This window comes from Muscardinus avellanarius (assembly GCF_963383645.1).
Source record: "Muscardinus avellanarius genome assembly, chromosome: 5".
NCBI lineage: Eukaryota > Metazoa > Chordata > Mammalia > Rodentia > Gliridae > Muscardinus > Muscardinus avellanarius.
In genome coordinates this window covers 136,506,152-136,629,102 of record NC_137790.1, presented here as the reverse complement: position 1 = coordinate 136,629,102, position 122,951 = coordinate 136,506,152, and the positions used below count along the sequence as shown (strand labels likewise).

Sequence of the window (122,951 nt, the reverse complement as noted above, 5' to 3'; positions counted from 1 at the left end):
CTGTCTGCCCTGCCCTGTGCTGGGGGACTGTGCAGAAAGAGATAAAAAGCCTTTCCAGGCCCCTTCCTTCGCCCTGCCTTTTTCTCTTTCTCCCCAACCTTCTCTCTCTCTCTCTCTCTCTCTCTCTCTCTCTCTCTCTCTCTCTCTCTCTCCTTTCTTTTTTTTTGATTTTTTTTTTTTTTTTGGCAGTACTGGGGATGGAACCCAGGGGCATTCTACCTCCAAGCTACACCCCCAGCCCTGTTTCTTATTTTTTATTTTGAAACAGGGTCTCACTGAGTTGCAAAGGGCTTCACTAAATAGTGGCTGAGGCTGTCCACAAACTGTGATCCTCCTGTTTCAGCCTCCCGAATGCTGGGATGACAAGCGTGCGCCACCACGCCTGGCTCCCTTTTCTTTACTTGGAAAAAAAAATGTCTTCATTTCTTCTCTTTCTTCCTCAATGTGGCCAGCCTGAGAGACTGAGGCCCAGGACACAGCTGGAGGAGGAGCATGACAGTGTGCAGGAGAAATATGCAAAGGGCTTTGATGGGAGAATACAATACGAGGATCTCAGTTTCTCAGTGCTGGAGACAGCAGGTGCAGCTAAGAGGGGCGGGGAAGGAAGCCAGAATCTCTGCTGTGCTGTTCAGCTGGGCTTGGAGGAGTCAGTGTGAGCTCACGGTCATCAGAGGAAAGGCGGGAGGGAGAGACGGGGGGGGGCGGGGGAGAGATAGGTGAAGATGTGTGTGTGCACATTCATGCATATACATATTACACACACGTGTGTGTGCACACACTCGTCCTAATTCCATTTGTTGAAAGGTCCTGGTGTCAATGAATTTCCTACAAGCAGGTACTCAGAATTTGCTTTCTCAATGTCTTTCCCCGCTGGGCGTGGTGGCTCACGCTTGGAATCCCAGCATTTGGGAGGCTGAGACAGGAGGATCGCAGTTCAAACCAGCCTCAGCTACTTAGCGAGGCCCTTTGCAACTCAAGTGAGACCCTGTTTCAAAATAAAGAATAAAAAATCGGGTTGGGGGTGTAGCTCGGAGGTAGTAGAATGCCCCTGGGTTCCATCCCCAGTACCGCCAAAATGAAAGGATAAGTCTACTTAGAGAATGAAGTTCTAAAAAATAGGGACCCCAGAGCTGGCACCGGGGAAGTACAAGGGAGGCCTGAACATCTTATTCTACCAGAAAGTATTTATTTATTTATTTATTTATTTATTTATTTATTATCTTTTTTTGCGGTACTGGAGATGGAACCCAAGGCACTCTGCCTCCGAGCTACACCCCCAGCCCTATTTTTTTTAATTCTTTATTTTTAAACAGGGTCTCACTGAGTTGCAAAGGGCCTCACTAAGAAGCTGAGGCTGGCCGTGAACCGCGATCCTCCTGTCTCGGGCTTCCTAATGCTGGGATTGCAAGCGTGCGCCACCACGCCCGGCGAAAGCGGAGTCTTTAAAGATTGAGGGGGTTTTCGCCGGGCGTGGTGGCGCACGCTTGTAATCCCCGCGCTTGGGAGGCAGAGACAGGAGGATCGTGCTGGTTCGGAGCCAGCCTCGCTGGTTTAAGAGACCCTGTTTCCACATAAAGTTAAAAACTAGGTCTGGGAGTGTAGCCTGGAGGTAGAAGGGCTTCCAGGAAACCCAGTACCACCAAAAAAAAAAAAAATAATAATAATAATAATAATAAAAAAATAAAGATTGAGGGGGTTTTCAAAACCACACGGAAGGAAGCTGGAGCAAGGGCCTCCCCGGCTCACTGAGCGCCCACTGATGCTAAAATACATGGGGACAAGCGATGGATACGTACTTCCCCACCTGAGGTCCTAACTGATAGAGGAAGAAATGGTCTAATCACAAGGCCGCGGCTCGGTGTGGTGGTGGAGGAGGGAGACAGAAGGAAGGGAATAGCTCAGTCAGCATTATGCACGTAGGTGAAACTGCCAGCGCCAGGCTCGGCATCACGTATGGGGACAGAGGAATGGAGGAGGCGCCGGGAAGCTCACCCCGCGCTGAGCGTGTGGGTGGCTCCATGGCACTACCACTCTGAGCTCCGCTATGACGTGGGGCTACGGTGCACCCATACAAGTATATTGGAAAAAATCATTATCTGGCCAGCAAGCCAGCACTAATTGATCCTGGGAAGAGTCGTCAATAAATGTTATAAAGCCTTGAGCAGGTGAACGTCTAGGAAGAGACATTCAATAATCTCAACGTATTTCCCCACACATCGCTCACTCGTGCCAAGAGAGAGAAACAGTAGGTTTGCAGTGGAGAAAACTATTAGACTCGACCACCAAGAACACAGTCGGAAGAACCATCACGGGGACAAATCGCCACTGTGCACCTGATGACGCAGCACACTAGGAAAACAGCAGGTGCCCGGGACATTGCAGCCAAAAGGCGCAGCCCGCGTCTGTTTATGAGGTAACACTGCAAAAACCCCAATCCAGGGACTTTCTCTAGAATAGCTGCTAAATACACAAGCCCATGTTAAATCCCACCTCATGGACACAGACCAGGCAAATCCAGGATATCAGAAACTGCAAGAGACAAATATCCATCCTTTTAAAAAGTAAATAGCAAAAGACACGGGATTATTTTATTTTATTTTATTTGCGGGTCTGGGGATAGAACCCAGGGGCGTTCTACCTCTGAGCTACACCCCCAGCCCTATTTTGTATCCTTGATTTTAAAACAGGGTCTCACTAAGTTGCAGAGGGCCTCACTAAATAGCTGAGGCTGCTATAAACCTGCGATCCTCCCCGTCTCAGCCTTCTAAATATTGGGATTACCACACTCAACGAAGGGATTATTTTAGAGAAGAAGAGACTTAAGCAATGTAACATACCTAATTTAGGGTCCACTTGAAACACCTAATAATTTTTTTTTTTTTCGGGTCTGGGGATGGAACCCAGGGACATTCGACCTCCAAGCTACACCCCCTGCCCTATTTTTTATTCTGTATTTTGAAACAAGGTCTCGCTAAATTTCAGAGGACCTCACTAAGTAGCTGAGGCTGTCTGTGAACTGCGATCCTCCTGTCTCAGCCTCCCGAATGCTGGGATGACAAGTATGTGCCACCACACCAGGCTTAATTTTTTTAAAAATAAACTGGAATCGGCATACTGACTAGGTGTTAGCTGGTAATGCGGGAGAATTGTTAATTTTGACAGGTATGATGAGACTAGGTACCGGACAGCGATTCCTCATCTTCCTGAAGGAAAGATTCCATTTGAGTGACACAGGATAATTATAAGACATTTATTTAATGGAGTGTCATGGCGCATGTTTGTAATCCCAGTACTTGGGAGGCTGAGACAGGAGGTTTGCAGGTTCAAGGCCAGCCTCAGCAACTTAGTGAACCTCTCTTGGTGTGCGGAGCGGTGCGACGAGCCTAGAGCAATTAAACTCGTTCTATCCTCGTCTTGGTACGCACCACCGTTGACAACCAACTGCATGTGCCTGGGAGCCTTTTGGCATCTCCATCCAGACTTTGGAATTCTACAGCCAGTTGACAACCAGAATTAGAAAACGCTCTTCAGGAATTTGGCTGGGAGTCTACGGGAACTATAAATCAACTTGGGGAGAGTTCAGATCTTTACAAGACTGTCTCTTCCACACCCATGCATAGTTTTTCATTTGCTTGGAATTTCTTTCTTTGTTATAATACTTTATAGTTTTGTGCATAAAAGTTTTACATGTCTTTTGATAGATTTATTCCTAGGCGTCGGTTTTTCTTATGCCATTTTAGATAGCCAGTATTTGCATATTTTTAAATTTCACAGATAGAAGTAGAATTGATGTGACTTTGCGTCCAGATATATTTCTGAACTCGCTCATTTTACTAAGATAGCTTCTTTAGAATTTTAGAATACGTATACATATACCAGTGATATCATCTGTAAAAAATAAGAGTTTTATTTTTTTCTTTTCAATCTTTTTACTATTTTCTTTTCTTGCCTGATTGAACTGGCCAAGACCCCCGAGTTATAATGGCTGCTAGAAATGATAACAGTAGATATTCTGTTGTTGACCTCAAAGAGAACGCCTTCATCCCACATCCCACCACTAAGTATGGCTTGAGCGGGTCGTTGTCATGCACACACGCTCTTCACCAAATACTTGTCATCCCAGCATTCGGGAGGCTGAGACAGGAGGATCGCAGTTCACGGACAGCCTCAGCTACTTAGTGAGGTCCTCTGCAACTTAGCGAGACCTTGTTTCAAAATAAAGAATAAAAAACAGGGCCGGGGGTGGAGCTCGGAGGTCGAATGTTTCCTACGAGTCTCCGTCATGAACGGACACTGAATTTTGTCAAATGATGTACCTACACTGATTGATAATGGATATATGCATTTTCTTCATTGCCGTATTAATGTAACCAATTAGACTGATGTCATTTTAAAAGAGATCTTGTAATAAACCCATTGGGTAAATGTTTATTATCCTTGTTAGGTTTTGCTAGATTCTATTTGCTAATTATTTTTTTGCCTAGGGTTTTTATATTTGTGTTCATAAAAAGTAGTGTGTGTGCGTGTGTGTGTGTGTGTGTGTGTGTATGTTTGGTGTGCTGGAGGTGGAACCCAGGGACATTCTACCTCTGTGTTACACCCCTAGCCCATGTCTATTTTTTATTTGGAAACAGGGTCTCACTAAGTTGCTGAAGGCCTCACTAAGTAGCCGAGGCTGGCCTTGAACCTGTGATCCTCCTGTCTCAGCCTCCCAAGTACTGGGATAACAGGCATGGCCTACCACACCTGGCTGTGTAGGTTCTTTTTAAATGGTTGACAACATTCATTCCACCTGGCCATGAGACTTTATTTATTTATTTATTATTTATTTGCAATAAAGTATTTTACAGACTCTGCTATGAAAAGAATAGAGACCTTGAAAATCTTTTTTTTTTTTTTTCAGTACCAGGGACGGAACCCCGGGGCAATGTATCTCCGAGTGACACCCTCGGCCCGATTTTTAAATCTTTTTAACTTTTGAAACAGGGTCTGAGTGGCGAAGGGCCTTGCTAAGTAGCTGAGGCTGTCCCGAATGCTGAGGTTACAAGTGTGCCCGCCATACCTGGGATAGAGAGAGAGAAAAAGAGGGAGAGAGAGAAGGAGGAGGAGGAAGGAAAGAAGGAAGGAAGGGAGGAAGGAAGGAGGGAGGAGAAGGGAGGAGAGAGAGCAAACAAGGAAGGAGGGAGGACGGGAGCCTGCAGGCTAGCTGGCCTTCTGAGCGTTGGTTCTCAGGCTGCCAGCCCGCTCTCTCCCAAGGCCCAGGCTTTGAGAGAAGGCCCTGGTATCACCCAGAGGACGGCGGCTTGGAGGGGAGGGCGGAGGGGCCGCCCGCAGCAGACAGAGGCGCTTTGTTTGCTGTGCTTCTGTGTCAATTGGGCAACTCTGGAAACAGCAAATATTGGTTCAGAGGCCGGCTGCCTTCCTGCCCACTCCCTGCGGCGGCCGCCCCGCGCCCCCGCACGTACGCACAGTTCGGCTGCTTCTGGACCCGGGTGGACTCTGGCTGGAATTTAAGGGCTTTATTGTTTGGGGTGGAAGGTTTGGGTCATGCTTGGGATGCTTGGGATGGTCAAGAGCAGGAAGCTCCCTTATACACCTCTCTCTCTCTCTCTCTCTCTCTCTCTTTCTCTCTCTCTCCCCTCTCTCCATCTCTTCTCTCTCACATATCTCCTTCCCTCCCCTCCTCCTCTGGTCCTTTCTAAGTCAAGAGAAGACAATATCAAGAAGGGAACCAAGGTCTATGAAAGGAGCAGATTAGGAGACGTGAGTTCTGGTCCCAGAGCAAAATAAACAAAGCGTCGTCATCTTTTCTAGAGTGTCCACCTCTGAAAACAAGGATACCGGTTTCATCTTGTAGGGATGTTGGTCTAAAATCCCGCCTTGGGCTTGGACGCCGCGGACCCCACCGAGGGCAGGGCCTGGGGCTGGCTGCTTGGAGAGGGCTCAGGCTGGCCAGGAGCGGCCGCCCAGGCTGGAGGAGCGGCCTGCGAGGTCCGCTCTGTGCGTGTAGGAGGGATCCGGGGTGGGATCTCGGCCCATCTGCCTCCGGTGCCCGGCGCTGAGCTCCCTGGGCCGGTGCTAGCAGGTCCTAGCTCCCCTTCCTCCTCCTGAAGGCAGACCCTGTGCTCACCAAGACCTCGCCAGGGGGTGTGCTGAAGGCAGCGGCCCTGCTCTGAACAGCCCTCCCTCACGATCGCCAGGTGAATCCACACTACCCGAATGGCGACCTCAGGGTGGCAGGTATTCCTCCTGCCAAGAGGCTAATTTCCCCGTGGCCCAAGCACACGGGGCCACAAAGGCGCAGGGGGCTGTAAGGCGAGACAGCAGCGGCCCCTCTCCCTCATCCGTGAGGCGGGCAGTCGCCTTAAGTCTTGCTAAAGCCCCCGCTGCAGCGATGGCCTCTGAAGTGGGGTTGCGTGTAGCCCCTTGCATGAGAGATAATCTAGAGGCGTGTGGGAGAATGTGACCTCACTTCCAGTTATTTTGGGTGGCTCTTGAAAAAGACGAATGAATCATTATTCACTCACACTTAAGGCGTGGACCGGGCCCGGGTCCCAGCTGGGTCGGTAGCCCAGGCAGCACTGAGTCCCGGGGCGGGGGGGGGGGCTTCGAGGCGCCCTGTGGGATGCGGGATGCCGGGATCACCTTAGAGCAACATGGGGCGGAAGGGGTGCTGGAGTTGCGGCACCCTAATCCTACCTTTTGCCTATTCGTATGTATGTATTAATTTATTTTTGTCTAACTAGGGCTTGAACCCAGGAGCATTCTACCTCTGAGCTACACCCTCAGCCCTGTTTAATTTATTTTTATTTTTTATTCTTTATTTTGAAACAGGATCTCACTGAGTTGCAGAGGGCCTCACTAAGTAACTGAGGCTGTCCACGAACCGCGATCCTCCTGCCTCAGCCTCCCAAATGCTGGGATGACAAGCGTGCGCCACCACGCCCGGCTTTTTTTTTTTTTTTAACAAGTTCTCGCTAAGTTTTGGAGGGCCTTGCTGGTTTGCTGAGGCTGGCTTCTAACCTGCAATCCTCCTGTCTCAGCCTCCCAAGTACTAGGATTACAGGTGTGCACCACCGCACCTGGCTTGGGCATTTTTTTGGCTTCCACTTTTTGTGATTTGCATGTCCCTAGTTTAATAGATGAACAGATTAGAAATTCTGGTGGAGCCGGGTGTGGTGGTGCACGCTTGTAATTCCCACGCTTGGGAGGCTGAGACATGAGGATCGCACAGTTCAAAGCCAGCCTCAGCTACTTAGTGAGGCTCTCAGCAACTTAGTGAGACCCTGTTTCCAAATAAAATATAAAATAGGTCTGGGAGTATAGCCCAGAGGTAGAAAGACCCTGGGTTCCACCCCCAGTACCACAAAAAAAAAAAAAAAAAGTCTGGGGGCCCTGAAGCTTTTTAAGAACAAGCCACAGAGCTGGGCGTGGTGGCATGCACCTGCAATCTCAGCACTTGGGAGGCTGAGACAGGAGGATCACAGGTTCAAGGCCAGCTTGGGCAACTTAGTGAGACACTGTTTAAAAATAAAATAAATAAAATAGTGCTACAGGTGTAGCTCCTAAGTTGAACTCCCTTGGGTTTCATCCCTGTAACACATACACACGCACATGCACGCACGCACACACACACACACACACACACACACACACACACGCACACCCAGCCGCACTCTCCCTGGGCCGTTCTTTGTGCCAGCATGGCACTGGGTTTGGCGCTGCAGCTTCTTGACCACATGCCTGGCAGCCTCTTGCGGGAGAGCCCGCTTCCCCGGTGACGGTCCCAGCCCAGGCTGCACCTCAAGACCTGGAGGCTGGAGGTTTTGCAGCCCAAGTGCCCGAGCTCAGCGGGAGCTGCGCCCGAGGGTGGGCGAGGAGGCCCGGAGCAGGCTGCAGGAGCACGTGTGCCGAGTCTGCCTCTTTTTTTGGGGTACTGGGGGCTGAGCCCAGGGACACGCCACCTTTGGGTGACACCCAGCCCTTTTGGTTTTTGTGTGTTTGGGTGGTTCTGGGGATTGAACCCAGGGGTATTCTTCCTCTGAGCTTCACCTCTAACCCTTTCAAAAAAAAATTTTTTTTTGCAGTACCATGGATGGAGCCCAGGGGCTTTCTACCTACGCTCCCAGCCCTATTTTTTATTCTTTATTTTGAAACAGGGTCTTACTGAGATGCAAAGGGCCTCACTAAGCAGCTGAGGCTGTCCATGGACCGCGTCTCAGCCTCCCGAATGCTGGGATTACAAGCGTGCGCCACCACTCTGGGCAAAGTTTTTGTTTTGAAACAGGATCTTGCTAAATTGCCAAGGCTGGCCGCACACCTGCGATCCTCCCATCTTGGCCTCCCAAGTACTCGGATGGCAGGCATGCTCCACCAGGGTCTTGCTAGGTTACTGAGTCTCACTACATTGAAGACGCTGGCCTGAAACTTGTGATCCTCCTGTCTCAGCCTTCCAAGTACTCGGTTTACAAGCTGTGCGCCCCCAGGCCCAGCTGCCCTCTTTGACCTTGAACCCAGCTTCCTTCTCCCTTCTCTCCTGGGAAGATCTTTGCCTGCCGTTCACAGGTTCCAGTCCGGGGTCTTGGCCATTCCCTCTGCTAGCCTCAGAGCCCCCCTTGGGCAGTGTGGGGAGCTGAGGGGGTAGAGGCGGCTCCAGCTCTGGCAGCCCCGCATTGCCCAGCAGAGCCGCCCCTGCCCCCAGCCCAGGGAGCCAGGCTCCTGGCCCTGAGCCAGTGACCTAGATAACAAAGAATGGATTTTCCTTTAGTTCCCTTCCAAACAGCATTTTTTTATGCTGAATTCCGCTTCTCGGGGCTGTCCCAGAGCTCAGGAAATGAGACGATGATGAGGGAGGGGAAAAAAAAGGAAGGGGGATGGACGGCGGAGGGGCGGTTGGGCAATCGGGCTGCTGCGGGCTGTGTAAACAGGAGAGGTCAAAGATTGTGCCCGGGCTGGCCTGGGCCAGGGATAAAGGGGGCCAGGCGCAGAGATTCGGCGCAGAAGCGGCAGGTGCCTGCTCACCGCTCCTTGCCACACCGGGAGGATGAGGCTCTCCGTGAGCGCCCTGCTGGCCTGCGCCGTCCTGGGTGAGTAAGGGCGAGAGGAAGGAGCGCAGAGTCTCCGGCCTGGCGCTCCGTGCACCCCGGAGGCTGGAACCCCCGTGCATTTTCTTCACTTTTTTTTTTTTTTGCGGTACTGGGGATGGAACCCAGGGGCATTGTACCTCCGAGCTACATCCCCAGCCCTAGTTTTTATTCTTTTTATTTTGAAACAGGGTCTCACTGAGTTCTAGAGGGCCTCACTAAGTAGCTGAGGCTGTCTGTGAACCGCGATCCTCCTGTCTCAGTCTCCCAAATGCTGGGATGACAAGTCTGTGCCGCTGCGCCCAGCTCCGCCTTCTCCAGCCCTGCTCACCGCTGGAGGTCCCTGCTTGAGTGGAGGGACCATCCTCGGCCACCCTCCTCTTCCTTGCCCAATAAATATTGCTGAGGGAATTAGACCTGGGCGGGGTGGCACATGCCTGGCATCCCAGTACTTGGGAGGCTGAGACAGGAGGATCGCAGGTTTGAGGCCAGCCTTAGCAACTTGCAAGACTGTTTTTTAAAAAAATTAAAAATTGAAAAGAGGAATGGGGTGGGAGTGGTAGCTCAGAGGTAAAATCAAATTAGAGAACTTTTAGCCACGGTTTATTCAAACCCTTCGCCGCCGCCTGTTCAGTATTTCCAGGTTCCTTGGCGAGGTGTTTAAGACTTCCAGGATTTATCTGCCCCTGCCCCTTTTACACTCTCAAGTCCCTGGATGACCTTGACACTGTTGGAATAAGGAGGGTCCTCACGTGGGTCCAATCATGGGATCTGGAGCCGGATCTTGGGTCCCAATCCTGGCACGATCCTCACCTGGGAGAGGGTCAGGCGGGGCTTGTGAAGGGCACGCCCGCCCGCACACACCTGCCTGGGGCTGCTGGTCTCCCTGCCCGGCCCTCAGCTGCTAAGGCTCGTCACCAGGCATTTCCAGACTCCAGCAACCTGTGTGGTTTAGAAACCTACCAACACCTCGAAGAGAGCTTCAGGGCACTCACCTCGGGTACTTCAAGGGGCTGTGCAGAAATTCACAGCTGAAGAAAACGTCTTCAGGGGTAGAATGCTCCTGGGTTCCATCCCCAGTACCCAAACAAAATTTAAATTTTTGAAACAGAGTCTTGCTAAGTTGCTGAGGTTGGCCTGGAACCTGCGGTCCTCCTTTCTCCACCGCCCATGTTTTGGGATGACTGGCATGTGCCACCACCCATGGCATCTCTAGCCATCTTTTTCAGTACCAGAGATGGAACCCAGGGGCATTCTACCTCTGAGCGACACCCCCAGCCCTATTTTATATTCTTTATTTTGAAACAGGGTCTCAATGAGTTGCAAAGGGCCTCACTAAGTAGCTGAGGCTGTCCACGAACCGTGATCCTCCTGTCTCAGCCTCCTGAATGCTGGGATGACAAGGGTGCGCCACTGCACCTGGCTTCTAGCTATTTCAGAACAGATGGTAGGCAAATATTACAGGCAAATTCGCGACTGTTTCATTCATTTTCCCCTCTGATGACCTGGGAGGGGCAAAGGCACTGAAAATCACATTTCTCTTTGTGCCCTGAGCAGCAGAACAAGAGTTTGGAAGCCTGGGTCTTAAGCCTGGCTTCACAGCTAACATGTCGGATGACCTTGGGCCAACAGAAGCAGCACTGTTCAGAGTCCAGCTCCCTCATTTCCAGAAGGTGGTAACGCTTCCCTCTGGCCTCCCAGAGTTGTGTATTGAGGCGATGCGGAGCCAGGGCCGGCCAGCATCCCTCCCTGGAGGCTGCTAGGGTACCACTCGGGATGCGGTAGAGCCTGTGCCCCGCCGTGTTCATGGACAAGAGCGAGATGCCCAGGGGACACAGGGCATGCGGCCATCGAATCGTTTCAGAGCACAGCGCCACGTCTCCCCTGGCACAGGCACTGGGTCCCTTCCAACGCGGCGTCTCTCCCCCAGGGCTGTGTCTGGCTGTCCCCGATAAAATCGTGCGATGGTGCGCTGTGTCCGACCATGAGGCCAGCAAGTGCGTAAGCTTCCGTGACCACATGAAACAAGTCCTCCCGGCCGACGGTGTGCGCTTGGCTTGCGTGAAGAAAGCGTCCTACCTGGACTGTATCAAGGCCATCTCGGTAAGTCGCCGCCGAGTCCACCCAGCAGAGCGGGAGGAGACCCGTGCTTGTATCTGGTCCTTGGGGAACGATTCTTCATCACGGGTAGGAGGCTGGTGCGTGGGGCGGTCTATTAAAATCACTTAGGAAAAGCAAGAAGAAGCCTGAGTTCCTTCCTCCCTCCTTCCCTCTCTCCCTTCCTTCCTTCTTTTCATACTGGGAATTGAACCCAGAAGCATTCTACCACTGAGCTGCACCCCCAGTCCTATTTTTATTTTTATTTTTAAGTTTTGAAACAGGGTCTTGCTAAGTTTCTGAGCCTAGCCTTGAACCTGTGATCCTCCTGACTCAGTCTCCCAGGTACTGGGATCACAAGCATGCGCCACCATGCCCGGCTAGGAGAGGCCATCTTTAATGTGTCTAGAAATTAGAAGCCAGTGTACTTTTTCTTATGTGTGGGGCTACTGGGGAATGAACCCAAGGGCGCTCTGCGTTTGAGCTAAACCTCCAGCACAGTGTTATTATTTTTATTTTTAATTTTTTTTTGCAGTACTGGGGATTAAAACAGGGGCATTATTCCTCCAAACCACACCCTAGCTCTGTTTTTTATTCTTTATTTTGAAAGAGAATCTCACTAAGTTGTGGAGGGCCTCAAGAAGTAGCTGAGGCTGGCCACGAACCTGCCATCCTCCTGTCTCAGCCTCCCAAGTACTGAAATTACAAGCGTGTGCCACCATATCTGGCTTTATTTATTTATTTATTTTTGTGGGTCTGGGGATGGAATCCAGGGTCATTCGACCTCTGAGGTACACTCCCTGCCCCATTTTTTATTCTTTATTTTGAGACAGGGTCTCACGAAGTTACGGAGAGCCTCACTAAGTAGCTGAGGCTGTCCGAACTGCGATCCTCCTGTCTCAGCCTCCCAAATGCTAGGATTACAAGTGTGCGCCACCACGCCTGGCCATCTTTTATTTTAATTTTTAGGCAAGCTGTCACTGAGTTGCCCAGGCTGGCTTTGAACTTGTGATCTTCCTGTCTCAGCCTCTCAAAACTGGGATTACAGGTGTGTGTATTGGCTAAGCCAATGCACTTTGAAGGGTATCTATTTTGAGGCACAAGTCTCTGTGAATTCAAAGGGGGGGGGACAAGGCTCTGTACTATCAAAATTATTATGTAATGTAGTTTGGAAAATTTTGTTTGTTTGTCTTGCTGGGACTTGAACCCAGCGGTTTGCACACGCTAAACACGTGTTCTAGCGCTGAGCTCCATCCAGCCCCGGAAGGTCTCGATGTATCCTTGGGTAAGGTGAGCGACCCACCCAGGAGGAGGAATAAAATCTCATGATTGCGGGTGGTGGCTGCGCCCTTTGATTTCCAGGTCTCCCCCCAAATACTCTTCGCCCCTTCAGTAGTGAGCTCGTGCACCTGAACACGTGTTGGCCCTGTGCTGGGTCCTGGGGCTGCGGTGGTGAGCTAAGCCACCAGAGGGGCTCAGGTCTTTGTATTCAGGGCTGCAGCCCTTTTGTAGCTGTGACCCTTAGAGAGGGGCGCGGCCTGGGGCCCGCCCTGGGCGGCTGGAGGAAGGACTAAGCTTTGCTGGCAGTGCTGAACTTCCCCAGGCGGCGACAGGAAGGGGAAGGGTTGTCCTGGCTGTACGCTCTAGGAGCCAGGCTGGACTCTGGGTCCGTCTTCTGGTGCTGGGGTTTGAAGGGACTTGCCGTCTGGGTCTCAGAACGAGGCAAGCCGGTGGACACTGGCGGAGGAGCGCAAGAGGTAGACGCGGCCAGCTGGAGCTGGCCCTCAGGAATCCTGAGAACTGGACACTGTGTCCAGCTCCTCCAGTCCCTTCCCTGCTGTGCCCCGTCACCGGCTTGCCCCACTCGCTGTGGGTTTGGTCATCAGTGAGACCCTGTTTCAGAATAAAGAATTAAAATAAATAGGCCTGGGTCTATAGTTTGAAAGTAGGATGCCCCTGGGTTTTATCCCCAGTACCAATAAATAAATAAATAAATAAATAAATAAATAAATAAATAAATAAGGCTGGGGTTGTAGCTCACAGGTAGAGCACTCCCGGGTTCAATCCCTAGTAACACACACACACACACACACACACACACACACACACACACACACACGGGGGAGGGGGTAGGAAAAGAGAAGAGGTCTTCACAGTTGGGGCCTGTAATCCCATTACCTGGGAGTCTGAGACAGGAGGATCAGGGTCAAAGCCAGTGTGTGATAACTCAGCAAGACCCTGTTTCAAAAGAATAAAATAAGCCGGGCCTGGTGGCCCTTGCTTGTAATCCCAGTACTTGGTAGAATTGCAAGTTCGCGGCCAGCCTCAGCTACTTAATGAGTGCCTCTGCAACTCAGTGAGACCCTGTTTCAAAATAAAGAATTGAAAAATAGAAGCCAGACATGGTGGTACACCCTTGTAATCCCAGCATTCAAGAGGCTGAGACCAGAGGATCACGGTTCGCGGCCAGCCTCAGCTACTTAGTGAGGCCCTCTGCAAATCAGTGAGACCCTGTTTCAAAATAAAGAATAAAAAAAAAAAATAGGGCAGGGGGTGTAGCTCGGAGGTTGAATGCCCCTGGGTTCCATCCCCAGACCCCCCGACACACAAATAGGGCTTGGGGTGTATCTTGGAGGCAGAATGCCCCTGGGTTACATCCCTAGTACAATAAATAAATAAATAAATGATAAATGGGATAGGGGTATAGCTCAGAGGTAGAAAGTCCCTGGGTTCAACACACACACACACACACACACACACACACACACACACCTCTTTTGGGGGAGATGGAGTCTACCAAAGGCAGCCTCATGGTCTGGCCAAGTCCAGGGCTCTGGGGTGCCAGGTTCTGTGGGGCCCTGAGAGTCACTCCCTGCTTGCGGGGTTCAGGTGGGCCTTCCTCCAAAGCTAGGGCTTCATCATCAAGTCTGTCCTCTGATTTTGCAGGCTTCTGAAGCAGATGCGGTCACCTTAGATGCGGGTTTGGTGTACGAGGCAGGCCTGGCCCCCAACAACCTGAAGCCGGTTGCCACAGAGATCTACGGCTCCCGGGACAGTAAGTGGCCTCGGGCACCTGGGAGGGGGTCTGTGCCTGTTGTTTTTTCCTGGTAGACAATGGTGCTGGTGTTTTACAGGCTGGTCGTGGGTTTGGGACCTTAATAACCATCTTTGGGGAGTGGGTGGAGAAGGAGTAGCCCCGTCGACCCCCACAGGCACACAGCAAAGTCTCGGTGGGCTTCGGGCTGGGTGAGGCTGGTCACTGGATAGTGACCCCTTGGGCCAGGCAGATTGCTCTGAAGGTCCCTGGGGCCTTGAGGTGGTCCAGGGTCCCTGGAGGCCCCGTGAACCACAGGTGCCATGTGAAAGGGACAGCCCGATCCATGGCACACCCGAAACCCAGCCGTCCAGGGGCTGTTCTTCCTCTCCTCCTTCTCCTGTTCCTCCTCCTCCTGTTCCTCCTCCTGTTCCTCCTTCTCCTCCTTGTCCTCCTGTTTCTCTTCCTCTTCTTCCTGTTCCTCCTCCTCCTCCTGTTCCTCCTCCTTCCTTTCTTCCATTTCTTGTTCTCCTCTTCTTTCTTCCTCTTCCCTTCTTTCTCTTTCCCTCTCTCTCCTTCCTTCCTTGCTTCTTTCTCTCCCCTTCTCCCTCTTTTTCCTTCTTTTATTATTATTGTTATTATTATTAATGGCACTGAAGATTGAACCCACAATATTCTACTTCCAAACTACACCTCTGGCCCTTCTTATTTTTTTTATTTTGAAACAGGGTCTAACTGGGTTTGCTGAGAGCCTCACTCTAGTGGAGCTTAGCTTTGAACCAGCGCTCCTCCATCTCAGCCTCCCCAGTACTAGGATTTCTGGCCCGTGCCACCCACCACGCCAGGCTGCAGGAGGCCTCCTCAGATCGACCTGAGCGACCCTGGGCCTGGCCAGGGGTCGGGAACACTTTGAGGGGGCTGGGCCCTCGAGCCACACCCCCAAGTTTCCTGGAGGGCTTGGGTTGGCAGAGGCAGGAGGAGAGACCACGACGCCAGAGTAAGGGAAGGATTCAGGACACACACACGGTGGCCTGCGGCCCCTGTGTCTGCCTGGAGAAATATTCCAAGTGCAGGGCTGTCTTTTCATTTGCCCACAAGCCTAGGAAGCTTTCCTCAGCCCCTCCATCCTGGCCAGTACTCACCCTGTCCCTCTGCAGATCCTCAGACCTTCTACTACGCGGTGGCCCTTGTGAAAAAGGGCAGTGGCTTCCAGCTGAACCAGCTCCAGGGCAAGAAGTCCTGCCACACAGGGCTGGGCAGGTCCGCCGGCTGGAACATCCCCATCGGCTTGCTCTTCTGCTCCTTCCCCGAGCCGCGCAAACCCATCGAGAAGGGTAGGTGGGACTCGGTCCCCGAGGCCGCGCTGGGGCCCCACGCGATCGCGGGACATGTGGGCTGAAGTCCAGGCTGGAGGAGGGAGCTTACCGGCCTCCACTGGGCAGGTCCCCGGCTAGGTGCCCTGGGGAGGTGGCGGCTGACCCTTTTCTGCTCTGAGCACCCTACAGAGTCCGCCCGGGGGAGAGGAGGAGCGGGATCAAGGGTCCACAGAGAGGTCAGCCTGGCCCACAGTGGCCGGGCCCTCTTGTCTGCTTTTCTGAAGTTTCTGCTGCTGGGGGTTTCTTGGGTGGCTGTCTGCTGGCCATGAAGTTGCCTGCAACATAGTAGGTGTGTCTTCTGTCTCTATTGCACGGGGCCACAGGGAACCTCCCTCTCCTCCTTCTCCCTCTCCCTCTCCCTTTCCTTCTCTCTCTTTGAAATTTTGGACCCAGAGACACTCAACACCCCAGCCCTATTTTACTTTCTCATTTGAAACAGAGGTTCTCACTTAAGTTGCTGAGGCTGGCCTCGAACCTGTGATCCTCCCATCTCAGCCACCCAAGATCTGGGATGGCCGTGCCCAGCTGGGGACCTCTCTTTGAGCTCAGTTGAGTCAGCGAGGCCTAAGTGAGCCTTGGCTACTGGGATCGCAGGCCTGTTCCCTTGGCTGGGGGGTGATGGGATGGGAGTTTGCTGTTTGCAAAGCCGGGGTCCTGTCCAGTGAGCATGAGGAAGGCCAGCCAGCCCTGGGTTTATGGTGGCGCTGGTCTGTCTGGTCTCTGATGGGCCAGGGACGGGATATGTCGATGGTCACGGCTGGCCTCGCTCATACCCTGCGGTCCTTTTCTCTGTGTTGCGCAGCCGTGGCCAGTTTCTTCTCGGGCAGCTGTGTCCCCTGTGCAGACGGCGCGGCCTTCCCCCAGCTGTGCCAGCTGTGTCCGGGCTGTGGCTGCTCTAGTGCCCAACCCTACTTCGGCTACTCCGGTGCTTTCAAGTGAGTGAGACTGGCTGCTTGCCGCACATCCTCAGGGTGGCCCAAAGTAGAGCCCTGCCTGCCCACAGGGTGTCCAGAGGGAATCGGGGGTACAGCCGGGGACCCCAGGGACCAACCAGTCCATCTGTCCTTCATCTGACCCTGGCTGCCACGCCCCTCTCTGGAGGCACTTTCTCTCTTTGCTGAGCCCTGAAGCCAGCCCGTGTCTCCTCTTGCCGTAAGGATAGGCGCGTCCCTAGTCTGGGCTCACTGCTCGTTGACTGACTCCTGCTCCCTATTATGGCCGAGCCAAGCGCCCAGTGCACCACCCTCTCTCCTGCCTCACCTCAGCGCCCCATCCACCTAGCTCCCTCTTTATTTATTTATTTATTTATTTATTTATTTATTTATTTTGGTACTGGGGATTGAACCCAGGGTCCTTCTATCTCCAAGCCACACTCCCCTCCCCCAGCCCTTTTAATTTTTTTTTTTTTTTAAGTTCAAACAGGTTCTTGATAAATTGTTGAGGCTGGCCTCAAACCTGTGGTCCTCATGTCTCAGCCGCCAAAGTACTGGGGTTACAGCACGTACCATGGTGACTGGTTTTATAAAGGCTCCCCCTTTATATTCTTTTTTCTTTTTTTGTGGTATTGGGGATGGAACCCAGGGGCATTCTACCTCCGAGCTGCACCCCCAGCCCTATATTTTATTCTTTATTTTGAAACAGGGTCTCACTGAGTTGCAGAGGGCCTCACTAAGCAGCTGAACTTGCTGCGAACTGCGATCCTCCTGTCTCAGCCTCCCGAATGCTGGGATTACAAGTGTGCACCATCATGCCCGGCTAGCTGCTCGCTTTATTTATTTATTTATTTATTTATTTATTTATTTATTTATGTATTTATGTATTTATGTATTTATTTATTTACGGTACTTGGGATGGAACCCAGGGGCATTCTACCTTCGAGTGATACCTCCAGCCCTATTTTTTCTTCTTTATTTTGAAACAGGGTCTCACTGACTTGCAAAGGGCCTCACTAAGTAGCTAAACCTATCCGAGAACCACATCCTTTTGTCTCAGCCTCCCGAATGCTGGGATTACAAGTGTGAACCACTATGCCCAGCTAGCTTCTTCCTTTTTAAACCATGTTTAGATTCTAAAGTTTTGTAGGCAGTCAATAATACCGTCATCTTCTATACCAGGCATTTAAAAATTCCCTTGTGCCGGGCGTGGCGGCGCATGCTTGTCATCCCCACACTTGGGAGGTGGAGACAGGAGGATCGCGCAGGTTCGTAGCCAGGCTCGCTGGCTTAGGAGACCCTGTTTTCAAATAAAAATATTAAAAAAGTAGGTCTGGGAGTGTAGCCCGGAGGTAGAAGGGTTTCCAGGAACCCCAGTACCACCAAAAAATAAGTAAGTAAATAAATAATAAATAAATAAATAAAAATTCCCTTGCATTATAAAAGTGCCTTGGGTTTCTTCTTGACGCTTTGGGGCGCAGGGCGGGGACCTTCACCTTCAGCGAGCCCAGCCCCATCTTGGGGGCCCTGCATGTCCATATCCCACGGTGCTTCAGCTGCGGGGCTGACCAGAGGCCTCCCCAACCCTGTCCGAGGGTTGAGGTGAATGGACCCTCCGGCCTCGCGGGAGCCTAACACGTCTCTTCCGTGCAGGTGTCTGAAGGACGATGCTGGGGAGGTGGCCTTTGTCAAGCAGTTGACCGTATTCGGTAAGTGATAGGAGGAGAGTCTGGCAGGTCCCACTATGTCACGCGCATTCCTGGGTTCCGCCCCCTTCTTCTGCCTGCCATTGCTTGGCTCTCCACCTGTGCAGAGGCAGTATTTCGGGGGTCCCCACCTGGATTCTTGGGCCTCTCTCCATCTTTCTATGCGCACAATGAATCAGCCCCTGGGAGGTGGCTGGGCTGACTTTGGCCTGTCCGTCACCCTGCCGAGGTCAGTTTCACGGGACATGGGGATGTCACTGGTGCGTGGGCCCCAGAGGCCTCGGTGGTTATCTGGTCACAGAATCGTTTTTCTGCCTGCTCCTTGGGCCTCAGTGATCACTCCAGACCCCTCAGCTCAAATTTCTATGACCAGCGGGACCGTGGGGGCACGGTGGGCACCCCAGCTCATGGCTCTGCCCGTGTTGGCTCACCTGGGCTTTCCCTCCCCAGAGCACCTGCCCCAGAAGGCCGACAGGGACCAGTACGAGCTGCTCTGCACAGACAACACCCGCCGGCCAGTGGACGAGTACGAGCACTGCTACCTGGCCCGGGTCCCTTCGCACGCCGTTGTGGCTCGGAGCGTCAATGGCAAGGAGGACCTGATCTGGGAGCTTCTCAGCCAGGCGCAGGTACCGCTAACCCCCACCGTCACCGGCACCCCAGCCCCACGCGGGGAGAGCCCTGTCTGCGGTCCCGGCTTTTCCTCCCGCCTTCGGGATGCTCTCGAAATTTCATGTGAGCCGGGCGTGTTGACGCACGCTTGTAATCCCAGTACTTGGGAGGCTGAGACAGGAGGATCCCAGGTTCGAAGCCAGCCTCAGCCATTAGCGAGGCTCTCAGCAACCTTGCGAGATTCTGTTTTCAAATAAGAAATAAAATCGGGCTGAGGGAGGTCAGGCATGGTGACACACGCTTGTAATCCCAGCATTCGGGAGGCTGAGACAAGAGGATCGGGGTTTACGGACAGCCTCAGCTACTGAGCGAGGCCCTCCGCAACTCAGTGAGACCCTGTTACCAAAAAAAAAAAAAAGGCGGGGGGGGGGCTGGGGTGTAGCTTGGAGGTAGAATGTTCTTGGGTTCAATTCCTAGTACTGAAAAAAAAAATCGGTCTAAGGGTGTAGCGTGGAGGTAGAGTGCCACAGGTTCATTTCCCAGTACCAAAGGGGGAAAAAAAAAAATCTTTGTGTGCTTAAGACACAGTGGGAACCCTACCACATCTCATCACATTTCCTAGAAGGTCCAGCTAGGATTGCTCACAGAGGGGCAGGGAGCGGCTCTGTATCAGCACTCAACAACCTCTGCCTCCTTGACCAGTGGTCAAAGAAGCCGCCTACTGCTCTATTCTGTCCCTTTCCCTCTAGACCAGGCCTTCAAGGCTCAGGCTAAACACCGGCACCCCCAGAAAGGCTCCCCTCAAAGAAACAGCCTCTCCCAATGTCCGACACCCGGACCACAACGCGAGCACTTCCACTGCCAACTTCACTCTTCTAGACAAGTAGAAGGTTGGAGCCACCTCCCCTCATCCAGTCCTCCCATCAGACCACTAAGGTTTGGGCAGTGCCGGGCGCAGTGGCACACGCCTGTAATCCCAGTCCTTTGGGGATTGGTGACAGGAGGATCGCAGGTTCACAGCCAGCCTCAGCTACTTAGTGAGGCCCTCCTCAACTTAATGACACCCTATTTCAAAATCAAGAATAAAAAAATAGGGCTGGAGATGTAATTCAGGGTTAGAATGCCCCTGGGTTCAATTATTAGTGCTGCAAAATAAATAAATAAAGTAACGTAAAGTAAAATAAAATAGGTTCAATTCTTAGTGCTGCAAAATAAATAAATAAAGTAACGTAAAGTAAAATAAAATAGGTCTGGGGGTGGAGCTCGGAGGTAGAATGCCCCTGGGTCAATCCCTACTACAAAAAAAAAACAACAAAAAAACATAGGGTCGGGTGTGTTGGCACACGCCTGTAATCCCAGCATTCGGGAGGCTGAGACAAGGGGATCGCGGTTCGAGGATAGCATCAGCTACTTAGCGAGGCCCTTTGCAATTCAGTTGAGACCCTGTTTCAAAATAATAGAATAAAAAAAATTAGGGCTGGGGGTGTAGCTTAGAGATAGAATGCCCCTTGTGGAACCTATTTCCAAGCCTGAGTTTTATTTTTATTTTGAAACAGGACCTCACTAGGTTGATGAGAGTCTCACTATTTGCTGAGCCTGTCCTCGAACCTGCGATCCTCCTGCCTCAGCCTCCCAAGGACTGGGATGACAGGTATGAGCCACCGTGCCCGGCTCCGTTCCGCCATCTTTAATCTCCTATTTTACTGCAAACAGGAACATTTCGGCAAAGACAAATCAAAAGACTTCCACCTGTTCAGCTCTCCACATGGAAGTAACCTGTTGTTCAAGGACTCTGCTCAGGGGTTCCTAAGGGTCCCCCCTAAGATGGACTACCGGCTGTTCCTGGGCTATAATTACGTCACAGCCTTGCGGAACCTACGGGAAGGCGTCTGTAAGTCCTTGGGAAGGACTAGGTGACGGGCAGGGGCGGGGGTCACAGTCTTTCCAGGGACCCTCTCTCCTCTCCTGGTGCGCCTCTTTCTGACCTCCTGTGAGCCCAGTGTTAGGCTGGTGTCAAATGGCATTAGTCGTGATGGCGTGGCGTGGACACCACTAAAGGCTATTGAGGAAATTCGCGTTTTAGATGACTTGGGTTGGTCTTACATCATTTCCCCTACGTGAATCAGAATCGCCTTACCCACTCTGTGAAGCCGGTTAGCCTAGCACGAAATAGCTAAAATAAGCATTCATGAAGCTACACGTGGTGGCTCACACCTCTAACCCAGTCCTTGGGAGGCCGAGACAGGAGGATCACAGGCTTCCAGCCAGCCTCAGCTACTTAGTGAGGCCCTCAGCAACCCAGCAAGACCTCATTTTTATAAAAAGGGGGGAGATGTTGGAGATGTAGCTCGGAGGCTCGGAGGTAGAATGTCCCCGGGGTCAGCCTCCAGGACCACACAAACAACAAAAAAAGACACAAGTAGAATAAAATGAATTTTCTTCATTGTGTATCTCCAGCCAGTACTATGAGCAACATGTGCTATATTGAAGCTGGAGTTCTAGAAAGATCCATCTCAGCCTTTGGGTCACTGTTGTTTTTGTTTTTGTTTTTTGGTACTGGAGATGGAACCCAGGAGCATTCTACCTCAAAGCTAAAGCCCCAGGAATATTTTTTATTCTTTATTTGGAGACAGGGCCTCACTAAGTAGCTGAGGCTGGCCGCGAACCTGCGATGTGTCTGTCTCAGCCTTCCAAGTATTGGGATTACACACCTGAGCCACCACACCTGGCCGGGATTTTGTTTGATCATTCATTCATTCAGCCAGTCAGTCCATGCACATATACTGAATATCTGGACATAAACCCTGCTACGTGCTGGACAATCACACATATATAAGATTCCGGCGTTCTAGAAATCTTAGACCAGGGAGAAGACAACAGAGGTTTGATGACTAGTGATCATTTGCAAAATGTGAGCTGAGTAAATGGAGAGAGATTATCCCAAGAAAATACCGAGGTACTATGAGAGTACAAGCCAAAGACAGACAGGCCCTGGCCTGGGGGAATTGAGGAAAAGTCCCCTAGGACGAGACTCAGAGGCGGGGTCTGAAAGACAAGCAGGTGTCTCTTGTCTAGTAGACGGGCATCATACTGACCATGCACTCACACTGCTTAGCCGTGGAGGGTGCAAACCACACGGACCCGACCCGTTGGAGCTTATGTCCTACTTTATGGGACATGACAACAGGTTGGAGACAGACATCAGAACACATCAGGCATTACGGTGCTATTTCATAAAAAGTAGAAAGAGCCGAGTGTGGTGGCGCACGCTCCTCATCTCAATACTTGAGAGGCTGAGACGGAAGGATCGCAGGTTCGCGGCCAGCCTCAGCTACTTAGGGAGGCCCTCCGCAACTTAGCGAGACCCTGTTTCAAAATAAAGAATAAAAAAATAGGGCTGGGGGTGTAGCTCGGAGGTAGGATATCCCTGGGTTCAATCCCAGTACTGAAAAAAAGAATAAAGAATAAAGAATAAAAAATAAAATTGGGCATGTTGCTCAGAGGTAGAATGCTCCTGGGTTCCATCCCCAGCACCACAATAAATAAATAAATTAATTAATTAATAATAAATAAAACAAAATCACGTTATTTATAGGGGAATGGATGGAACTGGAGAACATTATGCTAAGTGAGATTAGTCAGTTACAAAAAATAAGAAATTGAATGCTCTCCCTAATATGTGGAAGCTAGGGAGAAAATGGGTCATCGGAGGAGCTCTAGACGAAGAAGGAGAAACTAGATGAGCAAACACGGCGACCTGACTGAGGGGACGGGAGGGGGGAAGAGGGGAATCCCCTGATGTACGTTCACAACGCATCAAAGCCGATCACTGAGCCAAACATGAGAGGGAGGGAGAGGGAGGGAATGGGGGAGGGCTACAGAGTGATGCGTGCACGTGTGCCTCCACCATCTCGTATTCCATTAAGATGTATGACTACAATGTACCAGTAAAACACTTTAAAAAATAAATAAATGGAAAAATATCAGACAAAAGTCATAGAGAGCCCAGGGTTTGGAGAGAATTCGCCTCTCAGAAGAAGTTCCAAGCTAAATCTAAGTGGAAAGAAGCCAAGAGGTTCTGCGCGGACTCTGCCTTCTGAGACGATCACTTCGTCCAGGGGATCTGTCCTGTGCACGAAGACGGTAGCACCGCCGTGGGGGCCGCTGTCTTCTGACCGCCGCTTCTTACCCCTGTGTGGCAGGCCCCGAAACCTCCAAGGAAGAGTGCGGGACGGTGAAATGGTGTGCGCTCAGCCACCACGAGCGGCTCAAGTGTGACGAGTGGAGCGTGAGCAGCGGGGGGCAGATCGAGTGCGAGTCTGCGGAGTCCACGGAAGACTGTATCGCCAAGATCATGGTAGGGCTGCGCACCTCCGGGGGGGGGGGGGCTCCCCGGCCGCCGCCCACGCCCAGGGCTCAGCCCTTTCCTGACAGCAGTCCCTCGTGGCTGAGCACAGTTTGGATCTCCTTTTGCTTTTACAAATCAAGAGTAGTATTTTTGCTACGGAGACATCTTGCCCCAGTAGTTGCCCACATATCCTGTTAATCTTTTATGATGTCTTGCTAGAAAATAGATCGCCAGGGAAATCTTGCGAACCTTTTGGAATCTAAGCATCTCTGAAATTCAAGGCTTATTAGCTCTGAGTACATAGGTGAACGTTTGACTTTCGCGCCGTACACCTGCATGCACCAAGTGCTGGGCCAGTACACAGCCACCGAGAATAAAATGAGGGGCCAGAGACCCTCAGGAGACGCCCCGCCCCACAGACACAGCCGCGCGTCCCTGACTGTCCCCCCAAGTCACAGATGAGGATTCCTGGGGTCAGGAAGGTGTTGGAGGAGTGTCTCTGGGACAGGGGGGGCCTGTAAGAAGATAGGGTCGATGGGTGTGGGTCTTTATTCTTAAGTAACTTGGCTGGGCAGCGGCCATCATGGTGGTTATAAGGATTGGATGGAAATGAGAGGACTTTTTTATTTTTATTGCTATGTAAAAATTACACAATAGCGAGATTTGCGGTCACATATTTGTCTCAGCTCACCACAATTTGGCCGATCGCCTTGCCCGGTGCCTCCCCTTCAACCTCTGCCCCTTCCTCTATTTTACTGTCTTCCCTTCTATTTATATGACATCCCTCTTCCTCTCTCTCTCTCTCTCTCTCTCTCTCTCTCTCTCTTTCTTTCTTTCTTTTCTTTTTTTGTGGTACTGGGGATAGAACCCAGGGGCATTCTCTCTCTGAGCCACACCCCACCTCTATTTTTTTTTTTATTCTTTATTTTGAAACAGGGTCTCACTGAGTTGCAGAGGGCCTCACTAAGTAGCTGAGGCTGTCCGCGAACTGCGATCCTCCGGTCTCAGCCTCCCAAGTACTAGGATTACAAGCGTGCGCCACCATGCCCGGTTCGTCTAACTTTCATATTAAAAAAAAAAAAAAGCCCCCAAACAGATGACACTTGACTTTCCAAGTTCGGTTTATTTCATTTAACACCATGTTCTCCAGTTCCATCCTTATTCCCCAAACGATATCGTGTCATTCCTCTTCCTGGCCGAGTAAAAGCCCAGTGCCTACACACACCTCCTTTTCCTTATCCATTCATCTGTTGATGGACCCCTAGGCTGGTTCCGTAATCTGACTACTGTGAACTGCGCAGTTACAGAGATATGCGTGCAGTGCTATCGGATGCTGACTTTAATCCTTTTGGGTAAATACCAGGAGTAATAAAACTGGGTCATAAGGTGGTTCCGTTCCTAGTCTTTTGAGGAAACTCCACGCTGACCGCCACTGAGGCGGTAGTAATTTAGAATCCCGCCAACGGCGTGTCAGTGAGTGCGTTTAGAGTCTGTCCTGGGCGTGCCTGGCTGATCCTTGGGGTGCCGGATGAGCAACAGCGCTCTCCCCAGCGTGCATAACACGCGCTGAAAAGGCCTTTCAAGGCCACAGCTGGAGGGGCGGGTGGCGCAGGAGATGACATCTTTTTCATCTGCCACAACTCGCCGGGTCTTTGCAGAACGGAGAAGCCGATGCCATGAGCGTGGATGGAGGATTTGTCTACATAGCGGGCGAGTGTGGCCTGGTGCCAGTCCTGGCGGAGAACTATGGTAAGCGTGGGAGACTGCCGCTCCGTCTTCTTCCTTCTGCGCCACAGAGAGAGGAGATGGGAGAGGCCCAGGTTGATTCGTACCACAGCTGCCATAAAGCTCTCGTTTGCCGAACGCCTCTCACCCTCTGCCTGGGTCCTCACGGCCATCTTAAAGGAGAGTTATTGTCTCCCTCGATGGTCCTCTCTGCTGCAGAGAGGCTGAGACTTCTGGCGGGCCTTCCCGTCTCCAGGACTCCTGCAGCCTTGTGGCAGAGGTTTAAATATAGTCAGCTGGCACCCCCTGTGGGCTCCGTGCAGCTGGTGCAGCAAACCCGAAACTCAACAGTATGTGGACAAACTCCAGAGACCAGCGCTGAATGCACTGCCTCATCCGGGGAGTCTGGGCTTGGCAATTGGTGACATGTGAAGTTTTTTGTTTTGCTTGGTACTGGGGATTGAACCCAGGGGGCATTCTACCTCTGAGCCTCTCTCCCAGTTTTTATTTATTTATTTATTTATTTATTTATTTATTTATTTGCAGTACTGAGGATGGAACTCTGGGGCATTCTACCTCTGAGCTACACTCCCAGTCCTATTTTATCTTTTCTTTCTTTTTCTTTTCTTTCTTTTTTTTTTTTTTTCAGTACCAGGGATGGAACCCAGGAGCATTCTATCTCCAAGCTATACCCCTGGCCCTATTTTTTATTTTTATTTTGAATCAGGGTCTTACTGATTTGCAAAGGACCTCACTAAGTAGCTGAGGCTGTCCGTGAACCATGATCCTCCTGTCTCAGCCTCCCAAATGCTGGGATTACAAGCGTGCGCCACCACGCCCAGCTCCTATTTTTTGTTCTTTATTTTAAAACAGGACCTCACTGAGTTGCAAAGGGCCTCACTAAGTAGCTGAGGCTGTTTGTGAACCACAGTCCTCTTGTCTCAGCCTCCCCAAAGCTGGGATTACAAGCGTGTGTCACCATACCCGGCTCCTAGTTTCTTATTTTGAAACAGGGTCTTGCTAAATTGTTGAGGCTGGCCTAGAACTTGTGATCTTCCTGTCTCTACATCTCAAATATTGGAATTACAAGTGTGGGCCGCCCTACCTGGTACGATGCATGGAGTTTTGTCTGCTTAAAAAAAAATCTCATTGCTGTATGAGAAAGGCATGATTTCCCCATCTGCTCATAAGTGTATAATGCTGTCTTCATTTTCTTTCCTCCAGAAAGCACTGATTGTAAGACATCACCAGTAGAAGGTGAGTTGGAACTGGTAACCTCAGACACAAAAAGGCAAATTCACTCTGATCAAGGGAAGCAGTTAGGTAAGCCTAATATCCGTATCACAAGTAGATCAGGCAAGCGGAGACATCTATTTTTAGAATGCAAAAGTATCGTGGGAGGATGGTAACTGACGATGATTGTTCCTTCGCCCTTGTCACGACCCGTACACGGGATTTCTCATTTAATCCACAAGGTGGCTACCAGCACCTGCTAAAGATGCACAGAGGACCCTGGGTCTCAAGTTGCTTACGGACGATCTGGGGCCAGACATTCAGAAAGCAAATCCAGACCCTTCCCACCACCTCGAATTACATGAGCTCTGCACATCTTTGGATGGGCGTTAGCACCAGCTGAGGAACTTGCTTTATTTGTTCCTTAGAGCGCCAAGCGCCTTACAAAGGCAGATGTCTAGGAGTGTGAACGTGTCGGCCTGTGCCGGGCCCAGGAACCCAGGCCAACCTGGCTCTCTCCCAGGGTTCTGGCTAGGGGTGGACCGAGAAAGATGGGGTGGGAACAAGTCAGGGAATCTCACGGCAGGGTGAGCCAGCCAGCAGTATGCAAGTCCGCCCTGGCTCCTTCCACTGAGCTCAACCTGGAAGACTCTTCCCATCACAGGAGATGCCTACTTCTCTAGCAGATCTAGAAAGAGCCATTCTCACTCCACGGATACTAAGGATTATGTTTTCTGCTGGAGACAGTATTCTAAATTAATTAAATTAGAAAAGGAAAAACCATGGGTTGAGGCTCTATTCAACATTATAAGCACCGGGATGTATTTGCTACTGAAACTACGGCTGAATTTTTTTTAAAAATGTTTTCCACCTTGTATATTTATTTTGGCATAAAACTATTATGTTCTTCTGATCAGAAAATGTCCGGTCTGATGAACCCGTATGCTTTATCCATCTATTTACTACTGCATCCAGTATGGGTTAATTTTATGAACTGTTGGAGTTACATTAGCTCGTCAGCGTCTAGTCCCCTGGTACAATATATTAGGGTGAAAATTGCTAGGTTTTTTTTTTGTGTGTGTGTGGGGGGGGGTACCAGGGATGGAACCCAAGCACATTCTACTTCCAAGCTACACCCCCAGCTCTATTTTTTATTCTTTATTATGAAACATGGCCTCACTGAGTTGCAGAGGGCCTCACTAAGTAGTAGTTGAGGCTGTCCGATAACCGCGATCCTCCTGTTTCAGCCTCACAAATGCTGGGATTACAAGTGTGCGCCACCACGCCCGGTTAATTGCTAGTTTTTAACTTTAAAAACTTTATGCATCCAGGGAAGGGTCATACACCAAGTGGTTCTAGAGTGAGACGGTATTCTTATTATTTGAGGGGGGGGTCTTTGTTTTTTTTAACCAATACTTAAAATCACAAAAATTATACTTAGTAACAGGGTACCATGTGATTGCAGTATTTTGTTTTTACAGTGGAGATTTACCTCTTCATCCTTCCCCACAGTAGGTTATCACATAGATTCTCTCGAGACACAATAAATGATTCAGGACACCTCTGCTGCCCCAGGCAGTTGGTGGCTTTAACGCAAAGCCCATACGTGGGACACCCCAGTGGTATTAACACTTGCTTTCTGGCGTCTTTCTCCTTAGGGTATTATTCTGTGGCCGTGGTGAAGAAATCGAACCCTGATATCACCTGGGACACTTTGAAGGGCAAGAAGTCTTGCCACACCGCCGTGGACAGAACCGCGGGCTGGAACATCCCCATGGGCCTGCTCTACAGCCAGATCAACCACTGCAGATTTGGTGAGGGGATCCCGGGAGCGAGCTGGGCACACCGAAAAAGAAGGATCTGGGGAAGAAGGGTAGATACAAGACGCTGTGGGCTCTGGTACCACAGAAGTAAAATTCGGTAACAGAAAACCTTCAGGAAATAATCAGAAAGGACCAGGAGGTGGTGGTGCACGCCAGTAATCCCAGTACTCGGGAGGTTGAGACAGGAGCATCACATATTCGAGGACAGCCTCAGCTAGTAGTGAGACTCTCATCAACCCAGTGAGACCCTGTTTCCAAAATAAAAATAAAATAGGGCTGGGGGTATATCTTGGAGGTAGGATGCCCCTGGGTTCAATCCCCAGTACCAAGAGAGGACCAAGAGGACTGAGGGGCTGAGAATGTGAGTCAGGATGATGCGTTTTGGTTGTACGTAACAGCTTACATGAGTATATATTTACTTTTATCTTTCACATACTCGGTGCTGGTATGGTCAGAGGGACCTCCCTCCTTTCTGTTCTGTCCTTCCCAACATGATGTGCAAGGTCACCCTGTGGTTGCCATCACACCTAGGACCAGGCAGCCCGAGCACCACAGAGTCATAGCAAGGGAAGGTTCCACCGGGCCACTGCCAGCTTTAAAAAAGGAGCCTCACCGGGCGTGGTGGCGTACGCTTGTCATCCCAGCATTCAGGAGGCTGAGACTGGCTCATGGACAGCCTCGGCTACTTAGTGAGGCCCTCTGCAACTTAGTGAGATCCTGTTTTAAAATAAAAATACAAAATAGGGTGTAGCTCAGAGTTCAAATGCCCCTGGGTTCCATCCCCAGACCTACCAAAAAAAAAAAAAAAAGCTTCCCCATACTTAGTTATAAAAGAGAAATCTTTCATTTGGGCATGTTCCTACTCCAGTAAAACTTGGTTTTTCTTACTAAGGAACAAAGGGAAATGGGTATTGGATAGATAGCTCGTAGGTCCTGCCATGGGGATGCCGAGGCTGTGTGAGCGTGGGTGATTGATCCTGGGCTCTTCTGAGGGCTCGATATCACTTTAATTTCTGGGCCCTCTGAGGATCGCCAGGTAGGAGTTTACTTCTGCCCCCGCCTCAAAGTTCTGGGTACAGGATCCCCAGAGACAGATGTTGTACAATACTTCTGTTTTACCCTCACCTCCTGAGTGGGTCTTCCCTGCCACCTCCAAATTCGGGTGACTGGTTAAAAAGGAGAGGCCTCTGCATCTGGCTCGGAACCCAGCAAACCCTGCGTGTGTGGGGACCGTGGCGAGGCAAGCAAGTCTCTGCATCCCTCGATATGAGGCCAAGTGCAGCTGCGGCCACATCTGGGAATCTTGGGCTTTTGACCAGCAAAAGCACCGCCTCTGCCCGCGCCCCGGGGGCAGGTGCATCTGCAGCCCTGAGCCAGCAGCTGGACTGCAAGGGACGCCCCCCACCCCTCAAGGATGTAGTAAAGTCTCTCCTAAGGAGCGGAGGGACCAGGAGTCACCTGGAAACACCTTGCCAGGGCTCAGGAATTCTGTTTCTTGTCTAGACTAGCGATGGTATCATCGCTCTACTCAAAGGCCTCCAACCCGAAATGCAGTCTTGCACACTTTGCCCAACCTTGATAAGTCTCTATTTATTTATTTGTTTGTTTGTTTGTTTATTGTGGTACCTACACCCCCTAGCCCTGTTGTTGTTTTTTATTTTGAAACAGGGTCTCACTAGGTTGATGAGAGTCTCACTACATTGCCGAGACTGTCCTCAAACCTATGATCCTCTTGTCTCAGCCTCCTAAGTATGGGGATTACAGGTGTGGGCCACCATGCCCGGCTGATAAGTTTCCTTTCAAAGTTTATAGCCTGATGGTTCTCAGTTGGCAAGCCACTGTGATAGTAAAATAAACAACAACAACAACAACAACAAAATAACCCCCCCAAAAACAGTAATATTATAAGGCACTCAGGTGTCTCTATAAAAATGGTAGGCGCTCTATCAGGTAGGATGGTAGCGTGGAATTCAGAGATCATGTACTTCATGATTCTGTACCTTTTAACTATTATCTAACTATGAGTGAATGTGTTCTAGCTCTCCTGGGCCATGTACCCCTGATATATGTTCCAGAAAATCCTCTCATAGACTCAAGAAGAGCTGACTTAGCCGGGCGTGGTGGCGCACGCTTGTAATCCCGGCATTCGGGAGGCTGAGACCGGAGGGTCGCAGTTCACGGTCAGCCTCAGCTACGTAGTGAGACCCTCCGCAACTTAGTGAGACCCTGTTTCAAAAATGAAGAATAAAAAATAGGACAGAGGGTGTAGCTCGGATGTAGAATGTCCCTGGGTTCCATCCCCAGACCCGAAAAAAAAAAAAAAAAAAGAATTGCTGACTTCTTCTTACCCTTTTGTGCAGATGAATTTTTCAGCCAAAGCTGTGCCCCTGGGTCTGAGAAAAATTCCAGTCTCTGCGAACTGTGCATGGGTCCGAGCATGTGCGCCCCCAACACCAGAGAGGGGTATTATGGCTACACAGGGGCTCTGAGGTGAGTCTTTCAATCTTCACACAAACGCAACAACGGCCCAGCCCTGCCCACACTCCTGTTAGGAGCTAAGGGGAGAGTTTTATGTTGTGAGTCCATTAGGTGATGGATGTTTCCGGGTAGAAGTTTTTTTTTTACAATCAAATGGATAGTATGGCCTACCAGTTCTGGGGGGCAGTTTGCCCTCCAGGGGACATTTGACACTGTCCAGAGATGTTTTTGATTGTGATGATTTAGGGAGGGATTGCTACTAACAGTCAGTGGACAGAAGCAGCTGGACACCCTATAAGGCATAGAAAAGCACTCTAGAGCAAAGAAGGACCCAGCCCCAAATGTCACTAGTACCACAGAGAAGAAACCCACCGTAGTTGAGTAAGCACTGAATCAGAAGTTTGGTTCACTCTCCGTGCACCTCTGAGTAATTAGATGCATTTAAGCCGTCGGAGGTACAGAATCAGGATGTACACAATTTCTAAATCCCAGGCTACAGTCCTACCTTAGAGAACGCCTAACGTTTTTCTAGAGACACCTGTACACCTTAGGACGTGACTGCTTTTAACTATCCTTTCTGCTTCACACTTCTGTTATCCGGGGGACTCTGTGACAGAGTAAGAGGCAGACTGGCTGGTACCGCCTGGCCTGCCGGGGTCTCTCAGGTGGGCCCTGACTGACACGTCTCTCTGACCGCCTCTCTTCTCTCTCCCTCTCCTCTGCACTGCTGCAGGTGTCTGGTTGAAAAGGGAGATGTGGCCTTCGTGAAGTACCAGACCATCAAGCAGAACACGAATGGTACGTGCGCGTACTTGTTTGTGCCCGTGACATCTGGGTCAGTAGGACGCGCCGGTATTCAGGGATGACTGTAGAAGTATGACGGGCACTCCCAGGCGCCAAGGCTCCAATTCCCAACCGTAGACCCCACAGAGAAAAGCATCCACTTGGATGGGCAGAATGATCAAGCCCATTAAGCCCAGGGTTTCCAGTGGCCCTAAGTCCTCCCCAACACCCCACACACACACTCCCAAACAGCTGCAGGCCTGGTCCTTTTCCCCTAAATGCTTTAGTATCTGTTCCCAAGAACAAGGCATTTTCTTACACATCCACAGTACAATTACCAAGATCAGGACATTGTACATGACATGGATTTAATGCTACGTAGTACATAGTCAAGGGTTGTCAATCATTCCAATAATTTTCTTTCTTTTTTTTTTTCTTGGTACTGGGGATGGAACCCAGGGGCATTCTACCTCCAAGCTACACCCCCCGCCCTGTCTTTTTATTCTTTATTTGGATACAGGGTCTCACTGAGTTGCAAAGGGCCTCAATAAGTCTCTGAGGCTGTCTGTGAACCGCGATCCTCCTGTCTCAGCCCCTCAAATGCTGGGATGACAAGCGTGCGCCACCACGCCCGGCCCAATAATTTTCTTTATAGCTACTTTTTATACTTCCTGGCCTGGCGACTGGCAAGGCCTGGAGGCAATGGCACACTAGGAGCGATGAACAACAAGGTGTTGGCTTCTAAATACTATTTTCTGCAGAAATGAACCAGGACTCCTTGGAAAAAGAGCGAATTCCAACATTGGGGCAGGAAAAAAGTATATGATGACCCACTGGCACTGGTGTGCTAAAAAAGTAATGAGATGGGGCCGGCATGGTGGTGCACACTTGTAATCCCCGCGTTTGGGAGGCGGAGACAGGAGGATCCCACAGGTTTGAAGCCAGCCATGTTGGCTTAAGAGAACTGTTTCCAAATAAAAAGTATAAAATAGGTCTGGGAGTTTAGCCCGGAGGTAGAAGGGTTTCCAGGAACCCCAGGACCACAAAAAAAAAAAAAAAAGTAATGAGATGGGCCAATTGGAAGGTTCTCCCACTGCCAAACCTTGGAATTTTAAAAACAAAAATGATAACAGTAAAGGGTAGTAACCCACTGAATAAAATAAGAATCCACATGCCAGTACTGATTAGGCAAAGGGACAGCTCTTCCTTACAACAGAATGCCAGTATATGTGCTAATGTAATAGCTCTTCTTTTTAATAGAATACTTATATACATGCGGAAGGAAAAGCAAAATTAGAAAACTATCCTTTGGCAACCAGTATGTTGAATAATTGATTCAGGCAAAAAAACATCAGTGGGTGCTCACTTGGGGGTGCAAGTTGAATATATAGGACATAAAAGAAGAAGCCCTGACACCAGGAAGCCACAAGCTGGGCAAGTAGCTTACATTTGTCACAATCTAATACTAAGAAAATGTATAAACAGGAAACATCCTCATAACTCCTGTAGAGGTAGATGCAGGGCGTACGTGACATCACGGGTTACGGCAACAATCGTGAGTGGCATTGAAGGAGACTAGGAAAGAATTTTTAGTTGACATGTAAAATACTAAAAAAAAAAAACCCCTCATGATCCTGAGCTCATGTCTTATATGTTCAATTAAAGAAAGAAACATAAAGCCGGGCGTGGTGGCGCACACTTGTAACCCCAGTGCTTGGGAGGCTGAGGCAGGGGGATCGCAGGTTCGCAGCCAGCCTCAGCTACTTAGTGAGGCCCTCTACAACTCAGTGAGACCCTGTTTCCAAATCAAGAATAAAAAACTGGGCTTGGGGTGTAGCTCTGAGGTAGAACGGCTCTAGGTTCTGCAAAAAAAAAAGAAAGAAACTTAAGTGCAAAATAAATAAAATAAGAAATGTTGCGATCCTGTGTGGTGGGAGAGAAGTAAAAGTCGCTAAGACAGATTTGAGCATTGCCTCGGGAGGATGAAGCTGAAACTCTCAGAATGGAAGAGGTGGCGTTTTTGGTTTTGTTTTTGTTTGATGGGAATAAAAAGCAGCCCCAGAAGTGGCTGCTGCAGGAACTGGACCCGCGCCATAGGCGTGTACACATTTGAACTTAGAAGTAACAAGGGAAGTCAGGTTAAAAATGCTGGTGCAAGGCCGGGCGTGGTGGGCACGCTAGTCATCCCCGAGCTTGGAAGGCGGAGACAGGAGGATCACGCAGGTTCGAAGCCAGCCGTGCTGGCTTATGAGGCCCTGTTTCCAAATAAAAAGTATAAAAATAGGTCTGGGAGTGTAGCCCGGAGGTAGAAGGGCTTCCAGGAACCCCAGTACCACAAAAAAATAAAAATGCTGGTGCAAAAGTCCAGACGTGTCCTCTGGGGCAGAGTTCTGATTGGACATGTCATTTATAGATCCCAGATAGATCGATCTGGCTTAGAGCGCTGTTTTCTCCCTATGCTGGAGTGAGAAGTACATAAAGCTTTGGTGATTTATAGAAATGAAGATCCTTTTGGAACAAACCCCACAGATTATACTTCATTCTCCCCTGGTGGGTAGGGAGCATCACTAATAATTCCAGGGTCACAGGAGTCAGTGTCGCCTTGTAGACCCCACGAGTGTCCCAGCCTCCCCATCTTGCTCCTGGTGAGCATGGAGCTCTGGCGATCCATTCTGGCTGCTCTACCTACTTTCTCTACCCAGGAAACAACCCTGACGCGTGGGCTAAGGACCTGAAGGAGGAAGACTTTGAGTTGCTGTGCCGCGATGGCACCAGGAAGCCCGTGAGCGAGGTTGCCAACTGCCACCTGGCCCGCGCCCCCAATCACGCTGTGGTCACGCGGCCGGACAAGGCGGCGTGCGTGCGCAAGGTGTTAAAGGAACAGGAGGTAAGACCAGCGGCGCCTCTCACCCTTCACCCCTAGAGCGGGCGTGGAGATTATCTGGGGAGCTCACAGCTTAGCGCAGCCTGACTCCGGCATTCTCTTTCTAAACACTTAGAACCAAGAGGCCACGGCTGTGAACTTGAATATCTGAACGATTCGAATCGCAGCTCTGTAGCTTTCTAGCTGGGCCATATAGGAATAAAAATAATATAAAATAGGAAAATTAATAATAATACTCATCCCTACTTCTCAGTTAATAAAAGGATTAGTGAAGCAATGTACCCAAAGAGCATAGGAGGAAGCGCTCAAATCGGGGCAGCTGGACGTCTTGGGCCCGGCTCTTATTCTGTTTCCTGGTCATTGGAAATCAGCCCCCATCTGATCCTTGTGCCCTCAGGACCCAAATTCCGCCTTCCTGCTCCCTGGATCTTGCCCAGGGGTGCCCTCACGTTCCCTCCATCTGTCCTTTCTGAAAAGGAGGGAGCCTGATCCTGTTTCTTAGCGTTTCTTGATACAAGTCTTAAAGAGTGGATCTCTGGATTTCTGTGTCTCTTGCTTAGACAGATGGAACAAAGCTTTCAGTAGATAAACACTGGCCATCTGCCTTTGGAGAGCCCCCTCGCTGGGGAAAACAGCCACACCAGGGCCAGCCTCGTGAGGAAGGGGCTGCTCCTAAAGGCCCCCGGACACTCAAATATCACCTTCCTCTTAGGTACAGCTTCCTGCCTGCGGAGTCACCGTTAGCCATTAAAAAAAAACAAAGACAGTGCATATTCAGAAGTCCTTGTCGAGCAATAATGAGCGTTGACTGGGCGTCCCCTAGGCGCTGTAGGGATGCTAAGCGCCTAGGAGTCGCCGCCTCATGTGTGCCCTTCGGAGGCCTGGAGAGGCTACGCTGGCCCAAGATGGGACTCAGAATGCCGTCTCCAGCGGACTTTCCACAAGGGCCTCTCCTGCTCCTCGGGAAGGGTTCACATTCAGTGTCTTCTTTGGCGATGACATTGGAAGGGACCTAATAGCATCCTCGTATTTCCTGCAAGCAACCCCAAGGGACATGGGCCATGATGTGGGGATGAGAGACAGAGAAGGCAGGAGGGGGTGGGCAGGAGAAGGGGCTTCTCAGAGGAAGGAGTACCTGGAACCTTCCAGAGGATTTGGCGGCACCATGAAAGCTCGGAGTTTGGGAGCTTCAAGTAGGTGACAGAGGTGGAAAGCCGCCCAGGCCTAAGTGGTGCTTCTCTGTGTCCCCAGGGCTGGCTCCGAGCCGTCAGCTCCCAGCCACTCAAAGGTCACACACCCTTTCTGCAGCCACTTATCTGCGAAAAAATCGCTGCAGATAAGTGGCTGCAGAACCGCACCCGAAGCCTTTGCACACCTTTCTGAGATAATTCGGTCCTGAACGGACTCAGTGGCCGTATTCAGTGCTGGATTTATTATTCCCGACTGAGCCAGTCTGTCGCACACCCTCACACGTTTTCTGTTTATTTGACAGATGCAGTTTGGAAGCCATGTGTCCGACTGCTCCAGCAAGTTCTGTTTGTTCCGGTCTGAAACTAAGAACCTGCTGTTCAAGGACGATACAAAATGTTTGATCCAACTTCCAGACCAAATCACAGCCGAAAAGTACTTAGGCCCAGAGTATGTCACGGCCGTCCGCAACCTGAGGAAATGTTCCACCTCACGTGAGTAGGAGGAAGGGCGCGGGGAGCGTCCTGGGGTGGTAGCGACAGAGAAGTCCACTGCGGCCCTCGGGATGTGACCCCGGGCCAGGATGTGACCCCGAGCCCCGCGTGCGTGATGCCAGCTTGGCTGAGCAGGGGGTCAGGGGGACGTGGGCCCAGGGCACTAAGGAGGAAAACTTACTGGATATGCAGAACTCTACTTATTCCCAAGAAAACAGAGAGGTTTATGTGTATGTGCACATATCCACTGATATACAGCAAGCTTTTTGTTTCTTTGTTTGTTTACATATTTGTTTATTTATGTTTGGCACTGGAGATTGAACCCAAGGGCAATACACTTTCAGGGTACATCCTCAGCCTTATTTATTTATTTATTTATTTATTTATTTATTTATTATTTATTTATTTTGCGGGTCTGGGGATGGAACCCAAGGGCATTCTGTCTCTGAGCCACACCCCCCAGCTCTAATTTTTATTCTTTATTTTGAAACAGGGTCTCACTGAGTTGCAAATATTCGAAGTAGCTGAGACTGTCCGCGAACCTTGATCCTCCCATCTCAGCTTCTGGAATGCTGGGATTATAAGTGTCTGCCACCAGGCCCCGCTCCTTGTTATTTTTTAATTTTGAAACAATGTCTTGCTAATTTGCTGAGGCTGGCCTTGAACCTGCATTCCTTCTGTCTCAGCTTCCCATGCAATGGGATTATAGGCCTATGCCACATGCCTGGCATCTTTTTGTTGTTGTTACTAGGAGTTGAACCTAGGGGCATTCTACTTCTGAGCTACACCCCCAGCCCTTTTTAATTTTTATTTGAAAAAAAGGCTCTTGGTAAATTGCTGAGGCTGACTTCAAACTTGAGATCTTCTTGTCTCAGCCTCCCAAGTACTGTGCATGGTTGCAGTAAACTTTTTATTAGAGTTCTTTTGTCTAATATGGTAGCCAGTAACAGAGATGGCTGTTTAAATTCAAGGTATTTAAAATGGAATGAAATTAAAAATACATTTTCTCAGTCCTACCCAGCCACATTTTTTTTTTCAGTATTGAGGATTGAACCCTGGGGCATTCTGTCTCTGAGCTACCCCCCAGCCCTATTTTTTATTTCTTATTTTGAAACAGGGTCTCGCTAAGTTGCAGAGGGCCTCACTAAGTAACTGAGGCTTGCTGTGAACCTGTGATCCTCCTGTCTCAGCCTTCCAAAATGCTGGGATTACAAGTGTGCGCCACCACACCCGGCTAACCCAGCCACAGTTTAAGCAATGTGGCTTAGAAGCACACTTTAAGCCACAAATAGCTCCATATAGAGGTCAGAAAAGAAAATAACACTGTGGAAAGTCCTTTTAGACAGGGCTTTTCTATAAAGCTCCAACTATGATAAATTCTGGTAACTATAAAGTTGCCAATTATACTGCTCACCCGGAACCAGGCTCACAGAGGTGGAACAGGATAAAACACACCTTTGCGGTATAGCTCTGTTGGGGATAACTGAATCACTTTAAGGCATCGGGAACATGTAGTGTAGACTAGTTATCCTTCAACTACACTGTGTGGGTGAGTCTGGGTCCAAATTAAAAATTGTGTATTTGAATGGCGCCTTGCCTGTAATCCCAGTACTTGGGAGACTGAGACAAGAGGATTTTAAGTTTGACGTCAGACTCAGCAGCTTCATGAGACACTCAGCAACTTAGAGAGACCCCGTTTCAAGATAAAGAATAAATAAAAAGGGCTAGAGGTGTAGCTCAGTTGTAGAGTACCTCTGGGGGGAGGTTGAATCCCCAGTACTTCAAAACAAACAGCAACCAAAGTGTATTCCTAAGCCTAGAGATCCTGATTCAGCAAGTCTGTGCCCGCTCAGGGTGACTCTAAAATTCGCCCCATGTTGTTCAGATACGAGCTGTGTGCTCATCTGGGTCCACTATTACAAAAACTGAGTTGCTATTAATCCACCCTCCTCCCTGGGCAAAAGAGACGGCCTGGCTCCGCTGTGCTGGGCTCCATCCCTTATAGGTCAGTCCCCCACCTGCCTGAAGAGAACAGGGAGTGGGCAGTCTTCCCGGGTCACTTCTGGCCACATCCATTCAGACGTGCAAGCCCCTGATCATAAGAAAAAACATGAAACAACGCAGGGGCATGCTGCAGGGAGGAGAAATCACATTATAACCTTTGCTTCTGGGCTGGGAAATAAACCACTTACAACCTTTGCTACAGGGAGGGGAAATCGCCCTTTGCAGCCTTGCGGGGGGAGGGGGGCTCCCTGGACAAGGCACAGTTGCTCCGCAGGCAAGAGGGGATGGGCACGGGGGTGGCTCAGACCATGCATCACAAGAAAAGCAGGACTCGCGCCAGAGAGCCTTTGGACCACGCTGAACGTCCCATTTTCTCGGCGGTTCCTAATAATCCTAAGCCCCTTCTAGATGTTGTATTTCTCGGTTCTGCCTCCACAGGACTCCTGGAAGCCTGCACTTTCCACAAAAATTGAAGTCCAGGAGGCGGGGCTGCCAGATGGAGTTGGGAGATCAAGTGACCCAGAGTTTCCCCCTGGTCTCGCTGGCCCGAGGAGCTGGTGCCCACCACGACCAACGGCCCTGCTCTGCGTTGTCATGCGCACAGAACACAAAATAAAAATTACTGTCGATTTCATATTTCGAAAGCGCCATTCTTTTCTAAGGGTTCCCACCAGACTGATTCCATTATACTCTCTGACTACGTGTGTATGCCAGCGAACCCTCCTGAGCTCATGATCCATCTAGGCTTTCTCTGCAGTTGTATGGGATGCCACAGCCACACCGTCTGGGTCCCTTCTTAAAGGGGTCTGTGTGGCCATTGTAATAACATCATGTGTATATGTCGTGTGTGTGTGTGTGTGTGTGTGTGTGTGTGTGTGTGTGTGCGCAAGCGTGCATGGATGTGTGTTGTCAAGGAAGGAGGACCAGGAGAGTTCAGTCAGTATAGAAAAAGACTGTAGGAGACCTGCATCTATTTTGATATTTTACGTGCGTTCCATCTAGCAGAGCCAAGGCTCTGATTCTGACCAGTTAGAAAAAGCGGTGCAGAAACATCTCTTGCTCCAAATCCTCCCCTGAGCCCCAAGCCACGGCAGTTTCTGCCCTGTCTCAGCCCAGCTTCCCGTGTGATGGCGCCTCGCCCGTCTGTGTCTCCTTTATTACTGTTGGCTGAACATACAGAAGCCAGCTTCCTCTCCGACCTGCTTCCCTGCGCTGTCCTGGCAGAAGTCACTACCACCCACCAACGGTTAGACCAGTTCACTTCTTTCATTCCTGAATTCTGTTGGTTACACCTGATCCAGCTGTCCACTGTCTTCAGAGCCTGCAGCTTTTTCCCTCTGGCGTGGTGTCTCTCTGCTTTGATTCCTACTCTCTCTTCCCCTGTGGTCCCTGCTGTGGGCTCATCCTCCCAGCCTGGATCTCTTAACCCAGGGCCCCCGTCACTTCAGGAGGGCTAGCGACTCCTGAGCAGCCATATTGACAGTTGTGACTCCAGCCCAAAGCCTCCCCCACACAACTGATCCCTCCCTCTACCTCTGGATCTGTGCTCTACATTCCCACCGCCATCGGAAACCCCACGAATCAAAAACTGGTATCGGGGGCCTGGCTCGGTGATAGAGCGCTCGCCTAACCTGCATGAAGCCTTGAGCTCGGGCCCCATCACTGCATCCAAACAAAGCCAAAACGCAGCCTGGAGGGGTCACCCTGGCTTTTCTCTTGGGCTTCTCTAGCCCAGCTGTTGTCACAGCGCATCTGCACCGACTGAAGACCGTGTCATTAGCCCCCTCCCTCATACCCTACGTGGACAAATTTCAATTCACTATTTTCCTTCATTTATATCCAGTGTCACCAAGTGCCCTTGATTTTGGCTTCCCAATAACTCTCCGTTTGCCCTCTTTTTATGCATTGTAATCATGCATCATGATGGAGTCAGAGTGATAGAGGCTCACATGCACAGGGCACCCTGTGAGCCTCCCCCAGCTCCCACTCCCTCTCCCGCCCCGTGCATGACCTTGTGATGGGCATCCATAAATTTGCGTGTGTCCATCATGCCCATTGATGTGTCTCCGTCTTTAAGTCTTCCTCTGTCTCCCTCTGTTAGGTCCCCTCCCTCGCTCCACTAAAGTCTCTCCTTTGTCTGGAGCCCCTCCTTGTCCCCTCCTTATCCCTCGCTTCTGCACATGAAGGAGAACCTCCAAACTTTCACTTTTTGTAACTGACTAATCTCACTTAGCCTGATATTCTCCAGTCCCAGGCATATCCCTGCAAACGATGTGGTTTTGTTCCTTATGGCTGAGTAGAATCCCATTGTGTGTCTATTGAACAATTTTGTAATCCATTCATCTGTCGATGGACACCTATGCTGGTCCCATAGTTCGGCTCTTGTGAATTGTGCAGCAATTTTCACTTTGTCTACTCCTCTCCTTTGGTCCAGAGCCCCGAAGCCCTTTTATTGAGGTCCTTAATCCACTTTTCATCACTCTCATCTTCCCAGTTCCTACACCAACCATCCAGGATGCACCCCCCATAACCCCTCTTCCACTTGTCTCACAACACCCACCGTGTTCCATGCATGGCCTGTGTTAAATTCTCAACGTCTCTCACACTTGTGCCCTCCTATCTATGCTTATTATCCTTACAAACGTTCCTGAATTCGACCCTGAGTATCTTTTGTCCCCATACTAAAGCTGGTCTCCCTACCTGCAGTCTTTTCTCTCTCAAGTCATAATTCTCCACAGATCTGCAGTCATCTATGTTGCCCTCAAATGAAACTTCTTATTATATTCTGGATAAACTCTGGGTCCCTCAGCAAAGCTCACAAAATTCCTTCAGATCTGATTCTTTACCACCAGTCTTAGCTTTATCTTTTGTCGTTCTTAAGTAATTGTTCCAAGTCATCTTTAGAGAGATTATAATTGATGATCAAACCAAAGATGCCTCTTTTTCCCCTGTGGTCTGGTTTCTGAGGGTTTGCCTAACTCATATTTTTAGCCTTCCAAACTTATAGACCTCAACATCTTTGTTTCACTTCCTACTCAATCAAAAATGTATCTGCCTGGATACTCCCTGGCCTTGTTAAAAATGAAGGGAGAGTCCCAGGTCCTGTCTCTTCTGGTCTGTGTGTGTTGAGGCTTTGTATGGCCCTGGGTGGCAATGTGAGTAATAAACTTGAGTCTTTCAATGACATTGGCCTCTTGTGTTTGGGGCCCTGGGTGGACACTGAATTATCATGCTTTCTGTGCAAATCATTGGCTTGTACTCAGTCTCTTCTGTATGGTGAGTCATGTCTGCTTTAACTGCAGGTAAGGGATAACCCGATCAGGTCTCAATTATACTCCTAGCAGCTCTTCTCTGAGCTCACGATGGAGTCAGTGTGCCTTGATGTATATATCACACTGTAATGCTTTGCCACAATATATGCACCAGAAATGCAGATGCTAGCCGGGCAAGGTGGAGCACGCCTGTAATCCAAGTACTTAGGAGGCAGAAACAGTGGAATTTCAGGTTCAAGGTCATCCTCAGCAACTTAGTGAGGCCTTCAGCAATGTACAGAGATCCTGTTTTAAAATAAAAAATAAAGTAGGGCTGGGAGGTGTTTCAGACATAGAATGTCCCCAAGTTCAATCCCTAGTACCATAAAAACAAAAGGAAGAAACTGACTGCAAATCCTCAATGGAGCTTTTGAGAGCTGGTCATTGTATTTTTGCCATTATTCTTTCAACAGTCCTAAAGAAGGCGGGGGTAACTGACTCATATCTTAAAAGAATGGAGGCAGGAGGCTGGGATTGGAGCCTGCCGAGGGGTTAGGCCGGTGCCGGGGCCAACGAGGCTGGGATCGGAGCCTGCCGAGGGGTTAGGCCGGTGCCGGGGCCAACGAGGCTGGGATCGGAGCCTGCCGTGAGGCAAGGCCAGTGCTGGGGCCTCCGAGGCCAGGATTGGAGCCTGCAGAGGGGTCAGGCCGGTGCCAGGGCCAGCGTGGCTGGGATCGGAGCCTGCCGTGAGGCAAGGACGGTGCTAGGGCCTCCGAGGCCGGGATCGGAGCCTGCCGAGGGGTTAGGCTGGTGCTGGGGCCAACGGCCGGCATCAGAGCCTTCCGTGAGGCAAGGCCATTATTGAGGCCTCCGAGGCCAGGATCGGAGTCTGCCGAGGGGTCAGGCCGGTGCTGGGGCCAGTGAGGCCAGGATCGGAGCCTGCTGCGAGGCAAGGCCGATGCTAGGGCCTCCAAGGCCGGGATCAGAGCCTGCTGAGGGGTTAGGCTGGTGCCGGGGCCACTGGTCGGCATCGGAGCCTTCTGTGAGGCAAAGCCGCTATTGAGGCCTCTGAGGCCGGGATCGGAGCCTGCCGAGGGGTTAGGCCAGTGCTGGGGCCTCCGAGGCCGGGATCGAAGCCTGCCAAGGGGTTAGGCCGGTGCTGGGGCCAATGGCCGGCATCGGAGCCTTCCGTGAGGCAAGGCCATTATTGAGGCTTCCAAGGCCGGGATCGGAGCCTGCCGAGGGGTTAGGCTGGTGCCGGGGCCAACGAGGCTGGGATTGGAGCCTGCCGTGAGGCAAGGCCAGTGCTGGGGCCTCCGAGGCCGGGATCGAAGCCTGCCGAGGGGTCAGCTGGTACCGGGGCCAGTGTGGCCGGGATCGGAGCCTTCCGTGAGGCAAGGCTGTTATTGAGGCCTCTGAGGCCGGTATCGGAGCCTGCCGAGGGGTTAGGCTGGTGCTGGGGCCAGCGAGGCCGGGATCAGAGCCTGCCACGAGGAAGGCCGATGCTGGGGCCTCCGAGGCCTGGATCAGAGCCTGCCGAGGGGTTAGGCCAATGCCGGGACCATTGGCTAACATCGGAGCCTGCCGTGAGGCAAGACCAGTGCTAGGGCCTCCGAGGCCGGGATCGGAGCCAGCTGAGGGGTTAGGCCAGCGAGGCCAGAACCGGGGCCTCCCATGAGGCAAGGCTGCTGCTTGAGCCAGCGAGGTCTGATCAGTCCACCGGGTAGCCAGGCCACAACTGGGGCCATCAAGAGTGGGATTGATATTTGCAACACGGCATGCACAGAGAATTACCGCAGAAAATTAAAACCAGATGCTTCCCCTAATCAGCAGTAACTAGGAGGAAAGGGGCAACAGGAAGTGGTCGAGCTATAGAAAGGGCCCTATAGTGAAGCAATTAAGGTGACCAATCAGAGGGTATGGAATAGGGGAGGATGGAGCCTCTTTAAAAAGCAGGAGGTACATAAACATATGTATCAAAGTTAATCACCAAACAAGCATGGGATGGAGGGAGGGGGAGGGAACAGGATGGGGGCTGGATGAGGGCTGATTGGATGATTGTGCTTGTATACCCTCTCAAGTCTTGTATTCCAATGTGATGTGTGATTACAATGCACCAATAAAAATAAATTTAAAAAAAAAAGGATGGAGGCAGTACTTGGGAGGGCTGAGACAGGAAGGATCGCAAGTTCCCCGCCAGCCTCAGGTACTTAGTGAGGCCCTCTGCAACTCAGTGAGACCTTGTTTCAGAATAAAGAATTAAAAATAGGGCTGGGGGTATAGCTTGGAGGTAGGATGCTGCCGTGTTCCATCCCCAGAACCCTGAAAACAAACATACAAACAAAAAAACAAAGCAAAAAGAGCGAGGGTATCCCTTGCCAAACAATCGTCCTGCCCTTCTGGGAGAAGCAGGTGTGTGCAAGGACTACAATTCCCACCGTGCACCACGATAGAACTACAACTCCCATCATGCACCAGGGACATCACGGCCGAAGACCGGAACAAAAATGTAAGAACTACCGCTCCCGTGAAGCTCCGCTCCCGCGCCTGCGCAGAGCCCAGGGCCACGTTGCTTTCGCCGCACCAGAGACCACGCGACTTCTCCATGGCTTCCATGGACTCCCGGCGGGTGGGGGATGGCGGCGCTGCCGGCGGCACCTTCCAGCCCTACCTGGACTCCTTGAGGCAGGAGCTGCAGCAGAGGGACCCGACGCTGCTGTCGGTGGCGGCGGCGCTCTTCGTAGTGCTGCTGACGCTGGGTAAGGAGGCGGCGGCGGCGATGGCGGGTGCGGGGTCGGGGCCGGGCTGCGCTGCTGCAGACGGCAGAGCCGAGGGTCTGGATCCCGAGACTCCCCGCCGGTGCCATCGCACCCCTTCTCCCCCCGCCTCTCCGCGGGCTCGGGCCCTCCCCCGCGGACCCCCAGACTCAGGCCCTTTGCAGCAAGTTTGAGCTTCAGCAGGTGCAATCAGGGCCCCGGGGAGACAAAAGTATTAAACACTCGCGGTGTCCACGGTCGGGACGAGCCGGATGGGCGCGGGGCAGCTGTCAGTGGGTGGCAGGCACTGGTGGGCTCCTGGAGCCCGAACAGTCATGACCGGTGGTGATAATAAAGTAAGTTCCAGGGGAGTGCGGTGTCGGGTTGTCGTTGGTGATCACGGCGTGATTTTGGTGGTTTTTCTCCATCCCACAGTGTTCTGGAAGTTCATCTGGAGCCGCAAAAGCAGTCAGAGAGCTGTTCTCCTTGTTGGTCTTTGTGACTCCGGGAAAACATTGCTGTTTGTCAGGGTAAGTGCTCTGGAGTTACGCCTCTGTGCAACCTAACAGAAAATTGTGCGGTCTGTACTCTTCCTGTGATCGCATGGGTTATTGGGTAGAAGAAGCTCATGCCAGCCAATTTGGACTTAATTTTTGACTTAACTTGTGAGGATAAAACGACCCTTGGAAATCCTATAAAGTTTTACAGTCATTTCTGTTTTTTGACCTTACCTGATGTTGACATTTAGATCTTAGCACGTTCAAAGATTTTAAGTATTCTTTGGCTAAGGATCCGAGAACAGTTGAAGACATAGAAGCCAGAGGCCTACGTACAGCTCATAATTTGTAACAAACCCTTCTGAGAACTTGTCAAAGACTTCTTTTTTTGGTGGTACTGGGGATTGAACCAGGGTCATTCTGCCTCTAAGCCTCCGGCATGTTTTTTATTTAAATTTGAGATAGGGGCTCACTAGTTTTGATGAGAATGTCACTACTTGTGGACCCTGTCCTTGAACCTGTGATCCTCCTGTCTCAGCCTCCCAAGTACTGGGATTGCAGGTGCAGGTGTGTGCCACTACACCTACATAACTTTTTTTTTTTTTTTTTTTTTTTTTTTGCGGTCCTGGGGATGGAACCCAGGTGCATTCTACCTCTGAGGCACACCCCCAGCCCTGTTTTTTACTCATTATTTTGAAACAGGGTCTCACTGAGTTGCAAAGGGCCTCACTAAGTAGCAGCTGAGGCTATCCAGGAACTGTAATCCTCCTGTCTCAGCCTCCCAAATACTGGGATTACAAGTGTGCTGGCTTGTATTTTAGTATTTAGAATGTCAGAGTATCTGCTGGGCGTGGTGGACACGCTTGTAATCCCTGCACTTGGGAGGCGGAGACAGGAGGATCGCGCAGGTTCGAAGACCCTGTTTTCAAATAAAAATATAAAAATGGGTCTGGGAGCATAACCCGGAGGTAGAAGGGTTTCCAGGAACCCTAGTACCACCAAAAAAAAAAAAGTCAGAGTATTTTTTTAGGTTTTGGAATATTTGCATAGATTTTACAGGTTTATCATCCTTAACTTGAAATCTGAAATGCTTCTAAACTTGAAATTTGTTAAAACAATATATATATTACTCTTCATTGAAAAATGTGTTATAAATTCTCTCTTTTTTTTTTGTGCTGGGGATTGAACCCAGGAGCATTCTACCTATGAGCTGCATCCCCAGCCCTGCTTTATTATTTATTTATTTATTTATTTATTTATTTATTTATTTTTGTTCTGGGAGTTGAAGGAGGGGCGGACTGTTTATTTTGAAACAGTCTCACTGAGTTGCAGAGGGCCTCACTAACTAGCTGAGGCTGGCTGTGAACCTGCGATCCTCCTGTCTCAGCCTCCCAAGTATTGGGATTAAAAGCGTGCGCCACCACGCCTGGCGTGCACTTTAGTTTTGAAACAGGGTCTGACTAAGTTGCCGAATCTGGTCTTGGACCTGTGATCCTCCTGTCTCAGCTCTCCAGGTACTAGGATTAAGGGCGTGCATCACCATGCTGGACATGTGTTATAAATTCTATATAGCCCATTGATTCTTACGTCCTTTTGTAACCGTAACAAAACCATGGATGCAGTTGGACCAAGATTGGACAAGTGTAGTTGCACCCCACTCTGCTGATTCTTTCCCCAATAAATTTGTCAGTAAATCTGATATGTGACAGGAAGGTTAGTTGATATTTTTGTGTTTCTAAGATTAAAAACAATGAAGCTGTGTGTCAGACTTATTTATCGATGACTTGAGCAACCTTTTTGCTGACTCAGATACTAGAAGAAGGATTCTATTGCAGTTTCTTATGCTAAACACAGTATAGTAACAACAGACTCTACACTTTTAAGTTTAACCAGCATCATTAATTTCTTCCTTTTGTTAAGGGTACACAATGTCTAAGGTTATGTATGAAACTCTGAAGTGTAGCTTTTGCTGATTTCTGTGGTGCACATATTCCCAGCATGGCCAGTTCCAAGTTACCAGACCAACGCTGTCAAATATTATTGTTTTCTGGGACTAAGGATTGAACCCAGACGCATTCTACCTCTAAGCTACAGCACCAGCCTGATTTTATTTCTTATTTGGAAACAAGGTCTCACTAGGTTGCTGAGAGCCTCATAAATTGCTGAGGCTGGCTTTGAACCTATGATCCTCCTGTCTCAGTCTCCCACGTACTAGGATTACAAGTGTGTGCCACCATGCCCGGCAGGATTTTTCTGGAGTTTTTTGTTTGTTTGTTTGTTTGTTTTTTGTTTGTTTTTTTTTGGGTAGTACTGGGGTTGGAACCCAGGAGCTTTTCTACCTCCAGGCTACACTCCCAGACCTATTTTATACTTTATTTGGAAACAAGGTCTCACTAAGTTGCTGAGAGCCTTACTAAGTAGCTGAGACTGGCTTCGAACCTGTGCGATCCTCCTGTTTCAGCCTCCCAATACTGGGATTACAAGGTGCGCCACCACGCCCGGCGATTTTTCTGTTTTTAAAGGACGATCCTTTGACAGTTTAGTTAGGTTTCTTTTCACTAATATTCACTATTACCGTATTTGGTATTTTACCTGAGTATTGTTTCACTACAGAGAAGAGGAGAAGTATTCTGATTTTGATTCTTCCTTTGGGGATTATAAATAATTTTTCTTTTATTAAAGAAATAAAAGTTTGGATTATTTTTGATGGTTAAAAGTTTTTACAGGTTAATGAATTTGGCCAATAATTATGGTCATGGTTTGAAAATAATTTTTTTTTCCTCCCACTGAGAATAGGGGATGAAGTTAGCAATTAGAGTTTTCTACAGGTTTAAAAAAATCAGTAAGATTCTTTTCAGCTATTACAAGCGGCATTCATTTATTTAACCTTAGACATGAGAAAGACCCTTATTAGTCAAATTAGGTGGGCTGTTACTACAGTGTGTTTACTCTGATCTCTCCCGTCCTCTTTTTTACAGTTGCTAACAGGCCGTTACAGAGACACTCAGACTTCCATTACTGACAGCTCTGCTGTCTACAGAGTCAACAATAACAGGGTAAGGCGTTCCTGAGTGTTGGAGTCTGCACTAGAGTGAAGTAGTCTGAGGATGCGTTTATATTTGTGGCCTATTGTTGTGGGGAACATACCCTAGGCGACAACTTCTACTCTTGGTAGTCCACGCCCTGTCTACCTCTCTTTCCTGGTAACTGTCCCGGACCGTTCTATCACAGCCTTGGATTTTGTTTCTTTGTCTTTTTTCCAACCTTGCTCTGATTTCTGAAGAGTACACATAAAGCCCTTTTCTGGTACTGGGAATTGTACCCAGGGGCATTCTACCTCCGAGCTGTACCCTCCACACTTTATTTTTTGTTTTGAAACAGTCTTGCTAGGTGCTGACGGTCTTGCTGAATTGCTGAGGCTGGTCTCGGACCTGTAATCCTCCTGTCCCAGCCTCCCAAGTGCATGGTATATTTACCAATTCCTTCTGCGGTTATAGGCACGCCTCTGAGCTACACCTCTAGCTCTACTTTATTTTAGTTTTTTGAAACAGGGTCTCGCTAAGTTGCTGAGGCTGACCGCGAACCTGCGATCCTCCTCTCTCCCAAGTAGTAGGATTACAGGCATGCGCCACCACGGCTGGCTAATGTATGACCTATCTAAAACATAAAAGAAGCCAGGCATTTGGATATTGAAATTTCAGGTTTGGGAGATTAATTTAGGGGGTGCCTGTAGCAGATTGTTCGAGTGGGGTACCCCCGGCTGTCCCTTAGACCTGTACCTCTCAGTACAGTGGCCGCCGGCCACATGTGACTGTTGAGTACCTGCCTCGTGATTAGTCCAAATAGAGTGCAGAGAACACAGATCCCGAAGGGGGAGTGTGGGAGAGAGAATGCAAAATGCCGTTATTTATGTCTTGGGTTTTAAAAAACATATTAAAGAATAATACTTGAGATATGTTCGTTTGAGTGACTTTCAAATTAGCTTTAATTATGACTTCTTAAATGTGGTTACTAGAAAATTTCAAGTTACGCGTGTGGCTTGTGTTATACTTTTATCGAATCTGTAGGACACACCTCCCTTCTTTCGCCGGCCCTCCCATCCCATATGTTTAGCTGTGGTCTCTCCTGGTAGTAACATAGCTACTTACGGTGAATCTTCTAAACTGCTAATACCGTGTGGTTCGGTGTTGCTTTTGAAAGGGAGCAGTGGGTCCCACCCTGGAGTCAACAGACTCTTAGCAATAGTCTTAAAAAGCTAGTACGTACTTATATTTGTCTGCGAAGAACTGCCTTGGGTCTCTGTAAGGGCCTAATGAATCCAGCTGGAATTGCGTCACATCCGTACACGACACGGATTCCCTTCTGCTGAGCCCTGGTCACGGTTGGCGGTGGGTTAATGCACGTCCATGAGAAATGGTGGCTGCGCCCGAGAGGCTCCCATGGAGCACAGCCGCATCCACGCCCAACACACAGGCAGGGACGACGTCCTGGAGCGGCCAGTAGGGCTTCGAGGGTGTATAATGGGCTCACTCAGGAGGGGATCAAGAGTTGATGCAGAAGGTTGACCGAGTTGGAACAAATAAATGGTGCATCTGGTCGAGAACTGTGTGAGACCTAAGGGTGGAGGGGAGGAGCGCGAGCTCTGTTAGGATGGAGGACCCCAGTAACGGCAACGTGCTGTAAATTAGAAGTTCTCATTTTACATACTTATTTTTTATACTTGTAACTTATTTACGTGGTTTTGTTTTTATTCATATTGATTTCTCAAGAACCCTAGGAACCCGTCTACCTCCGGGCTACACTCCCAGACCTGTTTTATATATATATATTTTTGGAAACAGGGTCTCTTAAGCCAGCAAGGCTGGCTTCGAACCTGTGCGATCCTCCTGTCTCCGCCTCCCAAGCGCGGGGATAAAGTTGTAATTTTATATTTCGGTGCTGTTCTATTTTGTGTTCTTCTTTATCCTGAAAATGGATGTCGGATCAGGAACCTTCCCTTTCCCATCGTCCCATCCCCAGAGCTTCGCCCACTGAATTTTCTTTTTTGGGGAGTGATTGGCATTGAGGATTGAGCCCAGGGACTCAGGCATGCGAGGCCGCACTTTAAAAGTGAATTGTAACCAGTGTTTTATTAGAAAATGTCCCATGAGAATTTATCACAGTAACATTTGTACCAGTCTGGTGCGCTTAATCTGATACAGAAGGTTTGTGTTGTAAAAAATGGAATGGACCAAAACATTAATGTTACTGCTTCCATCCCAGGGAAATAGCTTGACGTTGATTGACCTCCCCGGGCATGAGAGCCTGCGGCTTCAGTTCCTAGAGCGCTTTAAGTCTTCAGCCAGGTAAGCAGGGAGGGAGCGAAGCAGGCTGGTCGGAGTCGGTGCTGTGACGTGATGCTGGAGGCAGCTCGTGGGCCGGGGTACAAAGAACTTGGACCCGCCAGGCATGGTGGCTCACACTTGTAATCTCAGCATTTGGGAGGCTGAGACTGGAGGACCGAGGTTCACCGCCAGCCTCCGCTACTTAGCGAGGCCCTCTGCAACTCAGTGAGACCCTGTTTCAAAATAAAGAATAAAAAAGTGGGCTGGAGGTGTAGCTCGGAGGTAGAATGCCCTTGGGTTCCATTCCCAGTACCAAAATCAAAAGAAAGAAAACACATTTCCTATATTGGTATTCGACTTTTAAAAAAAACCTAGTTTCTTTAATCTCAGTTTTTCCTTTACTGATTTGAGAGTCTGTTGCTTCTACTCTGTATGTTCCTCCAGCCTCCCCACCTACCCTATGCCCGCTTTTAGACATTGCGCCAGTTTCAAAGCAACACCAGTTCCCTCTTCCTGAACCTGAACCTGATCGCCTCGCGGCTGCTTGCTTTTTTCTTTTTTATGGTACTGGGGATGGAACCTGGGGGCATTCTACCTCCGAGCTACACCACCAGCCCGATTTTTTTATTCTTTATTTTCGAAACAGGGTCGCACTGAGTTGCAAAGGGTCTCACTAAGTAGCTGAGGCTGTCCTTGAACCGTGATCCTCCTGTCTCAGCCTCCCAGTGCTGGGATTACAAATGTGCGCCCCCAGGCCCTGTGTCCTTGTTATTTTACTGTGCTCCTTCTCAACTCCCGGCTGTTCCTGCAAAGCCGCGACCACGCGGCTTTCCGAGACGCTCATGATCTCTGCTGCCCTCTGCCATGTTTTACATGCTATTCTTTCCTTCGAGGTCCTGTTTTTCCCTCCGTGTATCTCTTAGAAGGATTTCCAGAGAGGGTGAATGAGTGAATTCCTTATCATCCGTTCCCTTGGCCCCCGTTTTTGGAATGCGCCCTCAGCTGAGCACAGAGCCCTGGGTGACAGGAAGGCGTGGCGCGGGCGTGCGGGCCAGCAGGCGGCCGCCAGGTTCCCTCCTCGCCATCTCGGTCTGCTTCTCCCTTCTGCCCGGGCCGGGCTGGGCCAGCTCCATCCTCTGTGAATTCAAGTGTGCTTTTCCAGACCAAACAGATGCATCTTTCTTCAGTTCTGGGAAGTTCTCATTTCCTCAACTACAGCCGCTCCCCCACTCTCCGCTCCCACGTCCCGAGATTTTCTCCATGTCACTGAGCTTGGTCATTTCTGTCTCCCGTCTCTTCTCTGTCACACCTTCCCTCCCTGGGCGTGTCCCCAATCCTCCTGTCTTGAATAGTGCTTTCCAGTGTGCGACAGTGTTTTGTTTTGTTTTGTTTTGTTTATTTTTTTTCCTATTTTTTCCTTTTTTTTTTTTTGCGGGTCTGGGGATGAAACCCAGGGGCATTTGACCTCCGAGCTACAACCCCTGCACTGGGGTCTGCGGCGCGGTGCTCCACAGGCGTGGATTTGGTGAAGGGTGTGGTCTGGAAGGTGCTGAGGCTCTGCCCGCGTTCACAGGCCCGGCCTTCTCTTCTGTCCCTCTAGGGCGGTGGTGTTTGTGGTGGACAGCGCATCCTTCCAGCGGGAGGTGAAGGACGTGGCGGAGTTCCTGTACCAAGTCCTCATCGATAGCCTGGGTCTGAAGAACGCGCCGGCGTTCCTGGTCGCCTGCAACAAGCAAGGTGCGCCCGCCCTCTGCCAGCGGAGCGGAGCGCTTTCTGGAATTGCTGAGCCTCACTTCAGTTATCCGCGGTCTGTTATGACGAAGGAGGCGGGCGTGGTCAGGAACTGTGAACTGACGGATTTTAAATCTACTTCTCCTCCTGCCTTTTACTAATCTTTTTTCTGGCCTGCCCTAGGGGTTCACACAGGGGAACTGGCACCACTTTTTGAGATGGTGCCTTTTTTTTTTTAAGATTATTGACAAATCATCTTATCAGATACAGAAGTTTGGAGGGACAGGATCGAGTCTTTTTCAAACAGGTTTACCACTGGGACATATTATCAAGAGTTGGTTGTAGAAGTTTTCCTTTGATCTCATAGCCACTAAGGACCCTCTTTTTTTGTGGTGCTGGGGCTTGAACTCAGGGTGATCCTAAGCTACATCCCCAGCCCCTTTATTATTTTTTTTTCTTTTAACTTTGAGACAGGACCTTGCTGTGTTTCTGCGGTGGCCGTGAACTGCGGCCCACCTGCGTTGGCCTCCCAAGTAGCTGGCATTACAGACATTCACCACCAGGCTTGGCACCATGGAAAGCTTTTTCATCACACTCAGTTGAGCGGTGCTTTAGGTTTGTTACTAGTAAAAATAAGAGGAGGATTGCAGATTCAAGGCTAGCAGTTTAGCGGGGCGCTGTTTCAAAATAAGAAAATTAAAAGGGCCAGGGTTGTAGAATACCTCTGAGATCAACCCCCAGTATGTATGTACGTACAAACGTACGTACATACACACATACATACATACATACATACATACATAAAGATACATAAATACATACATAAATAGACTAGTTGGTCTCTTCAGGTCTTTTTTTACATCTAAACGTCTGATCTACGAAGAGCCGAAGGCATTTCTCAGAAGCAGTGACATAATAACCCTACATACCTTGTCAGGGATGCGGTCATCAGCATTATTACCTGTTCTGTTTCTTTCTCATTCAGTACAGGAGGAGAGCTGCGTTTCCTTGGCCTGGGCCTTTGGCCCAACCAGGCTCGTTCCTTATCAATGTGCACTTGATGTTTAACTGTCTTCGTTTTAGCTGGAAGCATGTGGAGCTTACTTTAAAGGACAGATAGGGCCGGGCGTGGTGGCGCACGCTTGTAATCTCCGCACTTGGGAGGCAGAGACAGGAGGATCGCGCAGGTTCAAAGCCAGCCGCGTGCGCTGGCTTAGGAGACCCTGTTTCCAAATAATATATAAAAATAGGTCTGGGAGTGTAGCCTGGAGGTAGAAGGGTTTCCAGGAACCTCAGTATCACCAATAAACAAACAAACAAACAAATAAATAAAGGACAGATAGGGTGTTGTCTATTGGAATGAAAGTTATAGTCACTGCACTGGGAAGTTTTGCTAAACTGACTGGACTTAGGTATGTTTTGAATCACAAGGCCTGTCGGGTGTGGAAAACTTAAGCCTGTGTTAGGGCATCAGCGTAATATGTTTGTAAACTTTATTTTGAAAAGACCAATATGTGCAAATCTAACGTTTACTGTGATGGAGAAGGAAAGAGTGATACAAGGCTCTTTTTAAAAGAGGAATGGGGCCGGGCGTGCGGCGCACGCTTGTACTTTTGGAGGCTGAGACAGGAGGGGGAGAAATAGGGAATTTCTTTCTGTGCATGGAATCTTGAAAAAGACCCAAGATTTCTGGCTTCAATGACAGCGGCATTTTTATTCCTTTACAGATATCGCAATGGCAAAATCAGCGAAGTTAATTCAGCAACAGCTTGAGAAGGAACTGTAAGTGTGGATGGCTAAGTATCAGCGCTTAGGCCTTCAGGAGCGGGTTCATATCTCGTGTGGTTGTCTGTTTATCTCAGGTCCAGCCTGAAGATTAGTGTGAAATGCACTTCTTAAATCATTTATAGAAGGAATAATGGAATCGTTAAAAGTATTAACAGGCTGTTTGTAGACGTTTTTAAATGTCATGGGGAGATTTATTGAAACCATCAATTCAGTTGTATTTGTTATTGTTGCTCATTTGTAGTTGAAATGAAAGGTTTTAAAAATTTACTAAAAGATTACACCAAATATGAGGACAGGTTTAATTCAGTAAGTGGAAAAGTGTCCACCACACAGTAAAGCATGTAAAACAGTGGGTTTTCTTTTTTCTTCTTTTTTACAGTACTGGGGATGGAACCCAGGGGGCATTCTACCTCTGTGCTACACCTCCAGGACTATTTTTTTTGTTCTTTATTTTGAAACAGGGTTTCACTAAGTTGCCGCAGGCCTCACTAAGTAGCTGAGGCTGGCCACAAACCTGCAATCCTCCTGTCTCAGCTTCCCAGGTACTGGGATTACAAGTATGAGCCACTGTGCCCAGCTAAAACAGCGTTTAAATATACATGTAATCTAGCTACAGTGCTGCGTGCTTGTAATTCCAGTACTTGGGAGGCTGACACGTGAGGATCATAGGTTTGAGGCCAGCCTCAGCAACTCAGTGAGACTCATATTTGTTTCCAAATAAAAAAATAAAATAGGACTAAGGGGTTGGGTAGCTCAGAGGTAGAATGCCCCTGGATTCAATCTCCAGTACTAGAAACAAGCAAAAAAATATACATGTAAAAAATAATAAAAAGCAAGTAATTGACTCTGAGGATCCTTGAAAAATGAAAGTAAAACTTTTTTTTTTGGTGGTACTGGGAATGGAACCCAGGGGCATTCCACCTCCGAGCTTTATCCCCAGCCCCATTTTTTTATTCTTTATTTTTAAAACAGAGTCTCACTAAGTTATGGAGGGCCTCACTAAGTAGCTGAGGCTACCTGTAAACCTGCAATCCTCCTATCTCAGCCTCCCGAGTACTAGGATTACAAGTATGCGCCACCACCCCCGGTAGAAAGTGAAACTTGTAAAGCCATTGGAAACTCTTGTTGACAGAACAGAAAACAATTAGGGAGCATATAAAAACCCAGGGCACTAGCCGGGCGCGGTGGGCACGCTTGTAATCCCCGCGCTTGGAAGGTAAGAGACAGGAGGATGGCGCAGGTTTGAAGCCAGTCGCGCTGGCTTAAGAGACCCTGTTTCCAAATTTAAAAAAGTATAAAAATAGGTCTGGGAGTGTATCCCGGAGGTAGAAGGGCTTCCAGGAACCCCAGTACCACCAAAAATAATAATAATAAAAAATAAATAAATAAAGATCCAGGGCACTATTTCATAGCTTCTTATACTGTTTTCAGGCTATATAACAGCATTATTTGTCTTGCTCTCGCTGTGTTTCAAATTTACAAATTGAACTATAATTTTAGTTATGCTAATTTGTGAGAACTAGCCAAAAGTTTGATTAGAACAAGTAAGCAACACAGTCGAGTAAGTTATGTTTTCTTCCTGCTTTTGTGTTAGGGCTCACCCCCCACCCCCACCCCCCAAGAAAAGATGCTTGTTGGGGAGGAACTGAAATGCAAATTCACCTCTTAGAAGTGTTTTCCCACCATGCTTTGCTTCCATCTTGTCTTAGGCACCCACCCGGTGCTGCGGTGCTGCGGTGCTGCGTCTGGCTCGCCCTGCTGGGCGGCGTGTGAGGGAGGGCTGGGCGCAGGCTGCGGTGGGCCTCGGCCGCTCAGCTCTTCAGCCTCTGCGGGGCAGACTCTTTCCCGGGGCCTGCAAGCTCAACACTTGGGCGTTTTTTAAAGGGCAGGATCCAAAAAAGCAAATACGCAGCAGAGGCCAAGCGTGGTCCACAAAGCCCACCGTATTTAATTTCTGGCCCTTCACAAAGCGGTTTTGCAGAGGCTGCCTTCCCGCGGAGACCATGCCCGCCGCCCGCTCCCCGCACTGGCTCTGGGGACGTTTGCATTGTCCGCCAGGCGGAGGCACGGGGACCGTTAGATGATTCGCTTCCTCTAAGCAGTCTGGGGCAGTTGCTGGAATTGTTTTGGGAAAACAAAAGCCATAGTATTATTTGTGGTTTAGGTTTTCATTTTATTTTTTGACAGTACAGTGCAGGTTTTCCCAGGTCTAAGTCACGTTTTCCTTAGGCCGTCTGCTTTTCACAATAGAGTCAAACAATACCAAAGAGATGCCTTATAGGACGCAGTGAAGGGAAAATTGAAGAGCGTGCCGGGCGTGGTGGCCACGCTTGCAATCCCAGCATTCGGGAGGCGGAGACCGGAGGATCCCAGTTAGAGCACAGCCTCAGCTACTGAGTGAGGCCCTCCGCAACCCAGTGAGACCCTGTTTCAAAATAAAGAATAAAAAATAGGGCAGGGGGTGTAGCTCAGAGGTAGAATGCCCTGGGTTCCATCATCAGTACCACACACACAAAAAAAAGTTGAGGAGTCGTAAAGTTTCTTTTGTTTGTTTTGTTTTGCCTTGTTTTTTATGGTACTGGGGATGGAAGCCAGGTGCATTCTACCTCCGAGCTACATCCCCAGCCCTTTTTATTTTTTGTTTGGAAACAAGGTCTTGCCAGGTTGCTGAGAGCCTCGTGTACCTACGATCCTCCTGTCTCCACCTCCCAAAGTTTAGTTGGTGTATGCACCCGGTAAAAGGTTAATTAGCATCAGTTAAATCAGAAGTCTAATTTTAGTTTAATTCCTACTTGTGAGAACTAGGCCCTATCAGCTTTGACGGATTTCATAGTCCCCTGAATAACTAGGGCTACTACACTAATGTGGCCTGTGGGGCCAACCCAGGTAAGTAATGTTTTCCCTAAAAAATTTTTTATTGTAACATATCTAACGTATAGGAGTATAAGTATATAATTATATAATTTTGTTTTGTTTTTGTGCTACTGGGGATTGAACCCAGGGCATTCTACCTCAGAGCTACACCCCAACCCTTTGAGACAGGCTTTCACTGGTTTGCTGAGGGTCCTGGGAAGTTGCTAGGTTGGCCTTGAACCTGGATCCTTCTGTCTCAGCCTCCCAAGTGCTAGGATTCCAGGCATGCACCACCATGCCCAGCTTAGACATTAAGTTTAAAAAATACACAATGAATACGTGTGTGCCCACCGCCGTGCTGGTTAGAAGCCCCACCCCGTGCTCCTACCCAAAAGCTTTCCCCAAAGCATGTGCCTACGAGGTATTGTTTGGTTTTGCCAGTGGTCTTCTGTTATTTTCAAGCAGCCTTGTAGGGCCAGGACAGGCTTTGTCCTAAACCAGCGGCAGGCAGTGTGTCCTCTGGGGGCAGGCAGGGTGGGGAGACAGCTTATGCACCGCTTCATGGAGCCAGCAGGTGGCAGTAGGGTGACTTTGGCTGGGAAGGTTGCCCTGGCTTGGGAAGTTGGAGATTAGTAATACTAATTGCAGAATTAGTTAAGAGCTTGGAGTTTGTGATTTTTAAGTTTCACATTCCAAATAGACGAAATGTAAAAACAGATACTCTACCTGTGGGCTCTGTGAGGTCTGGCCACGGGGCTTTGCTGGACCTGGACCAAGAACAAAGAAAAAAATAAAAAGAGGAACGCCCCTGACCACTGCCCTGCCCCCAGATGGCCAGGCCAGTAGCACACCAGCCAGCAGCCCGACAGCTGCTCCTGGAGCTCATAGAAACCCCCGAGTGTGTAAGGAGGCGGGCTCCTGACGCATGGGCTCTCCCGGTCAGATGCCTCCTCCAGGTTTCATTCCTGAGCAGAGCCTGCTCCTTGCTGTCGGGCCGTGCTTTCCTTGACCCCACAGACCCCAGCACTACCCACAGCTGACGTTCAGGGAGTTTTACTAACGCCAGCAAGTCTTTTAAAAATAGAGTTTTAGCTGGGCGGGATGGTATACACTTGTAATCCCAGTACTTGGGTGGCTGAGACAGGAGGATCGCAGGTATAAAAAATAAAATAGGGGTATAGCTCGGGGGTAGAATGCTTCTGGGTTCAATCCCCAATACCACACACACACACACACACACACACACACTCTCTCTCTCTCTCTCTCTCTCTCTCTCTCTCTCCCCCCCCCCCTTAAAGATGGCTGAGGAGACCCTAGTGGAAGGCTGGCTTGGGCTGGAGTTGGTGTGGTCTCCGCCCACTGTTCAGCAGGTGTCACTAGCTGTGCAAGGTGGACTTCCATCTCACCATCCCAGAGAATGATCTACGGATGCCAGGGATTATTGAACAGCCTTCATAGCATGATTCACACATTCATGATTCAGTCTTAAGTGACGGCTGGGGTACTTAGGGACTGCCGGCCTGTAATTGCTGTGTAAAGATGTCGCTTCCTGACCCATCTTCTTCTTATCCCACAGCAACACCTTACGGGTCACCCGCTCCGCTGCCCCCAGCACAATGGACAATTCCAGCACTGCCCCTGCTCAGCTGGGAAAGAAAGGCAAGGAGTTTGAATTCTCCCAGCTGCCCCTCAAAGTGGAGTTTGTGGAGTGCAGCGCCAAGGGCGGGCGCGGGGACGCGGGCTCCGCCGACATCCAGGACTTGGAGAAGTGGCTGGCCAGAATCGCCTGAGGGGCGGCCCCAGGCTCGAGACCCAGGGTGCTCCTGACGGGCATTTTGGGAAAAGGGACATCATCAGAGTTGCTAAAGAAGGGGTGCAGAACATGGTTAAAACATTTGCTTGTTCTGGAAACAAATGACCGTCGGCACCAGCGGGAAGGTTTCGCTCCCTTGTTTATTCTGTTCTGCCTGTCGCTGCCTTTCGAGCTGGTCCTTGGTAAGGTGTGCGTCCTGTGTCTTCAGCGTGTGCTTGCTTGAGGGTCGCGGTCTGCGGCATTACAAGCTGGTCCTGTCACAGAGAGAGGATGCTTCGTGAGGGTAGGGTTAGCTAAAGAGTTTTTTTTATTCCCTGGTTCTGTGCTTTATTCCTTCTTCCTGGAAATAAACCTGCCTATTTATGAACCGCGTTGATTTCCAGTTGCCTCTGGCATTGCTGGGCAACACGTAGCTAGTCCTTGGGGCGCCTTAGATTTGCGGGTGCGGTGACACTATGAGTCACCCGATGTGTGAAGGCACCAAGTGAGTTGATGTGGCTGCGCTGCTCCTCGGCTCGGAGACTCGTCCACACTCCAGCTCAGCACTCGGGTTTCGAGAGCCCGTCGGGGCCCTAGCTGTAAATGTCAGATCCCCAGTGCCCAGAGTCTCAGGTCCTACTGGTCACAGGGCAGCCGTCGGGGGTTCAGACACTGCTCTGCCCTGAGGATGGCTGAGGGTCCCTGGGTATCTTCATGTGCTGTGCGGTCGGTTCCTATTTTATACCCTTAGTTAGAATGCTCTGGAACAAGTCCAAAATGGAAAAAGTCTTCTGTGGATTTCTAAGTGTAGCTTTCCAAGTGTGTGCTCACTCATGCTTAAAAAAACCACATTGCCTTCTCAAAGCGATAGTGCCGTTCTTGCTGTCTTAAACATTTGGCTTTTTTATTGCTTTTGTAAATGATTACTACTTTTCTTGATGAATAAAGACAACGTGTCTAGTTCAAAGCATTAAATAGAATGATACTGTGAGAACAGATGTGAGCATGTGTTGGGATTCAGGTCCAACTCTACATCCCGAGCTCAGAGATGGCCGCATCTACAGCAGAGCCTCACAGGACACGGTGGTTGCGGTAAACGAGAAGCCAATGCCAGAGCAGGGCCAACTGCATGGCCACCCTAGAGGGCCAGGCACCTGACCTGGTCAGGAGGGACCAGGGAGAGTCAACAAATAAAAACCTGCGTGAGGCTGCTGGGCGCAGTGGCATATGCTGAGGCAGGAGGCTGAGGCAGGAGGATGGCCGGTCACTTCACACGTGGTGCCCGTGGGATAAGGGCCAGGGCCAGGTTGCCCTGCTCAGAGATGCCTTCCCGCAGACCTGTTTTGTCAGGTTGAAGCGACTACACCGGAGGGATCAGTACACCAATGGGGTGACGGAGGAAGGGGAGAAAGGCAGCGTTCATTCAAGGCCTCAAGGTGGTCTTTGGGGAAGGAAGCTACAATCAGACAGTGGTCCTCAGCCGGCAGTGTTCTCCCCCACGCTTGCCAGGCCGACTGGAGGATGTGAGTGGATGTTTGGGTCTTAGAGCGTGGGGTCTTAGGGATCTACATGCTGGACAAGTCTTACCTGCTCCCAGGGCTCCTACATGCCCTTGGGAGAGGTGGCTAGAATATCTGTGTGTGTGTGTGTGTGTGTGTGTGTGTGTGTGTGTGTGTGTGTGTGTGTTTTACTGGAAATTGAACCCAGAGGCATTCTACCTCCCAGCTACACCCCCACACCAATTCTTATTTCTTATTTGGAAATGGTCTCATTAGGTTGCTGAGAGCCTCACTAAGTTGTTGAGGCTGTCCTCAAACCTACGATCCTCTTGTCCCAGCCTCCCACATACTAGGATTACAGACGTGCACCATCGCACCTGGCTTGTGTTGTTCTTAGGTCTTGGGCCACAGACCCTGCTAAGCTCTTGGAACGGTGACGAACAGGTTACAGAGCCCTCCAGGAGCGCACCCCACTTCCAGTGCCCATGCTACAAGAGGGGCCGGGCCAGGGCGAGGGCCTGGTGGCCAGTCCTGGGGAGCCGCGTAGGGCCCGGAGGGGAGGCTAGTGTCATTCTGTACACGGGGTCTCCTCTGTGGCCCTGAAGCCATTCAATAAAAACAGACCCAGCGTGACCAGGGTAGAAAGAGCGTGGTCAGGTCGCAGGGCCAGACAGACCGGGCACGACCATATATGGTAACACGCATGGCAGCTGTGGCCCAGCGCACCCTGGGAGTGTGGCAGGTCTCAGCCACCACCACTTTCTGGGGGCCCCGTCTCCTGAGCAACAGCAGGTGGGCAGGGCCTGGGGTCCGCCACTTCCCAGAGGCGCTGAGCGGCTCCTGCTAGACACGAGGGTCCCCTGGGGGCACTGGGCCATTTCTGTTGTCTGGAATATTATTTCCCCTTTAAAAACAAAAACAAATGAGGTAGCACATGGCGCCCTGCACTCTTACACAGGGAGGAGGAGAGCTGCCCGGGTACCCGCAGCGCTTCTCTGGTGAGCGTCCACACGGTGCCCCCGGGGCCCTTGCTCTCGTGGCCTGTGAAGTCACGTCGCCCTGGGCTCCGTAGTCTTGGGAAGGACAGCTTGTCCCGAACAGCTTTGCTCTGGCCCGTGTAGCACCTGCTCTGGCTCTCCGCCCTCCGCCCAGACATCCCCATACCTGCCCACCTCACGCTATGACGCAAGGCAGAGTGGGCGGCCCTCCATCTCCTCTCCCTTCCAATCAGAGATGGCCTCCTTGAAGTGGCAGGTTGGAGGCTGTTCCAGAACTGTTAGAATCTTTTGGGTTGTAGGTTTTCTTGTTTTTTTGTTTGTTTGTTTTGTTTTTTGTTTTTTTGTATTAGGGATCAGACCTAAAAACATTCTCCCTCTAAGCTATATCCCAGCCTTTTTTATTTATTTTTTTTCCCTTGAAACAGGGTCTCACTCAGCTGCAGAAAGTCTCACCAAGTTGCTGAGGTTAGCCTTGAACTTGCGATCCTCCTGCCTGAGCCTTCCAAGCACTGGCATGCACCACTATACCTGGACAACCTTTAAGTGGGGTCTGAAGAATGAGATTCCCAGCATTCTCAGGCCAGGGCACTTCTGAGCCTAATCTTAACCTCTGAGTCCTTGGGATTTGACCCTGAACTAGACTAGCATTAGGGTACTTCTTGGTTTGGAGAGGCCCGAAATCTCAGGGGTCTCGCAGGGATGTCGCTTAGCTGGTGGACGGTAGAGCTGGGGTATTTTGGCTGGTTGGTGTCATCTGAAAGGGGATTATGATTCCTCTACATTCTTACCTTCAAAATAGCTTCCCAAAGTTGAGTATGATGGCACATTCCTTAATCCTAGTACTTGGGAGGCTGAGACAGGAGGTTCTCAGGTTTGAGGACAGCCTCAGCAAGTAGTGAGACTCATCAACCCAGCGAGACCGTTTCAAACTAAACATAAGGCTAGGGGTGTAGCTTGGGGTAGAATGCCTCTGGTAGAATGCCTCCAGCATCTATCTATTCCTCTCTCTGTCTCTCTCTGCCACACACACACACAATGCCTCTGGGTTCAATATCCAGCATTTATCCTCTCTCTGTCTCTTCTCTGTCTCTCTCTGTCTCACACACACACACACACACACACACACACACACACACACACACACACACAATGCCTCTGGGTTCAATATCCAGCATCTATCTATCCTGTCTCTGTCTCTGTCTCTCTCTGTCACACACACACACACACACACACACACACACACACACACACACACACTGCCTCTGGGTTCAATAATCAGCATCTATTCTTTCTCTGTCTCTGTCTCTGTCACACACACACACACACACACACACACACACACACACACACACACACGGCTTTCTGGAAATGGGAAGGAATGGAGATCTGGTCCCTGCAGGATTGTAGGGCTGCGTGTGGCCGTGATGGTACCAGCTAGCGTGCCCTGCAGTGCCCCTCGTAGCTGGTGGAGCCGGGTGGGCAGGGGGCAACACCGGACTCTGAGTAGGGGCCACACCACACCACCCAGGCTCCAGAAGAGGGCTTTGGGGCCCAGATACGATGTACCACTTAAAAACCAGAGAAGCGCTGTGCTGAGAATCAGGACGGTTTATTGTTTGAGCAACATGCTGAGTCTGTCCCACATTTTACACAGTTTAACGTAACGTCAGTATGGCGCCTTCCGAGCCCTTCAGCGATGGGAAGGCCGCCCTCTGCTGCTCACAGCCAGCCCTTGAGAGGGGCGCTGCGGAGGTGGGAGAGGCGAAGTCAGCACACCGCCAGACGCCGCCTCGCCTTGGGGGACGGTTTTCCTGACCAAACCCGTACCCCGGGGGGCGTTTCAACCAGACAGGGGTCCGGAGCCCAAGGAAGCTGCACACTGAGACCCCAAGCGTGTGGAATACCTAGAGTTGATTTCAAACAAAAACAGAAAGGACACCCTGATCTGAGTGGTTGCCCAAGATGACCCTAGTAGACTTGGTGACCCCGAGTGCGTCTGCAATCTCTCCCAGCCCGCTCAGATACCCCAGGGAGAACCTCACGTCCTAAGCCCAGAGCAGATGACCCGAAGGACACACACACGCACGCACACGCACACCTGTCCTTTCTGGGCCGACGTGCACACGCGGCGACACCTTGGCTGGCTGGGTGCCAAGAAGGAAGTCGCCCTGTGCCGGCTCTCCCACCCACCCACAAGCGGGACAGGTTACAGGTTCTCCTCGCTGCTGGGCAAAGGGACGAGGCCTCACATTCTTCAAGGAGAGGTAGATCGGAAACTAGCAAACTGGGCGCACCCCCGAGCCAGAGATGCACGCAGACACTGGCCTGCTTAGCCACCCGGGCTCCTGCCCTGCCGTCCTCACCTGCCTCCCGCCCTTGCAAAGGAATGAGGCCACTCTGCAGGACGCCGAAGCCGGCAGCGCCGTCCCTTTACTGTCCTGCCTGGCATTTGAAGATGGGCTAGCGGCACCCATGGTTGCCACTGGATGAGAGAGATGCGCCCCCAAATGTGTCTGCACTACTACCCCCATCGGCTCTCGGTTCTGGGGCCCAAGCCCCTGGAACTGGCCCAGCCGTTGCGTCCCTCAAGAGCACTGCAGAATGTTTAAGGATGGTGATGGAAAGACGGTGCTCAAGGTGACGGCAGCCGGGCCTCAAACAATCACCCACTAGCCTGGGAATGCGGAACCACGGCCGTGACGCTCACGGCACAGTTCAGCCGGGCGCATCTGTGCCCCCCGGCCTCATGCTCCATCTCCCCGTGTCTATTCTGATGTGGACCGGCTTTACTGACAGCTTTGCTGCGACATCCCTACAGGAAGAGAGGGCCCAAAGAAGAGGACCCTGCGCATCCGCACGTCAGGCCCAGTCTTTGGGGCCTGAATTACTACACGGGGATCAAGTCCTAAAAGGGCCCCTCTGCTTTGTCCTCTGCTAACCAGTGTAGGTTCAGCAAAGATGCAAGTTCTCACTAGGGGCGCCGCGCCAACTTCATCTCCTTTAAGAACCTGGCCATTTCGGTGTTAAACCTTGACTGTGAGTCAAGAGCTACCAGCAGGCAGACAGTGATGTCACCTGGGGTCACCACATTTCTGTGAACAAGGCCTGGCCGCCTCACTAGGTCCTCAGAGGGAGGTCGGCGATCAGGCTGAAGAAAGCCAGGCCAAGGCAAGACAGGGAACCGTCCTCACCCTGGAGACCACGGGCCCGGGGAGGGCCGGGACTCCAGACGGGATGTGCGCAGGCGAGGCAGAGCAGGACTCACTAAGGCCACATCAACCCCGACAACATCTGTCACCGTCTTACTGTTCCATGATGGAAACCCAGACCATGGTGCCTTGGGTCATCCGCACACAAGAAGAGAACCAAGTTTCCACTCTGTTTTACAGGACGTTTTAAGAAAAGCTACTCTTCAGTGCCAAGAGAATTAAAACCTACCATACACTCATTCACCAAGACCCCCCACCAATGGGGCTGTGCCAAGGCCACAAGCGATGGCCGTCGCTGCCAAGCAGGCCAGACCCAGTAAGAAGGACTCCTGTAAACCCTCACGAGGGAAGGAGGCTCCCTTCCAACAAGCACCACTTGGGGGCATGCCCAACAGCGGGGAGCACCGGCCCACACAGGCATGCACACCCCCGAAAAGAAAACACCGGAGGTGGTGGAGATATTCACAGGGGCTATTTTTTTAACCTGTAGTTTAACACAACTATGCATTATTTTTATTGATGGCAAGATAATCACAAGTTATTTGACAATATTAAGTATCTCTTATCTCAACACGTTGCAGTACTTTGTGAATGATTTCCCTAACTGTTACCACAATGCAAAGTTCCAACCTTAGAGCAGGAGACAAGAATATACAGTGAGCACATGTATCTCTGTGTGAGGATGTGTCGTTTGTGGAAGGTGTATACACAAGGCTATCTCTCTATATAATTATGTACACACATATAAAAACTAAACAAGTAACGCTGGGATCATGCTCCTACGTTGGCCTTTGCCTTCCGGAAGAGGTGGCCGCTGGGATCCTGCTTCCTCTTCACCTGGAGGTGCATGCCTCTCTAAAAGATCAGCTCTGACCCGGCCCCCCGGGCGGGCAGCACGTGGCCGGGTCCGCTGCACGGATGTCAGCCATTTTGGATTTGTTTCTGAGAAGGTCCATTCCGATAACCTCGTTGGAGTCCGGCTTCGTGGAGGAATTCACCCTGCCACACCTCGGAAGGCCGTTCAGCCCATCTGTGACGTGCCCGTCAGCGGCCTGGAGTAAGCCAGGACAGCTGGGCAGGAGCGGGGGAATGTTTTGGTCAGGGTCACGGCCCAGGTGACTGGCTGTGTGCAGGCCGAGGGCCGATGAGTGGGGGTCAATTTAGAATACTGGCCGAGTGGGTTATTTCATGTACAAGAGAACATACTCTTTGGAGAGATGTTACGGGACCCTCAGGACTCGGCCGTTCTCAGGAATAAGTAAAAAACCAGCCAGAGACCCCATCTTGACCCTCACCTCAGGGGCTCACGGTGCAGCCGTGATACCCGCAAACGTACTTTTGTGCACAGAGACTTCAACTGTACCGAGAACTCATCGAGAAATCGGCTTTTCCAGAAGCATACTCAGCCACGTCAGCCGCCCAGGGGCCGAGAACGCGTCTCTCCCAAGGCAGAGGCTCTGGGCCGCCCTCTCTCCGGAGTCACAGATGGACCGGCCGCTTGTGGCCCGGGCTCCAGCCTCCCTTCCGCCCAGAGGAGGGCCTCGGGGTGGCACGCCCCCCAGCGTTGTGCATTGAACTTCCCGGTCAACCCAGCCCCGGGTGCTGCCTGTTGGGCAGGTCGGTTAAAACATTTCAGAACCACACAGGATGCCCGCCTAGGAACCACAGCCGGCCTCAGCTGCAGGGGCCCACACACCCCGTCCTTCCTCTTGCTCTGCTGGGGCGGGCGTGGAGCACACGAGGTTGCCCGTGCCCTCCGCCCCCATGAGGCTTTTCAGGGGAAAAGGAGCGGAGGTCGTGCCTGTGGCGTCCACCAAGCCTCCTCCAGCTCGGGCCCTGCCCACGCCCATGGGAGGCAGGTGCGGCCTCTTGGACCAATGTTTGACTTAACCCTGTGGGGTCTGGTTGTTCTGGGCCAGATGGCCCGGGTCTGAAGCCTAATTAAGTTGCTCGGTTAATCATATGAATTTCCTGGGCTGGGTGGGGGTGGGAAGAAGGCAGAGGTTGACGGACAGGTCAAAGAGAACAGGAAGGAAGAGGTGTGTGGAAGAGGTTCTCTGTAAGTTTACAAATATACAAAAACCAAAACAAAATTAAAAAGCACATCTTTCAAATAAAAATGACTACATTTTTTCTTTTATCTGGCAAAAAGTTGTATACACATGATTTAAATTTTTTTTAAATTTTAACAGTTTTTGGCAATCTTAATAAAGTACAATATATTACAACCAAACCAAAAAATAGTTGTTTAAGGAACCGCTGTTCAGAGTGATGTGACCCCCCCCGCCCCGCCCCATGCCCAGCCTCCCTCCCCAGCCCACCCCACTCGTAGAGACAGAGAGAAAAGAAAAGTCCTCCCATCTGGGTACACTCGTTCCCCACCCCCGTTAGGTAGCTAACCAATAGGAAGCAACACAACAAGCGCGTGGTGTCTAGGGCGCGGGTCGCACTGCGCATTAGCAGGAACAGCCGCCCTCGCTGGCCGGGGGCTCCTGGGGCTTGTCCAGCTTGATGTCAATCACTGCAGAGGCGGCTAAGGAAGAGGACTGTCGCCGAGAGCCACCCCTGCAGCTGCTCTGCCCTCCCGCAATCACCGGAGGACTTGGCTCTGGGCTGGAATTATAGCCGAGGACCAAACCCTTGGGTACCACACCTGCTGCATCCCGAATCCCCACCCACCAGCCGCATCCCGAATCCCCATTCACCTGCCGCATCCTGAATCCCCATCCACCAGCCGCATCCCAAATCTCCATCCACCTGCCGCATCCCCGAATCCCCACCCACCTACCACATCCCCAAATCCCTGTCCACCCAGAGCGAAGCTTGTCCTGGGCCATCACATCAGCATTAACACACAGACCTGGGAGTCCCTGTCTCAGAAGAGACAGTGCTCAAACACCAGCTCTCCACCACGGCCCCAGGCCAAGCCCACTGGAGGTGAGGGGGCAGCCAGGCCCAGCCCAACGCACACACCTCCAAGAACAAGGGAGCCTGGCCCCTCCAATCAAAGCAGGTCACTCGGGTTCCAAGGGGGACAAGCACAGCCCCCTTCCAGCCCCTTCTACCCGCACCCTTGGGGCTGTGGACCCGAGAAGCACTCAGGTCACCAGAGAAATGGGCTCCGGATACGGCCCTCTGCTCTCCTCACTGGGCTGAGCTCCCAGACTGTAACTGCTCGAGATGATGCCTTGCATCAAGCCAGATCAAATTGTGGCTGAGGCCTCAACCCTCGAGTGCCGTGCAGTCACTCCAGGTCTGGGCCATTGTGCCTGCTGTCGGGTTTCATGAAGCACCCTGCTGCAGGGCCGGAGGTGTGGCTCGGTGCTGGGGCACCTGCTAGCACACAGGAGGCCGGGCTTCCATCCTCGCAGAATCCCTCGCTCCTGCCCCCTGCCCACTGTAGCTCTGTGGTCCCTGCAGGTCCCGGAACCATCCACACTGCAGGCTTGGGTGCTTAGGCCCCCCAATCTTCCCCAGGCGCTCCTTCTGAACCCTCCCAGCCCGCGCTCAGCGTGGTCGTGCCCCAAAGCCAACTCCCTACACCCAGGCTCCCTCCCTGTCTCACCTGCAAAAAGGGTCCTTCAACCAAAAGGGGTGGCACCGCCTGCATCCCAGTACTTGGGAGGCCGAGACTGGAGGTTTGCTTTGAGGACAGTATCAGAAACATAGTGAGACTCTGTTTCAAAACAAGAAATAAAAAGGGCTGGGGAGCCAGGCGTGGTGACGCACACTTGTAATCCCAGTGCTTGGGAGGCTAGCACAGGAGGATCGCAGGTTCACGGCCAGCCTCAGCTACTTAGTGAGGCCCTCTACAACTTAGTGAGACCCTGTTTCAAAATAAAGAATAAAAATAGGGCTGTGGGTGTCGCTTAGAGGTAGAATGCCCCTGGGTTCAAGCCCCAGTACCAAAGACAAACACACTAGAAGGGTCCTTGTTTGTCGGTGAGAGCCCTTCCAGGTAGCGCTGGGCACCTGGCTCTGCGCTGTACGACCCCCTGAGGATGTACAGCCTCCTTTCAACATCAGACCTTGGGCGGCGGCAAGTAAAACGTTCTCCAGACACAAGGCAGAGGAGCCCGGTACTAACCCAAGCCCAGCTCACCACAGGGCTATGCTTCACTTTGTTTATTTCTGCTGGGGATCGAACCCTAAGCATGCGCTCTATCACTGAGACACATCTCCAGCCCAGAGGTATAACTTTAAATATAGATATGGCTAGGGTGTATTCATTTCGAGTCACCCCTCCATGCCAGTCTGGTATGGAGCTGTATTTCTATTTTCTGTATTTCTATCTTTCTAATAAACTTCTCTAAATATTCAGCAACTGTCAAAAAAATAAATATAGATATGGCTATACATAGAGCATACGGCTGCGCTGAATCCCTCTGGCTCTGGTTTCTCAATCTCCACACTGCTGATATTTTGTGTCCCCTAATTCTTTGCTGTGGGTGCTGAACTATGCATACAGGGTATTAAACAACATCTCCCTATGGAGTACCCGCTGGACACCAGTCACATCTCTTCCTCAACATAACAACAAAAGAATGTCTAGAGATGCGGCCACATGTGTCGGGAGGAGCAGTTAGTCCCGGTTGAGAAGCGTTGGGGGAGCTGCCAGCCTGGCCACTCTTACGGAATCCCATTCGCCTGGTATGAAAGTCACCAACTGTCATTAAAAATAAATCCTTAGCACAATGCACTGCAGTTGTTCTCACAAGGACTACATCAAAAATCTCCTGGGAGCCGGGCGTGGTGGCGCACGCTTGTAATCCCCGCGCTTGGGAGGCAGAGACAGGAGGATCGCGCAGGTTCAAAGCTAGCTGCGTGCGCTGGCTTAGGAGACCCTGTTTCCAAATAAAAATGTAAAAATAGGTCTGGGAGTGTAGCCCGGAGATAGAAGGGCTTCCAGGAACCCCAGTACCACAAAAAAAAAAAAAAAAAAATCTCCTGGGAAACTGGCTAAAACTATACCTTCCTGGAAGCCAGGCTTGGTGTCCCACGCTTGTAATCCCAGTACTTGGGAGGCTGAGACAGGAGGATCGCGGTTCATGGACAGCCTCAGCTACTGAGCGAGGCCCTCTGCAACCCAGTGAGACCTTGTTTCAAAATAAAGAATAAAAAATAAGTTTTGGGGTAGAATGCCCCTGGGTTGCATCCCCAGTACCACAAACAAAACAAAACAAAACAAAAACCAAAAACTAAACCTTCCTGGGCCTCAGTAGATCTGGGGATGGCTCCTGGATATGTATTTCTAACCAGTTATTTGGGAGAGTCCCAAAACATGGGCACCTGGGATGCTGATTCTCCAGATGCTTGCAGAGCTGCCCTGTCCAAGAGAACTCTGAGCAAGAATGGACACATCTGTATCTTCACTGTCCAATATGGTAGCCATCGGCAACAAGGGCAGCTGAGCCCTGGAACCCAGGCTAGTGTGTGTGGGCAGCTGGATGTCATCTTAAATGATTCAAATGCAAATAAGCCAGGCATGGTGGTGCAAGCTTGTAATCCCAGTACTTGGAAGGCTGAGAAAGGAGGATCGCAGGTTTGTGGCCAGCTGCAGCTACTGAGTGAGCCCCTCCCCCTGTAACTTAGTAAGACCCTGTTTTAAAAATAAAGAATAAGCCGGGCGTGGTGGCGCATGCTTGTAATCCCAGTACTTGGGAGGCTGAGACGGGAGGATCGCACAGGTTTGAAGCCAGCCTCAGCTGCTTAGTGAGGCTCTCAGCAACTTAGTGAGACCCTGTTTCCAAATAAAATATAAAATAGGTCGGGGGTATAACCTGGAGGTAGAAGGTCCCTGGGTTCCATCCCCAGTACTACTACAAAAAAGAAAAGAAAAGAATAAAACAACAGGGTTTGGGGTGTAGCTCAGAGGTAGAATGGCCCTGGGTTCAACCTCTAGTTCACACACAAAAAAATTATATATATATGGAAATAGCCACATGTTGCTACAGTACTGGACAGCACGAGCTCAGGTCCTCCTCTAGGTCCCCACACATACTGTCATTGGATACTACCTCTTTAACCGTAATGCCACGTGCTACGGCGATACAATGTCCAGGCGTTGCTTCCTAATTGAAAGGATGGTGAAGAATGAGCAGACCCCTCTCTACAAAATCCACAGCAGGAGAAACTCACTTGGAAACTTCCCATAAGCCTTAGGGGCCTGCGATGTGTGTCTCCTGTAGGCGGAACCAGAAAGCTCACCTTGTCTTTCTGGCCCACGTTTGTCTCGTCACTGACCACACTCGGAGCCCTGCCTCTTCCCTCCGGCCCTGGGACAGTGACGAGTGGGCCCAGCCAGCTTGCTACGGTCCCCCCCACCCCCACCGTCTGCCTGGTACAGATTCCTGCCGGGACTCCACCGTGGTGGGCACAATGTTGTCTGTGTCTGCGGTGTCAGACTCCCTCTGCCCCGGTAGAGTATAATGGCTGGGAGGCACAGATATCTGGAGCTGGTCCCAGCTCTGTCAAGGAACCTGCTGGGGGCCCGGGTCACACTGCTCCCTGCCTGGCACATCGCCATCCCGAGGACCGCTTCACCAAGCGCCCAAGTTACTGCCATTACTTACAATGCCAGCCTTGGTCAGAAAGGGCCCAGGCTCATGGTTCTGCTCTTTCATGGCCCCAGGCTGAGCTGGGGGCAGGGGCCGGGGGAGGCCTCCCGTCCTGGACCTGAAGGTGCAGACCGGGACGCAGCAGACAGGAGCTCCATGCCCGACATTTCACACATCCCAAAGCTGGGCCTCTATGTAGCTGCTCTTGAAGTTGAACACAATTCCAAATATGACCCCAAAGCACACATCTTCAAAACATCTGGGTTTGGACCCTCCATGAACGAAAGGGCCGGTCCACTGCCCTGGCTGAACCAGAATGGCGGCTGCTCTGGCCTGGCTCCTTCCAGGGCCTCGGGGGTCTGCTGCAGGCTTCCCTGGCCCCAGCTGTGCAGAAGGCCCCAGCCGGGGGAGAGGGTGGGGCTGCATCTGCCAGAAAGAAACACAGGCCCACCGCCTGCACACGGCTTGCTATCTGCCCCGCAGTCGTCCCCCCCCCCCCCGCTGCATGAGGTGCTGGCACGCTCTGATGGGGACATGTCACTGTCAGCCTAGACTTGGAGCCCATCTGACCCAAGAGCCCAGCATGAAGCCCTCACGCGGGGCTCTGGGAGAAGCAAATGAAATGGTCACCACTGGCCCGTGGCGCCTTGGGAGCGGGCGGGGTACGGAGCAGGCCGTCATCAGCGTGAGGCAGGACCCCCTGGTCCCTCCTCCTCCTCCTCCTCCTCCTCCTCCTCCTCCTCCTCCTCCTCCTCTCTCTCGGTCTTGGAGGTGGGCTTCGTGGGCCACCGGCCCCTCCAAGGAGCCTCAATGCCCGGGAACACCAGGGGCTTTCTCCTGAGGGGTGCACCAAGCTGCACCATGACCCAGCACCTGCTCTTCCATCCACAGTGCTCAGACCTGCCCCTGAGCCCGGCCACTGCTGGTCCTCTGGGGACACAGAAGCCTCTGCTCACCTTCTGGAAATGATGCTGTTCGTGCACCTGGAAGGGCACGCGGCTTCCCAGCATCCTGTGCGGCAGCCCCAGGCTCTCAGCATCCGGAGACACTGCACTGGCTGCAGCAGGCACAGGAGGGGACAGGCCATCTCTCCGGCTTCCAGTATCCGGCTATTCGTTTCCTTTGCTTCAAACCTCATCAGCCTGAAGGCGCCCTCGGCCTCTCTGACCTGCCCTGGGTGGCCACGAACAGGGATGGGTGGAGGATGCTGGGAAGCGCTTAGTGGGAACACGTTCCCTTCTTTGATGTATGTGTGGATTGAACCCAGGGGCATTCCACCTCCAAACTACACTCCCAGCCCTAGTCTTTATAAAAATCTTATTTGGAAACAGCGTCTCGCTCACTAGGTTGATGAGAATCTCATTACTTGCTGAGGTTGTCCTCGAATCTATGATCTTCCTGCCTCGGCCTCCCAAATCCTGGGATTACAGGCGTGCGACACGAATCCCAGCTGGACCATTGGCTTCTGAAAGATGCCGGCTGGGGACATGAGTGCCCAGTCTCTAGTGGCTTACTTGGACAGGGATGTCTTGATGAGACGCAAGGAAGGCCAGTGTGTGGGACCATGGCCTCCTCCCCCGCCAAGCCGGTTCTCGCGGGATGTGCTCAGCTGCCCTTCAAGGGACAGCGTATCAGGACAGTGTAGGGCCGGGATAGAGGAAGCAAGCCCAGGGTGGACGCGGAGTCCACACCTTCATGCTGTGTGACTATGGGCAAAGCTTACTCCCTCTCTGGACCTCCACTGCAGCGCCCTGGTGCCAGATCAGGTTTGGGGTGGACCGTGTGAGGGGCGGGCAAGCCCGCTCCATAGAGCAGCAGGGGATGGGCTGCGTGAGGCCAGGCACGGGAAAACTGGGCATGCACCAGGGCAGCATCGGCTGGAGGGTGGTCATGCCGTGTAGACATGTTGGAACCACATGCTCGGTGCACAACAGCCCTCACACAGTGGAGACGCTGCCTGTACTCATGAAACACACGCGGGACACGGTCACGCTGCCCACTCCCCGCGCACACCATCCCTGCAGCGCATCCCCTCAGCCTCCCCACGGTCGATGGCTGGAGTCGATGGGGCGCGAGGACCACGAGGTCCCCATGCTGTGGGTGGGGACCGCCGGCCGGAGGCCGACAAGTGGCCCTCTGATGCACTGAAATGAACGGCCTCCGTCCGTCCCTCCACTCACTCGCCAAACGAAAAGGATACTGCCTTCTTTGCTCTTCTCCTGGACGTTCTCCATGCCGGGCAGAGCCGACGCCACGCGCCGGAAGAGCTGCAGAGACGGACACGGGGTGAGCCCTGGACCGACCGTGCCCTCCAGTCTCCCCACTCACTGTCCTGCCCGCCCGGTCGGCCGCCCTCAGGCAGGGCTGCTCCTGAGTTCTTGGCTACCCTCTCGGGCACTGGGGTGGGGCGGGGAGCTGGGGTCAGCGCAGTGGTTGCTGAGGACCTTCTCTGGTGCAAAATGACCTGGGCCCCCACCGGGCAGGCCCTTGGGTAGGGCTTCTCTCTGCTACCCTCGGAGATGGTGGAGGAAACCAACTTCTGACCTGTGCTCCAGACAAAGGACTCTCTCCCCGAACTCGGGGACTCCTGCTGAGGGGCACCGAGGCCCCGGGCACCGGGAGTCAGGGCCACAGTCACAGTGAGGGGCGTGGAGTGCAAACTTGATACTGAGAGTTTTTTTTTTTTTCCCTTTTCAGTACTGGGGATGGAACCCAGGTGCATTCTACCTCCGAGGAACAACCCCAGCCTGACTTTTTTATTCTTTATTTTGAGACAGGGTCTCACTGAGTTGTGCAGGGTCTCACTAAGTAGCTGAGGCTGGCCACGAACCGTGATTCTCAGGTCTCAGCTTCCCAAGTACTGGGATTACAAGCGTGTGCCACCACGCCTGGCGATACTGTGGGCTCTTTTGGGTGTGTATGGTGTGCCTACTCTGTGCTTGTGTATGTGTGTGTGGGGTTACATGTGCACTCTTTGAGGGTGTGTTGTGGAATGCATGTATTTTGAATGCATGTGTGTGTACACGTGTGTCTAGATAGCATATAGAAAATGTGTGTGGATATGTATGGTGGGGGGGTTGGTGTGAGTGTGGGGGTGTCTGGTGTGTGTACACATACATGTGGGTTGTGTGTGCGTGTATGGGGGGTTGGTGCAGGGCTGGGCTGGCATCAGGGCTGTCATGGTAGAGGGGTACAGAGATAAAATCCTGTAGGTAATGTGTACAAGGTTTCTTTCTTTCTTTTTTTTTTTTTTTTTTTTTTTTTGCGGGTCTGGGGATGGAACCCAGAGGCATTTGACCTCCAAGCTACACCCTCTGCACTATTTTTTTTTATTCTTTATTTTGAAACAGGGTCTCACTGAGTTGAAGAGGGCCTCACTAAGTAGCTGAGGCTGTCCGCGAATCGCAATCCTCCTGTCTCAACCTCCCGAATGCTGGGATTACAAGCCTGCGCCACCACGCCCAGTTTTTTTTTTTTTTTTTTTTTTTTTTTTGGTGGTACTGAGGTTCCTGGAAGCCCTTCTACCTCTGGGCTACACTCCCAGACCTATTTTTACATTTTTATTTGGAAACAGAGTCTCCTAAACCAGCGTGCGCGGCTGGCTTCGAACCTGCGCGATCCTCCTGTCTCTGCCTCCCAAGCGCGGGGATTACAAGCGTGCGCTACCACGCCCGGCTACGCCCAGTTTTTTTATGTACAAGGTTTCTGAAGTGCTATGGTCCGAATGTTTCTGTCCCCGGCTTAAAATGCTGACACCCAGTCCTGGTGCGAGAGTTGAGGGGTGGGGCCCTCAGGAGGTGACCAGTCACAGAGCTGAGCCCTTATGACAGACAGGATTAATGCCCTCATCAAAGAGGCCTGGGGTTTGTCCCAGTTAAAGGCGCCGTCTATGGGGAGCAGGTCCTCACCAGGCACTGAATCTGTCAGCTCTGATCTTGGGCCTCTGAGTGTCCAGACTGAGAAGTAAATGCATGTTATTTATAAGCCGCCCGTGTGTGGTCGTGATAGCTGCCCAGGCACACTCAAAGATGAGTACCTCCTCTCCTCTCCACAAATACCAGCTGCAGAACTCGGCGGCTTGGAGCATCTCAGCTCTGCCGCAGGAGACCTCCCAGGCCAGGGTGAGTCTTACTTAGGGTCTCAGCCCAGGGCCTGGCCCTTTCAAAGCACCCAGGCTGGGAGACAGGGGTAGAGGTGGTGAGACCCCGTGAGGAGGTGCTCAGAGGGGCTTTGGAAGTAGGCCCAGCACAAGGGGGCGGGGGCAGGGAGGGCAGCTTATCCCGGAGATTTCTTCTGTGGTTGAGCCTGCTCTTCCTGTTCATCTAATCAGTCACAATCTCTGCCAGTGGCCAAACTGCCAGCCAGGAAGACATGCTGGGTTAGGGTGTGGGTCTCTGGGCTCAGGTGTGGGTCTCTGGGAGCAAATCCCCTTGTGTTCAAAGCACAGGACTCTGCATAGGGTGGAGACTCCTCTAAACCACAATTTGTCGGGCATGGTGGCACACACTTGTAATCCCAGTACTTGGGAGGCCAAGACCAGAAGATCGTGGGTTTGCGGCCAGCCTCAGCCACTCAGTGAGACCCTGTTTCAAAACAAAGAATAAGGCCGGGCAGGGCGTGGTGGTGCACCCTTGTAATCCCAGTATTCGCGAGGCTGAGATGGGAGGATCGGGGTTCGTGGACAGCCTCAGCTAGTTAGTGAGACCCTGTTTCAAAATAAAGAATAAAAATAGGGCAGGAGGTGTAGCTTAGAAGTCAAATGCCCCTGGGTTCCATCCCCAGACCCACAAAAAAAAAAAAAAGAAAAAAAAAAGAAAAAGAAAATGAGTAAGGCTGGGTGTGGCGGCGCACGCTTGTAATCCCAGCCTTTGGGAGGCTGAGACAGGAGAATCGCGGTTTGTGGGCAGCCTCAGCTACTTAGTGAGGCCCTCTGCAACTCAATGAGACCCTGTTTCAAAATAAAGAGTAAAAAAAAAAAATAGGGCTGGGAGTATCGTTCAGAGGTAGAATGTCCCTGGGTCCCATTCACAGTACCGTAAAAATAATTAATTAACTAATTAATTAATTATAGAGCTGGGGGTGGAGGTCAGAAATAGAATACCCCTGGTTCAGTCCCTGGTATTACCAAACAAACAAAGAAACAAACCACAGAGTTCAAATTAACCTCATCTGACTCCTGGGCTCTGAGCATTCTGGGAGGAGTAGCAGCACCAGCATCTCCCTGGCCTGGTTGCCTGGGCGACGGCCACCTGCTCTGGGGACCGCAGGCACAGCCCTCTGCTTCCCCATGCCTGAGCTTTCCTTGGGGCCCCCAAGAAGCAACAGTCCAGTCTCTCTCTCCCGTGTGCCTCCAGTACAGGACCCCTCAGAGCCAGGAGACGCCATGGCAGCCTCGGCCTTACATCTTCCATGGGTAGCGCCTGGGAAGGAGGTGCGGGGAGCCATCTGGGGCACACCACCTGGGGCAGGAGGCATCGAGTCCCAGGAGATCCGGGGTCTCCCCTGTGAAGTCTCAGCGCCCTCCCTGCTCGACTCTTCCTGCCTCCCTGCCCCTCCTTTTCCAGGGCCACCAGAGGTGTCTGGGCAGCTTGTGTTGTGCTGGGGATGGATGGCGGGAGTGACCCACACTAAGCCGCACTCCCCTGCTCCCCACTCAGCACGCCCTCTGCACGTTCTCAGGCAGCCTGCAGCAGTGACTCTGACTGTCCCCACCCGACACCTCTCCAACCCCTGCTCATCCTCAGAGATAGGGCTTCTTCACTGCAGCTGAGCCCAGGGCTCCTTCTGCAGCCTGGGGAAGTCAATATGTAAATTAACTGCTTAAATATGCAAATATGCAAAAACCAAAGCCGGAGTGGCGTGGCTTGCTTGTAATCTCAGTACTTGGGAGGCTGAGACAGGAGGATCACAGGTTCACAGCCAGCCTCAGCTACTTAGTGAGGCCCTCTGTAACCTAGTAAGACCCTGTTTCAAAATAAAGAATAAGCCAGGCGTGGTGGCCCACGCTTAGTAATCCCAGCGTTTGGGAGGCTGAGACAGGAGGATCACAGTTCATAGACAGCCTCAGCTACTTAGTGAGGCCCTTTATAACTCAGTGAGATCTTGTTTCAAAATAAAGAATAAAAAATAGGACTGGGAGTGTGGCTGGGAAGTAGAATGTCCCTGGATTCCGTCCCCAGGAGTGCAAAATAAATGAAGAAAGAAAGAAAAAACAAAAGAAAGAAAGGAAGGAAGGGAGGGAGGAAGGAAGGAAGGAAGGAAGGAAGGAAGGAAGGAAGGAAGAAAGAAAGGAAATGGGGCTGGGAGTGGATTTAAGAGGTAGAATGCCCCTGGGTTCTATCTCCAGTACCATAAAAAAGTAAATAAATAGATAATAAATATGTAAAATCAATTACACAAGATCATCAAGGAAACCACTTGGCGCTGAGTAAAATTTCCAAAACACTTACAGATACCAATTTTCGACACGGGGACATTTGTGCATCCTCACTAACAGGCAAGGACAGGCAGTAGGTCTAGTAACACTGTGATATTCTGTAGTGACGTGCACCGCGTTCAGGAGGTGATAAGAAAACACAGGCGATGCCCATCGACGGGCCGCCGACACTCATCCCAGAAGGAAATGCCACAGGAACCAGGGGTCAGCTGTGGTCAACGTGAGGCTCTCCTGAGTTCACGCCGGCTCACCTGCTCAATTCCATCCCCGGACCACTCGAGGTCTGTGGATCTGGGGTCAAGGCTCAGCCTGACGCCTCTCCTCTCCCTCTGAGTTGGGCGCTCTGAGTTGCTCTCCGTGGTCCTGAGCATGAAGCCCAGTACCAGGCATGGAGCCCAGGTGCTGCCCAGAAATTACTCATTTACCTATTCATTTTAGGTACTGGAATCAAGCCCAGAGGCATTCTCCCTCCAAGCTACACTCCCAGACCTTTTGTTTTGATTATTTATTATTTTTATTTTTGTGGTACTGGGGATGGAACCCAGGGGCATTCTCCTTCTAAGCTATATGCCCAGCTCTATTTTTTATTCTTTATTTTGAAACAGAGTCTCAAAGGGCCTAAGCAGTAGCTGAGGCTGTCCTCCAACCATGATCCTCCCGACTCAGCCTCCCAAATGCTGGGATTACAAGTGTGCGCCACCATGACTGGCCCTTGATTAAATGTCTTGGACCCCTTGTCCTCAATGAGGTAAGATGCTCGGAACCTAGGAGTCGCTGCTGGATCCTTGGGCAGCTTGCTGGCTCCAGCCCGTGACTGGTCAGCGCTGTGGTAGCTGGTGACCGGCAGTGTCCGGAGGGCCCTGCAGTGAGGCCCCTTCCCGTGCAATACCGGCTCTGGGTGTTAGCTCCTTCCCCACTGGCAGCGTGACGGGTGCTCTGAGCGGCGGTCTCCAGCCCAGGCGCTAGCCACTCAGGGCAGGGCAGGCGCGGGCCACCCGCGGCGCACGCATGGGCCTCGCCGACCAGCTCCGGGCAGCTCACCTGCTTCACGTTGTAGCCAGTCTTCGCGCTGGTCTCAATGAACATGACACTCAGCTCTTTGGCCCGCTGTTCCCCTTCTTCAATGGTTATCTGCCTGGAGGGAGCGGGCGAGGGGGAAAATCAGTTCCACAGGAAAGCAGCTTGTGGCAGACAGAGGCAGAAGAAATAACTGGGATAAGGCGGGGGCACCTGGCAGGGCACCTTGGTCAGCTATGAAGACTGGCTCTGAGCCCAGGCCTCCCTCCCAGGGCGCCCACTCGCCTCCAGGACGGAGGGCGCACCAGGCCACAGAGGACAGCAGCCCTTGTCCCTAGTCCTTCCACGGGGTCTTCTGAGCCAAGAGGCAAGCCTGTGCATACCTGCCTTTCCCAACATGCACCAGTACAAGCGCTTATGTTTGTAAAGATCTAGTCACAAACGGCCTCCCCAGGTGGTATTATCAGCCCCCTTTTCCAAATGCAAACACCAAGGCTCAAAGTGACTCTTCCCAGGCCCCAAAGCCGCTCAGCCAAGGACCTGGGGTGTGTGCTTTGTTGCAGCCATGACCTGTCACTCTCTCTGCTCAGGTCAGAGTGGCTCGAGATGAGTGGATGGGTGGTTATAAAGGACACCTGGTCACCCTGCGCGCTGCAGAAGCCGCTGCCAAGAAAGCTTCACGCCCAGACAGAGCAACAGGCCAGGGCTGAGCCAGCCGGGGACGCGGTTCGTGTTGGACAGATATTCTACAGGTCACACCTGGGTGCGGGGCATTCACACCCCGTGCGCTGGTGCAGGCATTTCATGGGGGCAGAGACAGCATGAGCTCCCGGGACCGGGCGATGCTGTGTCAGGGGCCGGGCTGTGGCCATGGTAGGGCCCAGACCACACAGTGCTGGGCAGTGCCGACAGCCCTGCCCCCGAGGGCAGTGGAAGATGGTGGCTTCAAAGATCAGACACCTACAGGTAAGAGGTCAACTGATATTCTTACAGCTCCGATGTACAGGGACAGGTCCGAAGCAGAGACATGCCACCAAGCCCTCCCAGGACTCCTGGTCAGGAGTGAGGGGCGGGCTTGGCCTCGAAGCCCCAGCATCTCTGGACCCTGCATCTTACCTCTTGTCGGCCAGGTCGGTCTTGTTGCCTACAAGCATGATGATCACGTCACTGCCCCGCTCTGTCCTGACGTCATCGATCCACTTGGAGGTCTGCTGGAAGGAGTTGAGATCTGGGGGAGGAAGGTGGGGATAAACTGGGGGTGACAGAGGCCAGCCACGGGAGGGAGGGCAAGAGTGTGCCTCAGATACCCGTGGGTGGAGGCCCAGCCATGCCGCCCTCCAGGCTGTGGTCTTCCAAGAGGCCTCGGGCCCTGCCCGCAGCCCCAGAGAGCCCCGTGACTGCTCAGCCATTCTTTGGGGGAGAGGGGCACCCCATTTGGAAAGGCACTGTGCCGTCATTTCTGTGTGGAATCGTGGCTTTAGAGGCTGTCTGAAATCAGACCTGACTTTGGAGGCTCAGAGAAGATAGAGAAAAGAGGGGAGCTGGGCGTGATGGTGCATACTTGTAATCCCAGCATTTGGGAAGCTGAGACAGGAGGATCGGAGTTCATGGCCAGCCTCAGCTACTTAGCAAGGCCCTTTGCAACTCAGTGAGACCCTGTTTCAAAATAAAGACTAAAATATAGGGCTGGGGGTGTAGCTTGGAGGTAGAATGCTCCTGGGTTCCATCCCCAGTACTGCAAAAAGGAAGGAAGGAAGGAAGGGTGGGAGGGGGACACTCAGTCCCCAGGTCAAAGGGGCCTCCCCACAGGGGGCTCAAGGGAGCTCTGGAACCTGTCTGGCAGCTGGTGTCAGGGAACCAGGCGTATCAGAAACCCAGAAGTGCAGCTGTGTCTGGGCAGCCTCTCCTCCCTGGCAGATGTTACAGGCCACAGGAGGAGCAGTCATGGGGTGTTGCCCGTCACTCGGCGGCCAGGCACCTGGGGGCGGGCAGGTGGCCTGGCCTGGACTGTTTCCTGCAGCCTGGTCTCTCCTCTGAAGGCAGCAGGCCACGTGAACTTAGCCCTTGCAGAGCCAGCTTCTGCCTGAGATCAGGTGCAGAGTGAACGGGGGACGGAAGGCACCGGGGCACGTGCGCCTCTCCATGTGACTGCGGGGCTGTGGATGGTACCCAGAGTCCACCTCCTCCGGTGTGACCACAGCCAAGGGCTTGGCGGCCGTATCCTGGTACACTGGCCCAGGATCTGCCTCAGCCCCGTCCCAGCCCCCTGAGCCTCCCGTGAGCCGGCTGCAGAGAGATGGGCCACATCGTGTTGGCGGCTGAGATGCCAGATGTTAGATCGCGGCTGCCGGGTCTGGGCTGGGCTGATCCAGGGACCAGCATCTAAGCCCGTCCCAGCACACCCAGGAGTCAGCCAGGGCGAGAGGGGCAGAGGGGCCGGAGCGGGGCCTCAGCACGGAGGCCTGGGGATGCGCGCACACATGCAGGTCGGCACGCCTGGCCGGGGTCACACCCGGACCCCCGAGGCCACCGCCTCCCGGCATAGCTCTGCACTCACTTGTGATGTCGTACACCACCACGGCCACGGTGGAGTCCCGGATGTAGCTGGGGATGAGGCTGCGGAACCTCTCCTGGCCAGCGGTGTCCCACAGTTGGAGTCGAACCTGCAGGGTGGGGCAGGGGTCAGTGGGACAGCGAGGGGTCCTGGAGGGGGGGCTGGGGCCAGGCTTTGTGATGCTGGCACCACCGGCTCCAGCCCCAGGCTTGGCACAAGCTCTTGGGGTGCCTGGCGAAGGGACCCCGGGGATAAGACCAAAGGAGTCCTCCCAATTTGAAAATCCCGTGCTCACCGTACGGTCCTCCAAGTACATGGTTTTCGACAAGAAGTCAATCCCGATGGTCGCCTGTTAGAGAAAAGCACAGAAAGGTCAAAATAGAAAGGCCCCCCACAAAAGATCAGCGGTGAGCTGGGCGTGGTGGTGCACGCTTATAATCCCAGTATACTTGGGAGGCTGAGACCAGAGGATCCGGGTTCACGGCCAGCCTCAGCTACTTAGTGAGGCCCTTTGCAACTCAGTGAGACCCTGTTTCAAAATAAAGAAATATTAGGGCTGGGGGTGTAGCTCGGAGGTAGAATGCCCCTGGGTTCCATCCCCAGTACTGAAGAAAAAAAAAAAAAAAAAGGTGGGCTCAGAGTTACAAAGCAAAAATATTCTTCCCAAGTGTAAGTAAAATAAAAACATCTTCAGATACATGGAAACAAAGAATCTGTGGCTTGTAGAATTTCATTATTCGAGAGGTTAAAGGAAGCTGTTCAGGCTGAAGGAAAAAGACACTAATGGAAATTAGAATCTTCTGAAAGAATTAAGAGCATCAGAAATGGTAAACACATGGGTAAAAGCTGGGTGTGGTGCTGCGTGACCATAAAGCCCAGCTACCCTGGAGGCTGAAGCAGGAGGACCACAAGTTCAAGGCCAGCCTCGGCAACTTAGTGAGACATGATTCTGAAAATTTAAATAAATAAAAAAGGGCTCAGGGGTAGAGCAAGCTGGGTTCAAACCTCAGTGCTGTTGAAAGAAGGAAGGAAGAAAAGGAAGGAAGGAAGGAAGGAAGGAAGGAAGGAAGGAAGGAAGGAAACTACCTGTTTCCGGTGAAGGGCAGGGCTCGGCACACCCAGAGGTGGGAAGCCACCCATTTTCTTCAAAAAACTGAAGTTGATTCAGGGCTGAGAAAGAACTGCAGGGGAACTGGGGACAGGTGAAGATGGAGCCTGAGAACAAGTCAGAGTTTAGAGGCACTCCCTGCTAGCTGGGGCTTTAAAGAGAACTCTGGCAGAAGGAGGAGAGTCAGACAGGACTGCCATGAGGGTCCAGAAGAGGAGCCGGGCGTGGTGGCGCACGCTTGTTATCCCAGCACTGAGACAGGGAGATCGCGGTTTGCGGCCAGCCTCAGCTACTTAGTGAGGTCCTTTGCAACTCAGTGAGACCCTGTTTCAAAATAAAGAATGAAAAAAATAGGGCTGGGGGTGTAGCTCGGAGGTAGAATGCCCCTGGGTTCCATCCCCAGTAACACACACACACACACACACACACACACAAGATCTGGAAGATGGCGAGGGGCTTGCAGGCTGGAGAGGCAGGGGCACGCATAAACATATGAAGACAGGCAGGCAAGCAGGATGTAATGGGCGTGGAGAGAAAAAGATGCTGGTGACCGAGACAAGGGTACCTTTAACAAGGAAAAGGGGGGGCTGGATGGAAACGCCACCTCCATTTAGCAGGTGACAAACCACAGCTCCACAGGAGGGAGGTGGCTCTCCCAAGGTCTCACACAGTCAGCACAGCCAAAGAGACTGGCTTCCATCTTCTTGGATGCTAACTCGTGGGCCATGGATGAGGAAGGGAGAGAGGACTTCCATGGGCTGTCTCCTTTGGAGCAGCCAGGGGAGGCTTGGAAGAGCTGGCCAAGGGGAGGCTTCGCTGGAAGCATCTGCAACCACAAGAACTAACGAAAAGTGACTGGGCTTGGGTGCCACCCAAGGGGCTGCTGGGCTTCCTCCTCCGCACAGGAGATGAGCACGGTCCAGGGGTGGTCTTGGGAAGTAGCTGAGCTGACCAGCCCCGAGACAGGGTCACTCTGAGGCAGAGGGTGCTCCTGGGCTCTGTCTAGGAGCTGTGTCCACCATCAGTCTGCTGGGTCCTCCAGCCTCTGGCTTCTGCCAGATCAGACACTCTACAGAATGGCTTTGACAGAAGGAGAGCCCAAGTAGGCTGGCACTGTACTTGTTTGTAAGGGTCTCTGGACACACTGCCACGAGACACCCTACCCACCACGTCGTTTCAAGGACCTCTTCATAAGCTGGTTCAAGGAAACCCTCCATTCTAAACCTCACCCCTGTCCCTGCCAAACTGCACGATCTTGTTCTCGTAGTAACGCCCGGCTCACCACACAAGCCTTAGAGCTTCTTGTAATGAGCTTGGGGGAACCAGGCAGAGAGTTTCCTTTGCTTGTGGCTACTAAGAAACTCAAAACCAGATGGGGATGTGGCTCAGTGGTAGGGTGCCTGCCTAGAGAGAGCTATATGTTGAGTCCCACATCTTTCCGCTACAGCTATCTACCCGGTCCTCCATTCCTTTATGGTGTTAGGATTTTTTCCTTCTCTTTGTCTGTAGTATGGTCATATCTGCAGCTCTGACTTTAGTTGCACTTTGGAGGAGTAAGGAGACACCAGACAAAAAGATGGCTAACTATCCAGCCAGGCCTGGTCCCGGTTGACCTTGGTGGTCCCCTCCTTGGCCACGTTGCCTGCACCTGTTGCCTGGTAGGATGGGTTTTGGAGGCTCTGGGCTGCACTCGGCCAGGGTTAGGTTGCCCCAAGCCTGGCAATGCCCATTAACTCCTTCTATACCTTTCTGTTTGCCAACAGCATCGCCTAAGAAAAATGGCGGCTGCTTTATGGTATACAAAATGTGGAATTCTTAACAAGCACAGGTTTCCTAGCTGCACCTACATTTATCTTCTCCTCAAGGTAGTACCAAACAGTATCAACAAAGATGGTCCATTCCACGCCTGCCTCCTGCGCGGGGCTTCCATTGGCTCAGCAGCTCCCTGAGAGAGGCTCTTCCTTCAGGCACCTGTTGAAGCCTTCTTGGCTACGTGCATTTATTATGAAATATCATTTTGCACCCGTATTCTGACAAGATCCAGTAATACAGTCTGCGGAGGAAATTTGCATGGCGATTTGCATAAATTGACTCTAGATTCTCTTTTCAGGAAGAGCAGTAGTGAAAAGGCATGTATGTGTCTTCTTTTCCCCTGGGCCGGGCCAGAGCCCAGGGCTGGTGAAGCATCCGTAAGTGGCAGAACGCAGCTGGACATGACAAGGCCCTCACAATGAAGCTGCTGTTGAGCTCTGCACCAGCAACAGCAGACCAAAGTATCAGGACAAAGTCATGCAAATAAGCCTGCAAATGAGCCTCTGGCAAAACTCACGTATGGCAAGCTAGGGCAGCCTCTGGAAAACCCAACAGGCAAGGCCCGTCCTTGCCAGAGCTCCAGGAGGTGCCCAGGGGAAGGAAGTAGGGAGGGAGAAGAGACTGGCTGGGGGGACTACTTTTCTCCTGGTGGACAGTGGCCACCCGATTTATTTATCCAGCGCTATTTAATTTCCTTATCTTTTAATTACCAAATCATACATAATCTCAAACTTTAAATAAAGAATTACTTACTCCAAACTCAGGCAGTCCCTTCAAAGCCACACACAACACACACACACACACACACACACACACACACACACACACACACACGATGATGCATGGCCCAGAGCTCCCCAGGACACACGGGCCCATAGGTGCTGGCTCTTCCTCTCCTCTTTTGCTCCAGGCAGTGACTTTGGGGGCACCTCAGGGTTTACTTGTGTGTTACCTACAAAATGAATCAGGAAAGTTGGGCGTGGTGGCGCATAATTGTAATCCCAGCATTCGGGAGGCTGAGACAGGAGGACTGCGGTTCGGTTCATGGACAGCCTCAGCTACTTAGTGAGGCCCTTTGCAACTTAGTGAGACCCTGTTTCAAAATAAAGAATAAGCCGGGGGTGGTGGGACACGCTTATAATCCCAGCATTTGGGAGACTGAGACAGGAAGACTGTGGTTCACAGCCAGCCTCAGCTATTTAGTGAGGCCCTCTGTAACTCAGTAAGACCCTCTTTCAAAATAAAGAATAAGAAATAGGGCTGGAGGTGTAGCTCGGAGGTAGAATGCCCCTGGATTCCATCCCCAGTACTGCGAAATAAAAACAAACAACAACAACAAAAATAAATAAACAAAAAATAAAAAATAGGGCTGTGAGTATAGCTCAGAGGTAGATGCCTCTGAGTTTCATCTCCAACATTGCAAAAATACATATATACATACATACAAATCAGGAAGGGTAAGGAACCTCTGGGGCACGGCTCCATTAAGTTCCTGAGACGTGCCGGGAGCTGTTAGTATATGCAGCAGTGCTTAGTGGCAACTCCCCGTGTCCCCAATTGACTCTTTTGCAGAGGGTGCCAACGCTAATTCCTGCTGCCCCAGCCTCTCTAGAGGCTAAGGGTGCACATGTGACCCGATTTTGGTCAACGGGACCCAAGCGGCAGCCTACTAGAAGGCGGGGTCCAGGGAAACTCCAGTGTCTTTTGCTGCCTTACGTGGGCATGGAATGTTTGGAGCATCCACAGCCGGCTTGCAGGAGGACAGGAACCTTTGTGCCGAGGAGGGGGCGCAGGAGACAGCCAGAGTCTGGGGCCTGACAGTGTGGCAGCGGTGCACGCACCTCAAGTTCTACCAGGACTTCCTGTACCTGGGAAACCCAAACACTTCTCTGTGCAAGCCATCATTAACTGTCTGTGTTAGGCCACCCCGTCATATGTACACATGCTGATAAAAGAGAAGGAAGCACAGAGGAGAAGGAGGAGGCCATCCTGCCACGGGGACTGGCATTCAGAGTATCGCCTCACACGTGACCCTGGAATCTGAATGTTTGCAAAAGACAGAACTCTACCGCATGTGTGAGGCCGGCGTTGCGGAGTTGACTGAGGCTAGTGTTCCCCCAGGAGCTGAGGGGTGAAGCACATCTGGCAGGGCTGCCAAGCACCACGAGGCACAGCCAGGGAGGGCGGGGCTCTTGCAGTCTCCATAAGGACGTCTCTGGCAAGTGACTGTTATTTTCATTTCATCTTTATCCACTTAGCTTGTTGGAGAGTTGCCATTAGTTTTGCTTTGGCTTTTCTAGAGTGTGTAGAAAGGCCCATGTTGTACCAACAGCGTTTGGGTACATAACTTTCCATCAGCTATGCTCAAAGACCTATATATGATCTAAGCTTTTAGTACAGATGACCGAACTGCATTCTGACCTCTAAAGTCTGAGGCCACTGGCCTAGATGTTGTAGGGGGGAAATGCCACTCAATTCATTTCTGGGTTAAAAATGCAATCCTGAGACAAAAAGCTTGACTAGAGTGTCCCAGTTAAGTAACACACCTGGGCTTGGAACCCCAGCCTCCCCTGCATGTCTTTATTTACCATCACCATCACCAACATCATCACCATCACCACCATCATCACATCACCATTTTCACCATCACCATCTTCACCATCATCATCTTTTTTTTTTTTGGTGGTACTGGGGTTGGAACCCTTCTACCTCCAGGCTACACTCTCAGATCTATTTTATATTTTATTTGGAAACAGGGTCTCTTAATCCAGCGAGACTGATCATCTTTAATTCACCAACATCACCATCACCACCACCATCTTCATTATCACCATCACCACCATCATCACCATCATCATCATCATCATCACCATCATCATCACCACCACCATCATTATCATCAACACCACAATCACCATCATCATCACCACCATCATCATCATTATCACCATCACCACCACCATCATCACCATCACCATCATCACTACCATCACCATCACCATCATCATCACCACACCACCACCATTATCACCATCACCATCACCATCATCACCACCATCACCATCATCACCACCATCATCATCACCATTACCATCACCATCATCACCATCACCATCACCATCATCATTACCATCACCACCACCATCATCACCATCACCATCATCACTACCATCACCATCATCATCATCATCACCACCACCACCACCATCACCACCACCACCATCACCATCACCACCACCATCATCACCATCACCATCATCATCATCATCACAATCATCATCACCATCATCATCATCATCACCACCATCATCACCATCATCACCATCATCATCATCACCATTACCATCACCATCATCACCATCACCATCATCATCATCACCACCATCACCACAATCATCACCACCATCACCAACACCATCATCATCATCACCACCATCACCACCATCATCTTCATCACCACCACCATCTCACATCACCATCATCAACATCACCATCATCATCATCATCATCACCACCATCATCACCACCACCACCATCATCGTCACCATCATCACCACCATCACCACCATCATCACCACCATCACCAACACCATCATCATCATCATCACCACCATCATCATCATCACCATCATCACCACCATCACCAACACCATCATCTTCATCATCATCACCACCATCATCTTCATCACCACCACCATCTCACATCACCATCATCACCACCATCATTTGCAGTGCTATATAATGAACCCAGGATATACTTCCATCCATTTATTTATTTATTTATTTATTTATTTATATTCATTTATTTATTTATTTATGGCATGGGTTATTGAGTGTAGGGTGGGGGCTTCTATCTCTGAGCTACACCCTCAGACCTATTTTATTTTTTATTTGGAAACAGGGTCTCGCTGAGTTTCTGCACGCTGGCCTCAAGCCTGCAATCCTCTTGTCTCGGCTTCCCAAGCACTGGGAGTAGGGGCGTGTGCCACCAGGCCCAGCTTGGATATCTCCTTTTAAAGGAAACAAAAGAGCTGGGCTATCAAGGGACGTCCTTGCTGTGGCCCTCACTCTGCCTGTACCTGGGGTGGAAGGTCCTGTTCCTGTCTCTCCCAGGTGCTGGGGTGGCCGCCTGAACCCCACCTGAGTCCCCCTGGCATCCTGGGTTCTGTAAAGCAAGGCCCCTCATGTTGGACCCCACCTCCTCTCCACACTCTGGTCCACAGACTCATCAGTTCTCAGGGCTTTAGGAATCTGGACTCCACCCAGCCTCTCTGGGTTGGCCCCAAACAGCTGCTCTCAAACATCTTGACCACTCCATCATTACCTCCATGGGACCCTTTCCTCTGAGTTGGTGGCCCTCCTCTTCTTCCAGGGCATCTGTCTGGGCAGAAACTTCTGGGGTCTACTCGGAGGATCATATCCTGGGGCTGGGTGGCCATGCCACAGGTCTGCCAGGAGCTGGACCCCAGGCAGGTACAATAACAAAATGGGGGTGGGGTCCCCAGCATGGACGCAGTGCTCACATCCTAACAAACACCACAGCCCAGATGTGTGCGGTGGCGCCCGCTTATAATCCCAGGATTCGGGAGGCTGAGACGGGAGGCCCTCTGCATCTCAGTGAGACCCGGTTTCAAAATAAAGAATAAAAAATAGGGCAGGGGGTGTAGCTCGAAATCGAATGCCCTGGGTTCCATCTCAAAAAAAAAAAAAAAAAAAAACCACCACAGCCCACACCCAGCACTTCCTGCTCCTCCTCCCTTTCTGCCTTCACACCTGAAATTGTCAGTAGTGGAAGAAGAACCACGTGCCAGGGGCAGGATGCCCTGGGCGTGTGGGGTCCCAGAGGGCAGCGATGAGCGGCCACCTGGAGAGGAAGGCTGGAGAGGAGGGCGGAAGGGGAGATAAGGATTTACTGGGGCCGCAGTGGAGGGGTAAGGGAGACCTGTTCAGAGGGGGCCTGAGCCAGCTCTGGGCGCATAGGCACGTGTGTGTCTACACCCGGAAGAGGAGCAGGTTCCAGTGCATGGGGTGGGGGCGAGGGCTTGGTGGCCACGGCAGAGAGCACTTGATCCAGAGAGGTGGGAGACAGGGAGGAGGGGGATCCAGGGCTGTGAGGGATGACAGGGGGGCTGCTGTGCAGGAAGGCAGTTTGACAGTTTGACCCCCAAAGCCTGTGGGGGATCCTGTCTACTTCCCAAACAGCTCTGCCACCCTGCTTTAAAAAACAAAATACACAAACTAGCGCCCCTCCCCCACCTCTGGAGAATTCGTTATAACAGCCTGTGTGTGCACAGAGGGAGCCCAGGGGCCTAACCTAATTACCACTGTAAAGGAGGTTCGGAAAGGACTTCCACAGGGTGCCATAAAAAAAGAAGTCAGAAAACCCTGTGACAGGGAGGGCGGCTGTTTCTCACTGGGATTTCTCTTATCTTACGTAACATAGGGCCTCTCAGTCTAAAAACCAAGGCAGACCGAACCTCCGCAAACCTCTTCTGTGGGGAAGGGAGTCTGTGGCGCCATCTCCAGCCGGGTTTGGGCTCTCGAGGGATACAGCAGTGGGTCCTAAGGGGCCCTGGCCGTGGTCCAGCGCAGGGCCCAGCCAGAGGCACAGAGGACTTGCCCTAGAGCCAGAGGCTAACCCAGCCCCAGTACCTGAGCTTCAGGGGGTGAAACTCAGGGATAGGGCATGGCAGGCTCACAGCTCAGCAAATATTTGCTCTGGGCCCTCGTGAGCCAGGAGACTGCGCAGCAGAGAAGAAGAAAGAGGAAAGGGCATTGCACTGGAGAAATGAGGGAGGCGCGGAGCGGAGGGGCCAGCGCCTGGTGCACGCACCAGCAGGCTCCCGGAGAGGCCGCTGGCTGTAGGTGCACAGCGGGAGACAGCAACAGGGGTGACACTGAGATGGAGGTGGGTGGGATTCACCACTGCTGAGAACATCCACCGGCCCCAAACGCCACCGCTCTGGATGCCAGCCGGAGGGAGGAGTTAAGGAACTTAATATTCAAAACATTCAAATCATAAAAATAATAGGTGAGGTCATTCATTCACACACACACACACACACACACACACACACACACACACACACACCAAGTTGGGCTTCAGAAGGGAGCCCTTGCCTCTGGTCAGAGCTCCCCATATCTGGCAAACCTGAGGGGTAGGAACCCCAGGCCTGCGGAGAAGACTCTGCAGGACGGATCAGAAGCCCCAGCTCAGGGCCCGTGTGTGTGTGTGTGTGTGTGTGTGTGTGTGTGTGTGTGCAGCGCACCACCGCAAGTGTCCTTCAGGGTCTCCCGCCCTTTCCACACCCGGGTCCTGCTGGGTCTACAGTGTTTAGAATGCACCAGAACAGAAGTAAAATGTGTGGGAGGCAGAAGCAGAAGGGGAGTGTGATCTCTTCTCTCTCTCTCTCTCTCTCTCTCTCTCTCTCTCTCTCTCTCTCTCTCTCTCTGTGTGTATTTGAGAAAGGACGAGTGATCCAGAGAAAACAGACTAAAAGCAGGCACACAATTAGAACCACAGCGAGCCCCTCCGTCCCCTCCGTCCCCTCGCTGTCCCGCAATGGGGGAGGCATCTCAGAGTAGCAGTCTCCAGCGAGGCTATAAATATCGGTCCTTGAGAACTGGATGACAGAGGTTCCACGATCAAACACCCAATACCCTTCTTTCGGCACACTGCAACCGCACACTGAGTGATGACCCCGGGAGGCCCTGCAGCAGAGCTCTAGACAAGCTCCGAAGCACCCCCCATCCCTTCATATTAAGTTAACACCTATGAACAACTCTTGGAACTAGTAGGCCACAGAACCTATCAGCTTCAGAGAAAGCATTATTATTTGCCTCTATCCTAAGGGACAAAAATAAAAACAGTATTATTTTTCCTTAAAAATAGTTGAAATGGATCAAAGTCGATCTCTAAACCAAACAAGAGCAGGAGGGAGGGGAGGGACTGGGGTGAGAACTGGGGAAGGGCTAAGCAGGTGACGTGTGCATGTGTGCCTCCGCCACCTTGTGCCCCAGTAAGATGTGTGACTACCATGCACCAATAGAAAAAAAAGAAAAATATATTAATAGTTGAAACGGTTAAGTTTGATGCCTTTGCAAAAAGCCACAGTCGGTAGCAAGGACAATTCAACCTACATGCATAATCCCTCCTCCCACCAGTGGTCCAGGCAGGGTGATGTTCTTGACCCCCGTGAGCTCAACTTTTAGGCCACCTGGAGCTACCCATGGGCCTGTGGTTGACACTAGACCACTGTCTAAGGGTCAGGAGCCACAGAGGTCATCTATTCCAGCCTCTTGTCCCCACAGATCCGGGCAAAGCCACCATATATGCCTATCCTCTGTGTGTGTGTGTGTGTGTGTGTGTGTGTGTGTACATGTGTACACACATGTGTGAATAACAGAAAGTTGTGCATGTGTGAGAAGTCTAAAATATGTGTGTATGTATGCATATACACATGTATGTAATAAGGGTGTGTGCCTGTGAGAGCGAGGGGGAGAGCGCTATACAGAGGACAGGTCTAGGGCGTGCGTGCACACACGTGCGGAGCATGTAAAGACCCCGCAAAAACACAGCCACACCCGAGGAGCACATACTCCGAATGTCCCACTTTCCTCCTCCCCATTCCTCTCCTCGTCCACCCACGGGCTCCAAACAAGCGTCCACGGCCAAGCTCGAGACCTGCCTGCGAGGAGCAAGGAACCCACGCTGAAACAAGCCCCCCTCTATTTTTAGGGTTTCTCTCTATTTTTAGGGTTTCCTTTCTGAGGCCTGGGTTTTCAGAAGATCTCTACCAGGCTGGGGCCAGATCCCAGTAGGGAAGTTTCTCCAAGGCAGAAAGACACCCCAGGAGCCTGGCGCGGTCCCAGCCCAGCTCAGAGAGGCTGGCTGCGGCCACCGGTGGCCGCCATGGACACCGACCGCGGGCTGGGGTGGGTGGGAAGGCCCGCGGAGCCTCACCTGGTACGTGTTGTCGAAGCTGTCGTACATGAACCTCGTGATCAGAGACGTCTTGCCGACTGCAAAACAAGAGAAGAGGTCAGCAGCGGAAGAGCCCAGCGGCCCAGGCCTCCGAAATCCATTGCACTTGGGTTAGACAGTTGGCAGGACCGAAATGCTCAGAGAAGAGGCTGGGCTGCGGACACCCAGGCAGGAGGCCGGCCTCCAGAGAGGACCCTGAGTGGGCTGCAGGAGAGTCCCTGCCCCGGGCCCAGATGCGGCCAAGGAGGAGGCCGCCCACTGCCCCCTGCATCCCCACCACCCGGATCAGGGCTTCCCTGACCCAGGGGGCCCCACAGATGCGAGCACTGTGAAGGAAGATTCGGAGCACGCGGCGCAAAGCAAGACAGAGACTGCGCACATCTGCCGAGGCCATCTGGGCGGCCCACCTCGGTGTTGGTCAGCGGCTCCTGCACGCCGGTTCTTCGGTTCCTGCCCTTCAGCTGGGTGTTGGTCGGGAGGAGGGCTTTCTACTTTCTACACAACCAGGAACAGGGGAGGCGAGTGGGTTACTTCCCAAGGGCTTTTGCAGGCAGGACTGTTCTCGTAGCGTGGATCTTACGGGATCTTTAGCACCCCCGGACCCCGCCAGGTAATGTCCCCAGTCCATATGACAACCGAGACTCCCCACACACGGCTATGTGTGTGCGCAGGGCAGCAACTGCTTCAACCGAGGATCCCCACGGCTGCGAGAAACCAGGAAACCTCGTGGGAATCCCACAAGTGCCGCTAATTCTCCAAACTGCAGGGTTTGGCTTCTGACCTAACCCTGTGCAGCTCCCTGGGGCCCATCAGTGCCTGAAATACCATCCGCTGCCTTTCTGACCATCTGGGAGGAGAAGGGTGTTAAAGGGACATTTGTTAGGTGAGGCTCCGTGTGGGGCACCTCTCTCCACTGCCCCACGGGGCTCTGCTATGGCCTCGGGGCTTCACAGGGGGCCTGCGGGGCTGAGCTGGCTCAGAGAACTTTCTGCTCTGGGCTGCAGACACAGGGAGCCCTGACAGAGAGAGAGCAAAGGAGCCGGAGTCCAAAGGCTCTCTCTCCATTCCGCCTCCTGCCGATCCCAGCAGGACACCCGTGTGCTGGCCTGGCTGGTCACATCCTAGGTAGGTGCTGCAGGGCAACCCAGCCTGGTGCCTAGGGAAAGGCTCTTTGCCAGTTTTGAAGCCTCAGGAGTACATTATGTGATAAGTGAATACTACCGTCTCCCAAGGCCAGTGCGTGCCAAGAAGGACGCCTCATCTCCTGGCCAGGAGAAACATCTGCTAAGCTAGGTCTGGGCCAAGGTCTCCCAAGACTCTCCCCATCTGCACCCACCCAGTGAGCCAGCCCATCGTCCTTCTCTCCAAAACGCACTGCTAGTCAGAAGGCAGTCCTCAAGGCCTGCAGATGTGCCCTGGCCAGCCTTGCACCCCGAAGGGATGTGCAGCCCTGTAGCAGTCCCATTTGCACTGACTGCATCGCTTAGAGGAAGGGGTCCCTCAGACATGTCCAAGCAGTCAGCGATGGTGGTACACACTTGTAATCCCAGTACTCAGGAGGCTGAGGCGGGAGGATCACAGGTTCAAGGCCAGCCTCGGCAATTTAACATGACCCTGTTTTAAAATGCAAAAATAGAGCTGGGCATGGTGGCTCATGCTTGTAATCTCAGTACTTGGGAGGCTGAGACAGGAGGATCCAGGTTCACTGCCAACCTCAGCTACTTAGAAGCTACTATTTCAAAAGAAAAAAGAAAAAAATAGGGCTGGGGGTGGGGCTCAGAGGTAGAATGCCCGTCGATTCAATACCCAGTCCTGCAAAAGAAGAAAGCAAAATTTAAAAATTGGGCTGGGGGTGTAGCTCAGGGACAGAACATACCTGGGATCAATCTCCAATAACCCCCTGCACCCCACACACAAACATCTTAGCCCCTCTGCTTGGAGAGAGGTCCCAAATGCCTAGCTCATCTTCACCCCTTCCCGGCGTACACAGCCCTCTGGAGCATTCTGTGTTCTCCATTCCTGGTCAGTCTGTCCTGTCTCAGCCCCCGCCTTGCGCAAGCCCAGGACCACAGAGCCTCTGCCCTGGCCCTAGTGGACGCCGAGACTCCTGACCAGCCAGTGTGCAGGCGATTGACAGCTCTCAGAGACTGACTAGCTCTCTACGCTCTAAAATACACACCGCAGGGCAAAGCATCCTCCGTGCCTGATCTCTGAGACGCTTCCTGAGACACAGTTTACTAAAAGGAGGTGCTCGTGCCCGCGTCTGCCCAGCCTCTGTCATGGCACCACATACAGCAGCTGAGCAGGACAAGTGGCCATGCTAAGCTCCTCTCCCCTGAGTGGTAGAAACCCCTTCTTCATCCTTTTTTTTTTTTTTTTTGTACTGGGAATGGAATCCAGGAGCATTCTACTTTCAAGACACACTCTCTTTTTATTCTTTATTTGGAAACAGGCTCTCACCAAGTTGCGGAGCGTCGTCACTGAGTGGCTGATCCTGGCGGCGAACCTGCGATCCTCCTGTCTCAGCCTCCCAAGTACTGAGATCACAAGTGTGAGCTACCATGCCCGGCCCCAGACCATTCTTAACAACTAACTGCTCTGGGTGGAAGGTGCTAGAAGCTGTAAAAAAAAAATAGCCTGCACATCCGTCCACCTGGCCACTCCCTCTCTCGCCATGGAGGCGGGCAGGACAGCCAGGGCGGTCTCCCGAGTAGCCTTTGATATTATTTGGCCACAGCCACAGGGAGGGCTGAGAGGAGCGGCACCTGGCATTCCGCCGGAAGCACAGGCGGGCAGGTGTGGGGTGCAGGAGACCCTCCCGTGACCCCCAGCCTCCGGCAGCTGCCGGAGCCCATCAGGGAGCCGAGCCTTCCTCCTCCACAGCTCAGTCCTCAAGGTCACCCTGCTGCTTCCAACAGTGGCCCACAGACACCGCTGCGGCAAAGCAGAGCTTTTGCTGAGGGCAAAGATTCGGCGGCTCCCCTGGCAGGATTTCATTAAAAACGCGCAGGTAAATCAGGTTTTCTCCCGTTTAGCTCCCGGCTCAGTGATAGTCCTGTAATCTGGTAGCTGAGTCCCACATGATTAGGCGGGGGTGCGGTGGGGTGTATTCTTCCTCTTTCAAGCAGAAGAGGGTGAGGAAATTCGTTACCGAGCATTTACCAGGCGTCTCTAGAAAGGAGGAAAGGACCCGCTAATGCTCACTGGGCCGCGATTCAGCGCCCGGGCAAGGAATTTGGCACTCTTCTTGTTTCCTCGTTTAATCCTCATCACGATGCAATGAGTTATTATCCCCAAGGTCACGGGGCTGGCAGGCGGTGGCGCTGGGGCACCAACATGCTCTGATGCTGGCGTGGACGCCTCATCTGCTGTGTTGAGCTGGTTGGTGCAAAGGTCTGATAAGCCATAAAGAGGCAGGGTGTGCGTGGCTGGGCCGTCAGCCAGGCTACAGATGCGGGGTGGGGGGCAAGGCCACCCCAGGTGGAGGGAACAGGGTGAGCAAGCGCACAGGCAGGGAGATAAAAAGCTCCCAAAAAGGGACAGGAGGCGGCACCCCAGGTTACCGTGAGGACGCGTGGGGGCCTTGCAGTCCCAGCTCTGTCCTAGGGAACACGGAGCTGGACCCGGTGTGGGAAGAGAGGGGTGAGCTCCAAATGCTGTTGGAGAAGGCGCCACGTGGCTGTAGGATGGATTGGGACAACACCCATCTCTGGGCCAGCTGTGGCTGGAGATGGGGACACAGGGCAGGCGGGGCAAAGGCAGGCAGCACAGGCCAAGGGGAAGGAGCGCGGTCCTCTGCCCAGACAGCAGGAGCTCTAGAAGGGTCTTAAGCAGAGGGCAGTGCAAAGGTGCAGCAGATCCCCATTTCCATAACAGGCTCACACCATTCCCTGCCCCATGGGCTCTTATTGTACAACCCTGATCTCCATCAAGGAGTCAATCTGGATAAGCCTGTGCCAATGGCCCTGGGTGACTCCCAAGGCTAGGTCAGGAAAGGCAGTGCGGCTTCTGCCCAGTGCTCATGCCTGTGCCCACTGAACCATGTTGCCAGGAAGCCCAAGGAGCCTACATGAGGCTTCAACCAGCGCCATGTTGCGAGGAAGCCCAAGGAGCCTACATGAGGAGGCCATAGGGAGGTGCTCATGTAGCAAGAAACCAAGAACCCAGCCACCAGCCAGCATCACCAGCAGACCATGAGTAAGCACGCTTCACAGGACTCCAGCCTCTGCCTGTAAGCTGTCTTTTATGCTGCAGGGACCAGGCACATGATTTAGCTGCCATGCCCTGCTCGTTATCAATCTGTGAGCAAGATAAATGTTTTCCCTGCCTTGAGCCACTGAGTTTTGGGCGGTTTGATGATCGCCTTAAGTAATCAAGGCAACAGACCTGTGCTTTAGAAAGAAATCTTACACTGCTATGGGAGATGGCCAGCAGAGGCGGAACGAGGGGTAGGAGCCTGGTGAGGGACAGAGGATCTCAACGCAGAGGCAACATGGCTGGGGAGGGATGCAGAACAGAGGAGGGGACAAGGCCCTGTGGCAAAGATGCCTTTCTGTCACTTTCTGTCATCTGGCTTTGTGAACAGGGGATGAAGCCACTCCCAGAGCTCCAGCAGGCTGAGTGGGGAGCAAATACCAAGCAATCTCCTTGGACTAGGCCGGCCAGAAAACCTTCACAACAGTAGACCAGCCAGGCGTGGTGGCGCACACCTGTAACCCCAGTACTCGGGAGGCTGAGACAGGAGGACTGCAGGCTCAAGACAGCTTCAGCAATCTAGCAAGACCCTGTTTCAGAACAAAACAAAACAAAAAAATATATGAATATATGGGCTGGGGGGGGGGTGTGCTTTGGAGGTAGAATGCCTCTGGTTTCAATCCCCAGTACCAGATGTGTGCAAACACACACACACACACACACACAAACACTAAAACAGTAGACTAGAGCACAAACACCAGCACTGTTTCCAGAAAGAAAAAAAAAAAAAAAGCCGGGCGTGGTGTTGGTGATGCATGCTTGTAATCCCAGCATTTGGGAGGCTGAGACAGGAGTATAGCGGTTCGAGGACAGTCTCAGCTACTTAGTGAGGCCCTTTGAAACTCAGTGAGATCCTGTTTCAAAATGAAAAGAATGAAAAATGGGGCTGGGGGTGTAGTTTGAAGATAGAATGCCCTGGGTTCCATCCCTAGTACTGCAAACTAAATAAATAAATAAATAAGCCATTCGATGAGCAACAAATCTAAGCTTATCTTACATTAAAAATATTCTTTTTCTAAAAAATTATTTCCCAAGCTGCTGGCCGGGTCTCACATGCCCATGGGTGGTCCAGAGGCGCTCAGTTGCACACACCACAGGGAACTCACCAGCTCGGGACTTTCTCACTGATCGCTGGTCCTCCGCAGTCAGCCACCAGCCCGCGCAGACCTCACCTAGGGGGTCTCCCACGCCATCAACCTCCCGTGAGCCCCAGACCCCATCTCAGCAGCAGGTTCCAGGTACACAGATTTTATCCATTCTGGAGGCTTCTATGTAGTTGCAGAGGTCAGCGGGGTTTCTCCACCCACTCAGTAAACACCCACCGGGGGCTCCCTCTGTGCCAAGCCCATGCAGGGCCCAGATTTATGGCGAGAAGGCAGATGTGCCTCTACCCTCCAGCGCTCCTGTCCAGTGGGGATAAGACTTAGATACAGATGCCCCCAAACGCCAGGGGGCTCTGTGCGACCCACAGAGCAAAGGCCACTCCCTACTGGGGCGGGGAGGAGTCGCCGCAGCTTCCAGGGTGCCAGGCCTGGGCATGATTGGCAGAGATGGGATCAGAGGGTACAGTGCTCCGGGCAGGGTGGAGCCAGGGCGAGGGAGGTCGAAGCATCCATTGCACACACTTATGAGCTCACACCTCTCCTGTGTGTCACGTGAAGCTGAGTCCACCCAGTGCTTGGGGCTCAGGGCCCATGAGGATTCCACAGGCCAAGTAGGTGCTGGGTCCCTGACTCCTGCTCTGACACCACCTCCTTCCACAAAGGACACCCTCCACCCCATCCTCACAAGAAGGCTGCTAGGGCCCCAGCATGAGGCAGAGACTTCAAGGAGGGTCCACCAAGCCTGGCAGAAGGTATGGCACCTGCTGGGTGGGCCTCTTGAGCCAGGCCAGAGCCTCGGCCTGCGGTCTGCCCCCAGCCTGGAGTTCACTCGCCATCCACGCGGGCCGTGCGGTGCTCCTGGACAGGGGTAGGGTTCCACCTGGTCCTCTTGAGGGTCCACAGAGCTGGGCCTGATGGGAGGACTGGGCAGCAAAGACCTGCTGCAACTCTGCCGTTCCAAGGCCGAGCCGCCTTGATGGCCGCCGGCTTCTTGGATGCTGGTGGTTTTAGGGGAGCAGGCTCCGTGCCCAGCCTGAGAAAGAGTCTCTGCATCCTAGGTCGGAGAATGTCTGTAGCCGTCGGGAGGTGGCCCCGGGCTGAAAAGACACATGTGCTTCCTCATCCGAGGAGGGGCCGTGGAGTCAGCTCCCCCGGCAGCTGGGTTCCCAGAACCCTGATGGGAAACGCTGCACAACGGGCTTGGCGCTGGCCCTGTAGCTGGGCAGGAGGACAGGCCACCCTGGCCCAGAGTCACCGCTTCATAGTAGCCTTAGGAGAGAACTCCACTACTCCCCGTACACTCTGCTCATCAAGTCTGCTAATACTGGCATGGCCGTGGGGTGGGGGGGCACGGTGCCCAGACCATGGGATAAGAAGAGGCAGAGACACCAGTACATTTGCCTGATGTCCTTTGGTCCTGTATCCACAACGCAGAAAACCCAGCCCCGTGCTCCTGAAAGGCAGATGGGTCTGGGGGCTGGGCTCCCCTCCATCCGCACGCTCAGAATGGCAGTGCATGGTTTTGACAGCTCCCACCTGAGCCCGAGGGCTGGCTGGCTCACTGCAGGCTAAATGGGGAAACAGGTGGAAAATCCCATTTCAAAGCGTCCCCCCAAAGACTCAGCGGGTAATTAAGAAATATGCAAAGCTCTTCATTGGACACTTTAATTAAGTGTGTTAATTCCCTCTGCCAGAGGAGGCTCTGCCGCCTGGGCCTCACCCAGGGGCCCAGTGAGGACAGACAGAGGAGGTAGGAAGCTGGCAGGAATGGGGGTGCGGGGGGGGGCAGAACAGCAGAGCAGGCTGGTCTGGCTCAGCTCCTTCCCCTGCACCAGCGGGGAGGCTGCTCCACATCCTCCCTCTGGCTTCTGCATCGGGGTCACCAGCCTCCTTCTGCCCCCACCTTCTCCATCCGGGAACCCAGACCCTGGGCGCCTGCCCAGCTGGGAAGGAGGACAGGCCGTGTCGGGGTGCAGAACGCCCCCATCCCCTCGCCAGCAGCCTGTAGGTGGAAAGAATTCCTGGCCGCCGCACAGCTGCTCCCGACTGGCTCTGGGCCTCGGTTGTCTCATTGAAGCCAAAACAGCTGGGCCGGCTGGTCCAAGACCACTATCCCACCACATACACAGAAAGGCTAAGGCCGGGACAGCAAGGGTGAGCTCAAACAAAGGTGGCTCTGACCAGGAAGCCCAAGGCTACAGGCAGGCATCCTCTCAGCATCCGAGAGCCCCCAGGCACTGAGGAAGGGCAGGCCTCCAGGTGGCTGCCAAGCACCTTCATCAAAGCCCATCAAGGGACAAGACAGCTTGGGGTGGGGGAACTGCATGGGCGGGGCCAGGCTGGGGGCTGGGAGGCTCGGCCTCAGTTTCCCTTCCTGCGCCCATACCTGGCCCTCCTCTTGCTTCTTTTCCCTGAGGTTTGACCTTGTGCAGAAAGAGGCAAAGGCCCCGGGAAATAGGCCCTGGCTGAGCAGCGGGCCGGCACAGCCTCCTCTCCTCCTGCGTAGTTTTCTCTCTTTGGCTTTCTTTTTCTTTCTTTACTTTTTGGGTAGTGGTGGTACTCGGGTTTGGACCCAGAGGTGCTCTACCACTGAGCTATACCCCCAGCACTTCTCTTTACTTTATTTTTTGGGGGAGATAGAACCTAGGGGCATTGTACCTTCGAGCTACACCCCCAGCCCTATTTTTTTTAGTCTTTTTCATTTTTGAAACAGGGTCTTACTGAGTTGTGAATGGCCTGGCTAAGTAGCTGAGGCTGTCTGTGAACCACAATCGTCCTGTCTCAGCCTCCCAAAAGCTGGGATTACAAGCATGTGCCACCACGCCCGGCTCCCAGCACTATTTATTTATTTATTATTTTGAGACAGGATCTGGCTGAGTTGCCCAGGCTGGCCTTGAACTTGCGGTTCTCCTGCCTCAGCCTCCTGAATTGCTGCGGTTACAGGAGCGCTCCACTTGTGCCCTGTTTAGCTTTGGTTTTCTTCCTTTCCTTGCCGGCTTCCTTTCTTCTTCTAGCCTCTGGGCCTCTTGAGGTATATCTGATGAAAATTATATGTATTCAAGATGTACAGTGCGATGTTTTGATCTACAGAAGGACAGGGACATACATGTTGTGGCAGGACACCACACCAAGCTAATTAACACGTGCCTCACCTGTAGTGAGACTCTGTACACACCAGTCTGCCAGACACAGACACATTCTTTTTTGTATTGTTATTCTTGTGGTCCTGGGGATGGCACCCAGAGGCATTCTACCTCCGAGCTCCATCCCCAGCCAGACTTTTCATTCTTTATTTTGGAACAGGGTCTCACTGAGTAGCTGAGGCTGTCCGTGAACCGTGATCCTCCTGGAGAGACAAATTCTACCTGATCTCACTTACGTGTGGACTCTAAGTGTAGCGGAGCTCATAGGGATGGATGGTCACAGGCTGGATCCTAGGGATCGGGGTGAAGGAAACGGGAAGATGTTGGGTTACAGGGTACAAACTTGGGGTTCTAAGGAGCACAGGGCAGGAGACCTACTGTGTGCCATGGTAATGATGAGTAAAAATACTAGGCAATACAGTACTTGAAGATTCCAGCTTCCCTTCCACACTTTCCAAAGCCCCAGGCCAGCTTGCACTTCAGTCTTGGCTTCAGCCCCATGGGCTCTCAAAGTACCGCACGTCAGCCCTGCCCAGCCCACACCTGGCCTGAGACTTGCCGGCACTGGGACCATCTGTTTCCCTGCCTGCCACGGCCACGCCTGCCATGAGGACTGAGGTCCGGGCACATCCTTCGCAGAGCACATCCCACTCCCCAGCCCTGAGAAGAGTCAAACTCCACTTCAGGGCAGGCCCAATGAAGGCTCTTGAGCTTTGGGGCTTTCCAAGTTGAGGTCAGGGAATGATCTGGAGTCTCTGGCTCCAACCTCTCCCACCTGAAGTCAAGGAAATGGTAGGCAGAGGGACTCGGTTAGAGAAAAAGACTGTGGCCCCTTGGAAAGGCACAGAAAGGAGACATCGGGCTGTTGTGGGCTAAAGAGAGACCAAGGAATAGAAATACAGGACAGGTCTGTCTGAGGGTGGCTCTGTTTGCAGTAGGAGGCCTTAGTGCTCATTTGGAAGTCACTGCGACAAAAAAGGCCATTATTCCCTCTCCTGACTTCACCACGCAGGACTGGTGTGAATCTAGTGGTCAGGGAGTTCTCCTCTGAGTCTGCCTTCAGAGACAGCACCTCTGTGGGTGTTGGCTTTAACACCTGCCGGGACCCAGCACAGGGACGGTGTCACCCCTGGACCCGTCCTGTGGGGCACAGGCTATGGCCTCAAGCCCGGTTCTCCGACCTCTCGGGAGTTCACTCTGTGAACTGCCCAGCTGTCCCTCCAATACAGTCACTGCCTGCTCCGGCTGGATTTCTCCTGTTTGCAACTCTAAACTCTCTACAGCAAAGGTGAGGCAAGTTAAAAAGAGAATGCTGGAGTCCAGCGTTTATTTGCAGAAATCTAGCTTGCAACATCTTCCCCGGACTAAGAAATCACCTGAGTTCCCTGGCAGTCAAATGAAAAGGGACAGTAAGATTCACAGTCCAGTACTCCCATTTTTCCACTGGGGAGATGTCCGTGACTCTCAGTGGAGGCCTGAAATCATGGTAGAACTGAATCCCCTATGTACTATGCTTTCTCCTATACATGCATACAATTGATAAGGTTTAATTCTAAATCAGACAACAGTGAGAGATTAAAAATAATAACTAGCAATACAATAATACAACGATAACAATACACTGTAATAAAGTTAGGTGACTAGACCTTCCACATATCTTACTGAACTGCATTCGCCCTTCTTCCCACTGACCCTGGGCAAATGTAACAGCAGATGTGAGACCTTAGAGACGGGGGACCACTGTCTTCACGAAAGAAAACCATGCCAGTTGCTACTGCTGAGCTCTTTATAAGAGTTGGGCGGTAGAAAGTTCTCAAAAAAGAGCCAGGAGTGCATAAATTGTGTGGCCACTCAGAGACAAATCTGTATGTTTACATAATTATCTGGATGAAGGTCACTGACGGAAATCAAGGCTGGTGAGCAGGCCACACAGCACAGCCTGCCTGAGTCAACGTTCAGGGCCATGGGCTCAGCCCAGGAGGCCTACCAACGGGAGTCCCTGAGGAACCGAGGCCCCGAGACGTGAACTTCTGGCCAAGATGGAGTGACTGGGAGTAGGTTTATCCTCTCACTCAAAATAACCAAGATGCAAAACAATGGCTTTCAGGACGATGGATGTCAGGCAACATCAGCTCCAGAAAGACATGGGAAAAACGAGGTGAGCCCAGCAGACGAGTGCTTCGAGAAAGTTCCAGGTCACCGCACAGGGAACGGGACACAAGCAGAACCCAGAAGAGCCCCGAGGTAAAGACGGGGCTGAGAGTTTGGGGGAAGGAAACCAGTCAGAATACCAGAGGGAGAACTTCAAAAACTGCAAAGTCTTCTTTATTAAGTCACGGGGCAGGCAACAGGGAGGAAACAAGGAGAATGACAACAGATACCTCAGGACTGGGGAATGGCCACCCAGATGGAGTCTGGGGAGAACTGCGCTTGGCCCGCATCAATTAGAGAGAGCCCGTCCCCTTCCAGCCAGAGTGTATGTCTGGTCAGTGGTTACTTAGTAGCATGCCCAAAGCCCTAGGTTCAATCCCTAGCACCATAGGACCAAAATATAGTAAAAGGAAAAAATATGACTTTAGCTTGTACATATCCACATCTCTCAGAAGCATGGTACATTGAGGAAACGGCTTGTTCTGATTAAACAAGCATACTGGTCAACATGACATTTCCCCGGGAATTGAAATGTGATCATATTTGGGATCAACTGAGAAGTCATGGAGGGCCAGGACTTAGCCAAGCGCTGGGAAGCTGCTTAGAGCCCTTCTAATCACAGTTCAGGAGACGTGGGAAGCCTGGGTACATCAGCTCAGTAGGCAGGGCCCAAGTATGTGCACAGACATAAAGACACATACATGTACTCATACCCACACCTGCTGTTATGGTTAGATATAAATGTTCCATGAAGAATTCAGGAATTAATGTTTAGAGCTGATGTAATCGAGTTATGAGGGTTGAAATCTCATCTGTAGAATCACATATTGTAATGGATTTACTGGGTGCTAAGCAAGGGAGGTGGGGTGTGGCTGGAGAAGGTAGGTCCCTGGGGTGTGGCTAGAGAAGTTGGGTCCCTGGGGGTGTGACTGGAGAAGGTGGGTCCCTGGGAGTGTGGCCTTAGGAATTGTGTTTGTCTTTGAATCCCTGTGCTTGCTCTCTCTCTCTCTCTCTTGCTTCCGGCCTCCATGATGTGAGAGCAGAGCCTTGTTCTTCCTTTTTGGCTTCCCACCATGATGTCCTGAGCTCTGCAGACATAACCCAGCCTAACATGGACTGAACCCAAAATCTCCAAGAAACTGAGCAAATAAGCCTTTCCTGAACACTGTATGGTCAGTTGTTTCAGATTATAGCAGTGAGAATGTTAAGCAAGACACATGCTCAACTCAGCAGGCACCAGAGGCCCCAGGAGGTACAGAAACTCTTACTTCTCATGCTGTGAAGGCTGACAGTCAAAGACAACACATTCAAGGTTTCTTAAAAGCTGGCCTGGGATCTGGCCACACAACTGCAGTTTCTCCCAAGGCCTGAACCCTCTCTACTTCACTGAGTCATCTCATCCTGGAAGCTTCAAAAAGGTACAGGGTCTCACTTCCAGGACCCAGAGAAGACAGCATTAGCCAGCCTTATCTGCCAGTTGCCCTGCTCCTGCAGCTCAGAGAAAAAGAGCCTCATCCTCGGCACACACAGTTACATTCAGACACAGCTTCCCTGGAGGGCCAGACAAGAGTGAGCAGAACGTACATCACTTCCATTGATTGGGGCCCAGCCCAAGTTCAGCCAGACACCACAAAGTCCAGTCGCATGCATGCCTTTGAGTGGCTGCATGGACCCTCTGAGGAGCTGATTCACAGAGAGTCTGTGTAGGTTGTGGAGAAGGAGGAAGCCGCTCCCAGCTAAATTCCCACTATCCGCTGATCTTCTGACAAGACTGGTGTTAATGTAACTTGGTGGCTGATTTATCTGACAGGAAGTCTCAGCCCAGCCAGCCAGCCAGACATCCAGCACAGAGTTTGGCAAAGTAATGTACGTGCTCATCTGTTCTCTCCCAAAGCTAACTGCCGGTGGCTGAATGTTGAAAGCCTCAGTGATAGGAAAAGAGGGGCAGGTTGGTAAGACTGGGTGGGCTGAGTGTGGAGAGGTACACCTTGGCATCCTAGGTTGTCAGCCAAGGGCCAGTCAGACGGGCCTGCGTGAAGGACAGTGGACCCACAGCCCCTGAGCCTAGGGACACGGTTTGGTATGGAAGGACGCCTTGATGTTGCAGGCTGATGTGGGCAGAGCACGTGCCCAGGTGCCTACCTCCTCCACCAAGGTCTAAACCCCTGGGCTGGATGACCACGGTGCTGATTGGCAAACCGGGGTGCCAGTGGTCTCTGTGAGCAGAGGAGCTTCTCCCGGGGCTGCTTCTACAGTCCAGCTTCTCCTCCTGTCCTCATACCTCCACGCAGCTCGCTGGCCACTGCTCACCTTACTGTTTGCTGAGTAGGCTATGGCCCAGGCCCAGCTCCTGCACCCCAGAGGCCACTGGAGAGGGGCACACAAGGGCAGAGGGGAACTTTCAAACGGCCCCATTTGGTCAACAAAAAGAATCATCTCCCTGTCCTCAGGATAGACTCCATGTCACTTACTCAGGATTTTTTTTTGGGGGGTGGGGGGACAGAGAAAGTCTTTCTGATAAAGTTCAGAGATGAGGAATTGATAGTCTTTAGGAGGGAAAATTCAGTCTATCTCAAAGACCTTGTGCCTGTGCATGGACCCAGGCCACAGGGAAGGCAGGAGAGACTGCTGTCTCCAGCTCTTGTGGTCCAGAGATGACTACTAGTCAGGCACCAGGGTGCTCAGAGGGCCAGGCAGGGGGATGAGCACGGAGACTGGGTCAATGTCCAGGTCTGCTCTTTGGACTTGGATGCATGGGCACCAGGACCAGGAGATAGTGACCCAGCTCAGCTCTTCCCATACGGCAAGCTCTAAGTTCCCAACAAGCCCCCTCAAGAGCAGCCCACAAATAGCATAAACCAGAGAGAATTCAAGCTGGTCTTTTGATATAGGAAGCCAGAGAACAGGGGCCACTTGCCCCAGGGTGACACAGCACCGAGGTTATAGCCGGACATTGTCTCTCCTCTGGTGCACAACTGCGCACCACATCTATCTCCTGCAGGCACAGTGGAAAATTGCAACATGGGAGTGGGGAGTAAACCACATGAAGGCATGAAAGCCTGGCTTCTAGAAGGATTGCAGATCAGAGTGGCCACAGAAAAGCAAGTCATGGGCCTAGGGGATGTCTGGTCCAGCCCTGCATATGACAGAGGAAATAGCAGAGACCTAGGAAGCAGGAAGGTTTGCTCAACCCCATACAAAGGAAGATGAGCAGCAGACCAAGAACCAAGGCCTGACGCCTACTGGGACTTCATGGGTTGGCCCTGGGTGACTGTTTAGCCTGCGGGAGGTCACAGCCCCTCCTGGGAACTCCACTGCCTTGTCTGCTAAAGGCACATAGCCCTTTTACATTCTCCCGTCATCTGTATCAGTTATGTGTTGCTATGTGACAAATACCTCCAGGTTAGTGGCTTAAACCAATGCCAATCTACGATCTCAAGGTTTCTGTGGGTCAGTGATCCGGGCTGGGCTTACAGGGTCCTCCTCTACTCAGGGTCTCACAAAGCCAAGATCGAGGTGTCAGCTGGGCTCCATCCCTTTCTCTTCCAAGCTTATATGGTCTTGGCCAGAATTTGGTTCCTTATTTTTGTAGGACTGAGGTTTGATTTTATGTTAGCTATTGGCTGGGGGCTGCTCTTATTTCTTAGAGGTCATCCACAGTTCTCTGCCACAAGACATCTCATCTCCACACACAAAAGATGCCCTCTCCCACAAAACATGATCCCCACATACAACATGAGGACAGACAGACAGACACACACACACACACACACACGCGCACACACGCTAGAAGCAAGTCACAAGTTCCAAAAGTCACAAGTCACAAAAGGGACTTTTGCAAGGGCGTGACTCATCTGGGGTCCCTTAGGCTGTGTCGGCTACATCATCTCACGGTGAACAAGCTCCTAAAAGATTCTAGCTTTGCCCTTCAGCACCCTCTGCCTCCCTCCTACTGTGGTGAACTGGGCTGATCCTTAGGAAGAAAACTTCACAGGGCTCTCTGACTTAAGACTGAAGCTCTCCCAGCCAGACTGGACTGAGGCTGTGGCTGGGCAGAGGCTGAGCCCGTCTGTGTCTACTGCTCCATGCAACGGCATACTGCTCTGCCCAGCTCCCCACATCACAGCCAACTCTCTGCAGCTGTGGAGTACAGATGAGCACACAGTGCCATCCAGATCACTATTCCAGCTCAGAGCTCCACATTTCAGGAGGAGAGAGGCTGCGTTTTTCTGGATTAACATCTCCTGCCCTCTTCTGATGGAGGTGGAAAAGAACCAGGATTGCTGGGTTAGCTGGGCACATTTTCAAAACTCTCATCCACCTTCTCATCCGGGTAGCATTATGGTGTTTCAGTGGGATGTGGAGGGAGAGAAAAGGAAGACTTTATAAATTAGAGTTAGAGGAAAATTCTCATATCTTAGTGTTACAAGTAGGATCTGTTACAGCTTCAAAAGAAGTTGGGAGTAGTTTCTCCCCAAAAAGAAACCATTCTTGGAAACATTATCAGAGAAGAGGAGAACAAAAAAAAAAAAAAAAAAGATCTGGCCCCAAGACCAACTACTTGTAGTAGCCCAGCAATAGTAGTCTGGGACCTACAGGGCCACAGGCAGCAGAGCTCAGGTAAGGCTCAGTGGGCTCCTGAAAGCCATCACTAGCAGCGTGAGCTAAAAAAAACACCCTCTCTCAACCCACAGGCAGGTGAAAGCCTTTCTGGCTTGTCTTACCCCCTGGAATGGAGGCTCCTAGCCCTGTCCTCCACAAAAACACAGGACTGGTATCATCATCCTGTCTCTGTTACTCAATAACAGCTCCATGGGAACCTCTAGTCTTTAATGGGATTTGGTCAGAACCTCAGGATGGACAGCACCCCTGCCTAGAGCTACCAACCACTCAGGCTCCCTGAAGCCCGTGAGAAGACACAAACTCTTACTGGAGCACGGTGGGAGGCAGGGTGGTACAGAGCAGCCCCTCCTCGACTCGGTGCTTCCAGGGGTCTCTCTTCCCCATGCCTCTGGCTCCCCTCTTGCCCTCTACAACATGAAACATGTCCTACACGCTCCATCTGGCCTGTGTGTTGTTTACTTTATGCCCATCACAGGGTCAGAACAGAATGTTTTCTCTTACTTTCTCAGAAGGAGCACAGCCACCCCCAGAGGGAGAGGTTTTCCTCATCCCTAGGAACCTGTCTCTCGTGGCCAGGCCACAGTGAGAGCTTGCTCCTGCCCCTCCCTGTGCCAGGTGCGGGGATAGGGGACCCGAGGGGGCTGGAACGGACCAAAGCTGTTACTTATGGCCCACTTCCGGGCCAGTTTTTCTCTGGGCCAGCAACTCCAGGCAGGGAGAAAGGTCTGCTGAGCAGTAAGCACAGGGCCAGCTCTCCTTGTCCGCCCTGACCTCAGGGACAACCTGGTACTGCTCCCAGGGGCCACGTGCAGGGGCTGAAAGGTGGCTATTACTGACGGGGTGCAGGTAGGATGATCCACACTGGCCAAAGAATCCCCAGGTGGGGGCCCTTAGCTTCTAAAGAGCACTGCAGACCAAGCCCTGGACTGTGGGGAGAGGGCTACACCGCCTGACCTGAACAGGCTGCCCTCTGTGGGCCAGGAGCGTCCAGAACGGTAGTCTCCTGCCTCCACTCAGGCTCCTGACTCTCCATCTTCACTTTTATTGCAATCAGCTTAAGACTGGGTTTCTGTCTCCAGGGAAGAGGGTTCTCCGCCAGACACTGCTGCCCTCCCTCGGATCCTCCTCCTTAACTTGGGGGGTGGTGGCAGAATCCAGCAGAGAGGAGAAGGAGAATTCATACAATGGAGCAATGGAAGAAAATCAAGTGTCCACTGGGAGAGGAAGACAGAAAGGGAAGAGATGATGGGGGCTGTACATGAAGAGCCAAGGAGCGCACACAGCCCATGGCCTGTGGGGCGTAGGATGGGAGCAGACCTAACGACAGAGGGCTGGGAGGGGGTGTTCCTCATCATGCGCCACATCCTACCCGGGCAGGTGGCCGAGGGGAAGAGTCTGGAAGGGCCGCCGGCAGCTAGAGGGCTCAAAGGCTAAGCTAACATCATTCCGAAGCCCCCGCCCCTGCGGTCCTTCCGGGAAGACGAGGTGCTCTTCCTGTGAACAGTGCTGATGGCCCCCGAGCAATGGTAAATACTGGCCCGGAAGGCAGAGAGAGATCGGCCCTCCTCCCCACTCCATCATAGCCATTTCTGGGTCCTGCCGTGGCGCCAGAGCCGCCTCCTCTCCGAGCCCCACTTTCTTTAGCATCTCTGCGTGTGGGACCCTGAGGCTGTGGGCCGCAGCTCACCTACAGAAACATCAACGCGCCCCTACCTCTCTTTCCCTGGACAGCGATGGGTGCCGGGGCCTCCAGCCATGGCATTAATGGCGCTCCCTAGCACTTGAGTTTTTCCGTGCGAGCATCTGATCTTTGTGCAACTCGAACACCATGACCAGAGAGTAGGAAGATGAGCATGGTGGTGCTCTTGTGTTCCAGCCTGCCCGGCGAGGGAGGTGCTGGGTGGAGAGGGAGCCCGGGTGGGCCTCTGGACTGGTGGTTGGGGGACACTGCACACCCCACTTGGCTCAGGACCGTTCCCCACTTATCACCCACCTACCTGGCTATGGAAGGAAAGATCTCAGGCCAGGCGTACCTGGGAGCCATCATCGGCCCTCTTGTCCTCATCTGAGGTCCTCAGTGGGGAAGGAACTCACCTCTGGCAACAGGAAGTCCCTGTTGCCTGGCAACCCAGCCCAAGTGCACCTGGGGGAGAGAGGAGCCCTGGGGCCACACTGGGGAGCGGTGTCGGCCTCAGTCTCAGTGTAGATGGGGCAGGATGCCTCTGCCATTCTGGGGGACACAGCGGCCCAGCCCCTGCTTCCACACTCTGCTCCCCAAAGCCCCTCTGGGCAGCAGCACTCTGGTCCCTAGGCTGCAAGTCTTACAGGCTTGACCTCATGCTCAGGGTGGTACTGAATTATAAAGCCAGAGTGAGAGCCTCATTAGCCCAAGGGGTGGCCCTGTCCAGTACTCTCGGGGGGACATGAAAGAAAACCAGAGATGGACTTGGACTTACCCAGCACTCAACAGCCAGGGACAGACCCAGGGTCTCCAGGGCCCTGATATCTCCAGGCCTAGAGGGAGAATGTGCCCCAGGGAAGGAGTGCCCCACAGCAGGCGGGGAGCAGGCATCTGGTTTAAGCAGTTCTTCTCTGCTTAGTAACTAATTCTCAGCTAGAACCTGGGCCAAGGGCTGAGAGCTGACTAACCGTCTCTATACCACTCAAATAAAAATTCTGTGTAAGAAAAATGAGTGCCTGGCTGCGGTGCCAGCGCTGCCAGACCCCTCACGGAGACCCTGCCTCCTTCCTAAAGGCTCTGCCGCCCTCCTCCGCTCTCAGAGCCTGAACCTGCTTGCAGATCGGGCCATGCTGGGACCTGCTGGCTCCGCTTCCGCAAGGAACTGAAGCCAGCCATTATGGCAGAGTTGGCGTCTACAAGACCACAGTGATCGTCTTTCCCCTGCTTGGGGACCTGGGCCTGCTTTTGAGCTTTTGAGGTGCGAGGCTCAACTGTGTTCCCCACAATGACCTGGGTCCAAATTCTAATTGTGTGTGTGTGTGTGTGTGTGTGTGTGTGTGTGTGTGTGACTGGAAATTCAACTCAGGGACGTTCTATTTCTGAGCTACACTCCTGGCCCTGTTTTATTTATTTATTAAATTTCCAAACAGGGTCTTGCTAAGTGAGTGCACACTGGCCTTGAACCTACAATCCTCTTGTCTCAGACTCCTAAGCACTGGGATTACAGGCATGTGCCACTATGCCCAGCTCTGAATTCTAATTCTGCCCACTGGGAATCCTTGGGCAGGGCCAATTGTCTCCAAGCCTCTAGCTCTGGATTTGCATGTGGGGATGATCCCTGTTGTCACGGGGTGATGGCTGAAAAGGTCCAAGGTACCCCCGGGAACCTTGGACAGAGTGGTATTCAAGAGATGCCGTCTAAGGTTAACTTAAGGGAGGGCTCAGGCTGCTATTCCTCCTATGTGTTTCCTGGAGGCAACTGTGGCTTTAAGGGCTCTATTCTGTCCCCAGGTGCGCTATCATCTGCATCCCTCAGGACCCAGGCCTGTCCCTTGGGCGTCACCCCATGGAGGCGGGTGGCCCCAGGCCAAGACATGTGGCCCAGTTACCTGGGCTCCGGCTGGCCTGGTTACCAAGAGATCAGGATAAATATGTTTTTCTACTAAAAATAAACCACTTTACTAAAACGGTAACAAAAAAAAAAGGTACTCATAGCAGTGAAAATTTAACTTTTTTAAAAAAGATCCCACTAAGCCGGGCGTGGTGGCGCATGCTCTGGAGGTTGAGACAGAAGGATCACAGTTCTCGGCCAGCCTTGGCTACTTTATGAATCCCTTTGCAACTCAGTGGAACCCTGTTTCAAAATCAAGAATAAAAAATAGGGCTGGGGGTGTAGCTCGGAGGTCGAATGCCCCTGGGCTCCATCCTCAGTATCTTGCAAAAAAAAAAAAAATTCATTTAGTTCAGGGCAAAAGTTAGAGCAACAGTGAAAGGAATTTGAAATTTCAAGCCCCCTGGATATAATAAAGACACTTCTGAAGAGTTCTTAGAAGATCTTCATCCTTCCCCTCCCTTGTTTTAGAAAACAAAGACTGGTCTGCCCTTCCCAGTCCTCTTGGGGCTCCCAGTCCCTGAGCCCTGCTTAGAGCCCCATTTCCCGGCAGCCGTCTTTCTGGCTCTAACAAAGGAGCTGCCCATCTCAGGGCGTGTCTGGGGCCTCTCCCTGGCAACCTCCACCCACAGCTCCCCCATCTTCTCTTCTCCAGGGTAAGAAAGAGGAAAGGGCCGCAGACAGCTGAGAAACGCCTCGCTGAATTATGCCAGGAGCCTGTCCCTGACGTTTATGGATTTTGCCGCTCTACCTAATCTTCTCCCGGCTTCCTCGGTGCTAAATAATTTCTCTAAATTATTTACACTGAAGCCGGGCGGCCCACCACATGGAGGAACGGTGGAATACACCCAGCAGGGAAGACAGGGGGTCCCTGCAGCCTGGATGGGACACATAATAAATAGCACCCTTGGGCAGGCGCCCCCTGCACCGGTCTGTTCATCATGTCTGTAAAACTCCTAGAGTGATAAAAATCTCATGGATGTAGTAAGGGAGAAAAGGAGAATGAAGTTGTTGGTTCTATTTTCCCATGTTTCATTAGGATTCGGGGATTGTAAATGTAACGATGAGCCTATCATGCAAAAGATGATAATTACTGTTAATACGCAGCCAGGGCATTTTCTAACAGTTTCTTTTCTCTCTGCTGGTAAGTTTTCTTGTATCTGTCATCAGTATTGAGGCTGCCAATTTCCTCTTATGCTAAATTCAGGTCAGTTCTTATGACTATGGTTTGGATATCGATTGTCCCCTAAGGCTCAATGGTGGAGGTCCTAGGTGTGGTGGTGGCACCTTTAAGAGGTGGGATGTTAGCCAGGCGTGGTGGCGCACGCTTGTGATCCCAGCATCTGGGAGGCTGAGAATAGAGGATCACCGTTTGCAGACAGCCTCAGCTACTTAGTGAGGCCCTCCGCAACTTAGTGGGACCCTGTTTTAAAATAAAGAATAAAAAATAGGGCAGGGGGTATAGCTTAGAGGTCAAATGCCCCTGGGTTCCATCCCCAGACCCGCAAAAAAAAAAAAAAAAAAAAAAAAAAAAAAAAGAGTTGGGATGTTGTAGGATGTTCTCAGCACAATTGAGGGTGTGCCCTTGGAAGGATTCTGAGACCCCGGCCTCTCCAACTTCCTGTTTTTGTGATTGGACATCTTGCTCCTAAAATTAATTGCTCCCCCAATAATTCCATCCACACCTGCTATAAGGTCCTCACCAGAGCTGAACAATGCAGCACCATGCCTCTGATGAGCTAAGCCAACCTCTTTTCTTTATAAAGCTAGCCTGCCTCTGGCATTTCATTATAACAGAAAGTGGATTGGTACACTCATCTTGGTTTCTGTGTGAGTCTCTCCCATACACCTCTATAAGCAAATAAAAAGCAAAGGTTCTGAGTCTCTGCCCATCATTTAAACTGGCCCCCTCTCATGCCAGTGAAGAAGGGAGAAAAATGGGGGGGGCAGAAAACAAGACAGAGAAGGTAAGGCGTGGAATAGCATGGTGACTCACTCCAACCTCTGGCAGGATCAGGTCTGGCACATCTCTCCCCACCTCTGGTGGTCTACAAGTTGTCCTGTGTCTCTTCAGAGATACGGGGAAGGACACAAGTTCCCGGAGAACTTCAGGTTCTTGAGATGAACCGTGATTCCGGGTATGACCAAGACTAAACTGGGCAAGTGTCTGATAGAGTCTCAAGTGTCCTCGTAGGCTCTTCTGGCTTAAGAAAGCAGCAGGTGCCAGGACGCAGGAATCCTATTTCAAACCACAGTGACCCTCTTCACTTTTAACCTCCGGATGGGCCATCAGCAAGTCTCACACACGGAGGAGAATGCCATCGTTTTCGAATCAAGACATTTAGGGAGCACGGACAGTCTGCCATTGCGAGGGTGGGGGCGGGGGAGGATGACTAAGGCCCAGTCATCTAAAGGTGCGAATGGCCATTCTTAGGTACTTAAAATTCAGCCAGGGCTCTTTGTTATCTGAAAAGGTTAATAAAGCATTTTAACAGAAAAGACAGAAGAGAGGGGATGGGGACGCATCTGATCAATTTTTTCTTTCTTGCAGTACTGAGGATGAAACCCAGGGGCAATCCATCTCTGAGCTACACCCCCAGCCCTATTTTGCACTCTTTATTTATTATTATTATTATTATTATTTTTGGTAGTACTGGGGTTCCTGGAAGCCCTTCTACCTCTGGTATACACTCCCACGGGCTACGCTCCCAGACCTATTTTTTAACATTTTTATGTGGAAACAGTCTCTTAAGCCAGCGAGGCTGGCTCTGAACCAGCGCGATCCTCCTGTCTCCGCCCTCCCAAGCACGGGGATTACAAGCGTGCACCACCACGCCCGGCTGTACTCTTTATTTTTGAAACAGGGGCTCACTGAGTTGCAAGAGGCCTCACTAAGTAGCTAAGGCTGTCTGAGAACCGCGATCCTCCCGTCTCAGCCTCCCGAATCTGGGGTTACAAGCGACTCAGCAGCGGTCTCTTCCTACCCAGGGCTCTCACGGGCCTCTGCTGCGATTAGATCCACAAATGACTGTGCTTCCCGGGGGACCAGAAGCCCCACCAGGGCAAGGGCAGGCTCAAAGATCTGAGTGCTCGGGAGGCTGAGACAGGAAGACCACAGCTTATAGGTCAACCTCAGCAAATTAACAAGACCCTCAAAATAAAAAAAAAGGAAAAGGGCTGTCCTGGGAGAAAGAACCCCCCCTGGGTTTAATCCCAAAAATCTGATTAAATGAACAAATGATGGAGAGAGAGAAGGAGAGGAAAGGGAAAGGAAGGGGGGTAAGTGAATGAATGTCTGAACAACCCAAGGGCAGCTGCCTGCGGGGACCCTGCCGCACAACCCCAGGGGGCGCCATTCATATCGTGCTTAAGGTAGACTCTGGTCCAGGAAGAAGAAAGCAGAGAGCTTGTGTGTGCCCACCCAATGTTCCTTCTTCAGATGAAGGGGAGATGGGAAGGGGCCAGGCAAACCCCTGACCCTCCCTTCCCGGCATGCACCCCCAGACTGCTGCGCAAAGCCGGCATCCCCACAGAACGCCAAGGACCCCAGGCCCACTCTCCTGCCTGTCTGGCTGCACTAACTCCTCTGTTTCCCCACCACTGCCATCAGCACCAGGACCTGTCCCAAAGGCCCGGAGAGCCATCTGGCACCAGCAGGATCGCTCAGCCTCCCTGCTGCAAGGAGACCCCTCCCCCTGGGTCCAGAGCACAACCCGCCCCAGGCTGATGTTCCTCCAGAGTCCGCTCCTCGGCTTCCCATCAGGCCTCTCAAGATACCATGTTCTCTTGGGAGGCCTGATGCCCACCTGGGATTATCTAGCACGGGGCATCTTCCTCCTTGCCCTGCTCCCCCTTGGAACTCAGCTGGCCTCGCCCACTGGCCTAGAGAAATGGGATCATAACCCCAAGCACAGGAAACCAGGGAAGGCCAATTCCCTCCAGACCCTCCTGCTGGCGCCCATCTTGGGGACCCAGCTCTCGCAGGAGAACTCATGCTGTTCCAGAAGGCTCCACAGAGCTCAGCCAGCTCTGGTCCCTCCTATACCCAAAACAAGAAACCTCCAAAGATGACTGACAGAGCCAGGGTGGGAGTGAGGACCAGACCTTGGGAAGCTCCCTCACCGCACGGCTGCTGAGAGGCTGGCACACAGCACCAGCAGATGCAAGACGGGAGAGGCGGCAGCGGGGGCACCCCCAGCCCACCAGGCTCGCACACACATATCCTCCGCCTCACCCACAGGCCCCACGGCTGTGTAGAACTCAAGGTAATCAACCCGCTAATGACCCAACAAAGTAGAAGGAAGGCTATTCAGGGCCCCGGGGCTCCCCGCCAGAGTGATCCAGGGTGGCCAACAGCTGAGCTCCCCAGGGTCTGTGCCTCTCTAAGGGCCATGGTTCAAGGGCTAGTTGGCATTCCCACCAGGTGGCCCAACCCACACTTCCCTGAGTCCCTGCCCCATCTCAGAGATGCTCCGATTCCCAGCTTCCCCAACTCAAGGTCACTTCCCTTCCCAATGACACGTTAGTGGAAAATAATGAAGCCATGGCAGATTTCTGTCCCCAGAAATGTCAACGACTTGCGACCGGACCATGGGCTAGCCCTCCCTGCCTCCTCTGGGGCTCCCTTCCCAGCTGCAGATGTCGGGGAGGTGGAGGGCGCCTTTCTTAGGTGTTCGCTCTCAGTCCTGTGCTTTGGGGAACAAAGTGTGTTTGCGGGGCCCCGCAGGAGCAGGGAATGAGTGAAGTTTCTCATTCCCACTTACGGGCGCTGAAGTCAGACTTGGAATAAGCAAATAAGCAAATGTTTGTTGAGTACTGAGTCCAAGTACTGGGGGATCGGAGGCATAAGAACGGCCTTCACGCATCCATTTTTCAGGGACAGAAACCGAGTCTCCAAGAGCCCTCAGATGGGGCTCAAGGCAGCACCTCTAAGAATTCATGTCCCCTGAAGCCCGACACCCGCAGGGTCTTTCCCAGGGCTGGAGACCACCTGTGTCCCTTTCACATGAGAGGAAATTCAGCTCTGCAACACGGGGGATCTATTGAGAACGGGAAATCAGAGCCCAGGGTCTAGGGCTGGGCATCCGAGCGCTCCTGATCTGAAATGTCCCCAGCCCATCTCCCCATGTCAGGGCCAGGTGACCACCTTCTAACACACTTCTCCCAACCTCTCTCAGGTATTGATCATGAGCAGAGACGGCATCCACGTGACCTCCGGGGTCCCCACGCGAGAGTGTACACATCCCTGTGGCTGCACCCACTGGGGCCTCTCAGGGTCTCCCTTCTCTTGGACCCTCCTAGATAGAGCCCCTGCCAGCCTATCAGTACTGGCCTGTGGAGCCGGAGCTGGGGCTCCTGCCCCCAGCACCACCTTCTCCTGGAGCCCAGCAGCTCTGGGCTGTACCTGTCTCCCTGAAGCCCAGTGTGAGCGGCCCCTGGGGTGATGCTCTGGGAGCTACCCTTCCTACAGGTGTCAGGGGGTCCCTGCTGGTCCACCTGGTCCCACCTTGGGCCACGCCGGGGGGTAGCCGGGCAGCAGAGAAGCCCTCGGCCTCCCCCTCCCCCAGAGCCGCCTGACCTCCCCTCCCCCTAGAAGGGCGGCGAGCTGGGAGGTGGGGGCGGAGAGCATCCACCACCTCGCTGGCTGAAGATGCTCTCTGGAGGGGGCTGGGAAGCCAGGCAGGGCGTATCCCCTGGGCCTTTCTCTGCCCAGAGCCCGGCTTCACCGCCTCTAATGCGAGGCGCCCTGTACCCTCCCCAAATCACCTGGCATGGTGGGGGGGGGGGGTCCGCCGTCATCGTCCACACCCTTGAGCCCCAAGAAGGCTGACGTGCGCCAGCGAAGGGCAGAGGGTCTAGAACCTTCTGCTAGTAAAGGTGGGCGCCCTGTTCGCCGGCGGCCCGCACCCCCTCTTTGCAGAAGAGACAGGTGTCGTCTCCCCCGCCCCGGGTGCGTCCTTTCCGGGGCCTGAACGTCTCTTTTTACAGGGCTCCAGGCGGGGTCCGCAGGGGGCCCTCCGGCGCAGCGGTGCCGGGGAGCGGCCAGACCCCGGCCCCACCTCGTCCTCCCCAGGGGGGCGCCCTCCCTGCCCCCACCCGGTGCCGCAGTGCGAGCCGCCAGCGAGCCGGGCGCGGATCCGCCAGCCGCCGCCCCTGCCCGGCACCTGCCCGCCCCGCCCCCGCCAGATGCCGCCCCACCCCACCCACCCACCCGGCCCCCGCGCCCCTCCGCCCCGGCCTTTGGAGGGGGCCCGGGGCACCCCGGCATGGGGGAGCCGGCGGCCGGGAGGACTCGGCCTCCAGCCGGGAGGACCACCGGGTACTCACCGCTCTGCTCCCCCAGGAACACCAACTTGAATTTTCTCAGCGGGTTCCCAAAATCTCCCCCTGCGGACATGGTGCTGGCAGCCCGGGGCCGGGAGAGGAGGAGGAGGAGGAGGAGGAGGAGGAGCGGGAGGAGCGGGAGGAGCACGGCGCGGAGGAGCAGGGAGGCGGCCGGCGGTGCGGGAGCCGGAGGGGGAAGGGCTGCTGCGCGCGTCCCTGACTCCCCGGCTGCGTCCCGGCCCCGGCCTGCGGCTGCGTGTCCGGCCGCGGCGCGGAGGAGGAGCAGGCAGGGAGGAGGGGGAGGAGGAGGAGCAGGGGGAGGAGGGGGAGGCAGGCTGCGGCGGGCGGCCGAGGGCGGCGCTGGCTGCAGAGCGAGGGGCGCGGCGGGCGCGGGGCGCGGGGACAGGACGGCGCGGGCGGGGAGGCTCGGGCCCCCTCCCGCCCCGCTGCGCGCCCGCGCCTGCGCTCTGCGCGCTCGCCGCCTCTGATGTCATGCGGGCCCGGCGCTGCGGGCTGGGGGCGTGCGGCCGCCCCGCCGGCCTCGCTCGGGGCCCCTCCGAGGGTCCCTGGCTGCCCCGCCGCTTCTGCCTCCCCCCCTCGAGCCCCTCTTTGGACCCAGACCAACGACACGGAATGGCCAGGGGTCATTCACTGGCTTCTGGTGTTCTAAACCGAGATCCGTCCCTTCCTCCATCTCTGGGGTCGCCGTCGTCCCCAAGAGCCCAGAGGGAGGAAGGAGGCCGAGGGAGAGCCAGGGTGTGGTTGGGGCGCGGGGAGATGTGTGGGTCCCCGCCCGGCCCGGCCCTTTCATCTGGGCGGCCCGAGCCGGGTCTGTCGGTGACCCCGCAGACCTGCCCGGCGGGCGCCTGCCTCAAATCAGCTGCTCAATCCGCCACATCCCAACCTGTCCCTTGGGAGAGAAGCTCCCAGTGATGCCCTGCGCCAGCACGGCCACCCCCAGGACAGTGCCGTGTGTGTGTGTGTGTGTGTGTGTGTGTGTGTGTGTGTGTGTGTGATCACTGGCAATTATATGCAGCTGGACAATGGGCTCCCAGAGGACCCAAGGGCCACCTCCCATCCGCCGCCGTCTGCAGCCCAGGCAAGCTTCTCCTGCTGCTCGCCAGGGCCCAGGTGTTACCCCTTTGGGGCCTGCGACCCGCCCCGGCTGCTCCCTGTCTGCTCCCTTCAGTGTTCTCCCGGAGTCTCTTCCAGTTTGTTCAACACCTGACAGCAAGTGCCATTTGACAGCAGCAGCTGAGCCTCCCCTCCTGGACCCCAGGGACCAGGTCCGTGCGGAAGAAATAGTGGTTGGATGCTTGAATACGTGTCTAGACACTGAATCCAAACAACAGCTCTATTCTTCTATCCCCGGTTCTACCCACTTGGTTTGGAGACCCAGGTTGTCACCCTGGGACATCAGTTGGGCTTTGCTTGGCTTCAGAGTCGGGGGACCACCTCATTCTGTTCAGGATTCTTTTGTACCCTCAGGAAATCACATCCAATGTGGGGCTGAAGGATGCTCTAGACTTGAAGGGACTCTAAGTCCCCGCTCCCCCTCCGTCTCGTTCCTCAAGGAGTGCTCCCTTCACAGAAGGCTACTGCTTACTGCACGAGTCACCCAGCAGGCAGCGCTCCTCCGGCCTGTGTGCCCCTCCTAACATCTGGTGCTGTACCCCAGGAAATCGTTGGTGGCAGGACAGAGCAGCTGGTGCACAACAGAGAAAGCGCAGAGTTTGGGGTAAGCCTAGGCCAGCCCTGTACCTTCGAGGATCCTCTGCTTTCACACACAGTGGGGGTACGGGAGGGATGCTGTGCAGGTCCTCTGAGCATCTCCAACCCTCTGCTTCTGCCCCACATCCAGAGGGCACCTGGCACATAGATCAGGACACCTTGCAGGACTCCGTCAAGATCATTCCAATTTAAGTCGGGCGTGGCGGCGCACGCTTGTAATCCTAGAGTTCGGGAGGCTGAGACCGGAGGCTCAAGGTTCGCTGACAGCCTCAGCCACTTAGTGAGGCCCTCCGCAACTTAGTGAGACTGTTTCAAAATAAAGACTAAAAAATAGGGCAGGGGGTGTAGCTTGGAGGTTGAATGCCCCTGGGTTCCATCCCCAGACCCGCAAAAAAAAAAAAAAAAAAAAAATTGTTCCAATTTAAATGCCAAAAAACCCAACTCGAACTCGAAGAACTGGGCTGGCTCCTGAAGTTGAGCCAGGGACTAGCCCTGCCCGCAGAACGCGGTCATCACGCATCACTCCGAGGGAACTAAGCCCTCGGAGACTCCCGGTCACCTGGGCTCCCCTTGCCCTCCTCCACCGATCACTGATTTTGTTTTTATTTCAGGCCTTGCCTTTGACCTGCCCTGGACTCGTCAGACCTTCTCCGGGTTCCTACCTCCTGGCAACATGGCCACGCTCAACCTCACTGTGGCAACCCCGCTGGATTCCCTCCCTCATCCTTGTGTTCCATCGTCTAGAATTCAAGCTTCCGATGGAGTGTATACTATGTACATGGAAGTTATAAAGAAAGCCGGTCACTGTGCGTGCCCACTTGTCCTACCCCCGGCTGGAGAAATCAGTTGTCGTGATGTTTCCAGGGTTCACAGGTGTCTTCCGGTCTTTCTCTCATCAATTTGGAAACCCAGAACCCTGCCTAGGTTTTTTTGTTTTTAAATCACATTTAGCTGTGCTATTCAAGAATACTTTATTTTGTTTTGCGTCTGCTGAATTTCATAGACGGCACCCGACTGCATATTCTGTCCTGGGACTTGCATTTTTTCTTCCTATTATGTTCCCAAGATTCCTCTGTTGATCCATAGAGCAGTTCTTTTATTTCTATTTCTGTTTAGGATTCCATTGTAAGCCCCCAATTCTTAAAACCATTTTCAACACAACACGTCCAATTTTTAAGACTTAAAATAATTTTAGACTCAAAACAAACAAACAAAAAATGGTACAGCAAGTTTCAGTGTATCTTCACCTTCTGTCCCATGGTATCATCTTATAGAACCACAGTACATTAGCGAAACCAGGAAATTAACATTGGAAAATGCACCCAGTTTTCTTTCTGTGGATACTAACAATGCTGCTAGGAACATTCTTTACAAGTTTCCAGATGCACCTGTGAAAAGTTTTCCTGAGATCTGCATCAAGGAGATAAATTGTAGGGTAGGAACAAATGTATGTTTAATTTTGTGCCAAAATGTGTTCCAGAAATAATTGTTAGATCACATAGCTCTACGTCTACATGTCTTCAAGAATTTTTTTTTTTATTTTGAGATCACTGCAGTCACAGGCAGTTGTAAGAAATAAAACAGATCCTGTGTCGCCTCTATCTAGTCTCCTCCAGTGGCAACGTCTTGCAAGACTAGGTACTGTCGTTCAATTTCACAACCTAGATGTTGACATTAAGACGGTCAATGGCAAGGAGCATTTATACCACCTTGAAGATCCTCCTGTTCTTCTTTTATACACTGGCCCCTTCTTCACCTCTGCCAACCACTAATCTGTATTTCATTTCAATAAATGTGTCATTTCAAGAATCTTATGTAAGTGGAATTACATAAGCGACTCTATCTATCAGTAGCTTTCTCATCTCTGTGACCAAAATACCTGACAAGAACAACCCACGGAAGGAAAGATTTATTCGGCTCACGGTTTCAGAGGTGCAGTCCATGGTTGGCCAACTTCAAGGCAAAAGTACTGTGGCCTGCAGGGTATGCTTTACATTTAAGGACATGGTTGATTCGAAGTGAAATCCACATGAGTTATTGGAGTTTTGTTTTTGTTTTTTTGTTTTTGCTTTTGCCTGTGAATATCCACGTGTTCAGTGGCTCTCACATCGTTTGTTGGAAAGGATATTCTCTACTGAATTTCCCTCGTGTCTTTGTTAGAAGTTTTTCAATTCTTGTTACTGCAGGTGATGGTGAAAATCCAGACTGCCCATGTGGTCTCTGCTGACACTGGATGTGGAAGGCGCAGCACTGCCCAGGGGAACTGAAAATCCTGGCTCCGGCACCCCCATCCTGGCCACAGATTTGGGGCATGACTCTAGTTTGAATGTGCCCCCCAAGTCATGTGTTGGAAAACTTAGTTCTCAAATTTAGGGTACTAGTTCTCACCACTGAACTCAAATGCAGAACTTATAGGATAGAAGTCTTAACTTCTCATAGTTTTTAATTCTTGACTTTCTTCATGGGAGAGTTGTGTTGTTTGTTTGCAAAACTGAGGATGGAATCCAGGGATATTCTACCTCTGATCCACACCCCCTCCTCTATTTTTTATTTTTTATTTTGAAACAGGGTCTCACTGAGTTGCAAAGGGCCTCACTAAGTAGCTGAAGCTGGCCGCTAACCACGATCCTCCTGTCTCAGCCTCCCAAATGCTGGGATTACAAGCATGCATCGCCATGCCAGGCTCCATGGTTTTTTTTTTTTTTAAATATAAATGTACATCCAGGTGTGGTGGCACATGTCCACAATCCCAGTACTTGAGAGGCTTAGACAGGAGGATCGCAAGTTCAAAGTCAGCCTCAGCATTTTAGCAAGAACTTGTCTCAAAATAAAAAATAAAAAGGGCTGGGAGTGTAGCTCAGAGGTAAAATACCCTTGGGTTCAATCCCCAGGCCCCCCCAAATTAAAATAAAAGAAAAAGAAAAACAATTTTAGCCAGGCGTGGCTGGCTTAAGAGACCCTGTTTCCAAATAAAAACATAAAATAGGTCTGGGAGTGTAGCCCGGAGAAGGGTTTCCAGGAACCCCCAGTACCACACACACAAAAGAAAGAATTTTAAAAGTATACCTTTAATATCATCAATAGATAAAACACTGTTCAGATTATCTATTTTATGTGTGTGTGTGTGTGTGTGTGTGTGTGTGTGTGTGTGTGTAACCGGGAATGGAACCCAGGGGCATTCTACCTCCAATCTACAACCCAGCCCTATTTTTTATTCTTTATTTTAAAATAGGGTCTCACTGAGTTGCAAAGGGCCTCACTAAGTAGCTGGGGCTGTCTGTGAACCTGTTTCAGCCTCCCAAATGCTGGGATGACAAGCGTGCGCCACCACACTCGGCTTCTATTTTATTTCTTGAGGACACCATAGCAGCTTGTGTCTTTCAAGGAATTCCCCATTTAATTGGAGGTATATAGTTGTTAGTGTGCGGCTGCTCACAGTATCACATTATTCATTTAAGCTCCACAGAACCTCTAGTGATACCACTTTTCTAATTCCAGGCTGGCAACTTGGGTTTTTTCCCCATCAACCCTCTGTCTAGAAGGTTATTGATTTTATTGATCAGCTCAAATAAAAAGCTTTGAGGCCGGGCGTGGGGGCGCACGTAATCCCCGCGCTTGGGAGGCGGGGACAGGAGGATCACAGGTTCGAAGCCAGCTGCGCTGGTTTAAGAGACCCTGTTTCCAAATAAAAATATAAATAGGTCTGGGAGTGTAGCCCGGAGGTAGAAGGGCTTCCAGGAACCCCAGTACCACCACCACCAAAAAAAAAAAAAAAGCATTTGATTTTTTTATTTTATTGCTTTTTCCCTGTTCTCTTTCTATGGATATTTGTTCTTTTTTATTAACTTTTTTTATTCTGTGTGCTCTGAGCCTAATTAGCTCTTCCTTTTCTACTTTCTTGAAGTGAAGGCTGGTTTATTGGTTTGAAATGTTTCTCTTTTCTTTCCTTTTGTTTGTGGTCCTGGGGGTTGAGCACGGGGGCATTCTACCTTTGAGTTAAACCCCATATTTATTTGGTAACAGGGTCTCACTAGCTGGATGAGAGTCTCACTACTTGCTTCGGCTGTCCTCAGCGAGTAGTGAGACTCTCCTCAGACCTGCAATCCTCCTGTTGCAGCCTCCCACATACTGGAATTACAGGTGTGCGCCACCACGCCTGGCTTATGTCCTCTTTTACTAAGATATACATTTATCATATAAATTTCACTTCATGGAGGCCTCAGCTGCCTTTCACCAATTTTAATGCGTTGTGTTTTCATTTTCAATCCAGTTCAAAATATTTTCCAGTTTTCATTTTGGTTGGTTGTTTTTACCTGTGATTATTTTATTTTACAAATATTTGGAGATGGTCAAGAAACAGTTTGTTCCAGCTCCTAATTTAATTTCATGACAATCGAATAACAAATTTTATGACTTTTGAATTTATTAAAATGTACTTTATGTCACTGAATATTGTCTATCTTGGTAAATGTCCTGTATGTTCTTGACAAGATGGTACATGTAGCTGTTGTTAGGCGAAGCGTGATATAAATGCCCATTGGATCAATTTGTTTGGCTATATTGTTTAAGTCCTGTATATTCCTACTGACTTTCTACCTCTATCAATTATGGAAGGAGAGGTATGAAAACCACTGGTTATCCTTGAGGACTTGGCATTCTATGCAGTGCATAAATGTGTAGAATTTTTATGTCCTCTTGATAAATTGACCCCAACATCATTCTGAAAGGACCCTTCTTATTGGTCATAATATTATTTGCTTTAAATTCTATCTTAGCCGGGCGTGGTGGCGCACGCTTGTAATCCCCGCGCTTGGGAGGCGGAGACAGGAGGATCGCGCAGGTTCGAAGCCAGCCGCGCTGGCGTAAGAGACCCTGTTTCAAAAATATAAAATAGGTCTGGGAGTGTAGCCCGGAGGAAGAAGGGCTTCCAGGAATCCCAGTACCACCAAATAAATAAATAAATAAATAAATAAAATAAATAAATTCTATCTTAGCTAGAAGAAATTCACGGGTTCAAGGATAGCCTCAGCAACTTAATGAGACCCTGTTTCAAAATAAAAAGTCAAATAGGTAGGCCTGGGGTG

General features: G+C 52.0%; 3 protein-coding genes across 4 annotated transcripts; 2 read left to right on the top strand and 1 right to left on the bottom strand.

Moving 5' to 3' along the window:
* Window positions 1-9,043: 9,043 nt before the first annotated feature.
* LOC308263627 (serotransferrin-like) lies at window positions 9,044-38,273 on the top strand (the record flags this gene model as incomplete). The annotated part of the gene is made up of 17 exons (XM_080696612.1): window positions 9,044-9,086; window positions 11,014-11,186; window positions 14,127-14,235; window positions 15,372-15,548; window positions 16,393-16,525; window positions 18,176-18,231; window positions 18,679-18,857; window positions 20,554-20,731; window positions 23,043-23,197; window positions 24,847-24,937; window positions 26,138-26,170; window positions 27,805-27,960; window positions 30,330-30,459; window positions 31,181-31,245; window positions 33,933-34,117; window positions 35,607-35,796; window positions 38,239-38,273. 17 exons carry the CDS (start codon window positions 9,044-9,046, stop codon window positions 38,271-38,273), a joined length of 2,088 nt encoding a protein of 695 aa, XP_080552738.1.
* Window positions 38,274-43,656: 5,383 nt separating this feature from the next.
* Window positions 43,657-57,790, top strand: SRPRB (SRP receptor subunit beta; the record flags this gene model as incomplete). Its single annotated transcript, XM_080696240.1, has 7 exons — window positions 43,657-43,810; window positions 44,243-44,337; window positions 47,283-47,360; window positions 49,567-49,649; window positions 51,229-51,365; window positions 53,087-53,141; window positions 57,577-57,790. The coding sequence occupies 7 exons, from the start codon at window positions 43,657-43,659 to the stop codon at window positions 57,788-57,790; spliced, it is 816 nt and encodes a 271-aa protein (XP_080552366.1).
* Window positions 57,791-65,954: 8,164 nt separating this feature from the next.
* RAB6B (RAB6B, member RAS oncogene family) lies at window positions 65,955-116,209 on the bottom strand (the record flags this gene model as incomplete). Of its 2 annotated transcripts, XM_080695498.1 has the most annotated exons (8): window positions 65,955-66,019; window positions 72,256-72,322; window positions 77,533-77,626; window positions 78,625-78,736; window positions 80,066-80,171; window positions 80,358-80,411; window positions 90,946-91,004; window positions 116,140-116,209. In XM_080695498.1, the coding sequence occupies 8 exons, from the start codon at window positions 116,207-116,209 to the stop codon at window positions 65,955-65,957; spliced, it is 627 nt and encodes a 208-aa protein (XP_080551624.1). The 2 variants fall into 2 exon arrangements, with proteins under 2 accessions (XP_080551624.1, XP_080551625.1); XM_080695499.1 differs by lacking the exons at window positions 77,533-77,626; window positions 78,625-78,736; window positions 80,066-80,171.
* Window positions 116,210-122,951: the final 6,742 nt, after the last annotated feature.